General features: G+C 49.8%; 4 protein-coding genes and 2 pseudogenes across 7 annotated transcripts; 3 read left to right on the forward strand and 3 right to left on the reverse strand.

The window, feature by feature from the left end:
• The first annotated feature begins 9,396 nt into the window (after positions 1–9,396).
• Positions 9,397–32,160, forward strand: CBX7 (chromobox 7). Of its 3 annotated transcripts, none has more exons than XM_030855923.3 (6): positions 9,397–9,702; positions 11,940–11,983; positions 19,451–19,516; positions 23,558–23,624; positions 26,002–26,353; positions 26,750–32,160. In XM_030855923.3, exons 1-6 carry the CDS (start codon positions 9,634–9,636, stop codon positions 26,902–26,904), a joined length of 753 nt encoding a protein of 250 aa, XP_030711783.1. In that variant the 5' UTR covers positions 9,397–9,633; the 3' UTR covers positions 26,905–32,160. The 3 variants fall into 3 exon arrangements, with proteins under 3 accessions (XP_030711783.1, XP_030711784.1, XP_030711782.1); XM_030855924.3 differs by having other exon boundaries at positions 9,403–9,702; positions 26,281–26,353; positions 26,747–32,159; XM_030855922.3 differs by having other exon boundaries at positions 9,406–9,702; positions 26,747–32,159.
• An 11,090-nt stretch (positions 32,161–43,250) lies between these two features.
• Positions 43,251–55,474, reverse strand: LOC115852786 (DNA dC->dU-editing enzyme APOBEC-3B-like). Of its 2 annotated transcripts, XM_030855926.3 has the most exons (9): positions 55,288–55,474; positions 53,812–53,968; positions 51,635–51,905; positions 51,295–51,409; positions 50,823–50,918; positions 45,748–45,904; positions 44,772–45,039; positions 44,373–44,488; positions 43,251–43,673 (listed from the first exon to the last, which is right to left on the reverse strand). In XM_030855926.3, the coding sequence occupies exons 1-9, from the start codon at positions 55,365–55,367 to the stop codon at positions 43,584–43,586; spliced, it is 1,350 nt and encodes a 449-aa protein (XP_030711786.1). In that variant the 5' UTR covers positions 55,368–55,474; the 3' UTR covers positions 43,251–43,583. The 2 variants fall into 2 exon arrangements, with proteins under 2 accessions (XP_030711786.1, XP_030711788.1); XM_030855928.3 differs by lacking the exon at positions 50,823–50,918 and having other exon boundaries at positions 55,288–55,472.
• A 5,875-nt stretch (positions 55,475–61,349) lies between these two features.
• On the forward strand, positions 61,350–63,335 carry LOC115852574 (activating signal cointegrator 1 complex subunit 2 pseudogene; annotated as a pseudogene).
• A 10,523-nt stretch (positions 63,336–73,858) lies between these two features.
• APOBEC3A (apolipoprotein B mRNA editing enzyme catalytic subunit 3A) lies at positions 73,859–87,313 on the reverse strand. Its single transcript, XM_060306189.1, has 5 exons — positions 87,198–87,313; positions 86,434–86,578; positions 85,063–85,342; positions 84,513–84,628; positions 73,859–74,062 (listed from the first exon to the last, which is right to left on the reverse strand). Exons 1-5 carry the CDS (start codon positions 87,311–87,313, stop codon positions 73,859–73,861), a joined length of 861 nt encoding a protein of 286 aa, XP_060162172.1.
• On the reverse strand, positions 74,201–74,325 carry LOC115853108 (small nucleolar RNA SNORA70; annotated as a pseudogene).
• A 39,456-nt stretch (positions 87,314–126,769) lies between the features above and the next one.
• On the forward strand, positions 126,770–137,888 carry CBX6 (chromobox 6). Its single transcript, XM_030855932.2, has 5 exons — positions 126,770–126,956; positions 127,137–127,180; positions 127,336–127,401; positions 127,544–127,610; positions 132,103–137,888. Exons 1-5 carry the CDS (start codon positions 126,888–126,890, stop codon positions 133,102–133,104), a joined length of 1,248 nt encoding a protein of 415 aa, XP_030711792.1. The 5' UTR covers positions 126,770–126,887; the 3' UTR covers positions 133,105–137,888.
• The last annotated feature ends 2,649 nt before the right edge of the window (positions 137,889–140,537 follow it).

The raw sequence follows: 140,537 nt of genomic DNA on the forward strand, positions 1-140,537 counted from the left end.
CTTATAACTTGAAAATAAGAAGACAAACACCCTGGTTTTTAAAATGGGCAAAATATTTGAAAACACATTTTACCGAAGAGGATATATGAATGGCAAATAAGCATATGAGGGGACCTCCCTTGTGGTCCAGTGGTTAAGAATCTCCCTTCCAATGTAGGGGACGTGGGTTTGATCCCTGGTCGGAGAACTAAGATCCCACATGCCACAGGGCAACTAAGCCCGCACGCCACAACTACTGAGCCCACGCGCCACAACTAGAGAGGAGCCTGTGTGCTGCAACTAAGACCTGACAGCCAAAAATAAATAAATAAAAAAATTTTAAAAGCACATGAAAAGATGCTCAATATCAATAGTCATTAGAGAAACGCAAATTCTCTACATTCTATCAGTATACATGCAATAAATAGCTAAAATGGAAAAGACTGATGATATCAAGTGTTGGCAAGGATGTGGAGCAATGGAACTCTCGGTGTTAATGGGAAGGTAAAATAGTCCAGCCATTGTAGAAAACAGTTTGACAGGTTCTTAAAAAGTTGCCATTTACAACCCAGTGATTCCACTCCTAGATTTCTACCCACGAGACAGGAAAACTGCTTTCTAGGCTTGCTGCAACCGGTACGTTCCCGAGATTTCTTTCCACTGGACTTCTGGATAAATCCCTTTGTTTCATTTCCTACATCTTCCTCTTAGTTTCACCTTGTAAGAGACTGCAGTTACTCAGCAAAGTCCACAAGCTCCTCTGCTTCCTTGGCGCCTGGGTGGGTGACCCAATTCTTTGCACCTGTGCTGGGTCACATACGTAGTTAGTTCTGGCCAATGGAAGGTGCTTGGAAGGTTTGTTACTTCCGTGAAGATGATGTGCCTTCTTTACTCTCTTCCCTTGTCCTCTGGCTGAATGTCCGTGTGGAGAACTCAGATGAAAGGAGTCCGGGTCCTCAATGAATGTGTACAGCAACCTCCCCTATCCCTTCCCTGACCTCAATAACCCTCACTGAACTCCAAGGTGGTCAAAAAATGAACCCTTAGTGTACTTAACTACTGAGACTGTGTGTGGGGGGGTGTCTCTGTGTGTGTGTGTGTGTGTATTGATCTAATAGCTAGCGTTACTTACCCTGAGTAATACCTTGCCATTCTTGCTGAAGTAGATGCTCAAATAATTTCCTAACAAAGAATGTTGAGGAATTAAATTTTCAGAGCTCTTGCATGTCTGACAATTGTCTTTATTTCGGCCTCACATTTGAGTTTGGCTTGTGAGGCTAACCTGCTAGTTGCCTGCCTGATATCCATTCTCCCACTTATTTCTTGCCCCTTTTCTGTGTATAGGGCAGCAATGTAATTTGGCTGAATACTTGTTTTCTCAGGCTCTTTGGCAACAAGGAGGAGCTATGTGACACATTTCTGGCAACTGAACCATAAGCAGTTTCCCTGGGTAAGCTTTGTTTTCCTGACAAAATCAGGATAAAGGGGAACATAGGCAAGTGGCACCACCCTTCCTCCTCCTTCTCAAAAGGAACATGGGTGTGATGTCTGGAGCTGTAGCAGTCATCTTGTGACCAGGTGGCAACAAATATAAGGTAAAGGCCTGTGGAATCACAAAGATGCTGGCCCTGATGTCTCTGATCTACCTAAAAAGCAAGCAATGCTTCCTCATCTGGTTAGGTGAGAAAAGTAGCCTCCTATTTGGTTACAGCACTGTAAGTCATAATTTCTGTTGCACAGAACATTTTAAACTGGCCCAGAAGGCATATAATTTTAGGTTCAAAGCAATTTTCCCTTAGAATTTGAAGACCTTTCTCTGCTGTCTTCTGACCTCTGTTATTGGTAATCCCAGACTGATTCATGTTCTTTTCTTTGAAATTATTTTTTTAAACAGAAAGCGTTTAAATTAATGTTCTTTTTATCCTGACGTTCAGACATTCGTTAGTGTGTTTAGGTGTTAGTCTTTAAAAATCCACTTTGTGGGCTTCCCTGGTGGTGCAGTGTTGGGAGTCCGCCTGCCGATGCAGGGGACACGGGTTCGTGCCCCGGTCCGGGAAGATCCCACATGCCGCGGAGCGGCTGGGCCCGTGAGCCATGGCCGCTGAGCCTGCGCGTCCGGAGCCTGTGCTCCGCAATGGGAGAGGCCACAACAGTGAGAGGCGTACCACAAAATAAATAAATAAATAAATAAAAATCCACTTCGCTCATCACTTGACAAGTCCTTTCAATTTGATGGCTGTATCTCTGCTGACATCTGGGAAATTCTTTCCTATTTGGTCATTTCCTCCCCTTCGCCTTCCCTGCCTTCTCTTTCTGGAACTCCTGATACAGATGTTGGACCCTGTAGATCCTTTATATCTCTTGTCTTTTCTTTCATATTCTCCATCTTTTTGTTCTGTCTTCTAGAATCCACTAAATCTTTGGTTAATTTTTAAAATTTCAGCAATATTTTTAATGTTCAAGAATTCTTATTTTCTGGTTGCTCCCTTCTCAAAGCATCTTCTTCCTGTTTTTCATATGCGGTATCTCCTAAAATATCTCTGAGGAGGTTTCATCCCAACAGATCACTGAGGGAAAATTACAGCTGAATTTAATTCCTCAACATTCTTTCTTAGGAAATTATTTGAGCATCTACTTCAGCAAAGTTATCTTATATCCTGAATTATTTTATTTTATTTTGAGTCCGTTTTTTCTATTGTTCTTAGTATTTCTCTTTCAGCTGTAATTTTCCCTCAATGATCTGGTACTTTTTAGGACAAAGACAAAAATCCTCAACACACCCTAAAATGCCCTGTGGAGTCCCTAACTACTGTTTCAGAAAGATTTCTTTTACATTTAATTTAACTTTTGGATTGTGACACAATGCATACATGAATGTATAAAAGATACGAACATTCAAAGACTAATGATAAAGCTGACATCCACATAAACAACTCTCAAGTTAGGAAAGGGGACATCACCAGGAACTGTGTGTCCCCCTGCATCCACACTCACCTCTCTCCCCAAAAGGAAGTCACTATTCCAGTCTCTGCAATAATCATTTCCTTGTTTCCTCATGAGTTTTTACCATCTACACCTGCATCCCTGTACATGCCTGGTTTTGAGCTCTATGTAAGTGGCATGATATGGTTTATATTCTTATTTCCATTGCTAAACCTTATTTTGAAAGACTCATTCACGCTGATGTGCATCATCATAGTTCGCTCAGTTTCAATGCTGCATAATTATCCAGTGTGTGAATATCCCGGACTTTACTTGCCCAGGCTACTGGAAGTGGGGGCTGTTTCCAGGTTCAAGTTTTTGCAAATGTTGTTCCCGCGAGCACTTTAAAACAGGTTTGCTGGTGCGCATGTGCAAGAAGTGTCCTAACACGTGTGCCTAGGAGACAAATTGCTGGCTTCCAGGTGATGTGCAGGTTTCCATTTACTCAGTAGTGCCAAACTGATTTCCAAAGTGGTTGAATCCACTTTTATTCTCACCAGAAACATCTGAGAGTTCCTGCTCTTCCACCTTCTTGTCGGGACTTGCCATTATCAGACTTTACAATTTTTGCTTATCAGGTGGGAGTGAAGCTGTATCTCATTGGGGGTTTGTATTTGCATCACTTGTGAGGTTGAGCGGCTTTTCATTTTATTGGTCTCTTGTGATTCCTCCTTACGAGTGCCCGTTCCAGTCTTTGGCCCACCTTCTCTGCTCCTGGATTTTTGTTCTATCCTCCAACTGATTCACAGGAATTCCTGACAAATTCTCCCTTGTCAATTTATGGTGTTTTAAATATTTTCTTTATCTTTTCACTCTCTGCATAGTCTTTGGATAAAGAACATTCATAATTTGAATGTAGCTGAAGTTATTGATTGTTTCCTATGTGACCTACGTTCTGTGTTTCTTGTGTAAGAAATTATTCTCTACCTCATGTTAATAAAGATATTTTAAAATACCATCTTCTAAAAGTCTCAGAGTTTTGCCTTTCACATTGAAGCTTGGAGTCAATTTGGGGGATGTAGGAGGGCTAGTTTCATTTTTTTCCACATATGGAGAACTAATAATCCAGCACCATTTATTGAAAAGTTCATACCCACTGACCAGCGTCTCAGTCTCTCTCTCCCTCTCTCTAGACAGACCGATCTATTTGCCTGTATCTGTATTCCTCCGAGCTTTCATTTTGCTTTCATTGTCCTATTTGTCTGTTCTCATGTCCATAGTTCACTATCTTATTTGCTTCCGCTTTATATTGTCTTGGTATCTGCTAGGGACAGTTCCATCACCTCCATTTCCTCTCCCTTCTCCTCCTTCAGGTGTGCCTTGGCTTGTCCTAGCCCTTTGCACTTCCAAATAAATTTAACATTCAGCTTATCCAGTTCCAGAAAAATACCTGTGGTGATTTTGATTAGGTTTGCCTTGACTTTATAGACCAGTTTGGGGAGAATCGCATGGTTCCAGGACTGGGTCTTTCAACCCATGAACATGGCTTAACTCTCCATTTTTAGATAGTCTTTAATGTCTCACAATAAAATCTTATGATTTTATTCCACAAGGACCTAGATGTATAAATCAGTAGATTTACTCTTAGGTACTTTACATATTTTTATTATACTTAAGGGGTATCTTATATTACTTCATTTTCTAATTATTTACTGCTGGCATAGAGGAACACAAAAGATTTTTGCATATTGACTTTTTTAATCCAACAATTTTGCTAACTTCTCTTATTAATTCTAATAAATATTTTGAAGAATTTTTGGATTTTTCTACACAAAATTGGAAAATGACAGTTTTATTTATTTCTAATCCTTTGCCCTTTGTTTCATTTTGTTACTGTCTAGGTCAGCATTGTTCAGTAAAATCGAATGTAAGTCTTAAATGCAGACCACAGGTATATTTTAAAATTAATAGCCACATTAAAAATTAAAAGAAGCAGATGAAATGAACTTTTCTAATACAGTTCATATAACCCGATGTATCAGAATACTATTCCTTCAGTCTGTAATAAATATACAATTATTAACGAGATATTTTATGGTGTGGGGTTTTTTTTGTACTAAGTATTTAAAATCCAACATGTATGTAATTTGACTCTTACATCTAGATTCAGACTAGTCATATTTCAAAATCTCAGTAGTCACAGGTGGCTAGTGGCTACCATATTGGATAACACAGGTCTAGAATATTCTGTGCACCGTTTAATGAAAATGGGGGTTGCAACCATCCTTGCCTTGTTACTGATCTCAAGGGGAATGCTTTCAACATTTCACCATTAATTAGGATATTTGCTGTAGGATTTTTGTAGATACTTTTACCAGGATAAAGACATTCCCTTGTATTCCTAATTTGCTACAAGTTTTAAAACATAAACAGATATTGACTTTCCTGGTATCTTTTGTGATAACAATATGTCTCTCTCTTTTAATTGTTTTTTTTTTTTGCGGTACGCGGGCCTCTCACCGCTGTGGCCTCTCCCGTTGCGGAGCACGGGCTCCGGACGCGCAGGCTCAGCGGCCATGGCTCACGGGCCCAGCCGCTCCGCGGCATGTGGGATCTTCCCGGACCGGGACACGAACCCGTGTCCCCTGCATCGGCAGGCGGACTCTCCACCACTGCACCAGCAGGGAAGCCCCTCTCCTTTAACTTTTAATGTGGTGAATTACGTTTTTTTTTTTTTCTTTTGCTTTGCAGTGTTTATTGCTAATGAGTGGTAGCATTTTCCCCAAGATTTTTAAATTGAGATGTAACTGACATATAATATTATATTATTTTCAGGGGAACAACATAATGATTTGATATTTGTATACACTGCAAGATGATCCCCACAGTAAATCTAATTACCATCTGCATATCGACCGACTTTCAAATGTTAAGCCAATCTTGCGTTGCTGGATGAGATCTGAGTTTGTCATAATGCATTATCATTTTTATATACTGCCTGATTTGGTTTGCTAATGTTTTGTTTAGGATTTATGTATTTGTACTCATGAGTGACATTGGTCTATGATTTTCCTTTTTTGTAATATCCTTGTCATAAAAAGAATTCCCTCTTTTTCTATAATGTGGAAAAGTTGGGGCAGGACTGAAATTTTTTCTTCTTTAAATAATTCATAGATGAAGACCCATTTTCAGTGAAGCCGGAATTTTCTTTGTGGGAACATTACTGATGATTGGTTCAACTCCTTTAATGGTCGTGCAGAGGTCTGATGTTCACTGGTGCCACAGAACGTCAGACTGCTCAAGTGCTGAAATAGTTTCATACCAGTTGGTACGTACCACCACTCCCAACCCCCTAAGTGCAACAACCCCTCCAAGGCTGCCCCAGATTCCCCAGACCTTCTAACGAATAGATCTGCTGACAGATAGATCAGAGAGTGAATCGCTGCATAGCCAGGGGGCTCTTGGGCTCTGTTCAGTGTTAGGGTTGGCACCTGTTATGAATGCCCAGTGCCTGGTTGTTACATCCTGTGGTACTATGACCAGGGATGGTGATCATTCAGGTTTCCTCTTGAATTAATGCTGGTAAATTATATTTTTCTAGGAATTAAAATTTGAAAGCTATTGTAATCAAGTTATGCAAAATTATCTTTATCTTTTCTTTTCTTCGGTGTCCGCATACCCTTTAGCTTTTCATTCTGGTTATTGATGAATTGTGCCTTCTCTCTTGATCAATTTCACCAGCAGGTTGTCAATACAACTAGTGTTTTCAGAGAAATAATGTCTCTTTTGCTGATCCTTTTCATTATTTTCTGCTCTTAACTTTACTCTGTCCTTCCTTTTGTTTTCTTTGGTGTACTGTTCTTTTTCTAGCTTCTTGAGATGGGAGCTTACTTATTACTTTCAGCCTTTGCCCGTTTCTAATACAAGCATTAAAGGCCATAAACCCCTGTAAGTCGTGCTTTAGCTGTATCCTATAATTTTTAATATGTAATATTTCCATTCTCATTCAGTTAAAATATTTTCTTATTTCCATCATGAGTTCTTTTTTGATCCATCTCTTATTTAGAAACACACTTCTTAACTTCCAAACATATGGGGCTTTTGAAGTTATCTTTTTGTTATTAATCTCTGGCTTATTTGTGCTATGGTCAGAGAATGTACCCTATATGATTTCAGACTTTAGAAATTTCTTGAGTTTCACTGTTTTTGTAAATATTTCATATGTCTTGAAAAGGAGAGTATTCTGCAGATGTAGCCATGGTGTTCTGTAAAAGTCCACTAGTCAAGTTTCTTATTATTATCCTTATTGAATATATTTCTGCTTATTCTGCCAATTACAGAGGGATGTGTTTTTAAATCTCCCCTTATAATTGTGGATTTGTCTATTTCTCTGTGTAGTTCTCTTCTTCATGTTTCTTATATTTTAAGACTATGGTATTCACATACAAATTTGAAATTGTTCTATCTTTCTGGTCAGTTGGACCATTTTCATTTTGAAGTAACCTTCTTTATCTCTAGTGATGTTTTTTTCTGATACTAAAATACCTGCACCAGCCTTCTTTTTGTTAGCCTTTGAATGATACATATATTTTTTTTTTACCGTACATTTACTTTCACCCTTTCAGTATCCTCATGTTTTGGAAGTGTCTCTTGTGGATGTCTCTTGTAAATTGCATATAGTTGGATTTTTATCCGGTCTGATAATCTTCTTATTTTAACTACAACATTTAGTCCACTTGCGTTTATTGAATTATAGTACATTTGAATTTATAACTGTCATTTATTTGTCCCACCTGTCTTGTATTTCTTTTTCTCTCCATTCTTGCTTGCTTTAGGATTGATTGGATTGATGTTCTCATTCTATTTCCCCCCTCTAATAATTTGGCTAAATATTATACGCTGCATTTTCATTCTTTTTGTTTACCCTGGTAATGACAACATGCAGTCTTAACTCATCAAAGTCTAAGTATATTTGATATCTGTTTTCGTTTTCCTCCTGAGGAATAGAAGGATCTTGGAACACTTTAATCCACTCACCCAAGTTCTGTGCCATTGTTGTTGTGTATTTTAATTCTATTTTTATCCAGAAGACATTGTTATTGTTTTATATTATCAATGTTCTTCATTGTTCTTTATTCCCTATTGCATCAGACCTCTGTCTGTGATCATCTTCCTCCTGCCTTTAGTCCCTCCGTTGGAATTTCCTTTAGGGAGGGTCTGCTAGCGTCAAAGTCTTAGTTTTTGTATTTGTAAATGTTATTTCCCTTCGTTCTGGAAAGACATTTTCACTGGGTACATAAATCTCGAAATAAAATTTCACTAAATTTCTCTCAGGGCTTTGGATATATCATTCTACTGCCTTCGGGCTGGCTTCCGTTGCTCCTGATGAAAAGTCAGTGTAAATCTATCTATCCTTTTTCTTTTTTCTCACCTGTACGCCCGACAGAGGCGTACAGGGGAACAGGAAGCTGTGGAAGGTTTTTAAGCACTAGGGTGACCCAGTTAGATGTGCATTTTAGAAAGCGGGCTCTGGCACTGTGGACACAGTCTCAGAGGGGATGGCAGTGAGAAGGTTGTTGCTGCGATCAAGAGAAAGGACAAGGGGTGTAGAGGGGAGGAAGTCAGAGAGGCAGGACTTGGGGTCCACGCAGGCAGGCGGTGGGAGCCGGCGGGGCACGGATGACTCGGGTTCCTCCTAGTGAGGATGAATGGTGGCGCGTCAGAGAAGACAGAACGAGGTTGGAGTGAACGGGGAAAATGAGATGGTCCCGGATCTCAAGATCCATTCATCCCACAAACAGTCGAACACCTACTACATGCAGAGCGCCTAGCGCGTGTGACTGGGGACTTGGGGCTGCGTGGCAGCGAAATCTGTCCCGCTGTGCACCTTAGACCCGCCGCGGCCACACCTGCCGCCAAGTACTGCCTAGCCAGGGCCCTCGAGGCAGCGGCCGCGCGATCCGGACGTCTCAGCACGACCGCCTACAGACGGACGGACGGACGGACGGAAGGATATACGTGGAGGCGCCTGCTCAGGGCTGGCAAACCACGTCGCTCAGGAGCCCGGATCTAGAGAGACCACTGTGCTGAGACGCCCGGACAGCTTGGGAAACCTTGGCCGTCCCCGCCCTCCTGCCGCCCAAGGGTCCGCGCCGCGACCCCGTCTATCCTTTGTGGGAGGTGAGGCAAATGGCCTCCCCGCTCTGCCCATGTTCTCATCTGCCCAACCGGGGCCATGCCGTTTCCGGCCCCTCAGAGTCACCGGGAGGACTTTAGGAAACACGTCTGTGTATTAAGATCTCGTCCCACCCCCGCGCCGACCGGCGCCGGCGCCAAATAAGTCCCGCGTGCTAGCGGATCCCGAGAGCCGCGCGCTACTGACGGCCCAGGCGGGGCGGAGCTCCAGAGGGGGCGGGACCAAGAGGGGGCGGAGCCGATGAAGGAGGGGCGTGACCTGCCCGGCAAGAGCCGAGCCCCCGCTCCGCCCCCGCCCCGCGCGCTCGCTCGCCGGCTCGCGCGCGCCGAGGAAAACGTTGCGCAGGTTCAAAAATGGAACGTCGGCGGCGTGAGGGAGCGCAAGGGGGTGTGCGCGCGTGCGCGTGCGCGTGCGCGCCCGGGCGAGGGTGACTGGGACCCCGCCGGCCCGAGCATCGCGCGCCGCAGCCGCGGCCCCGCAGCTCCGCCCCCGGCCCGGCCCGGCCCGGCCCCGGGCCCGCTTGCCCGCCGCCCCGCATGGAGCTGTCAGCCATCGGCGAGCAGGTGTTCGCCGTAGAGAGCATCCGGAAGAAGCGCGTGCGGAAGGTGAGGCTGCCCGGGGGCGGCTCCCAGGACCCCTGTGGAGTCCCCTCCTGTCCCCAGCACTGTCCCCTCCGCGCTGGAGGCGAGGGAGAAAGTGGAGCGGGGGTGGGGTGGGTGGGCAGGCAGCCCCGCGCTGCCGGACTCGTATCCCCAGCCCGTGCCTCAGTTTCCCCCACCACCTTGTAGAAAGAGTAGAATAAAAGTTGTCGCCCCAGGATGCTGGGGGCAGCTAAGTCCGCCAGAGCTAGAGGTTAGGATCGGACTGTATGGATCCTGAACGGCATCCTTTCTCATCCTCCCCTCATTCTAAATATGGGGAGACTGAGGCCCGAGTTGAAGAAACGGCTTGCCTAGTGTGTTCGCGTCGGAGCTGGGTCTCGAACTCAGGACTCTGGACTCTCGGTGCCAAATCCTTTGAAGTTGGAGGCGGAGCTTTGGAAAAGCGTCCTCCCGCCTCTTAAGTCTAACTGCTGGACTTCGATCCCCTCCACACCCCCACCTCCACGTCTCTCCCCCACTTCCAGTGCACACCCCTCTGTCTTCCCCTCCCCACCTCCCAGCCCCGCCCGGCCGGCTCAGTGGAGCCGCCTACGGCGCTGGGGCATCCTCAAAGCTCCTCCCCCTTTGCCTTCGCCTCCAAAACATACACCCTGCAATTTAAGGAGGCGTCTGTTCTGCTAGGTTCGGTCCCCGCGCCTCGGGCCTGGACTTTGGCCGTGCACATTTCCTGTGCACACGTCTGCAAAGTGGTCTGGCCCCAGACTGGAGGGTGGAGATGGAAGGCTTTGGGGAAAGTTCCTGTCCCGGCACTCACCACTATCCTTTTCCCTTATCTCCTCCCTGCAGCCCCATGGGAGGCTCTAGCGGCAGGGCTGGGAGGGGTCTTAGAGTTCACCTCCTCCCATTTGACGAAGGCACAAACTGAGGCCCTGGCTGGGGAAGTGACCTGGTCAAGGTCACACAGCAAATTAGAGATGGGTGTAGAGCAGGAGCTCCAGTTGGCTGTTTGCCAGCTCATCTTTCAAGAGAGAAAACTCAGTCCCGGCATCTTGGGTGACATCTAAGGGTGACAGTCAAGGTGGGCCATGACCTTTTCTTCCCCAACTCCAATGGGGTTGAGCTCTGTCTTCAAGTTGGGGCTGCCCCTCCTCCTCCCTTCCCTCAGGGTTTCCTCGATTTGAATTTGTTCCTCAAAGCTCAATGTTTTCCATGCAGTGTAGCCTCAGCAGGTACAGTAATTACTCCCTTCTACATGGGGCCTGAGGGGTAGTGCCAGAGAGTGAGAAGCATCATTCCTTTCGCCATTCATTCAAAATGTATTTATTGAGTATCTCTGTGCACCAGGCACCATTCTAAGCCCCGGGGAGGGAGCTCCTTCCCTCGTGGAGCTGCCATTTTGGCAGCAGAGACACACAGTGAAAGAGGAAATAAATATAGATGCTTTCCAAGGGGGCCGTGTGCCACACAGAAAGAGAACTACTGGAAGGCGGGAGGGAGGGTGTTGGGAAGGGTGGCCAGGGCAGGCCTCATTGAGGAGGTGACATATCTTGGTCTTCAAGTTCCAGTGTGGAAGGGTATCACCCATCAGATGGGGTTGGACTGGGAACTTTTAAAGGCCCCTGTCACCTTTGAGGAAGGGAGGAACCTGCCTCTGTTTTCTAACTACTGGAGGGGCGATCACCCTTTCTCAAGGTGGAGACTTTGTCAGCCTTCTCCGGGGTCCTGCCAGGTTCTTTTGACTTGAGAGTGAGTTGAGTCTTGGAGTCACTAGCCTGTCACCTCTGGCCCAGAGGCAGCCTCTCACAGGGAGGGGGCTGATGGGGCTAGAGCCACGTGGGACATGCCAGGGAGGAGTATTCTAGGACTTGGAGAGTCTTCTAGTCGAAAAGGGAAGGAGAATTACGGTGTTAGCACCGGGACACTGGACGCTGGATCTTTGGCCACGCACATCCCCACACGGTCTGTTTCCCCACACGTGACATGGGCTCCAAGCTTCTGCCACAGGAGCCCCAGAGGTGTCTGGGGCCCAGTGCACTCCTGTGTTCTAGTAGGGAGGACCGTCTGGGGGGGTCAGTTTGAGGATCTCTGGTTGATGGGGATCTTGTGGGGGGCGTCCCTGACAGTGTGTATGTGTTGGGGGACTTCTGTCTGCAGAGGGGATTGGGCCTTACTGTCGTGCAAGTGGTCGTAGGGGCATCTGTGTATCTCACCGTGTCTACTTCTTCTCTCTTTCTTCCCAGGGTAAAGTCGAATATCTGGTGAAGTGGAAAGGATGGCCCCCAAAGTAAGGCTTCTTTGTGTGTTTCTGTCTGCCTACCTGTACGTCCTTCCATCCACCTTTTACCCTTTCTCCTGCCTCACTTTTCACTCCAGCTGCTCTAGTAATTGGCCAGCAGACCTTGATTAATCATCCTCTTCTCTGGGCCTCAGTTTCCCCTCCGCCAGCTGAGGGGCTTGGAGCACATGAGGGTGAAGGTGGGCCCCAGCTTCTCATGGGCCCCATTCAGTGTTGCACTCCACCTTCTGGTGGGACCCTCTGCTCCCCTGCTTCTGGCCTTTCCCGGCACCTAGGAGGTGAAGGCCCATCATCTTGGCTTCGGAGGTGGCCGCCTGCAAGGTGGGGGGGCACTCAAGCTGCAGCAAGCACAGTGCCGGCTGGGGGTTTGTGTGGTTGGGCGAGACAAGCCTAGCCAGCGGGGCACGAGTCCTCAGTGCCATATAGCTAGGGACAGAGCCCGCCTTTGGCCAGCACTCTCCAGTCTACAGAGCAGGCTCCTGTACAGCCTTGTGAGGCAGCTGTGGTCCTGATCTCTAAAGATGAGGAGACAGGCTCAGAGAAGGTAAGCAGCTTGGCTTAGGTCACACAGCAAGTGGAGGCAGAGTTGAGAGTTGAACTGGGCCTCTCCATCTTCAGGTATCTCTTCTGTGCCTCCTCCATCTCCCAGTTGCGGGGCCAGGGAGCTGGGTCTAGGACCTCTCCCAGTTGCCCCACCTCTCCGCTGAGGCCCAATCAGGAACCTTCTCACCAACCAATCACCTCCCAGCAGGGAGTTGTTGGGGGAGGGGAGGGAAGGAGCAGGTCGTGGGGCCTCCCCATTGGTCTGTGGGTGCCCCACCTCCCAGCCCTGCCTCCTAGAGACTGACTCCTGGAATCCCCCTCTGTCCAGAGCCCCTGCTGTCTGTGCCAGGGGCTTTCTGCTGTGCTGGCGTTGGGGGCTGACCTGGTATTTGGGTCCTGGGAGTGTCTTGGACACGCGGTGGTGAGAAACAGCAGAGAGGAAGACAGGCCATGCTGCCTCAGCTTCTCTCTCTGCAAAATGGGTTCAGTAGCCCAGGCCCTGCTCTCTTCTCACAGGCTCCTTCACTTTGTGGGGTGAAAGGCCTGGGGGTGTGTTCAGGATGGCTGCAGGCATCGTGATGATTAGGGTTGGTGGCTGGTTAACCAGATAATGCATTCATCCATTCCTGCTGCCCCTTCCCAAACCCCTGGGACTGGAGGATAATCCCCTCCTCCACTGGGCAGATGAAGGTGGGCTTCTGGTCTGGGTGAAGGGGCTGGTAAGAGGAGGTGGAAAGCTAGAAAAGGAACATGTTCAAGGTGGGCATACTCCCTGGGTACTCGCTCCCCTCTTAGCTTCCGCGCCAGAAGGCATTGCGTCCCAGCGGGACACCAGCCTGTTGGCCTTCAAGGCACCGTTGGCTAGTTTTCCTGCTCTGTAGACTCCCTTCTCTAAACAGAGGTTTTTATCTATTTAAACTTCCTTCCCCCACTTTTATTAATCCTGAATGAATACGTCTGCCCATCAGAGCTTCAGTCAGGGGAAGGACCTGGCATTCCAAGAGCAGTCCCTCCATGGTTCTCCTGGCCTGTGCCCCCGAACCTGGGGCCCACTTGTTTCCTAACATGCTGAGACCACCAGATGGGCCCTCATGACTACTTTTTGTGACACTCCCCGCTCCAAGGGAGTTCTGGAAGCCCTGTTTGGCCAGATGACCTGGGGCATTTCTGGCTCCCCTATACTTTGATCCTGGGTTCTTGGCCTGGCTCACAGCCAGACAGCTGGGAGCCCTTTAGCAAGTCCCCAACATGGCAGGACCTCTGCTTCCATCTCCAAATTGGAATAAATCCTCCAGCACAACAGTGTTGTGAGGATTAGATGATGGATATAGGGTACCTGATGCATGCTTAGCCCAGACCAAGCACTTAGTGAACGTTTGCTATTAATAGTAAGTTACACAGCTCAGGCTTCTAGGTCTCCACTCAGCCGGGAGAGGGGTCTGGGGACGTCTGCTCCTCACAGGAGCCCAAAGTAGCCTTAGCAATCATTGAGATCAGTCCTCTCATTTTTCAAATGGGGAAACTGAGGCCCAGAGAGGGGAGTTATATACAGTAATATAACTGCCAACCCGGTGCAGCATGGTGCCCACTTTATGTCATCCACTGTGCCACCCCGCTTCACTTGGGGGAAAACAGGTTCAGTCGCAGGGAGAATCAGGAGAACCAGGGCTCCTTTGTAACCCACTTGGTCTTCAGTCTCTCCTCCTCAGGGGGCTTTGCTTGAGGAAGAGGCTGAGAAAGTGGATGGGGAGTAGGTAGCTGGGCAGGCTGCCCGCTGCAGGCCTGGGAGCCTTGGCTAGGGCAGGGCAGTGATAGCCTGGGTGGGAGGGGAGTCAGATTCTCCTGCTCCCCAGCACCCTCCGCCCCCTGGGCAGGGAGGCTCATGTTAATAACAGAAGCCATGATTTAAACGGACACTCACTCTGTGCCAGGCCCCTGTTAAACCTTTGGGTTCTTTGCCTCTTTTCTCTCCCCAACAGCAGACAAATGACTGCCCTTCCTCCCCAGCAGATGGGGTAGAGGAGCTATCTTGCTTGTTCTGGAAGGAACAGCAAATGGCACAGGGAGGGGCTGGGGGCACAGGGCAGAGGATGTTAAATAATCAGCTACATGCTGTCAGCACCACAGAGATGCTCACATACCCCACTCTCATCTCAGCCTGCCCAGGACCCTGCCGCTCCTCTTTGGAAACGCTTTCCTTCCCTCCGTTCTTACCCACTTGTGAATGCTACGCCATTTGTGGGGAGGACCGCCTCCATAGAGCTTCAGTAGTGATATTGTCAGTGTATCAGGGTACCGCAATAACCAAGCTGCCTATCAGTAAGCCCCTATTAAGATCAGGCATTGGCCCCTGTAATTGCCTAACGGCAACCCATTGTACAGATGGGGAGACAGAAACCCTCAGCAGAGGCGTCCTTGCCCCAGGTCATAAAGGTGGGACGATTTGAATTATGGGCACCTCCATTTCCCCACCTGTAAAATGGGGCCCTAGCCTCATGGAGCCCTGTGGAAGGCTGCCTGAGACAAGAAAGGGTTCGTAACAGTGCCAGACGCGGAGGAGGCTCTTCTTTCTCCTCCAAGGCCAGGTTGAGTAGTGGCAGCACAGAGTCCTCGGTTTGGCCCTGGCAGGTGTGTGTTTGCGCTCTCCAGGCTTTTGATATTGATTTAATAAATGCTTGTTTGCTTTTATTATGTACCACACTGCTCTAAGTGCTTTATGTGGCTTAACACATCTAATCGTCACATCACCCCTAAAAGACAGGGACTATTGGTAGGTCCGCTTCACGGATGAGAAAACGGAGGCCCGAGCAGCGGAGTCACTTGCTCACCGCCGCCTTCGGGAGTCCGCTGCGCTGCTTCTCATTTGGGCGAATCTAAATCGGAGTCGGGGGCTGGGGCGGGCCTGGCTCTGCAGGGCGCCCCGCCCCCGGCACGGCGGGAGCCTACGCGGCGGGGCCCAGGAGGGGCGGCCGAGAGCCTGTTTACCCCGGCTCCGGTGGCGGGGGGGGGGGGGGGGCGGGGGCGGCGGGGCGGCGGTCACGTGGTCGTGTTTACCTCGGAGCCGGTGCGCGCCGTCCCCGCCCCCGCCCCGCCCCCCATCAGTAGGCCGGGTAATCTGGCGCGCACGCTCCCGCGCTGCGTGCGTGCGTGTGCACGCGCGGCTGCCCGACTCCGGGGGGCGGGGCGCACGGCGCTGCGATGTGGATGGAGCCTCTGTCCGCCACGCTTGGTTCCCGCCCAGCCGGCGGCCCGGAGACCTAGACCCCGAAGCCTCAGGCCGCGGGCCTCGCCGGCTGCGCCCTCCTGTCTTGCCTGTGCCCGGCTGTTCGCAAAGAGTGTTTGCCCTCGCTGTGGTCTCTGGCTTCCCACACTGCGGAGGGCCGCTGATGGCCCCGTTTAGGAGGGCCGGGGTGTCCGAGAGGGTGAGGCGCCTGTGCAACGCCCCGCCCGCCTTTCCGCAGCACCGAACGGGGCCAGGCCTCCAGCTGCCAAGTCTCTCCCTTTCTGTGCACCCGCTGTGTGCCAAGCCCCGGGTCAGACACTGAAGACGTGGCCAATCAGACTGTGCCCCTCTCCTATGGACGTTACAGCCCGGTGAGGGGCCATTTACCTCGACATGTGAGAGATCCAAAGGGAGAGGGTGGCCAAGATTCAACTGAGTTCTGACCACAGATTGGCCACTTCCTGGCTCGGTGATCTTGGCAAGATGCTTAACCTCTCTGCCCCAGTTTCTTCATTTGTAACATCTGTGACCTACCTCATAAGGGTGTTACAAGGAATGGATGCGTCCTTGCAGTAGTCTGCTCTGGCACCTTGCTGTTATGGTGGTGGTGGTGGTGATTCTTAAGATGAGGAAACTGAACTACAGAGAAGGTTAGGGACTTGCCAGGAACTACAGAGCAGTTTCATCAACAAAAAGTGGGCAGGGCAGTGGGGAAGTGGGCAGGGCAGAGAGGACTAGAGCACTGAAGAGAAACATCCACAGCTAGAGAAAAAGGGAGGGCCAGGCAGAGGACACTGGAGGAACACAAAATTCCCCCTCTCTTCTTACTAGTTACAGTCAAGGAAATTCAACCTTTGTCTGGGGGAGGGGAGGAAGGTTTGAAGTCTCTGCCAGCTTCTGGTTGCTTTCAGTTTGGGCTTTACCCAAACTATAAAAAAAAATCTCAGTTTCACTTTCAGCATTTTTCCAGGGTGAGCAAAACTCTTCAGTGCCTTCTGCAGCCATTCCCAGAACACCTGGGGGCTGGGGGCTGGGCTGGGCACTCTGGCGAGGCGTTACAGCCTGCCAGCCAGGACACCAGCTTGATTCGCCAATAAGGATGATTCACCAATAAGGATGGCAGGTGCCCAGTGCGATAATAGGGCCCTGGAGAGCAGCTGAGGGAGGGTTCATTCTGCTGGGAGTAGGACAGCTAGGAGAGGATGTCAGGAAAAGCTACAAGGACCTGATTCTTAAAGGATGAGGAGTTCACTGGAGGAAGGGGGCCCTCCAGGAGGAGAGCACAGCACGTGCAAAGGAAAGGAGCTGTGATGGTGCCTGCTCAGGCTGGGCGTGTGGCACTCTGGGCATGGACCTTCACTGCTGAGTCCACGGGGCCCAACACGAAGTAAGTGTGCAGAAGTGTCAGTGAAAGAAAGGAAAGAAGGGTTCTGTCCTTGGGCAGCTTGCTGTTTAAATATTGATTGGACTACTTTTAGGTTTCACAGTAACCAGGATGGTTGAAGATGAAGGTTTAAACTTGGCTGGTAGAAGGCAGCAGGGGCAGGGACTCTGCCTGGCCTCTCTCTGCCTCGCAATACCTCCCTAATACCTACTCACCTCCCTCTTTTATTTATTTATTTTTTGGCTGTGCCACGTGGCTTGTGGGATCTTAGTTCCCCAGCCAGGACTTGAACCCAGGCCCTTGGCAGTGAAAACTTGGCGTCCTAACCACTGGACCACCAGGAAATTCCCTCACCTCCCTCCTTATCCCGCAGTCCTGGGTGCAGTCTTGGCCAGAATCACAGTCCATTGCTTTGGTTTTGTTTATACACACCCAGGTACATACATCTACATATATGTGTGTTTTTATGATTATATGTGTATTTGTATGCATGCATATATATACACCCATACACATATATATATATATATTTTTAAACAGTTATCAGGACTTGGATTGTTTTTTAATGATTTTCTTTTTTTTTATAAATTTATTTATTTTTGGCTGCGTTGGGTTTTTGTTGCTGGGTGCGGACTTTCTCTAGTTGCAGCAAGCGGGGGCTACTCTTCGTTGCGGTGCATGGGCTTCTCATTGCCGTGGCTTCTCTTGTTGCAGAGCGCAGGCTCTAGGCACGCAGGCTTCAGTAGTTGTGGCACGTGGGCTCAGTAGTTGCGACTAAAGAGCTCAGGCTCAGTAGTTGTGGTGCATGGGCTTAGTTGCTCTGCAGCATGCGGGATCTTCCCAGACCAGGGCTCGAACCCGTGTCCCCTGCATTGGCAGACGGATTCTTAACCACTGCGCCACCAGGGAATCCCCATATATATGTTTTTATATTAAAAGTTTTTAATGTATTAGCATCTGTTTATGATGAGTCATCCTGGTTTTTCCACTTATGGAAGTCATAAAGAGTTTGCTTTTAAAATAAAATGTTTTAAAAAAGCAAGCTAATTTTTTTATACATAAATTTATTTATTTATTTATTTTTGGCTGCGTTGGGTCTTCGTTGCTGCACGCGGGCTTTCTCTAGTTGTGGCGAGCAGGGGCTGCTCTTCGTTGCGGTGCGCAGGCTTCTCATTGCGGTGGCTTCTCTTGTTGCGGAGCATGGGCTCTAGGCACGCGGGCTTCAGTAGTTGTGGCACTCGGGCTCAGTAGTTGTGCCTTGCGGGCTCTAGAGCGCAGGCCCAATAGTTGTGGCGCACGGGCTTAGTTGCTCAGCAGCACGTGGGATCTTCCCGGACCAGGGCTCGAACCCGTGTTCCCTGCATTAGCAGGCAGATTCTTAACCACTGCACCACCAGGGAATTCCCAAGTGAGCTAATTTAAAGGCAGATACTAAGTAAATAATCATGCGGGTGGAAGGAGGATGGCTGAACTCTGGAAATGCCCAGTTCTGTCCCAGCAGGGAATGCTGTCTGGCCTGGGAGTGGTGGAAGGTCCCTCGTGGAAAGACCTAGGGGCCTGCTGTAGGACACTGTACCATTCAGTCACTGAACATTTACCAAGTTCCTGCCGTGTGCCAGGCCCCACCTGAGAAGGGAACTTCAGACCTGGCCTTGATGGTGCAGATGTGTTCCAAGGAGGGGGAGGGAGCAGCTCAGCCTGGGCAGAGGGCCCACTGGGGCTGGGGCATCAGGGGGGCCAGGGATGGTGACAGTAATAAGCACAGAGCACTTCCTGTGCACCAGGCGCTGCTCTAAACACTTAGATACGTGAACATGTTTAATCAGCACAAGAGACCTTTACAGATGGGGAAATCAGCATAGAGACACTGAATAAATTGTTTAAAATTGTACAGCTAGCCAGGGCAGAGCTGGGGTTTGAACCCAGGCAGTCTGGCTCCAGAGCCGCAGCTCTTCACCACATGCTCTTGACTCTCATAGGAAGGGAATCCGGGGACATATGGGGCCTGCCCTCTTCACCTGAAGTGAACATGGGGATCTAGTCCGGAGTTGGACGCGATCACTTACAGGGTGGTGTGATCAGCGCTCAGAATGAGGGGAGTTCCGGTGTCATGCAAGCCCCCAGGAGGCCTCCGACCTACCCTGGTAGCCAGGGACAGTTCATGGGATTAGGTGACAGTTAACACTGGATCAGGAAGGGGCAAAGTGCTGCAGGCAAGTGGGCCTGGTGGAGCGGCTGCGGCCTCTGAATGGGGGGTGGTGGGGTAGGGGGCAGGTCAGCTCTGACCCCTTGTCTCTCTCCCCAGGTACAGCACGTGGGAACCGGAGGAGCACATCCTGGACCCCCGCCTGGTCATGGCCTATGAGGAGAAGTAAGGGGCTCAGCCTGCCAGGGGGCTGGGTGGAAGGCAGGCGCTGAGGTTTCACGGGCAGCTGCTGCTGGCTTGGCTCCGAACAGTGGTCACTGGGGGCAGGGTTCTGGCAGGGACTGCCGGGTCTCGTCCGCAGCTGGGGGAAGGTGCTGGGCACCAGGTCCCAGGGCAGCTGAGGGCCCTGTCCCTTTCCGGCTGCTGGGTGATGTCAGCCACTCCGCTAACAACCCCAGGCCTCTGTCTCTCTGCTGTTGTAGGCCACCCCCAACAGCACCTGCCCCGATTTCCCCAGAAGGCAGGGCTTTCAATTGCCGTGAAGAAGGTGAAAATGGGCGTAGAGATGCCATGCGTGCGAGGGGCAGCAGTATTAATCATGCCCAGTGATGGGCCAGAGGGAGGTTCCCCCCTACAGATCCTCTACCATGTTTGATGAAGCTCTCAAGAAAGGCCAGGGGAGGAAGTGTGGCTTTGGAGCCAGGACAGCTGGGTTCCGGTCCCTCCTGCTTGGCTACCTCCTAGCTGGGAGGCCGTGGGCAAAGCTGCCCCCAGGTCTCAGACTGCCGCGTCTGCCAGTGCTCTGCTGCAAGTGCTCTTCCAAGGGTTGCTTAGTGATTGGCAGCTCGTCCCATGGGCCATGACGGCACACCTTAGCGGGGAGCTTCTGCCAAAAATGTTGTTTCTCCTGGTGGGAGGGCCTTTTGAGCATAACCTAGCCATTCCCTTCTGCTGCATGAGCCCCAGCGTTATTGGCCTCCCTGCCGGCAGGCTGCCCACGCTTTCTGCCTCTCCCCAACCCATCGACCCTGTACAGTGAGGGACCGTTTTATAAAATCATTTTTATTTGGTTCCTTTTAGCAACTGCCTGAGACAGGGATGAGGGTCTCATCTGACAGATGAGGAGACCGAGGCTCTGAAGAGCTAAGGGGCTTGTCCAGGGTCCTCGCAGCTGGGAGGCAGCCCAAGTAGGACTTAACCTGGGTGGGGCTCCTGAGTCCCAGTGATGCCGTTCCTCTGCCCCTCCTCGCCCCCTGCTGACCGCTTTTCCCACAGGAGGTCTCCCGCTGCTGATTCAAAGGAAACGTTCCCACTGCTCTTTCCTTTAAAAATCACAGTGTTCCTGTCCCACAGCTTCTTTCTGGTTCCCGAGTGCTGGTGGGGCCTTGATGCAAAAGGGTTGTGACACTGAGAGAGCCCTGTGGAATGTCCTGGATTGTGGTAAGGAGAGCATTGGGCAGGTGTCAGAGGCCTGGATCAAATCCTGGCTCTTCCACTCACCAGCTGTGAGGTGCTGCACAGGACCTTTTTCCTCTCTCAGCTTCTCTGTCTGTGAAATGGGGAGAACAGTGCTGACCTCAAGGGCTCTCATGGGGAGGAAAGGCTTGTGAAAGCGCTCTGCAAACCATTAGGTGTGGGCACACACGGGCAGATGTCTTCCTGATGGTAATTAGGGGTCAGCTAGTTCATTCTTTCATTTGTTCAACAAATCTTTATTGAGGTCCTACTGTGTGCCAGGCACTGTTCCAGGGACTGGGGCACAGCAAGGAACAAAACCAACAAACATCCCTGCCCTCGTGGGGCTTACATTCCCGTGTGGAGACCTGCAGTGAAAAGTACACCAGTAAACGTGTAGATGCCGACGTGCTGCCTGCCGCACAGACAGGGTCAGGCCGGGGCCGCTGCTTGCAGTGGGATGGTTAGGTGGTGGCATTTGACCAGAGACCTGAGCTAAGTGAGGGAAGCACCCCAGTAGGTATTTTAGAGAAGGCCATCCAGGTGAAGAGCACCCCAGAAAGTGATGCAGAGATGGGCTGAGGAACTGCATGGAGGCAAGCGCGGCTTCGAGAGCGGCCAGCTGGAGTGGTGTGAGCTGGGCAGGGGTGGGGCGTCTGGGGGAGGGGCAGGGGCAGGGGCAGCTGAAGGGGTGGGCGTGCAGCTCAGGGAGGGCCCCGTGAGTCCTGGTAGAGGATTCGGATGTTGCTTTCAATGAGTCAGAAAAGTCCGTAGTTAAGGAACAAATGAGGAGCTTGGGGATTTCTACAGACCCACCGTGTGATTTGACTTCCTCTTTCTCTCTGGGTCTTGGTGAGAAGGAGATGGAAGCGGGGTGACGACCATTTTAACACCTGCTTTGCAGGGTTTTTAAGAGACTCAGAAAGAGTCGGGCCAGGGGGCTCTAATGGGGAGTCCCTGCATCCCAGGAGGGGCCAGTGGGGCACTGAGGGCTTGTGGGACCACGATCCCCACAGCCCTGGACACTGATGTGCCCTGGGTAGGTAAGGACTGGACAGAATGGAAGCTCCCTGCACACCCCCGCCCCCCCACTCCCACGGTTGCAGGGCAGGAGCGGGGGTGCTACAGATGGGAAGCCAGGTCATGTGGCCTGGGCTGCAGGCCTGCCCCCCTGGCCCTGACTGGGTCCCCAGGCCTGATCCCGCCAGGCCTGGAGCCCAGAGCTCAGCATCTTCACTAGTGGCAGAAGTTGTCAGAATTGTGGCATCGGGCAAATGGCTTAACCTCTCTGTGCTTTAGCTATAAAATGAGGATAGAAAATGTGCCTCCGTCACAGGGTGGCTGTGAGGGTTAAAGCATTGAGAGCAGTGCCTTGTACAAAGTGTGCAGGACATAATAAAAAATAATAATAAATAACACTTATACAAATATAATAAAGACATATTATTCTTATTCTTCTCCCTCAAGGCCCTTTCCTTTTTCCTCTCTCTACTTCCTCCTTCTCTTCCTCTTTCTTGTTTTTCTTCCCTCTCTCTTCCTCTTTATTATTTTAGTCTTTCTACCCCCCATTTTGAGAAACGCCGGGCACCTCTCTCGCTCCCCCCAGGGGCCCCGGGGACCAGCTGAGAAGGGAAGCTCTTTCTCCAGACTAGAAAACTGAGGGCCAGAGAGGGAGAGTGACCAGCCAAGGTCTCCTGTGGGTCAGGTAGAGCTGAGCCTGGAACAGGGTGTCCTGGCGCCCAGCACCGGGCTCTGAGTTAAGGTTCGCACCCTCCAGGGCTTGGGAGGCCTGGCTTGGTGTGGGTATCCCACGCCCTGGGTGCTTCTCTCGAATGCTGGTTCTAGGGCCCCACGGCAGACCTGCCGAAGCTGACTCCGTGGGGAGGGAGGGAGAGCCCTCCCCCCAGCGTCCCTGGAGTCTGATGTCTGGAAGGGGGTGGCAGCCACTGCCTCGAGGAGGGACCAACAGTGGAAACAGGCTCCACGGATGCACTGGCTTAGCTTGGCTCAGACTGAGAGACTGGACCAAGGCCACAGACGGCATGTGTGGAATGAAGTGAAACAGAATGAAACTACTTTGAATTGTCCCATCACTTCCAGCACATTGTTGGCGTCTCTGGGGTGTTGTCTGGTGTGTTGTGTGTGGCTCTGTCTGCGTCCTCAGGTTGTGCCTTGTGTGTTTGTGATGGGAGGAAGGCATCCGGCAGAGAGTCTGGCATCTACTGGGGACTGAATGCAGGCTAGTTTTTCTCCCCTTCCCCAACCAGATGATACAGACGAATGGGGGCCTGTCCTCCCCACCAGGTTCGTGGAGATGCCAGACTGGGGGGCAGTTCTGGGCAGAACTTCGCTTGCGAAAGGACTCGTGGCCATTCTCATCAGTCCCCCTGGGGCATTCAAGGCAAATTTAATTAACAGGTTTCTGTAGACGTCTCCTAAGCGTGGAAACTGGAACTACATTGTTTTGGGGGCTGTTCCCAGTGCATATAGAGAAGAGGTCTGGCATGACCCTGGGGCCGTGAAGACCCACATATTTTTGGAGATGTCCCCCGAGTCCCACCTCTAGCAATTGGGACCAGTCGCTGTGCCCTCACCTTTAGTCAGGTGGGAAGATGCAGCCCTGGGAGTTGAACACACGACCCCGTTGTTATGGTCTAAAGTGAGGAGCCCTACCCCAGGATTGGGGGGTGGCCTGTGGAGGGTGTCCCCCTCCCCCATAGACAGCAGAGAGCTGGGTGGAGCGGATGCCTTACTTTCCCTTAAAATGTCAACAGTGTTTCCTTTTGTTCTGCCATCTGCTTTGCACCCCAGGGAGGAGAGAGACCGAGCATCGGGGTATAGGAAGAGAGGTCCGAAACCCAAGCGGCTTCTGCTGCAGGTAACCCCACCAGCTCTGGTGCCCGCCCACAGGGCCCCCTTGCTCCTCCCACCAGCCCCTGCCCATCCGTGCATTTGCACTGGGTAGTTCTGCGGAACCACTAACCCTCCTCGGCTCCACCCAGGACACTGTGGGGTGGGGCGGGGCACTTAGTGGGTAAGTTTCAATGGGAGGAGTTGGGAAAAGTCAGAATGTGGGGCTGGTACCCCTGGAAGACACCGTGGGTGGAAGGTACTGTGGAGGGAGGGAGGGTGGGTGTATGGCTTACGGGATCCTAGAATTCTGAAAGCTTAGAATCTTGATGCTCCAAGTCCCCAAAATACAAAATTGTAGTATTTGAGAATCTTAGAAGCATAAACTTTAGAAGAGGGAACAGGGGCGTCTGGAATTTTAGAATCCAAGCAAAGGAGATTCATAGAATTCTGGAACCACAGCCTTGGAATGGTCTAGAAATGTATCATTTTTTAAATTATTTTTAAAAATTTTTTTAAATTTATTTTTTATTATTATTATTTTTTTAGCTGCGTTGGGTGTTGGTTGCTGCACGCAGGCTTTCTCTAGTTGCGGCGAGTGGGGGCTACTCTTCGTTGCGTTGTGCGGACTTCTCATCGCGGTGGCTTCTCTTGTTGCGGAGCACGGGCTCTAGGCGCACGGGCTTCAGTAGTTGCAGCGCACGGGCTCAGTAGCTGTGGCTTGGGGGCTCTAGAGCACAGGATCAGTAGTTGTGGTGCACAGGCTTAGTTGCTCCGCGGCATGTGGGATCTTCCCAGACCAGGGCTCAAACCCACGTCTCCTGCATTGGCAGGCGGATTCTTAACCACTGTGCCACCAGAGAATTCCCTAGAAATGTGTCATTTTGAGTGAGAAGAAGCCCTCTGCCACAAGACTGGCAGCCCGTGTTACCCAGGTCTTGGGGACACTTTGCTACTTTCACTGGTTCGCACTGAAAAGAGGATGGAGTCTGAAGTGATGTAGTTATGTGATTTGAGGCAAATCTCTGAGCTTGAGTTTTCTCATCTGTAAAATCGGGATGATAAGAATACCTGCTGTCCTTAATTTAATAAGGCCCACCCGGGAATTTGAAGCCAAAAAATAAGGCTTCTTGGTCCACGTGCAGTGTGAGCCATGTCCAACCTCCTGTCCATTCCATCGAGAGTCACACAGCTGGATTAAAACCCAGATCTGAGTCCTGGTGCTCCTGGACCCGTTAGTTAGTAGCTGTAATTCTCTCATGGTGAGGTAGAGAAGGACAGAACTGTATGAGAGTTACGAGGCCTGTGATGGTGTATGAGCCAGGCTGAAGGGGTGGGTTTTGATAAAGCTGCATATGGGATAAGCCCTCTTAGCACTGCAGTATCTTCACAGTCTCCTCCCAGTTCAGCTCTCCTCCCATCACCATGACAACCTGAACCCCATGCTGAGTGATGGGGATTAGCTGGTGGGACTGAGGAATGGAACTTGCACATGTGATCTCTGCCCCCAGCTGGAGATGTTTGACCTACAGTTCCTATCTGCTGGCCTCACTCTCTTCCTGGGAACTCTTGGCCTCTGGTGACAGGTAGCAGGAGAAGCTACTGTCCCAGAGTGATCCAGGCCCCCCCAACATCTTAGCACCAAGGATCTTTCTTGGGTTTGTATAAATTTCCCCCAAAAGTCAGTAAGACAAATGCACAAATTATAAAACTTCAGTCTTTGAATGGCAGAAGAATGTGCCCTCCAGCCCATTTAAGCAAGAAGGAGGCGGGGCAACAGACGTCTGGACCCAGCCAGGGCCCCCCTGCGGCTCAGAGCCCAGGAGAGTCCAGGGGGAATGGAGGGGTGTCTGCAGGCTGCTGGCAGACCTTCCTGTGGCTGGGTGACGTGGTGCACCCCGGTGCCATGTGTACCCCTGGTTAACTTTTCCCAGGAAGCTTCAGAGCCCCGTGCCTCACACCATTTCCCTAGCGAGCTGGCCGTTTCAGCTTTTGGGGGTCCTTTAGAAGCAAAGAGTCCTTCCCTGTAATGAAGAATAACTCCTTAATTTATCTGCCTCATAAATGCAGGTGTGTTTTTTGTTGGTCAGTTTTCACCTTGTACCGCTTGTGTGCCTCCGCCATGGACCAAAGGAACGTGCCCTGAGGCTCCGTCCCTGAGCCACTTACAGGGCCCTGGGAGGCGAGGCCGCACTGTGAGGCCTCTTGGCTAGCTGGGCCAGGTCCCGGGGCTGGGGCTGGTCAGGGGGAGCGCTCTGGGCTGGGGTGAGGGGCGGGATGCCGGCTGGCTCTGAGCCCTGAAACACGGGGAAGAGGACCCCGGGCGGGAGGGCCAGCACGAGCAAAGGCGCGGCAGTGGGTGGGAGGGCAGGGCTGATCCGCCGTGCCCTGGCTTGCCCCCGCAGCGGCTGTACAGCATGGACCTGCGGAGCTCCCACAAGGCCAAGGGCAAGGAGAAGCTCTGCTTCTCCCTGACGCGCCCACTCGGCAGCGGGAGCCCCGAGGGGGTGGTCAAGGCGGGGGCACCCGAGCTGGTGGACAAGGGCCCCTTGGTGCCCACCCTGCCCTTCCCGCTCCGCAAGCCCCGCAAGGCCCACAAGTACCTGCGGCTCTCACGCAAGAAGTTCCCGCCCCGCGGGCCCAACCTGGAGAGTCACAGCCATCGACGGGAGCTCTTCCTGCAGGAGTCAGCGGCCCCGGACGTCCTGCAGGCGGCCAGCGAGTGGGAGCCTGCTGAGCAGCCCCCTGAAGAGGAGGGTAAGGCGGCCCAGCCCCGAGGCTCAGACCCAGGGACCCTCAGAGCTGGAAGGGTCCCTCGAGTCCTCAGGTCCAGCTGGTCCAGTGCCCAGAGAGGGCCTGGGCGCTCCTGAGGCCACATAGCCTGCAGGGACCCTGGCACCAAGCCCAGAGCTCTTTCCGTGGTCCCACTTGGGCTGAGTTCGTGTCCAGCCAGGGAAGGTACATGTAGTGACGTCTTCCTGTGTGTCCAGCCTTGAACTAGGCCCTGACCTGGCTGGAGACTCAGAAGAAGATCAGGTGTTGGGGGTGGGGTGGGAGGTGGTCGACAAGCTGCCACCCACGCCCACCTTCCCCACCTTGTTGCCAACGCTGTCCCCCATCTGTCTGTGTGTCTTTGTCCCGTGGCTGCAGCAGACGCAGATCTGGCCGAGGGGCCCCCCTCCTGGACACCCACGCTCCCCTCAAGTGAAGTGACAGTGACCGATATCACCGCCAACTCCATCACCGTCACCTTCCGCGAGGCCCAGGCAGCTGAGGGCTTCTTCCGAGACCGCAGCGGGAAGTTCTGAATCACCATTTTTACTCTTCTTCAACTGTTTTCTTTTGGGCTTGGGGTGGGGACTTCCAGAAATGGGGAGGGGTTGGGGTGGGTAATTATTTTATTTAAAGAAACATTGACGAGGAGAAGGGGGGAAGATCCCAGCACTTTCCCACGGCCCCGCCCCTTTCTCTGTGCGGACGTTTACAGGGCGGCCTTGGGTCTGTGTCAGGGCTGGGCCTGGGGAGGCCTGGCACTGCTCTGTCACTTGGGGTACCATCTCCAGGGTAGGATGGGGACAGGACCAGCCTCCCCCGGACACCTCCATCACCATTCTTCTCTAGAGAGACAGCAGCTGGTCCCCAGGACTAAAGGAGGATGGGAAGGCCTGAACCCTCCCCTTAAGCAGCCCACCCCAGCCTTTCTGGTTGGTTTCCCCTTTGCCTTTTTGTGTGTGTGTGTTTGGGGAGGGGTCTTTATTTTTAACTTTCCACTCCAGCTTTGCGGGGGGATATGGAGGCTGGCTTTGACCAGAAGTGATTGGGTCACAGAGCTAAGGGGCTGGGAAGGGTTTGAGATTGCTGGGCACGTCCCACCCCTTCAGAAAGGTCTCTCCTTTCCCCTGGGGGCAGCTGCCAGCTAAGCCCCTTCCGCTGAGAGCTACCCGCCCCAGCTCCATCGCCTGGCCCGTGCAAACTGCTCACTTGCACACCCAGCCCTGCAGGTGTGTGCACACGGCCCCTCGCGCCCTCATGACTGCATACGCCGGTCCGCAGACGTGTGCAGCGGGTCTTGCAAGCCTCCTGACTGGGTGGACGGGGCGGGGTGGGGGGGGAGTGATTCACAGCACAGAAGAGCTTGCTGTAGGCAGCCCCGCTCATCCCACCTTGCACAGCACTTCGCCTGACAGGACCTATCCGAGTCAGCGTGGATAGCTGTCAGTGGAGGGCAAGGCTCCGGCCAGGGGGCAGCTGGATGGCCTCCGACGCTCCAGGCGTGCGGATGAAGTCTTGTGGTGTCACCTGGGTAGCCACGGGCGTGCAAGCGTGTGCATGTGTGCTGTGCAACGGCACGAGCTCTGAGGCACTTGTGCCCTGTCCCCCCCACCCCCGGGGCTCCTGTTCTCTCTGACTCAGGTGACTTTCCAGCCCTTCTGTCTCCCCTCTTTTTCTGCCCTCCCCTTCAACTCAGCCAACCAGACATGGGCGTGGGTGGTCAGGGAGGGAGGAAGCGTCCCACCACCTTCTCAGGGCAGCCCTCGACTCCTGACACCCTTCCTCCTTCCATTCTGGGTCTCCCCCGCATCCACCCTCAGTGCTGCAGCTGGGACTAACCTTGTTTCTCTGCGGCGGGACCTCTGCCATGTCTTCCTGTGGTCGGGCTGTAGTGGGTGATGGGTCAGGCTGTGCACGAGCCCCCCACCCTGGCAGGGGCCTGTGTCTGCCAGAAGAGGGGCGCTCCGTTTCTGGTTTGCACAGACGTGCCCTGTGGACTAGTGGCTCCCCTGGCAGTAAGGAGTGACTTCTCCCCTATCCTGGTCCTGCAGGGGAGAAAAAGCCAGATTGGGGGTGGGCCCCAGGGGAGCAAGTGAAAGGCTGGCCCCCTCGCCTCTCCCCATTGTCAGACCAGGCACTCAGGTCCCTCCCCCGGGGCTGTCTCCATGCTCTGCTGTGTCCTGAGGAAGTGGGCAGAATCCTGCTGAGGCTCGACTAGGGCAGTTCTTCCCCCAGACTCTTCTTCCCAAGTTCCCAAACCAAAGACAGCCTGCACCCCCTTTTTGTTTGGGGTGCCTTGCTGGCAAGATCCCAGATCCCTGAGTGTCTGTCTCCCCTTCCTCCTTAATCCTTCGTTGTCCAGGGTCAATTCAGTGCTTCCATTGGGGGATGGCTTCCTCCCCCCCACCCCATGACTTGATTCACCCCCAGGCTAGGGGGTTGTGTCTAGGGGAGTCTGGGGGTGGACCAGGGAACGAAGGAGCAGTGGGGAACCTCCCCAGCTGCGGGACCCTGGGAAGGGGAAGGGCAGCCTGAGTGGGAAGCTGTCCCAGATCAGGGGCTCCCGGCAGAGGAGAAGGTGGTGGGCAGGGGTGTCGCGCTGACGGAAAGCTGTGGGCCCTGGCTTGGGACTCGGCTGGCTTCAGCTTCCAAGAGAAGTCACACTCCGCAGCCCCAGGGGACACGTGGCCTCTCCTGCCTCACTTTGAAGAGCTGTTTGTGTAGTTTGCGGGTCTGGGGCCTCTCTTGTGGGGTGAGGCAGCTGCCACAGAGGAGCACTTCTAGCCTCTCTCTCAGCCCTTCACAGCCCGCAGGGCGCCCTGCTCTCTGGAGGGCCGGACCTGGGAGCGGAGCCTCCCTGGGGGAAGGGCTGCAGGCTGTTAGGACCTTCCTGCCCAGGACCCAGGACGGTGACCTCTGTGAGGGGCTGGAAGTGGCCTTGCAGGACTCCTCCAGCCCTGAGCGTCCCAGAGGGCCTTTGGGTGAGAGGGGGCAAGGTGGGCACGACCTCCCACCCCACTGCCACCCGAGAAGGCCAGTACTCACTTGGGGGTGGGCGTTGAAAAGGTTGGACCACCTGCCTTTCCTTCCCCCAGCCCCACCTGTTTTGAATGTAGAGAGACCGGTTGGTACTTTTCTTTTGCTGTGGGGTGGGGCGAGGGGCATATTCTCCGCCCGTGGCGCGGCCACTCGGGAATCACCGCCGCTCTTAGGATGGTGGTCCCTCCACCAGCTTCCCCCTGGCTCCTGCCCTGGGGGAGGGCGCTTGGCTTGTCAAGTGGTGTCGCTTTTGCTTTATAACTGGCCAGCCTGACCTCCGGGTCTCAGCACAAGAACGCTTCCTTTGCACAGAATGAGCGTCGAGCTTTGTTCAGACTAAATGAATGTATTTGGGAGGGGTTGGGGGCGCGAGTCAATTCCAAGCACACGCCGTTTCAGAGTGAGTGTGTGCGGGGAGAGCTAGAGCAGATGCAGAGCGTGGTTTTATTTTTGTACTGATATTGGTAAGAGACTGTATAGCATCTATTTATTTAGATGATTTATCTGGTAAATGAGGCAAAAAAATATTAAAACTACATTAAAGATGATTTTAAAAAAAAGCTCTTGGGCATCTGATCATTGCTTGTGATGGTGTCACAGCTGTGCCGAGAAAAGAGCTGCAGCCCTGGGGGTGAGCCCTCCAGACCTCCCAGGCCCCCCAGAGCCATCTTGGCAGTACATGGGGCTGGCGCCAGGTGTCCTTGTCCGCTTGCAAATCCTGAGACATGGCGATGCTCTCATGTCCATACAGTCTCCCTGTCTGGTTAGTTTTCCCCTCAAAGTTGCAAACCCTCAGATCCAGCCCCACACGTGTTCTTGACACTCCTGTTCCTGTGTGTCTGTGGGTCTCGCACGTCTTCCGGTGGGTAAGTTATTTCCTCCTGGGTAAGGAGTGTGCTCCCTGCCTGGTCAATGCTGGGAAAAGGAGGGGGAGGCGAAGGTGGATTGAGAAGGAAACGTGCGATCTTGAGGAGTATCTGCCTCAGGTGAAGCCCTTACTTGGTCACCAGGTAGTCAGCCGTCTTCTAGTGCCAGCCAGAGAGGTCAGGGGATTGTGGTGGGCAAGTTTCTTGGGCCCGTTATCCCTAATGTTTTCATCCCAGGGCTTCGAGCTCTGCCTCTTCCCTGTTGGCCCTCAACTTAGCATAAGAGGCCCATGAGGCAGTGTGTTCAGTCTCCTTTGCAGCTCTTTCTCTCTTACAACTAACTGTCAGGCCCCATGGCCAGCAGGATAGGCCCCGTGGGTGCAGGAGGTCAGGGGCTCTTTAAACACTCTCATAAATAAAATACAAAAAAAATATGATTGATATACATACATGGAAAGTAACTCTACTTTCCAAAACAAAAAGAAACCTAGAAGAGGGCTTCCCCGGTGGTGCAGTGGTTGAGAGTCCACCTGCCAATGCAGGGGACGTGGGTTCGTGCCCCGGTCCGGGAAGATCCCACATGCCGCAGAGCGGCTGGGCCTGTGAGCCGTGGCCGCTGAGCCTGCGCGTCCAGAGCCTGTGCTCCGCAACGGGAGAGGCCACAACAGTGAGAGGCCCGCGTACCGCAAAAACAAAACAAAACAAAACGTAGAAGAGGCCTTCTGGCTTTCACAGCATGGCCTGAGCGGATAGTGGGCTGACCTGGGGCTGCCATTCCCTTTATTCAGGCTTTTACACTGAGCCGACTCTATATTCAGGGCTAGAGCTGTTGTGCCAGTGCTTCGTCTGCAGCCCGTCCCAGTGCACAGTTGTGGTGAGGCCGCAGCACGTCAGGGATTATCCCAGGGTCCCTGTTGCTGTCTGGTGGGGGATTGGGGTGCACATCCCACCCTGAAGATCCGTCTCTGAGACCCACGTGCAGGACCTCTGTCTTAGCTTCGGTTTCTCTCATGGGTTGAATTGTGTCTCCAGAGCCAGCCCCACCCCCTCACCTCCCAGAATTCATATGGGAAAGTCCTAACCTCCAGTGCTTCAGAATACGACTTCATTTGGAGATTGAGTCTTGACAGCGGTAATCAAGTGAAAATGATGCCATTAGGATGAGCCCTAATCCAGTGCAACTGGTGGCAAATTTAGGCCCAGAGACAGACATAGAAGGAAGGTGATAAGAAGAGACATGGGAGGAAGATGGCCATCTACCAGCCAAGGAGAGAGGCCTGCAACAGATCCTTCCCTCACAGCCCTCAGAAGGAACCAGCCCTGCCAACACCTCGATCTTGGACTTCCAGCCTCCAGAACTGCGAGAACATAAATTCCTGTTGCTCAGGCCGCCCAGTCTTAACTTTGTTACAGCAGTCCCCGCAAACTGCTACCGCATCCATGAGCGCAAGAGTCTGGGACTAGGCTTGGGGGCAGGTCTTTTGGAGGTGGAGTAAGGACTAGGGGCATTACAAGGACTCCGACATTATTTTTCAAATGGAAGCCTGATTGCAACACGGCACAGCTTGTGTGAGTGTTCTGTTTACCCCTCCCATCTGCACTGTATCCCCTTGAATGGTTCCTTAAGCTTAGACCAAGGTGAATGGTGGACACGTGAACTCTAAGAAATAAAAATCAAAACATGTCGTTAGTACTATATTTTCCTTTGCTTAGAACTTCAGTATATTAGATGTAGGGAGAGCCTTAGTGATGATACGATAAAGAAATTGAGTTCTGAGTGAATGTAGTCAGCTGGTTCAGTACTCTTGTTTTACAGATGAGAAAATCGACAGTGCTAGTTGAACTCTTTTTATAAGAGGAAAATGTGGCCTCATTTTAAATAAAAGTAAAGTTGAAAAAAAAAAAAAAGTCCTTCCTTCTAGGGGGCCGGAGTAAGCACTGGGGAGAGAGGGACAGGGAAGGAGGAAAAGCCAGGATAAGGTGTGCCACTGAGGTTGATGCCGTGGGCAGCAGGTGCTTGATTCCACTCAGACTTTGTGAGAAGCATTCCAGTGCCCCCCCGCCCCCTGCAGATTGTCACCCCGGAGGACCGGAGACGGGAGTGTTTATCTGCAGGCTCCTGTCCCTCATTGGCAAGGGTCCCAGGGTCACTGACTCCCTTGTACCTAGGAGCTGTGTTCCTACAGAGGTCAAGGGCATCAGAGGAGTCTGCGGGGCGGGAAGTGAAGATGGACCATCTACCCTCCACGGCTAAAATCAGAGAGGAGGGCGAGAGGACGGGAGCTGAGCAACCAGAAGGAAGAAAGCCGATCCAGTCAGTTTTTCGTTCTGAGTTTAAAGTGTTGGTGGGCACATAAGTGGTAGATAAAGCCACAGGGTGATGGCAGGGGTCCAAGGTCAGGGTTGGTTGGGAAGAGGCGAGAAGGCAGTGGGTGGGCGAGCTCCTGCTGCCTCTTAGTTCTTGCCCTGGGGAGAGTCTGGCCTCTTCCCTGGCAGCTCCTTGATAACTCCAGTTAGAGACTGGAGGACTTAGCAGGCCTTGCCCTCAGCTCTGAGCCGTCACCCTGATTCTGGGTCCCCAAGAAAGGTCGCGTGGGACCCTGGTACAGATGCGCAGCCTGACTCTCAGATGTGTTACCTGAGCACAAGCTTCTGTGGTGGCACCATTACTGCGCCCACTTTTATGCGTGGGACAAACAGAGAGGGTGTGGTTAGCTATTCAAGTCCGCACAGCCACGTCGCAGGGAGTCAGGAATTTGAGCCTGTGTCTCAGTATTAATCTCTCCACAAGCAGTTCTCAAACTCTTTGGTGTCAGGACCAGTTTAGACTCTTAAAAATTATTGAGAAGCCCACAGAGCTTTTGTGTACGTGGGTTATATCTTTCAATATTTACTGTATTAGACATTAACATGGAGAAATTTTTAAAATATATATTCATTAAAAAATAATATTGACCTATTACATATTGATATAAATAATATTTCATGAAAAATAATTACATTTTCCAAAACAAAAAAAATTAGAAGAATTGCCATTGTTTTTTTTTTTTCAAATCTCTTTCATGTCTGGCTTAACAGAAGATAGCTGGGTTCTCGTGTCTGCTTCTGCATTGTCTGTTGCAATAGCCCATGGTATGTAGCCTCTAGAAAATTCCACCATACACTTGTGAGAGCATACAGTGGGAAAGACAAACAGTATCTTAAACATTATCATGAAAAGCTTTTGACCTTGAAGACCCCTGAAAGGGCCCTGGGGACACCCAGGGCTCCTTGGTCCATGCCTGAGAGCCACTGCTCTTCTTGTGAGCTCTGTGGTGGACGTCTGGGCCGAGGTCTGGTTCTGACTCTTCCGTGGAGTCATGGGGGCAGCCTCGAGGTTTCTCCTGGTTGGGGCCTTCAGAGAGCTCACTGTGAGTGACTTTTCCAGAGATCAGCTGTCAACATCCCACCTTCGTTCCTCGCTGCCTTCTAAAAGGAAAAGCCAAAGAACAAGAAAGAAGGCCAGCCGAGGAAGAGAAAAGATGGACGAGAGAGGAAGGATTTAAGGCAAGTGGGAGGAACGGCAGGGGTGACGGGTGCGGATGGAGCCTGGGAACAGAAGGGGTGGCAGCCAGGGGAGAGAGCGGCTGGGAGGAAAGGAGGCCACCGACCTTGAGAAGCCATGTAGAGAACCACAGGGCCAGCAACTGTGAAAAGGAAGAGAAAAGAAGACCCCCCCCAGAAGGTGGGGGAAGTGAGAGGGCCCTTGGAGGGGCAGAGGGAGACCGCCCTGGCCTGGGACCGGGCAGCCAGCAGCCTTCCCGGCTTTCTGAAGTTTCCCAGCTGTCCTTGAAAATGTGACGGGAAAGGGGAAGAGACACTGGCTCCCAGCGTTGGGGGCTGCAGCCCCACATGCCCCCGGGTCAGGCCTTCCCCATCCAACCCCAGCACCGCAACCCAGGGCCTTCAGTCTTTTCCTGGACCCCACCCTTTAGTGGAATCAGGCGCGTCTGAGCCGGGCGTGATCCTAACACCCATACACCCCTAGTGATCTTCCCTGGAAGTTTGATCTCTCTTCAGTCTCTCTCCCCGCTGGGCGCATTTCGACTTTGGGAGGCTGGGAGTGGGATGGGAGTCCCTGCCTACCACAGGGAGAAAGGAGTCTTGCCAAGGAAGCTGTGTGGCGGGGTGTCGGGGGAGCCTCAGGGCAGCCAAGGACGGGGCGAGGTCTGGTTGAAGCACAGCAGTCCAGCTGCCCCCAGGAGCTGTCCGCCCGCCAGCCCTCAGTCACTGCCGTGAACATTTTTCCTCTGCTCAACCATTCGTTCACTTTCCTCTTGATTCTTTCATCTGTCCAATCATTCAGCCAGCACAACCCACACCTCCGGTTCAAGATGGCAAACTGACCCCAGGCATTTATTTTTTCTCTCTCCTAAAATCCCAGGAAAATGACCGTCAAGCTGAAACTAGAGGAGGATGGAGAGCAGGACTGCAAAACAGGAAAGGAGGCATCCAACAAAGGAGAGATGGTGAGGAACTTCCAGAAGGTATCAAAGTGACCGAGGTCAGAGTAGCACGGGGGCCAATCAGAGCTGACAGGGCAGCAGCTAGAGGGCGCACTCAGGAGGACAGGTAAGGGGTGGGGACAGGTCTCCCAAGCAACAAAGAGTCTAGTTTTTCAAACAGACCTCGAGAACACTCCCACTCTGGACATTGTGACGTATGAACAGTGGTCAGCTTTCTAGAAATGACCAGCCAGGTTGGCTCCTATGGGGGTTGGGGACGGCTTTCCCGATAGGCTTCTGACCTGGATGTCAGGGTCAGAGCACGCAACAGGGAAGAGGGAATAAAGTGTTCCCAACAGCCATAAAGCACCCTCCCAGCCCCTGCTTCCGGAGCTTTGTACCCACTTCTTGCTGAAGAAGGGCCTGGGGGGGCTGACTGTCTCCTGAGTCCTGCCCTCCCCAACCCTGCTCCACACCAAGGTTGACACTCTCATTGCTGCATTAGTGTCCTAGGGCCTCCAGAACAGAGGACCACAAATGGAGGGTGGGGCTTGAACAGCAAACGTTTATGTCCTCACACTTTTGGAGGCTAGAAGTTTGAAATCAAGGTGTCAGCAGAGTTGTTTCTCCTGAGGCCTCTCTCTTTGGCTTGTAGGTGGCTGTCCTCTCCGCATGTCTTCACGTGGTCTTCCTTCTATGTGTGTCAGTTTCCTAATCCCCTCTTATAAGGACAACACTCATATTGGCTTAGGGTTCACCCCATGACCTCATTTAATTTATCACCTCTTTAAAGGCTCTATCTCCGAATGCAGTCACCTTCTGAGGTCCCGGGATTAGGTCTCCAACGTGAACTTCAAGGGGGGGCACAAATCAGCTCATAACAGTTGCCTCCCGACACCCAATTCGTCTTCCTGCTAGTAGAACCTTCATCATTCAGGAGGAGAGGAAGTGGCAATTATCCAACAAAACACTCAATTTCCTCGTTCCCCTCCCCAGCTCCCTTCAGCTAGGAGTGCTATATGACCAATGACAGGTAACTGAGCCATCTGAAGTGTGCCCCTGAATTTGGGCTCACCTGATGTTTCCTCATGTCGATGAAAATTCAATTAACTGGCAAGTTAAGAGGAAAAAGGGGAATTTTATTTGAGCCAAACTGAGGATTATAACCTGGGAAGCAGATTCTCAGAAAGCTCTGAGAACTCTTCCGCCTGTTAATTAGAAGTCAAAGGCGCAGTCATATACATTTTCGAGACGAAGGGTCATACATTGAAAGGACATACTGGTATTTTACTTAAAGTTCACCAAAGATACGTAGTCCAGGTAAGCCTCGACAAAGCGAGCAGCAAGTCATCACGACGCCCTACAGCGCTGGGAGAGAAAGCCATTCTTTAGAAAGTTACATTGCTATCCTCAGAAGAAAGGGAAAACATTGATCTTCATGGTCAAGTAGGCACTCCCGTCTTTGAGGAGCTCTGGTTAATATGTAATGCAGATGCATACCGCACATGAAGGAGGGAGGGAGGGAGGAGGCCCAAATGAACACGCAGAGAGAGAATTTTATGTTTAATTTTTCTTGTCCTGCCTTAAAATATAAATTTTATTTCATCACTTGTGATTAGATTCAGGTCATGCATCTTCAGCAGGAATATCACAAAAGAGATGCTGTGTTGCCATGGTACCCCATCCGGATACGACTACTCATGCTATCCAGTTTGATTATTTGATTAAGATGGCGTCTGCCAGCCTTCTCCACTGTGAAGTTACTCTTTGTTTTGAAGTTAATAAATATTTTCTGGAGGAGGTATAGGCGTACCTTGGAGATATTGCAGGTTTGGTTTCAGACTACCACAATAAAGGAAATACCGAAATAAAGCAAGTCACACAAAAGTTTTGGTTTCCCAGTGCATATAAAAGTTTTGTTTACACTATACTGTAGTCTACTAAGTGTGCGATAGCATTATGTCTTTAAAAATGTACGTAACTTAATTTAAAAATACAAATTGGGCTTCCCTGGTGGTGCAGTGGTTGAGAATCCGCCTGCCAATGCAGGGGACACAGGTTCGATCCCTAGTCCAGGAAGATTTCCACATGCAGCGCAGCAACTAAGCCCGTGCGCCACAACTACTGAGCCTGCGTGCCACAGCTACTGAAGCCTGTGCGCCTAGAGCCCATGCTTCTCAACAAGAGGAGCCACCACGTGTAGCCCCTGCTCACTGCAACTAGAGAAAGCCCGTGCTCAGCAATGAAGACCCAAGGTAGCCAAAAACAAATAAGTAAATTTCTTTATAACATAAAATAAAGATACAAAATGAAAAAACCCAATTAGAACAGTAACATCAAAGATCACTGATCACAGATCACCATAACAAATATAATAATAATGAAAAAGCTTGAAATGTTGAGAGAATTTCCAAGTGACACAAAGACACAAAGTGAGCAAATGTTGTAGGAAAAATGGTGCTAATAGACTTGCTGAATGCAGGGTTGCCACAAACCTTCAGTTTGTAAAAAACGCAGTGTTGGGGACTTCCCTGGTGGCGCAGCGGCTAAGACTCCGTGCTCTCAATGCACGGGCCCGGGTTCAATCCCTGGTCAGGGAACTAGATCCCACATGCATGCCACAACTAAGAGTTCGCATACTGCAACTGAGGAGCCCACGTGCTGCAACTAAGACCTGGCGCAACCAAATAAATAACTAAATATTTTTAAAAGACAAACAAACGGGACCGCCCTGGTGACGCAGTGGTTAAGAATCCGCCTGCCAATACAGGCGACACAGGTTCAAGCCCTGGTCCGGGAAGATTCCACATGCCACGGAGCAACTAAGCTCGTGCGCCACAGCTACTGAGCCCACGTGCCACAACTACTGAAGCCCGCGTGCCTAGAGCCCGTGCTCTGCAACAAGAGAAGCCACCGCAGTGAGAAGCCCATGCACCGCGATGGAGAGTAGACCCTGCTTGCTGCAACTAGAGAAAGCCCACACGCAGCAATGAAGGCCCAACGCAGCCAAAAATAAATAAATAAAATAAAATAAAATAATTAAAAAACCCAGTATCTGTGAAGCACAATAAAGTGAAACGCAATTAAACAAGGTCTGCCTATAATTTGAAACTATGTAAAATCCCTTCCTCATCACACTTTCCGTGTAGTTATTTATATTAGTATGGATTCCTGGTTTGGTTTTTTTTTTTGCGGTACGCGGGCCTCTCACTGTTGTGGCCTCTCCCGTTGCGGAGCACAGGCTCCGGACGCGCAGGCTCAGCGGCCATGGCTCACGGGCCCAGCCGCTCCGCGGCATGTGGAATCTTCCCGGACCGGGGCACGAACCCGCGTCCCGTGCATCGGCAGGCAGACTCTCAACCACTGTGCCACCAGGGAAGCCCCATGGTTTCCTATTTTATTCAATGGCTATCATTCATTATCATCACTATTTACTTGAATGCCCAAAATTGCTCAGATTTGGCCAGTTTTAACCTATTTTGGCTACTATAGCTTCATGGTGTGCTTAACATTTAATGTTTTTAAAGTTTTTAAATACTTGGCAGGGCAATTCTCCTCCCTGCCCCCCAGCAACATTGTTGTTCTTTTTCAGAATTGTCTTGGCTATTCTTGCAGATTTTCCCTTTCCATATTGAGTTTAGAATTGGATTTCTCAAATTATATAAAATTTTCAAATGAAATTTTGGTTAATATTATTTTGAATTTATAGAAGAAAGGAGAAAGAAAAATAAAATATTTTCTCTAGGAACATTCAATGCTTCTTCACTTTATGTAGCTTCTATTTTATGTCCTTTATTATGGTTTAACAATTCCATTCATACAGTGTACTTAGTTCTTCTTAGGACTCTTCCTAGGCATTTCATGATTTTTGTTACAGTTGTGAATAGTATTCCCCCACACCAAACACACACAAACATTTTTAAATTAGTTATCACTGATTTATTGGACCACTATTTATATATATGTACATCGTAATGGTTTCCTAGGCTGCCATAACAAAGTGTCACCAAATGGGTGGCTTTAAGTGACAGAAATGTATCCTCTCACAGTTCTAGAGGACAGAAGTCTGGAATCAAGGTGTGGGCAGGCTGTACTTTCTCTGAAGGCGCTAGGGAAGAACCTTTCCTGTGTCTTCTCCAGTTGGGGCCTTTCTCTCCTGGTGTTGCTGGCACTCCTTGGTGTTCCTTCGTTTGTAGATCATTACTGCAGCCTCTATCTCTCACCCCACATGAACTTCGCCATGCGAGTCTGTGTCTCTCCTCTTCTTGAAGGACACCAGTGCTGTTAGATGAAGGGTCTACCATACTTCAGTGTGACCTCATCATAAATAATTACCTCTGCAACGATTCTATTTCCAAATAAGGGCAATATTCTGAGGTCCTGGGAAGGGGGGGATACTCCCCAACTCAGTACATACATACTTCACATTTATTATTAAAAGCTTTCTCACAAATGGGATAGAAACTACTAATTATCCCACTCTTTTTTTCAGAGTCTATAACCCATGATTTTTAGCAAGTTACATGGCCATCCAAAATAAAGGCCACATTTACCATACGCCTTTGCTGCTAGTTGTGGCTGAATGACTAAGTCCTGCTCAGTGGGATGTGAAAATACATGCCATATAGCAGCTTCTGGGACCCCTCCTAAGAGACAGCTGGTTTGGTCCTTTGACCTTTCTTCCCCTCTCCCCCCATCCAGCTACAGAACACAGATGTTATGATGGGGCTATGTTCTGGGCCACAAGGACCAAGGTCCAGCACATCCTGAGGATGACAGCAGAAAGCTGGAATCAGCCCAGGTCCTGAACGGCTGTGGGCCCATTTTCTGAGCTCTGCAGCTTCTATCTGGACTTCTCTGTTTGCGATAAGCTTCCATCCAGGGCTGCCATATTGCACAAGCCCAGGGAGTGCTGTTCACAGGGCACAGGACATGAACGGAAGACTCTGGAGTGGTGAGATGAACAAACTGCACGGCCATCCTCAGAGGCCCTGCTTCTGTCTGGTTTAAGCCCCTGGTTGGATTTCAGTTACTTCCAGGCAATCTTAATTTTAATAAATTTTTGATAGTTTCTTTAATATCCAGGAGTGTTTTGTGCTTGCAGGGGAATACTCATTAGTATTGGTACTCTGTTTATTACACAACTTGTAAAAATAATACAGCTCTGAAAATCAGTTTTCCTCAAGCATTTAAACATAATTATAAATGTGACTAGCTACAGTCCCTTAAAACTTAAATGGCAATTACAGATCTAGTATGATTGATTTTTTGAACCCTTCAGATGTCTTAAATAACTGGCCAAACATTCACAGATAAAATATTTCAGAACAATCAAGGTTGTAGGATCTGAATAATGTAATGATTGATTCTTTATTGAGATGCACAAACTAAGGAGATTTAAACTGAAATCTTTGAGTGTTAGGCCAAGTCTTTTTTAACAATAATAAATATTTATTTATGGCATCAGAAACTGTTAAGTTTCTCTTTGTCATAGAGATTTTTTTTTTAACTTTTTATCCATTTAATTAATTAATTAATTTATGCCACGGCACACAGCTTGCGAGATCTTAGTTCCCCTGACAGTGACGGGGCTGAATCCTAACCACTGGACTGCCAGGGAATTCCTTTTTTTTTTTTTTTTTTTAATATTTATTTACCTATTTATTTGGTTGCATCAGGTCTTGGTTGCAGCAGGCGGGGTCCTTTGTTGTGGCATTCGAACTCTTAGTTGTGGCTTGCACATGGGATCTAGTTCCCTGACCAGGGAGCGAACCCAGGACCCTGCGTTGGGAGCGCGGAATCTTAACCACTGCGCCACCAGGGAAGTCCCTGTCATACAGATTTTAACTTCTGACACTTTGTATCTTTTCCAGAATTTATGCATGTTCTGAGTTTGCATGGCAATTTGGGATCCCTTGTAATTCCATATGAACTTTTAGGATGTTTTTTCCTATTTCTGCAAAAAATGACTTTGAGATTTTGAACTGATCACATTGAACCTGTAGATCATTTTGGGTAGTATGGACGTTTTAACAATATTAACTTTTCGAATCCATGAACATGAGATGTCTTTCCACTTGTCCGTGTCTTCTTTAATTTTTTTCAGCAGTGTTTTGTAGTTGTCCATGGAGCGGTCTTTGGCTTTCTTGGTTAACTCCTAAGTATTTTATCCTTTCTGATTCTGTTGTGAATGGGATTGCTTTCTTAATTTCCTTCTCGGATTGTTCATTATTGGTGTAAAGAAATGCAACTGATTTTTATATGTTGATTGGATTTAATACTTCTTATTGCTTTTTTAAGTGTAATATTTCCCCCTTTTCCATTTTTAGGTAATTGTTGTTAATATAGAGAAAAAGCTTTTATACATTAATTCTGACTTCAGCCCTCTTGTTTACCCTGCGTCTTTTCTCTTTTTTCTTTCCCTTTCAAATTCAAGTCTCGGGTTTGGAAGGTATAAAATCATCAACAATAACAGGAGAAAGTTTGTATCTTCTTTTCCAATGTTTACACAATTTCTGGAATTTCCTTGTCTTATTCCATTCCTTAGAACTCCAAGACAATGAGGAGTAAATGGTGACATGGTCCCAATTTAACTGAAATGATTTTAATATTTTGCCATTATAATAATATTTATTGCTTTTCTATAAAAATCATTTCGTACACTTCAGCATTTTTAATTTCTATTTTACTTAGCATTTTAATGACGGCTGAATTCTATGAAGTTCTGTTCAGCATCTATTGATATGAACACATGGGTTTTTTAAAAAATTTATTTTTAATACAGTTTTTAAAGGTTACTTCCCAGGGCTTCCCTGGTGGCGCAGTGGTTGAAAGTCCGCCTGCCGATGCAGGGGACATGGGTTCGTGCCCCGGTCCGGGAAGATCCCACATGCCGCGGAGCGGCTGGGCCCGTGAGCCATGGCCGCTGAGCCTGCGCGTCCGGAGCCTGTGCTCCGCAACGGGAGAGGCCACAACAGTGAGAGGCCCGCGTACCGCAAAAAAAAAAAAAAAAAAAAAAAAAGTTACTTTCCATTTACAGTTATTACAAAATATTGGCTCTATTCCCCGTGTTGACAATACATCCTGGAGCCTATCTTACACCTCCCACTCCCCCACCCCTATATTGCCCCTCCCCCCTTCCCTCTCCCCACTGGTAACCACTAGTTTGTTTCTATAACTGTGAGTCTGCTTCTTTTTTTTTGTTTGTTTGCGGTATGCGGGCCTCTCACTGTTGTGGCCTCTCCCGTTGCGGAGCACAGGCTCCGGATGCGCAGGCTCAGCGGCCATGGCTCACGGGCCCAGCCGCTCTGCCGCATGTAGGATCTTCCCAGACCGGGGCACAAACCCATGTCCCCTGCATCGGCAGGCGGACTTTCAACCACTGCGCCACCAGGGAAGCCCTCTTTTTTGTTTTATTCACTAGTTTGTTGTATTTTTTACATTCCACATATAAGTGATATCATACAGTATTTGTTTTGTCTCACTTATTTCACTTAGCATAATGTCCTCTAAGTCCATCCATGTTGCTGCAAAAGACAAAATTTTGTTCCTTTTTAGGGCTGAGTAATATTCCTTTGTATATATATACCACATCTTCTTTATCCATTCATCTGTTGATGGACACTTAGGTCGCTTCCATATCTTGGCAATTGTAAATAACACTACTATGAACATTGGAATGCATGTATCTTTTCAAATTAGTGTTCTTGTTTTTTTCCAGATATACACCCAGGAGTGGTATTGTTGGGTCATATGATAGTTCTATTTTTAGTTTCTTGGGAAACTTCCGTGCTCTTTTCCACAGTGGCTGCACCAATTTACATTCCCACCAACAGGGTAGAAGGGTTCCCTTTTCTCCACACCATCGCTAACGTTTGTTATTTGTGTTTTTTGATACTAGCCATTCTGATAGGTGTGAGGTGATATCTCATTGTGGTTTTGATTTTCATTTCCCTGATGATTAGCGATGTTGAGCATCTTTTCATGTGCCTGTTGGCCATCTGTATTTCCTCTTCGGAAAAATGTCTATTCAGTTTTTTTGCCCATTTTTATTTTATTTTATTTTTTTATAAAATTTTTTAATGTATTTCTGGTTGTGTTGGGTCTTCGTTGTGCGCAGGCTTTCTCTAGTTGCCGCCAGCAGGGGATACTGTTTGTTGCAGCGCGCGTGCTTCTCATTTTGGTGGCTTCTCTTGCTGCAGAGCACGGGCTCTAGGCACGTGGGCTTTAGTAGTCGCTGCATGCGGGCTTTCTCTGGTTGTGGCGAGTGGGGGCTACTCTTCGTTGTGGTGTGCGGGCTTCTCATTGCAGTGGCTTCTCACTGAAGTGGCTTCTCTTATTGCAGGGCACAGACTCAAGGTGTGCGGGCTTCATTAGTTATGGCACGCAGGCTCAGTAGTTGTGGCTCACGGGCTCTAGAGCACAGGCTCAGTAGTGTGGCGCACGGGCTTAGTTGCTCCGCGGCATGTGGGACCTTCCCGGACCAGGGCTTGAACCACTGCGCCACCAGGGATGTCCCTATACTAGGAATTCTTAAGTAAATTTTTCCTTAGTGCTGTAGTATGAAAGTTCTTTATACTCATCTTTTTATGAAGGAAAAACCTGATTCTCCTTCCAGAAAGTAACCCAAGTTTTACAGACTTTCAAATTATCTTTATTTTTTCAATTATAAAAATATTTACCCACTTAGAAAAGAAAGGAAAAAAGAAGAATGAAAGAGGAAAGAAAGGTCTCTGGACTTGGGCGAGGGTCAGGGGTGACCGTGGGGCTTGCTCCTTGCTCCTAAGAGCCAGCAGTTTATGAAGCAGTGAGATGCCCCAGGACCTGTCATCTTGAGTCACTTCTTAACGACGAAGGGGATGGGGATCCAAGTCTCAAGTCTCTGAAGGAATCCTCTAAATTATTCCAATTCGAGGGCTATTGAGAGAGAAATGAGAAAGCTTCGGTTGGCAGGAAACTGAGGGAGGAAGGGGAACAGAGGCGAGGCTGAAAATGCCGGGACAAGAAAAGAACTGGATCAAGGCAGGCCAGGGATGCCTTAAGAGAAACAGAAAGCTAACAAGAGTCTATGAAGAGGGGCTTCCCTGATGGTGCAGAGGTTGAGAATCCTCCTGCCAATGCAGGGGACACGGGTGTGAGCCCTGGTCCGGGACGATCCCACATGCCATGGAGCAACTAAGCCCGTGCGCCACAACTACTGAGCCTGCGCTCTAGAGCCTGTGAGCCACAACTACTGAGCCCGCGCGCCGAGAGCCCGTGCTCCGCAACAAGAGAAGCCACCGCAATGAGAAGCCCGCGCACCGCAACAAAGAGTAGCCCCTGCTCGCCACAACTAGAGAAAGCCCGCGCGCAGCAACAAAGACCCAACGCAGCCAAAAATAAATAAGTAAAATAAAATGTATTTTAAAAAAAGTCTATGAAGAGAGAGAGAAGGAAGGAACTGGGAGCCCCTGGAAGAGGGGACCTAAAGGGGGTGTCATGAGAAAAGAGAAAGCAGTGGGGGGCAGTGGGGAGAGAGCAAGGAGAGGATTGACAGACAGAAGTGGGGCTGAAGCTGGGAAGGGGGTCGGCGGGGTGTGGAGAGGCCAGGGGCCTGCAGCGGGGAGAGCTTCTCACCGACAGGATCCTCTGGAGCCGACGGCTTATGCTCTCACTGTATTGCTCCAGCTTATCCCAGGACTCGAAGGGCATCCCCTGGTTATCCACAAATTCTTCCCAGCAGTCTTCAAACTCTGAGATGAGAGAGGGAAACTGAGTCAGGCCCCAAGGGCAGGGGAGCAGCAAGCTTGCACCAGCAGGGCCACCGTCCCTCCTTCCTTTCCCCTTCCTTCTCTTCCTCTCCCTGGAATTAGTCTGTCCCTGGAATTTCCCCTTCAGGTGGTATCACACCTTGGGTCTCAGCTGGGCCGCCATCCTTCCTGTCCAGCCTCCCCTCTCCCCCACTCCCACTCAGTGGCTTTCGCTCTTGGAACTGCAGATCCTCCCGTCCACCGACAGCTCTGTCTCTCTTCCTACCTGAGCGGGTCATGACAGCCACTGAGACCTGGGCTGCCTGTAGCTGCTGCAGCCCCCTCTGAAACACCTTGACCCAGTGGAAGTACAGGCGGGAGGCAAAGATCTGCAGGCTCAGGTTGTCCTGACCGTTGATGAAATCAACCAGTTCCCCGGCACAGGCAGCGCAGGGGCTCCACGTGACATAGCAGATGATTTTGTAGCGCTGGTTTGGGTCGAGATTCAGTGAGGTGATCTTGTCAATAAAGCGAATTTCTGCATGTCGCTGTTTCTGGAGAGGTTCTCAGAGAGACGGAAGGGTTGGTTAGAAGGCAGAGGCCAGAGGTCGCACACCGAGGGTGAAGCTCGGGACGAGGGCCTCTGTCCTGTGAACTTTCCAGTATGTGAACTGCCTATAGCACAAGGAAAGAACCTCCTTCTTTCCTTCAATTATTCATTCCTTCACTCACTCACTCATCCATTAATTCCACACTCCCCAAGCACCTGTAACTTCATTGGAATCAGATCAGGGTCCCAGTGCCCAGAAGAGACGGGTTGTAGAACAGACACCCCCAGGGCACAGTCCTGAATACTCTGTGACCTGGCTTTTGGACATGTCCAGGAGGTTGTCTGGAGACGTTTGAACCTGAGGGTACCAGGGAGGTCAGGGAGGGAGGGAGAGGGGACGGGACAGATAGGAAGATGGCAGAAAGGCAGAAGTGTGATGGAGATCTTGTAGGTGAGGTTAGGTGCTCAGTCCTTGGAAGAGCGCTCGGCTTCCCCGGAGTGGTGACTGAGCTGAGCTCTGGAGGGTGAGGAAACATCAACTTCTCAAAGAGGGGTTAGGAGGTACATTCTGCTGGCGGGAAGGGCTTGTGTGGTGGCCCGCGGATGGGAAAGAATGTGGAGAGCTGCAGGGAAGCGGGGTCACTCAGATTCTGCTTCCCTGCCTGGTGCGGTTGCCCCTGCTTGCCCTGTGCCCGGGGAACCCACGTGGCACCTTGTTTTGGAAGCAGCCTTTGTCAAGCGTGAAGCCATCGAGCTGCTTCAGCTGGTAGCACAGATAGGTCTTCCTCCGGCGGCAGGGCTGTGGGACCCGGGGCTGGTTGCCAAACTGTCGTCTGAATATATTTGGTTTTAGCAGATTCATTGTGTTTCTGTGCAACAGGAAGGAGAAAACCAAAGATGCAGAGGGTGTTTTCTGGTGTCACCCAAGGCTCTGTCACATTCTGAACCCAGTTCCTTGGGCTCACCTAGGCCCCTAAGGGGAGGTAAGGGAGGGTCTCTTCCCTCTCTGTTGGCCAGGAGTACTGGGAGGGAGAGGGAAGAGGGCGAGCTCTCCCCTCACACATCACCACCCCTCCAGCCCATGCTAGAGGCCACTGCAGGCAGGACTCCTGGGCTGAGTGGGGGTGCCCCCACCCCGAGAATTGGACACGGCATGTCCTTCCTCGTCTCTCACATCTCTGTCTTGAGCCCCAGACCCCTCTGTTAAGGTCCCACAAGCACCTCAACCCCGTACCTAACGTCAGGACCCTTCTCTTTGGGGAGTGGGGAGGGGGATGGAAGTTAAAGATCTTCCTTTAACACTGTGCTCTTGGCCGAGGTGTGTGTATCATGATTTTGACTGTACAAAGAGCACAGAGGCCTGTGAACAGGAAAAACTGTTGTCACCAAGGTAGTGTTGTGACAGAGCCTTTTGGCCGAAGGGCTCACCTAGCTTTTTCTCCCCCTAATTATGACTGTACTCCATAGAGTATTCCATTTTGTATCTTGCTTTCTTTTTCATTTAATGTTATACTGCAAAGTGGCCCAGCCCATGTGGGGATGCAGAACCACCAGGTTCTTTTCAATAAGTGCTGTTGGCTCTGCACGGACAGCAGTAGGTGGATGTAACCAGGGGCCTTCCTGCCGGGCCCCAGAGAGGCGCATGAAGGCTCCCCCTGGCCGGCGCCGCACTGCACGCGGACACCCATGCCCAAGCAGATGCCAGTCTGAACGAGCTTGGGAGCTTCACGGCCCCAGCCCATTGCCCTCCTGGACACTCCACCCAAGGTGATGTCACTTGGTTGACCACCGAGTCAGACTCAGATGACCTCAGAGCCTCAGAATTGGCATCTGGACACAGGAACCAAGCCAAGAGTGCCCTCACGGCCCAGACCACGGGACACAATACTTTGTTCCTGCAAGGCCAGAGGAGTCTCGCCATATTTCCAGCCAACTCACTGAAACACCACCAGTTCCACCAACGAAAAACCATTTCCGATATGTTATGCTAATTAACAAAGCCACAAACTTCATCAGTGGAAACCTATCTCTGACGTCCCTTGTGTTAATTAGTAAAACTTTAGATGGATTTGGGTAACGATTGCTGAAGAGACCATCTCTGGACTGTGGCCTTCGATTACTGGCCAATGACCTCGCCTGAAGTTCATACTCCCCATGAGGGCAACTGGCCGCCCTCAGGGTAAGGATTAGAAGGGAAACCCCATTCATAGCACACCTGAGACAACCACTGCCCCGTCTGCCCGGAGTCTTCCTGATTTTAGCCCTGAAGTTCCCATGTTCTGAGAAACTCCCCAGTCCTGGGGAAAGCCAGACACTCAAGGCTGAGACATTTCACATCTGAGACAAGAGGACTTATCTTCATAGCACAAATGTTGCACCTTGCCCTTGAATAGCTAAAACTGTAGGTACGATAGAAACAACTTGTAAGAAGTACTTAAAGACCAATTGAATTTTTTATACTTGGTAGTGTCTTCACGGGAAACGAGTTATCTTCTTGTCTTGGAGAGTTTTCCCTCCACAGAGGAGAAATGAGAATATTCTCTGCAAAATTGTACCTTTAACATAAAATTTACAAAAACGCTTTTATAGCTGACTCCAAACGTTGTTTCGCTCATCCTTGAACCTAAAGTCTAGGACTGAGGGTGCACGGAGAGCTTTAGGAAGACCCAGTGGCCATGCCTCTGGGATATGGCCAGGGACACAGAGAGACAGGCTGTGGCAGAGGTAGGGCTGGGAGGCCTGAGGCAAGAGAAGGAGCCAGAGAGGGAGAGAACCCAGGGCTGGGCGCGGAGCCCGAGGCAGCGAGGAGGACCAGCAGCCCCACCTGGCCCCTGCAGCCGGGCTCCAGCCTCCTCGGCAGACATGTCCCAGCTTGCCCTGGGCACTGGGATCTCTGGTCCCACCTGCCTGTCACAAGGCTGCGCTTGGCCTTGGGAAAGTCCCTTATCTGAGAGCGTTCCCCTACAGCTCTCGGAGCGGCAGGTGCCCTTCCTGTCTGGGTAAGCCGAGGTGGGAGGCCCAGGGTGGTTTTTGTCTCTCAGACCCATCCTCTTTCCTCCTCCTGGGCTCTGGACTTACCTGATCCCAGGAGTCCAGATGCAGTCTCCTGGCCTAGGAAGGCTTGTCCAAGCCCAGCCCTTTGTCATAGGCACTCTGCCTCGATTTCCTCTCCCAGGACCCTTTTTTTAGGACAGCCCCCTATGTGAGAGAGACCTCCCGGGCCGTCTCAGCCGAGGCTCCACCTCCTTCCTGCTTTGGCACCAGGGGTGGGAGGGCCCTGGGGTGGTTTGCTTCCTTAGGCTCCGACCCACCTTCTCCTGGGCCCTCTCTCTTGGCAGAGGTCGGTCTCTGATGCAGCCGGACCCCTCTGTGCAGCAGGACCCGAGGTTATTGCAAAGGGAAAGAGAAAGTAAAGATGCCAGAGAGAGGGGGATGGGACAGACCCTGGCGGAAGAGAGCAGGACAAAGGCCTGCCCCCACTGGGGGAGGGGTAGGCGGGAGCCCTCTCCATCCTACTCCTACTTGGCACTTAGCTTTTATTCAGTACCCTGACAAGACTCTGGGTAGGATGGAAAATGAGGGCTGGGGGTCAGTACTACAGATCTTCATCTCCAGCCCTGTGCTGAGCAGATCCTGTGCACCGTCTGCTACCCCCAGCTCCCCAGTAGCATCAAGTGGGGAGGAGCATTATCCTGACGTTTTAGATGTGGTCCCAGCACAGAGAGGTTAAGACACTCTCTTGAGGTCACACAGCAAATAAATGGCAGAACTGGAAAGCTGTCCAGGAAGCCTAGCCTGGTTCCCTCCCCTTGCTTCCCCATTGTTCCATGAAAAGGAGTGGGGGAGGGAGCACAAGAGAAGGGGTAAGCTATCTGCTTACTTTGTCACGTGGCCACCAAGACCTCCAGATGAGAAAACAGCTCTGGGGAAAGTTGAAACCTAGTGAGGAGGTCTTAGAGCAGTCATGGCCACCTCCAGTCCAAACTGCACACAAATGTGATTCCCAAATTAACTTTTCCCAGCTTGTCATCCCACTGCTCCCCGCTGCCCGCCCTGCACACACCACCTTCTGCCCCACAGGCCCTGGTACGGCCTCGGGGGTAACAAGAGCTTGGGCAGGAGGTTAGAGGATCCACAGGAATGGTGTCCCCTTCACCCCCATCTGTCCTAATGTCCAGGGCCACAGCCAACAAAAGATTCTAGAATGAGCTGGATCCTTCTGGGAAGAGTGACCAGATTTTTTTTTTTTTTTTTTTTGCCACAGCACGTGGCACGCAGAGCTTGCCCAACCGGGGATTGAACCTGTGCCCCCTGTACTGGAAGCATGGAGTCTTAACCACTGGACCACCAGGGAGATCCAAAGAGTGATCAGATTTGTACACTGAAGTGTTGGTCAGACTCAGAGAGCTAAGTCACCCCTGGCCTGAGAGGCAGGAAAGATGGACAAGAAGGTTGAAACCCTTTGCTGGCCTTTCCCTAATGACAGCAATCCTACAGCCCCAGCTTGGAGATTCCTGTGAGCTACCTGAGATGGACCAAAATGCAGGTGTGCCAGGAGAGGGACATTTTAAGCTGGCCACTGGGGCCCGTTTTAATGCCCGAGACAAGCAGGAGGTACGCCATCCCCAACCATGTCCCTCTGTGCCTCCCTCCTTGAAGGAAACACCGACAGGGAGAGCATCAAGGCAGAAGAGCCGAAGCAACCAGAGACACCCTGGATTCTGCCCAAGACCTCCAGGCAGCAGTGCAAACAGGAAGGGAGAATAAAGGGACAGGTGTCTGCTGCCACTGACAATTCCCACCCAGACGGCCAAGATCAGTGGGACCCCAGACCTTCTCCACGAGGACTTTAAGGACAGATTCCAAACCAACAGCTTCCCCCTTGCTGTTCCTTCCTCTGCATCTGCCTGCCCAGAATCCCACCTCACCAGGCTCTTACTCCCTTTTGGCCCTGCCACAATCCCGGCCACCCTTTCTGGAACCTCCACTGAGTTCCTCCCCGGTGCGTTCACGTGGCAGCTGGCTCTGTGGACAAAGGGCCAGACGCTCGCTTCCTGATCTACCTCGAGCAACTGAGCTGTGGCCTCTGACCTGACTCTTGGCAGTCCTTCCACTTTCTATTCCGCTTTTTGAAAAAGCTCCAATAATCTCAATCCTCACATCCCCAATGCTACTTTTTTTTTTCTAAAAACGTATTTAAATGTAAACATAACCATTCTTTTTTCTTCCTTTTGCTCATTCTCCGTCACCACCCCCAGAGCTTCGTCTCTGGCAGCAATCTGGGAATGGGATGAGGGATGAGCAGAGTGAGGACAGGGTGTGATGATGACAAAGTGAAGGTGGGGTGGCGGTGGGGTTCTAGGGACACCGAGGTCTGGAATGGAAGCAGAGGAGTCAGGGTCAAGGGGGCATAACCCAGAGAGAGACACACAGGACAAGGATCCTGCTCTCACTGCACCTGCTCAGCTCAAAAAAGCCTTTGGCCATCGTATGGGCTGAACCGTGTCCCTGAAAATCCATATGCTGAAATCCCAACCTCCAGTTTCTCAGAACGTGACTCTACTTGAGATAGGGCCTTTAAAGAGGTGATTGTGTTAAGAGGAAGCTCTTAGGGTGACCCTTAGTCCAATCTGACTGATGTCCTTATGAGAAGAGGAAATTGGGACACACAGAGGGACACCAGGGGCTCCCCAGGGGTCATGCACAGAAGAAAGACCATCTGAGGATAGAGCGAGAAGGCAGCTGTCTGCAGCCCAGGAGGAAGGGTGCAGGAGAAGCCCAGCCTACCGACTCCTTGATCTTGGACTTCTAGCCTCCATATCCGTGAGAAAGTAAACACCTGTTGTTAAGTCACCCAGTCTGTGGCGTTTCGTTGCGGATATCCTAGCAAATGAATGCCATCATTCCCATCAAGGAGCCTCGTCCTCTGATAAGTCAAGTCTGTCTTCAAGGATGTTTCTCAAATCTCATTTTCACACTTATACATATTCATGCCCGTTTATGTTCAGTTTAATAACAAGGTTTGGTCAATGTGTGAGATGGGAGGAGGTGGGGCTCCCTCGCTGGGGGAGAGGGAGATCTCACGGGGGCGTAGGGGGAGACGCTGGGGGAAGAAAGGAGAGAGGAGCTGCGGGAGGGCAGGGGCAGCCCAAGGGCAGTGGCCCTCTGGGGCCAGGGAGGAGAGGAGGCTGAGAAGGGAGGTGGAAGGTACTCGGAGATAAGGAGGAGGTGGGGGGAGGAAGGCTAAGGAAGCCCTCACCCGAGAATTTCATGAAGCTTTGCCACCAGGAACTGATAATTTTTACGCAGTTTCTTCCAAGGCTTGAAGGGCATTCCCTGATTGTACACAAAGTTTTTCCAACAGTATTTAAAGTCTGAGATAAAGAGGAGAGAAAGCCATCAGGTCCGGGCCCTGGGAGGCCTTTCTCGGCTGACCATCCTGTGCCCTGCCCCCTCCTGCCCCCGCCCTGCCGTGTGCCCTCAGTCCTGCCTCGTTTCCCAGGTTCTCCGCCCGCTCACCCTCCCGGGCGGGTCTTCTAGGTCCGCCCCCATCCCTCCCACCGCCCCGCCCTCCAGCCCCCAGCCCCCTCTGCTCTCACCTCGGAAAGACATGATGCGCACCCAGGCCCTCTGGTCGTGCAGTATGCGCAGCCCGTGCTGGTAATCTGGATCCCAGAAGTAGTAGAGGCGGGCGGCGAAGATGCTCAGCCTCACGTTCCTGTTCTCCTTCAGGAACGCAACCACCTGCTCTGCACATGACAAGCAGGGGCTCCAGGATAAGAACCAGGTGATGTGGTACTGCTCGTGAGAGGACAGCTTCTTAGCGCGAAACCAAGAGAGGAAGCAGAGTTCCACATGGCAGGCATAGACCTGGGAGAGATGGAGGCGGAAAGGGGGCGTTTTTGGCCGCCAGAGCAGGCAGTGAGGCTGGGCTAGGGAGCTGGGGAGGAGGGGTAAGGGGGGTGGGCATCCCAGGGGCAGGTTGTTCATGAGTTATCCCTTCTTTCCATCTCTCCCCTCCCTTCTTTTCTTCTTTAGTCATCGACTTCCCTCATTCATCGACTCACCCATTCATTCTAACATCCATCTTCCCATTCATTCATTCTACAAGTAACCTGAGTGCCTGCTTTGGTCCAGGCCCTGTGGGGTCCAGGCTTGGTCCCTAGGTGCTGTCTGCTGGGAGGCCCACAGAGCTGCCCTGTCCGTCGGCAGAAACACCAGCCACACATGTCTACAGAGCACTTGAGGTGCGGCTCGTCTGAAGGGAGGTGTGTGGCAAGTGTAAAAATACACAGTTCATTTCAGTGACTTCGTATGAAGAGAAAAGAATGTAAACTGTCTCATGAAGAAGTTTTATATTAGTTATATATTAGAAAATACATCTAATTGAAATAATAGATTAGGTATACAGTCAGTCCTCTGTATACGAGAGTTGCTCATCTGCAGATTCAACCTATTGAAATTATTCAGGAAAAAAAAAAATTCCAGAAAGTTCCAAAACGCAAAACTTGAATTTGCCAGGCTGGCAACTACTTACATAACATCCACATTGTATTTACAACTATTTCCATAGCATTTACATTGTATCAGGTATTATAAGTAAACTAGAGATGATCTAAAGTCTATGGGAGGATGTGGGTAGGTTCTATACAAATGCTATGCCATCTTGCATGAGGGATTTAGCATCTTCAGATTTTGGTGTTCGTGGGGGTCCTGGAACCAACCTCCCCATCCCCATATCTAGGGATGACTGTGCTGTCTAACACAGTGTCAATATTAATTTCATCAGTTTCTCTTAACTTTTTGAACACTGGGTAGTAGAAAGAGTGAGATGACACCTGTGACTCAGATTAGGTTTTGATGGGATAATACCGCTACAGTGCACACCCCCTCCCCGCCCCTTCCGCACACAGGTTCTGAAAAGGCTGCCCTCTGGGTGGAGGAGGGCAGGCGGGTGGGGGGACATTTCGCCAAGCCCGATGACAAACTCAGAGACCCACCACCAGCAGACTCGCTAAACAAGGCTTTGTGGGATTAAGTCAACCGCCATCGCGTCTCCGGTTCCAGGACTTAAGAAAATGTGTGGGAAGATGCATCCGCCACTGAGAACCCCCAAAAGGCGTTGGACTTATTACCATTTTTTCCACATCCTCTACTGGCGTATGTGAGCCTGTGTAACACCTCTGACGTGAGGGACACCATTTGGGGGCTAAAATTTCATCCCATTTTTGAAACAGGCACCAGATTTGAACTATTACACTGGGCAAGGGCATAGGACAGAGCCTGTCACTGCTATATCCGCATTCTTTTTTATTGGGTGGGTGGGGGCTGGGTGCGGGCGAAATGCGGGATCTTAGTTCCCAGCGCCCCCTGCATTGGGAGCACCCAGTCTTAACCACTGGACCGCCAGGGAAGTCCCCATATCCGCATTCTTGATTAAAAACTGGACACACGCAAAAGGGATTTTCCTAGTATCTGACATAATATACTCTGAAAACCAATGAATTGCAATTGTAATTATATCTCCCAATCATAATATTGGGAAAACAACTTGTGCAAGCATCCTAAACCTTCCGCAATTTGCCAATGCCCGCCCCCGCCTCCGTCCCGGCTTTTTTCCCTGTGGCGGGACACAGCGCAGGCTGCACCTGAATCTGTGCTCCCCGCATTGCAATTCTAAGGCACCAGGTAAATGCTTTTGTGTCTCTCGGCTGCGCCTCTTTTCTGGGTCAACACTTAGCTCCCGCCTGCGATGAGAGTGTCCTGGGGCTCATACCCAGTTTTGAAAGACCCCCCAGTCGGAGAAGTCAGGTGAGCAGTGCTTCAGTCTTTCCACCTGGTAGCAGAGGTAGGTGCAGTTCCGCTCACTGGCAAATCTCAGGTTGCGAAAGTGGAAGGAGAAGGTTTGGCGATCTAACCGCTCCACTGGGTGTCTGGGGCAAAAGAGAGAAAAGGGAAAATGCAGAGAGCGGCCCCTGGAGTTACTCCTGGTTGGTCTCTCCAGAGCGTAGCCCCCTGGACGCCCCAGGCGCTGGGCCTCCCAGCAACCCGCCTGGGCCTTGAGAATTTCCTGCGCCTTTCCAGGCAGGAAGGCTGGGGGAGAGGGAGAGGAGAGGGTGCTGGGACAGCAGGGATGGGTGATGTTCTCCCACAGGGGCCCTGGCTCTGCTACTTCCAATAGCACATCCCGCCACCTCCACTCCGGTTTTCCTGCCCACCCATCCCCCAAATCATTAGAAAAATAAAAAAGAGTAACGAAAACCTCTCCACTCCAAAATCAGAGGCTTTAACATTTCAGTTCAATTCCTTCCTGACTTTTCACTTGCGTATGTTTGTTTTGTGTTTTAATGTCGGATTAACACCTAAAGTCACAGGCTTGGGCTATGGTTACAAGTGCTTTCTGTATCTGAACTCAAATGCTGCGGCAGCCATGCCCATTTTACAGAGGAGGAAGCGGGGATGCAGAGGGGGACGAGTAGCCTGCCTAAGTCACAGAGCTGTAAGTGATAGAGCTGGGTCCCCTGACCAGGCCAGGCCATTTCCAGCTCTTCCATTATGTGACCTTGCGGCTGTGTGAAGTCTTGGATGTGGCTTTCTTTCCTACTTAATTTTAAAATAGGAGCGTTTCTCCTGATCTTTCCTCCAGTTCCATTAGAGCTGTTAGCGGTACAGTTATAAACGTGAAGCGTGGTCACCTAGGGCGTGGACAGGTTTGTGAACAGTGTGCATTTATTTTCCTGCTCAGAGTTGAGATATCCTTGGAAGAGATGATTTATCTTCTTGCCTCAGAGAACTCTTCTCACACTGTGTTTACGATGGTGTAAATACTATAGAAAACTGATCAGAGTGCTTTAAAAAAAGTCACCAGCTGCGTCAATCATCCTTTCGCCAAATTCTAAGCGTTAACAGAGCACAGATACTTCCGACCAATAGAGGGTGCAGCCCCGCACAGGCAGGGAGGGGATGGCCTAGCCCGACAGACTTTCAGACTGAGAGCTGGGCCACGAGGACCCTCAGAGCTGGGTGGAGGTTTGGGAGGGGCCAGCTCAGAAACAATAGTGGGGGCACCCCCAGAACAGGGCAAAGACCCCAGATGGGAGTGGGCCCTGCAGAGAAGGAGCCCAGAGAGGGAAAGGAACAAGGCCGGGACTGCAGGGACTGCGGGGGGGGAAAAGCAGGCCAAGGACAGAGGCGCAGCCCTAGCGAGGGCTGGAGATGGGGTCCAGCGGGACAGAGCAGGCAGCAGCGGTACCTGATCCGGGGCCTCTGGCTGCAGCCTCCTTTGCTGGCTAGTCCCATCCCTGCCCTTTGTCTCGGGTGCTGGGGCTCCATTTCCTCTCCCGGGGCTCTTGTGTAGAAAACCCCCTTATCTGTGAGCGACCTCCCAGGCCGTCTCAGCCGAGGCTCCACCTCCTTCCTGCTTTGGCACCAGGGGTGGGAGGGCCCTGGGGTGGTTTGCTTCCTTAGGCTCCGACCCACCTTCTCCTGGGCCCTCCCTCTTGGCAGAGGTCGGTCTCTGATGCAGCCGGACCCCTCTGTGCAGCAGGACCCGAGGTTATTGCAAAGGGAAAGAGAAAGTAAAGATGCCAGAGAGAGGGGGATGGGACAGACCCTGGCAGAAGACAGCAGGACAAAGGCTTGCTCCCATTGGGGGAGGGGCGGGCTGGAGCCCTCTCCACCCCACCCCTGCACCCAGCCCAAATCTGCACCTGGCTCTACACTCGCCTGTTGAATGAATGGAGACAATGAGGAAGTATGGACCTTGGATCAGGACTCCTTATTTTCTCCTGGCACAGCCAGAAGTGAGGGGACAGATGTGCTTTGAATTCCTACTTCTGTGCTCGGTCCTCGGCAAGAGTCCCTTCAGCCTTCGCGTGGCAGAGAGAGGGCATGCTTGCACGAAGGCTCTCTTTATAAGGACACTAATCCCCTCATGGGGGTCCCATCCTCATGACCTCATCTAAACCCCATCACCCAAAGGCGCCACCTCCAAATTCCATCACACTGGGGGTTAGGGCTGCAACAGAGTAGAACAAACCTGACTTCGTATTGAATCTATTCCTTTACCTCTAACCCTTGTGCTCTGTTGCCTGTGCTTAGTCATGCTGGCTCTGCACCTTTATACAAGAATGTTGCCTAGAATCTCCCATGGATTCAGGCTCTGGGTCCCACTCTTTAGAGCAGGAGTGGCAAATTATGGCCCCAGGCTAACCACCTGATTTTTTGTAAATAAAATTTTATTGGGACTCAAGAAAGAAAGGGGAAGTCAGGGAGTTCCCTGATGATCTAATGATTAGGGTTCGGCACTTCCATTGCTGTGGCCCGGGTTCAATACCTGGTCAGGGAACTGAGATTCCCACAAGCCTTGTGGTATGGCCAAAAAAAAAGGGGAAGCAGAATCAATCAATAAATGTTACTTCAAACACACACACACACACACACACGCACACACACACCACACACACACACAAGAATGTTGCCTAGAGCCTGGAATATAGCTGATAGCCCATTCTCTAGCCTCTGACCTTTAAAGACACACTTTTCCATTCATATAGAGATAAAAAGTTGCAGAACAGGGGCTTCCCTGGTGGTGCAATGGTTGAGAGTCCACCTGCCGATGTAGGGGACACGAGTTCGTGCCCCGGTCCGGGAGGATCCCACATGCCACGGAGCGGCTGGGCCCGTGAGCCATGGCTGCTGAGCCTGCACGTCCGCAACGGGAGAGGCCACAACAGTGAGAGGGAAAAAAAAAAAAAAGTTGCAGGACAGAAAATAACAATTATCTTGTTGGAGGTTTATGGGAACATTGTGACCAGACCTACCTGGACAGCTGCAAGAACAAAAGATTCCTGCAACGACCAGCCACACCCCCTCCCCTTTTATTTATTTATTTAACTTATGCTCAGTATTTAATGGTAATTTAAATGTAAGTGCAATAAAAAGTGAAAGCCTGAAAAAAAAAGAATTCCATTGTGTATATTTACATAATAATGTATGTTATCAATCACTTCAGGAGCAGATTTAAGTTGTAATCACTCACATCCTTGAGCTAGATCCTAATCCTATATCTTTACATCCTAAGTCTTTGAGCACCTACTTCATTGTTTCTCTTTTGTTCTCAATGTCCTGTCTAGGGAATACTTTTTTTTTTTTTTTTTTTTTTTGCAGTACGCGGGCCTCTCACTGTTGTGGCCTCTTCCGTTGCGGAGCACAGGCTCCAGATGCTCAGGCTCAGCGGCCATGGCTCACGGGCCCAGCCGCGCCGTGGCATGTGGGATCCTCCCAGACCGGGGCTCAAACCCGTGTCCCCTGCATCGGCAGGCAAACTCTCAACCACTGCACCACCAGGGAAGCCCTAGGGAATCCTTTGAAACCCATACCCTTAACCACAGTATTAAGATCCTCCAATAAGCAGGGATTAGATGTGTAAGAGAATTTGGAGGGAAACACCTCTAAGGGAACAATGGGGAGGGAGCCAGAGCAAAGGGGAGAGCTGGTGATGGTAAAGGAGCGGGGAAGCAAGGAAGTTTCAATAGAAAGCATGTTGGAGTGCAATGCAGTTAAGAGCATTTTCTCTAGGTCAGTGGGGAAACCTCAAGCCAAAGTTACCTGTCAGAGGAGTTTCGTGTCTCACAGCAACAGGCCTGCCATACCCCCCATCTCCTCAGTCAGTGGCCGGGAGCAGCCTGGAGGAAATGTGGTGGATTCATAACGCAGCAGTCCGAGCTGTCAGGATTATGCTTGGAGATCTGAGATGCACGTTCTCATGGCTGCCACAAACACCATCTGTGCTGTACAAAAACTTGGTACTATTCATTCATTGGTTCATGACACATCGAGGGCACAAATAGAGTACCATGTGGTGCTTACATCCTAGTAATTGGCCTCAGTTTGAGTGGATCATCACAAATAATTTTTTAGAAATTAGAAACAGAAATAGATTTCCAGACTCTTGAGGAAGATCTTCAAGGTATGGCTTCATTATCTTGTTTGAAATTATTTTTCAGGTTCTAAGGTAAATTCAAAGCTAAATACTAAATGGGGTTTGAGTTCTTCCTCACTGCGTAGACCCAGTCCTGTATTCATATCACTTGATGCAGATAATCTGGGGGAGTTTTACATAATAAATGAAAGTCTAGAACCTGAAACAGTAACTGTCATTTCTAAAAAATGTTTGAGAGCGAGAACACCCCCTCCCCTTTTAGTATTAAAGAAGCCTGAATTCTAACTTGGGTAAGATGGTTCTTCGGGACACTAGTCTACCATCTTCTCGGTCTGCTGGCTTTCCAAATAAAGTCACTATTCTTTGCCCCAACACCTCATCTCTCAATTTATTGGCATGTCCTGTGGCGAGCAGTACAAGTTTGGACTCGGTAACAGGGCTTCAACATACAAATTTGCACACAAATGTTCATTGTGCACAGGTGGCACAGACCTTTAGCCCATAGCAGGCCGTGCCCAACAGGATTCCTTTGGTTGCCTCCTGGACAATGATGATTTATCACTGCTCTCAGTAGCGCAGGTGCTGCCTCACACCCAGAGCTGACACTCTGGTGCATATGCCTTTCCAGAAGTCGTGTTCACTGCTACCTCACGGGAGGCCCGGAATGTGGGTAATTTTAGCTGGGCTGTTGCTGCCCTTAGCAGGATCTAGATCTCCTAGTGGAAATAAAATGACATACTTGGCACTCACTGCCAAGTGGCTTTCTAAAGCTCTTGTGCGAACAGACACCTCCAGGAGAAATAAAAAGTGTTACCATTTCCCATATCTTCACCAATACTGGTATTATGAGACCTCTCAGTTCCCAACCTTCTGGCATGTGAAAAGCTATCTCATTGAGGTTTTATTTTATACTTTCCTGATTTCTAGTGAGGCCAAGTGTCTTTTCTTTCTTTTTTTAAAAATATATTTATTTACTTATTTGGCTGCACTGGGTCTTAGTTGCGGCACATGGGATCTTCGCTGCCGCGTGCAGGATCTTTGCTGTGGCATGCGGGATCTTTTAGTTGCAGCAGGCGGGCTCTTAGTTGTGGCATGCACGTGGGATCTAGTTCCCTGACCAGGGATCAAACCTGGGCCCCCTGCATGGGGAGCTCGGAGTCTTAACCACTGGACCACCAGGGAAGTCCCCCAAGCGTCTTTTCATATTTTTCTGTCCCTTCCATTTTCTTCTTTTATAGAATTGTTGGCTCCATCCTTTGTATATTTTTCTAGTAGGAAGTTTTCTTTCCTTATTGCTTTATAAGAATTTTTTGATATTCTGCGTAGTAATCCTTTGTCAGTTATATACATCTCAAATACTCTCTTCCAATCTGTGATAAGGCTCTTAGTTTAGGAAGTCTTTCCATGTGTAGCTCTTTTAATTTTTAATGTTTTCAAATGTAAACATTTTTCCATGTACATTTTTGATATAACATACACAATTAATTTTTAATTTTGTATATGGAAAGTCAATATAAGAACAACTTAATGAATATCTATCCATGTCCTCCTGTCCTATGTGTAATGATGCAAACTTATTTAATGTGTGTGTGTGTGTTTAGGCTGTCTCTGAATTCTCTCATCTGCTCCATTGTCTAAGCCTGTGCGACTACCATATTGTTCTCCTTATGTCTTTCTAGTACTCTTAATATCTGCTATGGAGATCCATCTTGCCTTCTTACTCTTTGAAATTGTATTGACCCCTTATAGATCCATATGAATTTATGGACAAAACTTTTCATGTTCCATGAAAAATCCCAGTATCAATGGGGAAGGATAGACATATTTGTGGCATTGAATCTTTCCATCCATTAACACGGTATGTACCTCAATTTATACAGGTCTTCTTTGATGTTTTCCATAAGTCTTATACTTTTTCATAAAGATCTTACACATTTTGTCAGGTTTATTTCTAGTAAACTTTTTTGGCGATATTGTAGACTTCATCTACCTTTATACTTTTGTTTGTTGCCAGTATCTGGGAACACGATTAATTTTTCTAAATTGAACTTGGATCTAACCCAACCTTGCTAAGAACTTGCTTACTATTTCTAGTAGTTTCTGTTCTTTTCCAATCCCTGAAGCTCTTATTTCTAATTGTGGTCCTGGGACACTGGCTTGGACCACTGTACGGCACTGAGCAGCCGCAGTCATAAGGGGCATGCTGTGTCCTTCCAGTTTAAAGAAAATTCTTTTTTTTTTTTGGCTGCTGCCATGCGGCATGTGGGCTCCTTATTTCTCTGACCAGGGATCAAACCCACGCGCCCTGCAGTGGAAGCGCGGAGTCTTAATCACTGGACCACCAGGGAAGTCCCAAGAAAATTCTTCTAAGACAGGGAAATAAAAATTACAAGTCCTGGGCTTCCCTGGTGGCGCAGTGGTTGAGAATCCGCCTGCCGACGCAGGGGACACGGGTTCGTGCCCCGGTCCGGGAGGGTCCCGCATGCCGCGGAGCGGCTGGGCCCGTGAGCCATGGCCACTGAGCCTGCGCGTCCGGAGCCTGTGCTCCGCAATGGGAGAGGCCACAGCAGTGAGAGGCCCGCGTACCGCAAAAAAAATAAATAAATAAATAGAAAATTACAAGTCCTGTATTCTTTAAGGCTTCCTTGGCTTGAATATTTGTTTGCTAACTGTTTAATTATGATTTTTTGCATCTATGTTTATAAATAAATATGGCTATAATTTTTCTTTCTCATGTTCTTTGTATTCAGTTTTAAAATCAAGATTATTGTGGACCCCGGAAGTACCGGCGCTGTGGGAGCTGTCACCGTGGACCATGGCGGCGTCGGCGGCAGTACAGCACCGGCAGTGGAGCCGCCGGGGAGGGTCAATGCAGCACAGTGCCAGCCCTGCCCCTGGATCAACTCCAGATCACCCACAAGGACCTGAAGACAGGCAAGCTGAGGACTTCACCAGCGCTGACCTGGAAGTGGGTGGACTGTGGTTGACAACAGCTGAGACGCAGCCCGGCCGTCTTCCTGTTATCACAACCACCACCACCACCACCACCACCACCCCGCGGAGAAAGCAGCCCTTATGTAGTCAGAGGAGAAAACTGAGCTCATCTTCTCTTCTTGGTGAACAAACACCCTGAGCAGAAGGCAGACCGGTATCTTGCGTTATACAAACCGCCCCCTAAAGACAACATTCCCACCCTAGTGGAGGAGTACTTGGAACGCACCACCTTCGTAGCCAATGACCTCGACTGGCTCCTGGCCCTGCCTCACAATAAATTCTGGTGCCAGGTTGTCTTCGACGAGACCCTGCAGAAGTGCCTGGACTCCTACCTGCACTGTGTCCCCCGAAAGTTCGACCAGCGGGTGGCCTCAGCCCCTGAGGTCGTTGACATGGAGAAGCACCTCCGCCGAAGTGTTTTTCTCGCCTTCCTTCGCGTGTCCACTCGCAAGGAATCCAAAGATCACTTCATTTCCCCCTCTGCTTTTGGATAAATCCTCTACAACAACTTCCAGTTTGACATCCCAAAGATCCTGGACCTCTGCGTGCTCTTTGGAAAAGGCAACTCCCCGCTGCTGCAGAAGATGATAGGAAACATCTTTATCCAACAGCCAAGTTACTATAATGACCTGGATGAAAGCATGCCCACCATCCTTCAGGTCTCCAGCAATATCCTCCAGCACTGTGGTTTGCAAGGGGACGGGGCCTGCACCACACCCCAGAAGCTTGAGGAGAGGGGCTGGCTGACCCCCAGCGACGTGCCTCTCCTGGAATTAAAGGACATCGTTCTCTACCTTTGTGATACCTGCACCACACTCTGGGCCTTTCCGGATATCTTCCCTTTGGCTTGCCCAACCTTCCAGAAACACGACTTCTGTTACAGGCTAGCTTCCTTTTATGAAATAGCAATTCCTGAACTGGAGTCTGCAATCAAGAAGAGGAGGCTTGACGATAGCGAGCTGCTAGGTGACCTGTGGCAGAGGCTCTCTCATTCCAGGAAGAAGCTACTGGAGATTTTTCACATCCTCCTGAAGCAGATCTGCCTTCTCCCAGTCCTAGAAAGCAGCTGTGACAACGTTCAGGGCTTCACTGAAGAGTTCCTTCAGATCTTCAGCTCCTTGCTGCAGGAGAAGAGGTTTCTCTGAGACTCTGATGCACTCTTCCCTGTGGCCGATGACGTCAGCCTGTTGCAGCAGTCCTCAGCCTTGGATGAGTCTCGGACCGCCTACAACCTCCAGGCAGTCGAGAGTGCATGGGAAGGGGTGGACCGAAGGAAAGCCACCGATGCCAAAGACCCACCGGTGGCTGAGAATCCTAACGGGGTCGTGGAGGCGGCAGAGGCGGTCAGCAGACCGTCATCGCTTCCCCACGACTCGGAGGAAGAGGAGTGCCTGGGGGCAGCGGCTGCTCCAGGCCCCGCCGCGTGCGGCGTGGAGCTGGACTCACTCATCTCCCAGGTGAAGGACCTGCTGCCAGACCTCGGCGAGGGCTTCATCGTGGCCTGCCTGGAGCACTACAGCTATGACGCGGCGCAGGTGATCAACAACATCCTGGAGGGGCGGCTGGCCCCTGCCCTCGGCCAGCTGGACCACGGCCTAGACAGACAGGTGAAGCCAGACCCGGCGCCCCTGCTGACGTCTCGTCACAACATCTCCCAGAATGTTGAGTTGGACGTGTTCAGCAGGGACTAAGTGGACCTGAGCCGGGTACACAAGGGCAGGAGGAAGGCAGCGACAGGCCCTTCACCATCCCTCAGGTGCGGAGAACCAAAGTGCACCATCCCTCAGGTGCTGAGAACCAAAGAGGAGGACGAGGACCCCAAGCCCGACCATCTTGTGCAGGACCCTGCAGTGCTGCGGGAAAAAGCAGAAGCCAGGTGCATGGCCTTCCTGTTCAGGAAGGGGTACCGGCATGATAGCTCAGCGGCAGTGGCTGGCAGCCCCCGGGGCCACGGGCAGAGCTGGGAGATAACACAGGAGCGCAGGAGGAAAGAAGCCAGCAAGCCACACGAGCCAACCACAACCGGAGAGCCATGGCTGACCGCAAAAGCTAAGGCAGGATTCCAACCTGAGGCCGCTGCGCCAGGGCCAGCCGGACCTGCCAGGCTGAGGTACCATAGCCTGGGGCTTCCTTGCCAGTTGGCCCCCTGCCAGGCCACAAGTTCAAGTCCACCCCTCGACAGCCTCAACTTCGCAGCCCCTGAGAAGGCCGCCTCATCATCTGCCAGCCGGCCGTGAGCGCCTTCCTGCAGAACACACAGTGCCTTTATCCACAGCGGAGGAACCGTGCGGCCAGCGCGCAGGTGCAAGGGACGGGGTTGGAGCCCCAAGGCCAGTCCCCAAACCTCGTGCAGCCGGACAGCACATCCCTTTCTCCCTGGACGGCAGGAAACCTGTGTATTCAAAAACAAAAACAAAAAACACACAAAAGCCCTGCAAATAAAGTTTTTGACCCTTTCAAAAAAAAAAATCAAGATTATTGTAAATGCCCAAAATCAATTGGAGGAGGTTTACGTTTTTCCTATTTCTTGAGAAACTTTAGTTCTGATCCTTATAGGGTTGATTGAACTCAGCATAAAACCTCCTGGGCTGGTAACATGATATGGTTGTTTATGTGGACATTTTAACTAATAATTGCATTTCTTTAATGGTTTAGGGTTAACGCATATGTTCTATTTCTTTTTTTTTTTAATAAATCTATCCATCTATCTATCTATCTATTTATTTATTTATTTTGGCTGCGTTGGGTCTTTGTTGCTGCGTGCAGACTTTCCCTAGTTGTGGTGAGCGGCCGCTACTCTTCGTTGTGGTGCGCGGGCTTCTCACTGCCGTGGCTTCTCTTGTTGGGGAGCACGGGCTCTAGGTGCGCGGGCTTCAGTAGCTGTGGTGCACAGACTTAGTTGCTCTGCGGCATGTGGGATCTTCCCGGACCAGGGCTCGAACCCATGTCCCCTGCATTGGCAGACTGGGATTCTTAACCACTGAGCCACCAGGGAAGTCCCTGTTCTATTTCTTTTGGTATCATTGCTATTTTTTTTCTAGAAAGTTGTTCTTTCTGCCTAATTTTTCAGATTTATTGGCATAAGTGTGTTCACAGTATTCTCTTCTGACTTTTTACACCTCTATAAAGGTATGGAGACTTTTTACAGTGTCTATAGTTATGATCCCATTTTATTCATAATGTATTTTTGCTTTCTCTTTTTTTGCAGAGCTCTTTCAGCTTCATCTGCTTCAAAGTACTAGGTTTCGACGTTAATCCTTTTGCTATTCCCTTTTCTTGACCTGACCACTTAAGCTTCAAATATCCATTTTTTTCTTTTCTAATACATGCATACGACACAAATTTTCTCTTAAGTACTGTTTTAGCTATATTCCACAAATTTGCTTTCTATTGTTTTAAATAATCAATAAGTTCTAAATACGCCCAGTTTCCACTACAATTTTGTCTTTAGCACATGAATTATCTATCGATGTGGTGGTCTAGGTGAAAGCAGGGATCGGACTCAAATCCTGATGACTTAGCTTGAACCCACTGGAAATCAATATCCAACTGTCCGTGGATACGAGGATCAATCAGGGCTCAGCCTTCATCATATCCCCAAGAAACAGATACATCTCACACAAAGCAGAAAGAACATTAAAATTTTACTAATATTCTTGGAAAGATGAAGGAGGAGAGTAACACTTCAGGGATGCATTAGTCAGGGTTCAACCACGAGTCGAGCATCTACGATATATACATTTCATATAAGGACTTCTCTTTTTCCAGCTTTATTGCGGTATAATTCACAAATACAATTGTATTTATTTATAATATACAACATGATGACTTGATATACATTGTAAAATGATGACTACAATCAAGTTAACACATCTGTCCCCTCACAGAGTCAACTTTTGAATGGTAAGAACTCTTAAGATCTACTCTTAGCAAATTTCAAGTCTCCAATACAGTATTTTTTTTTTTTTTTTTTTTTTTTTTTTGTGGTACGCGGGCCTCTCACTGCTGTGGCCTCTCCCGTTGCGGAGCACAGGCTCCGGACGCGCAGGCTCAGCGGCCATGGCTCACGGGCCCAGCCACTCCGCGGCATGTGGGATCTTCCCGGACCCGGGCACGAACCCGTGTCCCCTGCATCGGCAGGCGGACTCTCAACCACTGCGCCACCAGGGAAGCCCCCTTTTTAAAAAAATTTTATTTAATTAATCAATTTATTTATTTTTGGCTGTGTTGGGTCTTCATTGCTGAGCGTGGGCTTTCTCTAGTTGTGGCGAGCAGGGGCTACTCTTTGTTGTGGTGCATGGGCTTCTCACTGCGGTGGCTTCTCTTGTTGCGGAGCACGGGCTTTAGGTACATGGGCTTCAGTAGTTGTGGCACGTGGGCTCATTAGTTGTGGCTCACGGGCTCTAGAGCACAGGCTCAGTGGTTGTGGCACACGGGCTTAGTTGCTCCGCGGCATGTGGGATCTTCCTGGACCAGGGCTTGAACCCATGTCCCCTGCATTGGCAGGTGGATTCTTAACCACTGTGCCACCAGGGAAGTCCTGTTGATGAACACTTCGGTTGTTTCCATATCTTGGCCATTGTGAATAACGGTGCACTGAACATGGGACGTATCACAAAGCGATCTCTTTCTCTGACATACTGATTTCATTTCCTTCTGATATATACCCAGAGGTAGGATTACTGGATCACACGGTGCATATAAGGGTTTCTTACAGGACTCTGACTTTCTGCAGTTGTGGGGGCTAGTTAAGCAGTCTCCGTCAAGTGTTGTCTTATGTCTGATGCTGATGTCTGCAAGAAAGTATTTGGGAAGGAAGATGGATGTAAAGTGTGGGAGAGTAAGAATAAGCTGGAACCCTCAGGACAAGCTGTGGAGCACACGAGGGTAGACAGAAACCCATACAATCATTCTTGCCTCTGACTTTAGTGGTCTGGGTGTCCTGCTGAGGCCCTTCCTCTGGGAGCTAAAGATGCAGTATGCTGCTGGAGGGGGATGTGGGGAAACTCCTGGAAGCTGCAGGCCCAGCTGCTGCTTCACACCAGGGTAGTGAGTTGGGACAGCACACCAACAACACTTGAGCACCTAGAAAAGGTGCCGGTGGCCTGGTCCAAAACTACTGGGAAGGGAACTCTGGAAAACGTCGTTCGGCCTGGCCAAGCTCACACATTACAAAGCTACCACAAGGGGGCGGGATCCTGAGAATGTGGTTGGGATGGCATGGAATCTATAGGATTGACATTTTAACGTTAGTGAGCCCTCAGATCCACGAACATGGTACATCTCTCTATGTATTTAGGTCTTCTTTACCTTCTCTTAGTGGTGTTTTCTGTGTATGGGTCTTACACACCTTTTCCGAGATGATGTTTAATGCTCTGTTTTCAGAGACAGATTTCTAGTAATAGATCAGCAAACACTTCTATACTGCTTATTATGGGTCAGGCACTCTTCATAATACACGTAGATATAAATATAAACAAGCTCACCTGAGCCTCACAACCACCTATGAGGAAGTTCTACTACTGTCTCCATCTTACACTATAGGACTGAAGCACAGAGGGGCTAAGTAACTTGCCAGGTGTCATAATCCAGCAGGTGGTGGCGAGAGGATTGGAACCCAGGCAGCTGGCTCCAGAGCCCCTACTCCCACCATTACGCTATGCTACTTGGCAGTAGCTGGCAAGGTTCACACAAGAGTCCAACAGCACAGAAAACAAGACTGATGCTCTGAATGGAAGATTCGATCTTATGTTCAGACTTGTGGAACTAGTTCTTTGAACCAGTTCTATGACACAGCAAGGTCTCTCTCTCACAACTGCTGTGGGGGGGAGGGGTGTTTTCACCTCTGTCTTATATTATTCTGTATCAAGATGAGCAATTTTTTTAGAACAAGTCCATGGAACTTCATCTGTAGTGGAAAAGCCAGTAGCAGGTTGGTCGAGTCAACTTTTACAGGAAGAAAGGGAGTGAGAGGTGATAGGATTTCACTTAAAAAAGAGTTTAAAGCAAACATACTGTTTTCATCCTGTCCCTAGCGTACTGAGCAGGACCACCCCCCTACACACACAACAGCCATGTCCTCCACCTGCCCCTTTCTCGTCTGTAGAAAAACCTCAGCCTTCTCGGCCTGTCCTGAGTTCCAAAGAATACAATTAATCAGAGAAGTGAGAAAACGCAGAAACAAAGGAAAACAGTCAAGCAAGAACAAGTAATATAATAGTTTAGCCATTAAACAAAGTCAAGGACCTTTAGTTCTTCCTCAAGGGCTCTAGATAATATTCTGAACCATATCCTTTGAGCTGTTTTTGCACATACTGAAACCCCCACCCGTGAAAGACGTTAATTTCATGCTGACCACAAGCACGTAGACCCCAGACCATTTGGAACCAGAAGGTTGAGGGTGTTGCGTCCCAATTACCTCACCACCCACCAATCAGAAGAATATCCACGAGCTGATCACATGCTGCACCACTCCCCTCCCTCACCTGGTCTTGAAAAAAATTTCCCCTGAAAGTCATTGGGGAGTTGGGGGGGTGTTTTTAGCACTAGCTTCCTGGACTCCCTGCTTGCCGCCTGCAATAAACGCTGCACTTTCCTTCACCACAACCTGGTGTCAGTAGACTGGCCTTCCTGCGCGTGGGCCAGTGAACCCAAGTTTGGTTTGGTAACACTAGTAATCAGGGAAATACAAATTAGGACCAATACGAGAGCTCCTTCCCACGTCGGCTTGGGAAACATTGATGAGATTCTTTGAATGGACTCATGGGCAATGTTCTGGGGGAAAGAACACAGTTCTGATGAAGCAGGGCTCAGGCGGTCTCCATTCCCCTCATACCCCTCATGGCCTCCTGAGCTCAGCCATGGTCACTGTGCCCCTGGCCAATGCCCATCAACAACACAGCTGATGAAGAACGCAGTGGGATTCTATACAGCAATGAGAACTGATGATAAGAGGCAGAATGGGTGAACCGCAAACATAATTGAGTGACAGAAGGCAGACTCCAAAGTTCTGGGGCGTGTGAGTGCGTTTATACAAAGCACAGAAAAAAGACGAACCAACCTATTGTGTTAGAAATCAGGAGAGTGTTTTCCTGGGGGAGACAGGGAGAGGGAGTGAGATGGGGCAGAAGGTGGATCCCCAGGGGCTGGACTTTTCTGGTTTATAATCTACCTGGGACATTCATTTTTGGAAATTGTGAATTTAGCTGTCTGGGCTTCACACCTTAATTAGAAACTTCCTTATAATCCCACTGCAGATGTGTTTGCATGCACATTTGTCCTTAGTTCATGGAGAAAGGTCTGGACAGGTACACTGGACAACCGTACCAGACAACGTGTCTGGAGAGGGCTGGGGAGGATGAACACAGGGAATGGAAGAAGAGGAGATTTTCTTTCTAATTCTCTTGATTATAAGTTGCTTGAGTGTTTTACTAGAAGCCTATAATTTGGTTCATCTGTATAAAATATTTTTTAATACACAAGAATGGAGTCCCAGTAATTTTTATTTTTGTGGTAACTAATATACCCCACCATTATTTTAAGGACCGCCCCCCCCCCCACCAAACCCCGAGCTGAAGTGCAAGGACACAGCCTGTGACCAGAGGAGCTGAACTAAGGGCCAGATGGGCTCAGAGATGGAGTGAGCAGCCGTGTTGAGAGCAGGGTCTCAGGCCACTCTCTCAACAGATGTGCTGTCTTTCCCGAGACGGGCGGGGCTGGTTATCAGAGTGCCAAAGGACTGGGGCAGCTCCTCCAGTAGCAGCTGAACATGGGCTTTCTGCTCTAAAAGAGCAAAGATGAACAACAGACTTCAAACTCTGTGGAGGCAGGGGGAAGGACAGCAAGACACAGGGGGACATTTGCTCATCTGCGTTGACCCAGGGACTTGACTCAGGGTCCAGGGTGGCATTTCCAAGAAAGGCTTTTTCAGGCTATGGTCATGTGAGATGACTCATGCCGGGTCATCTTGGAGATGAAAGTCCCAGAGGGTGGAAGACGCTAAAGGCCTTGATTCATGCTGGGTCTGAGACAGACAAAGAGAAATGAAGCCTAATAATTAGGGAGGAACCTGGAAGGGAAGAGGCAGCCATGAGGGAGAAGAGGAGGAAAGTGAGGGGGAGAGGAGGAAGATAAAACACGCTGGGCAGATGAAGAGAAGCAAAAGGGGCCCAAGAGATGAGAGAATGGAGGCAGGGAGGCTGAGGGAGGGAGGGAGGGACAGGGAAGAGGGGACAAAGCAGGGAATGAAGCTGAAGTGAGCACACGGAGGACAGAATTGCCCCAGCTAAAAACTAGTTAAAAACAGTTTCCATCCTGTGGTGTTCCGTTTTAACTCACTCCCTCACTCCATATTGATTTTCACAAATGATTCCTTTCTTGTTAGATTCGTATCGTGCACCTGCTATTTTTCTCTTTTGAAACACTCCCTAACACTCCCTTCCTTTGCGAGCATTCTTCATTCCAGAGAGAAGGTCACAGTATGATAACCTCGGAGACCACCAGAGCCCGTCACGGGACCACCAGATGCCAACCTTGATGGTTTTGATATGTTCCGTGGATGAAGAAGGCGGGCCCTGCACCTACCCTGTTCCTTATCGACAACCCTGTTCCTTGAGGCTGATACTGTAAGACTCCTCACTTCCCCCTCCAAAAGGAGGACACAGACTTGAAGGCATTACCCTGGCAAAGCAATAAAGCTATTCTTTTCTACTTCACCTAAAACTCTGTCTCTGAGATTCAATTTGGCGCCGGTGTACAGAGGCCGGGTTTTGGCTACAGCAGAGAGGCTGCAGGAGCTTCGCAGAGAAAGGAAAAGCTACAGAAAGGAAGGTCTCCCCAGAAAGGGCGGATGGTCCAGTGATGGGTAAACTGGTAAGGAGGGAGGGGCCAACGGGGAGGAGGGCGGCTCACCTTGGGCGTCCTCAAGCATCTGTGTGCAGACTGGGCCAGGCTGGGGTTCCTGCCTGAAGTGTGCCTAAATCCGCTTACCAATGCAGGGGACACGGGTTCGAGCCCTGATCCGGGAAGATCCCAGGCAGGATCTTCAGGCAGGAACCCCACAGTCCTGCCCTCAAGGCAATCCCAGTCTGGATCCATAGTGACCCCCACCCTCTCCATCCCACAGACCCCCTCCTATATCTGCCTGTAGACACAGCAACCTGGACTTTTGCCCCAGCAGCTACGTACAGGTGTCGCCCTGACACCTGCAGTCAAGTTGGGGTGGAACCGGGGTAGTCATCAGTTAGCCATTAATAAATAAGGAACTGTAAACTGTCTTCACTGATCGAGCTTGCTTTAATTGTTTTTACAAAAACTTGCATGTATTCTAAGCTTAACATAGTCTAAACAGTAAGGTGTTTGCCCAAGTTGTTTTTTTAGGAATTTGGAGTCAGCTGTGTCCAGTTTGAGCTCAAGCCAGTTAAGATTGGTTAAGACCACTGACCCTCCAATTGGGCATGTGTGAGTGTCTGCTGGGAGACCTTTCGACATCAGAGGTGATGCCGAAAGCTCAGACTCCGTACACTGGTGCTGAATCAAATCTCGGAGACAGAATTTTGGGTGAAGTAGAAAAAAATAGCTTTATTGCTTTGCCAGGCTCCTGCCCTCGAAAATGTGTCCCAACCCGGGAGGAATTGGTGAGGAGTGTTTTTGTTTGTTTGTTTGTTTGCATTGGGTCTTCGTTGCTGTGCACGGGCTTTCTCTAGTTGCATCGAGCAGGGGCTGCTCTTGAGCAGGGTCTACTCTTCGTTGCCGTGCGTGGGCTTCTCACTGCAGTGGCTTTTCTTGTTGCAGAGCACGGGCTCTAGGCGTGTGGGCTTTAGTAGCTGTGGTACGCCAGGGAAGCCCCTGGTGAGGAGTTTTATACCAATAGTTCAAGGGTGGGATTGCTGACAAGATTAGGGTGTGTGCAGGACCGGCTCCTGCAATTTGGCCTCAGGTAATCTCGAACAAGGACCCTGCCCCAAGGCTGCACTATTGCTTCTTGACGGCTCCTCCCTTGTCTCTGTATCCCCTCCCTCCTCTGATTAGCAACTGTTTGAACCTGCCCTTTGGAATTCAGTGAAGGTCATGGAGGCTGGACAGAAAGGCTCCCGTGCCCAGGGGCCCCACAGGGTTCTGCTTGGTTTCAGAGGGTCAAAAACTCCACCCTCAGTGGGAGCTGGTGCTGCCATCTTTGGACACTCTCCCCATGAAGACCCTGTAGCTTAGCTGCATCTGCGCAGAACGACAATTACCTCGCCTTCTTCTTATCTCCAGTCACCTTTCGCCATGCTCCCCACGCCTCAGCTTTATCTCGTAAATATCCCAAGCCCTCATCATTTCTCCCATGTTCTCTCTTGGATGCCTCCTGAGTAAACCTCTTCTCTGCTGCAAACCTTGGCATCTCAGCCTTTGGCTCACTGTGCGTGGGGCAAGCAAGCCTTGTTGGGAGGCAACCACGCCCAGGGACAAGGCAGGACAGAAAGGGGAGGATGTACTGCAGGTAGCCATGATGGCAGCTCTGCTCCAGGGGCCGGTGGGAACCGCTCTGGCTAACTCGTGGGCTGGTCTTGGTCACACTAAGCATTGTGGAGTGTTCTGAGAGGCACCCCAGGACCCAGGTTTTCATCGTTGTTGTCTCCACCCAGCTCCACACTGCCAGCATCTTTGGTAAACTTAGTGGGAGGAAAGGTGTACAATCAAGAAAATCCCACCCAGAGCTTCACCTTTGAAACCAGGTAGGACCCTGTGGGTCTCCTGGGCATGAGCCTTTCCGTTTAGCCTCCATGACCTTCCCTGCGTTCCAAAGGGCAGGTTCAAATAGTCACTAATCAGGGAAGAGAAGAGATGCAGAGACAAGGGAGGAACAGTCAAGAACAATAGTGTAGCCTTGGGGAAGTGTCCTGGTTCCACATCAAGGGATACACATAACAATATCTTTGAGCTCTTTACAGAACTAAGACCTCCAACAAATGGAAGATGTAGCGTTCTTCATTCCAGGGATGACAACCTGAGGCCAGATTAAAGGAACCAGAGAAATTCATCAAAAGATTACCTGAAACCAGATTAAAAGGGTACAGGCCCTGCACACACCCTAATCCTTATCAGCAACCCCACCCTGAACCATTGCTATAAAAATCCTCACCAAATCCTCCTGGGTTGGGATGCACAGTTTTGAGGGCACTAGCCCACTGTGGCCCCCTTTGCCTGGCAAAGCAATAAAGCTATTCTTTTCTATTTCACCCAAAACTCTGTCTCCAAGAATTAATTTGGTGTCAGGGTACAGAGGCCGGAGTCAGCTTCAAATCTGGTGCCCAGTGTGGGGCCGACTTGGGAACAGCCCCAGGAGGGTCCCCTGGCTTGATCGGATGCTCTGAGGTTTTCTCCATGCCATCCCCTTTTAAGAGAGCAGAGGGCTGCAGAATTCTTTTAGTGGCCAGATCGCCTGGGACCCTTGCCTGGAAAGACCCAGCCCCGGTCATACCCCTTCCACCATCCCAGCAGTCAGCACTCCTCCAAGTCAGGAGTGGGCAGCAAAAGAGGGACCATCTTAGCAGCTACCAAGGTCGCTTTTGCTTTGAGGACACTCCCTTCTTCCTCCTGCCTGCACAAGCTCGGATTTCCTACCCCAAGGAGTTATTGGGGGGAAGGAGAAAAATAGTGTCTGACATCGAGACACCTCGGCCAGAATCTGGGTAAGTCCCCTGGATGTGCGCTCTGGGGCTCCTTCAACTTTGTCCCTCTGGGGAACTTTTGCCTACATCTGGGGAACATTTCGTTTCCATCTGGGGACTTTCCGTTTTGGAAATCCCACGTAAGGCACTGCTTGGACTAAGGTCACTGGCTTAGTGGGACTCTGAGCTCTGAGCTGTCTGATGTTTTCAAATGTTGTTTTTTGTATCTGTTTTCGTTTTGTTTCTGGCGTGAGTCTTCCGTCTGCTGGTGAAGGTTCTGGTTTGTTTCCAGTCCCTGATTCCATCTGATAATTTTCCCTGGGGAAAACTGTGGCAGCTTGGTTGACCTATAGTGATAAACCTAGGACTAAGACAAGAACGCGATTCTATTGTCATTCTGTTTGGCCAATGTACATTCTTGAAAGTGAGGAAAGGTGGCCAGTGAATGGTAGCCTAAATTATTATACTCTTCGTCCGCTAGAACTGTTTGGTCACAGGAATGGGAAGGCTGGGACTTCTCTCCACTCCATGTGGATTAGCCACCCTGAGTTCAGTCCCTTGTGGGAACTGAGCCACTTTGGGCTCCCTGAGAGCCAATTCTGGGTTTGTTCTCTTTTAAAAACTGAGCCAGTCTGTTTGGAAGCCTATGTCTGTGAATGGAAGTGGAATTTTTAAACTATACCCGCTCTGATTTTCTGTCTGTGCAGCTGTAGCTTATCTGTCGTTTGTGTTTTTTTCGTGTATTATTTTGGGGTGAGCCACTCTGGGAAAATTCTAACTGCTCGTTGCGAGCCACTTTGAGACCTCTGTCTGGGAGTAGAAATGGAATCTTTGGGCTATCTATCGACTGCATTGTAATCAGATGTGTAACCATGCCCTTTTCAAGTCTTTCTGTCATTTACAGATAGTTTTTATTGTACTCTGATGCCTTTGCAAAAGTGCTTCATCTTTAAGAAGATTTACGTGAAGGACCATTTTGACAGGTACAGGTCTCATAAACTTCGTATCCTACTGCTGAACTGGGTAAGAAATTAAAAATCTTAACGGAGAATCTGATGGCTTCATAAAAAGTTGAAAAAGGATTGGTCACTGAGTGAACTGGTGAATACAGTTAGAATGTTTATGGGGTTTTTATTACTTTTTTTTTTTTTTTTTGGATGGGAAAGTAGGATTCATTGGTGGGCATGAGTAAGGAAGAGACAGTGCCAAGACTCTCATGAGTGCAGGGCCCATCATTTATCCAGGGAGCCACGATTAGGGATATATTTGACTCCACAGCCATCCGGGATGAGCTGCTTTTCTGCCACCATGTTTTCAAATTCATCTGCATTAAACTTAGTAAATCCCCACTCCTTGGAGATGCGGATCTTCTGGCGGCCAGGGAACTTGAACTTGGCCCTGCCTAGGGCCTCAGTCACACGATCCGTGTTCTGCAGCTTGGGGAAGATGGATATTATGACTTGGCCAATGGGGGCCCTGGCCACTGCGCCCTTGGGCTTTCCAAAGACTGTGCATATCCCTGTCTGGAGCCTAGATTGGGCACAGCATGCCAGTCGTGAATGTCCACTGGAAAGGACTGTCTCCAAGGTCCCTTAGGGGAACCCATACAGGCAACAGGCTGCATACACTACCGAGGAGTCTACTGTTTGCAGCCATGGTACACTGGGGAAAAGAGCATGGCTGGCTTAATTGACTGCAGATTATTACTGGTTTTGATCTGTGTTTTCCAGACATAGAGAAGTCCTTCCCCTCAAGCTACTTATGACTTAGAGCAATTGGATAAATTACACCTCTGTCAGAAAAATGGAAATATATATTTTTTCTCTCTGCCTGGTCCCTCCAGAAACTGGAGATTCTTGTGTTCTGAGCAGCCTTACCAGGTGAATGGGAAAGACTGTCTCCTGGCATGTGTAGGAATCTTGATATTTCGGCGACTTCTAGAAAGGAGAAATCCACGAAGGCAGAATCTGGTGGCAGGCTTCTGTTTCAATAGATATGACATTCTAGTTCTGTTCATTGAAGTCTGTATTTATGAAAGTTATTGTGTTAATCACACTTTTGCCCTGATGTTTAGGAGGAAAGGAAAATTACCTAGTGAAGTTATCAGAGTGTAATTACTCATGACTTATCACCGTTTGCTTTAGGTCTACTGCTAAAAGCGTATATACAATGCTTGTGTGACAACTGGGTATAAATGATCAAATGTACGGCCTATAAAGCATTTCTTCATTAACATACCTCTGAGCTTGTTCACAATATACCTGATCAATTTTTCCCCAACATGGATTAGCTAGGCAAATACAAAGGAGGCCTAGCACCAAGGGACACGATCTGCACCAGGGGCAAACAGCTGAATTACCCCAGCATTGAGGGACAGATGTTTTGATCATCAGTGTCTTCTACTGAAAGACTTTCAATCAAGAGAGGATATGATGAAAGAAAAACATCTGCACATATTAATGTATGAGGAAGTCACTGGCTTATACATGGTTTAACTTAAATTTTGCTCATCAAAGCAGCCTGTTTTGTGGCCTTTCAGACATGCATTGTACATTTACTTTAGCCATCAAGGAGGAGAATGCATTTGAAAGTCAAAATGGAGGAACTGTTGTTCAGACATCCAAGGTAAAACGACGTGACTGTTGCAGAAGTTCCAGTTGTCACTTCCTTCTACCTCTAACTGCGTCTGTTGCACCAAAATGGCAGACAAAGGGATTGAGATCTCAGTCATATAAGACTCAGACCCAGGACTTGGAACTCAAATATATTTCTAATTCGGTATCTATCCATTCCCCCAAATTTAGACAGGATTATGCTCCATTTCAGCAGGAAGTAGCCAGAGTGGTTGTCATCCCATCCCCTGAAGGATTTGGGGAAAGATAAAAGCGAAGTGGGGATTAAAATTGAGTCCCCCTAGAATCGAGTTCTTCTGCCGAGTTTATGATTAACATCTCTATCCAAAACAATTTTTCCTTTTCTTGTCCAACATCTGTTCTCCTCAAGATTGAGGAGTATCAAAGAAAAGGGGGGGAGTGAAACTGAGCAGGGCCCTGTGGGTCTCCTGGACATGGGAGTCTTTCTGTTCAGCCTCCCTGACCTTTCCTGAGTTCCAAACGGCAGGTTCAACACTGGAGCCTACCTGGGTTCCTTGGTGGGGCTAATGGTGGACTCTGGGAGGGCTTATGCCAAGGAGTACTACCCAGAACTTCCGCTGCCAGTGTCCTTGTCCCCAAGGTGAGCCACAGCCACCCCTGCCTCTGCAGGAGACCCTGCAACACTAGGAGGTAGGTCTGGTTCAGTCTCCCCTGGGGTCACTGCTCCTTCCCCTGAGTCCCGATGCACACACTACTTTGTGTGTGCCCTCCAAGAGTGGAGTCTCTGTTTCCCCCAGTCCTAATGAAGTCCTGCATTCAAATCCCAGTAACCTTCAAAGTCTGATTCTCTAGGAATTCCTCCTCCCGTTGCCAGACCCCCAGGTTGGGAAGCCTGACGTGGGGCTCAGAACCTTCACTCCAGCGGGTGGACTTCTGTGGTATAAGTGTTCTCCAGTCTGTGAGTCACCCACGCAGCAGTTATGGGATTTGATTTTACTATGATTGCGCCCCTCCTACCATCTCATTGTGGCTTCTCCTTTGTCTTTGGATGTGGGGTATGTTTTTGATGAGTTCCAGTGTCTTCCTGTCGATGATTGTCCAGCAGCTAGTTGTGATTCTGGTGTTCTCACAAGAGGGAGTGAGAGCATGTCCTTCTACTCTGCCATCTTGGTTCCTCTCAGCCCTTTTTGTAGTTTTGATGTGCATTTCTCTGATAGTTAGTGAAGTTGAGTATCTTTTCATGTGCCTCTTGGCCATCTGTATGTCTTCTTTGGAGAAATGTCTATTTAGGTCTTCTGCCCATTTTTTGATTGGGTTTTTTTTTTAATTGAGTTGTATGAGCTGTTTGTATATTTTGGAAATTAAACCCTTGTTGGTCACATCATTTGCAAATATTTTCTTGCAGTCAGTAGGTTGTCTTTTTGTTTTGTTTTGTTTATGGCCTCCTTTGCTGTACAAAAGCTTATAAATTTGATTAGATCCCATTTGTTTATTTTTGCAAAAGCAAAAATTTCAATTGTCTTGGGAGACTAACCTAAGAAAACATTGGTATGAATTTCACCAGAGAATGTTTTGCCTATGTTCTCGTCTAGATTTCTATGATGTCATGTCTTCTATTTAAGTCTTTAAGTCATTTTGAGTTTATTTTTGTGTATGGTGTGAAGGAGTGTTCTAACTTCACTGACTTACATGTGCTGTCCAGCTTTCCCAACACCACTTGCTGAAGAGACTCTTTTTCTCCATTGTATATTCTTGCCTCCTTTGTTGAAGATTAATTGACCATAGGTGTGTGGGTTTATTTCTGGGCTTTTTATTCTGTTCCATTGATCCATATGCCTGTTTTTGTGTCAATACCATTGCTGTTTTGATTACTGTAGGTTTGTAGTATTGTCTGAAGTCTGGGAGGGTTATGCCTCCAGCTTTGCTCTTTTTCCTCAGGATTGCTTTGGCAATTCTGGGTCTTTTGGGATTCCATATAAAATTTAGGATTATTTATTCTAGTTCTGTGAAAAATGTCATGGGTAATTTGAAAGGGATTGCAAATGACATTCAGCCTGCCTAGTGCCAGTCAAACAGCTGCCTGTCCAGACAGCGTAAAGAGAGCATGCTGGACTGGACATCTAATAATACAGAAAAAAACATTTCTGCTACAAATGAATGAGAGCTAAATACTCTCCAAGAACAGTCAGCTCCTGATTGGCCATTGGGTTCAGTACACATTTCCCATCAGTATCCAAGCAAATGTTTGGCGTTAATGAGGTTGATGTGAAATTCACGTCCAGTTTGTACTTCACTTCACCTTCCTTTGCACCTACAACACAAGAAGAGATCTATAGAGACACTAGTTCTTAACCTGAGCTTCTTGCAGTCCAGAAAAAAGCCAGGTGCTAGACTATTTCAACCACAGTTCCTTGGGGCTTTCTGAGTCCCTGTTTCACCCAGAGTGTGGGGAGGGACATCTCCCTGTCTTGGGCGATGTCCAAGCTCAAGCCCCCCTCCCAGTTGGGCCCCTGCTGTGCTTTCGGGCCCACGAGGCCCATGAGATATTTGGCTGCATCACCATCCATCACATGTTACCTAACTTCTTCTTTTACTATTTGAACCTAAGTAGTAGTTCTTCAAGTTCAAAAAACAAACAAAAAAGGCAAAAGCAATCATGTTTTTCTATGGATTTCTATTAAATTTATATATTACTTTAGTTTTATTCATTCCTTATTAAATTTATTACAAAGCATTTTCTATGGGTTTTGTCCCTACTGTGAACGGAATTAGAAGATATTCATGAAAAGACACACACCATTACAAAATCAAAATGACAAAGAAACCCAATACTAAAAGCAAAGTTGTGCCATCGTTCTTGCCAACTCCAGCCCTGTCGAACACCACGGCTTCTAACTACCTCTCTAACTTCCACAGTCCTTTCCTTACAGTTACATGATGTGCTTATACTTCTGGGTCTTGATCCATCATCTTTTGACGTCATTTCTGATCGGGGAGAATGTACACCACAGCATCTTCCTTTCACTCGTCTCTGCCTGTGAAGTGATATCACTGTTCTCGGACCCTCAACTCTTCCCCACCCCCCCAACCCTTCAGCTTAAATTCTATTTTTCATCATGCCAACCATGAACGTCTCCCGTGGCTCCCATATTTGTAACAGGAGGGCTCAGCCTCCCCTGTGTTTCTCCCTGCCAGTCCACCTCCCCTGAAACTTCAGCTTTTCATTTTACATTTCAGAGAAAATATTCTGCTGTGTTAAACACCCACCACTTTCTGCAGTTTAAATCTAAAGGTATGCAGATATTTGTCTCTCCACGAGCAGGAAGAGTTATCCTTCCCTTCGTAGTGTTGCAATGTCGCTTGTGCAATGACACTTGTGCACCTCAAAGTCTCTTAGTGTCACGTTCAGAGGTATTTCCCCTTTTGATATTTCATAACCAGACAGGGAGCATGCCCTTGTTAACCCGAATTCTGTTTGGAGCACACCAGAAACCATCCTGGGGACATGGCGGGGTGCCCCAGGGGAACTCATCAGAGGGGAGATTGGGGCCAAAGGATCCCCAGGGAGGATGCAGGACCACTGCTCAGCCCGAGCAGGGCTGGGACAAGAATGAGGGTTCCTGTAAATGTCTCCTGTACAGAAAGAGCAGTCAGCTCGATCAAACGAAAATATAGGACCCCAGTTAAATGTGAATATATTTTTGGTTAAGTTCCAAAAATATATATTTGTTGTTTATCTGAAATTCAAAGTTAACCGGGTATGCAGTCTCTGTCACTAGCAGTCCTCTGATACAGTGCTTGTGTCTGTACCCTCTGACACCTTGACACAGAGCATGGCACCTTCACAGGGTTCCAGGATGATGAAGATACCTCCCCTCCAGCTCCCTAGGTGACAAATGCTCCTGTCCCCTCACTCGGGCCCCTCCGACCCTCAGCCCTGACCCTCCTTTGCCCTCTCCAGACATCTCCCCAGGATCCTGGTCCTGTCTCAGTCCCTCCCCTCTTCCCTGAAGTCTCTCACATGTGCTCTCTGGTCTGACTGGGCCAACTCCAGACTCCTGGGCTGGAAACCCCGGCTTTGCTTGTGACCTTCTCCTGCCCCTCTGTGTGCATCCTAGTATAACTCACAGTCTTTAAGAAAGTGTCTCAGTGTTGGCTAGGGACTGGCACGGACCCAGGTGTGAATCTGGCCCCTACCACGTACTACCTGTGAGACCTTGGGAAGAGGGGAAAAAGGATTTTGCCTCATAGCAAACTAGTGCTAAGTAGTAATTCCTTGTTCTGAGATTTTGTAAAGTTGGGATAAGCTTATGTATGAAAAGGGCTTGGTCAACGCGAGGAGACATGGTGAGTTTGCAACCAAAAGGTAGCTGTTAATTTAAAGCCAAGTGAGGGACTTCCCTGGTGGTCCAGTGACTAAGACTCCACGCTCCCATTGCTGGGGGCCCAGGTTCAATCCCTGGTCAGGGAACTAGATCCAGCATGCTGCAACTAAGAGCCTGTATGCCGCAACTAAAAGATCCCGAGTGCCGCAACTAAGACCCAATGTAGCCTAATTAATAAATTAATTAATTACTATTAAAAATAAAATAAAGATAAGTGAAAGGGGTCCCCTCTCAGTCCATCCTCCCTCCCATGGGCGTGACTCCTTCGTCTCTGGGAACTTGCAGACTCCCTGGCACACCTGCAGCAGGAGGGGGCAGGAGACACAGAAATGAGGGCATCAGCTGAGAACACAGCCGGGACCCATCAAAAGAGGCCAGGCCCAGACATCGAGTCAGGAGTGCAGGAGGAGAACCCCTAGGGGTCAGAGGAGGAGACCCCGGGAGGAGGAGGTGAGGCCCCATCAGCGACACTGAGGGGCTCGGGAGCAGGAACCAGCCTGGCCTGGGTCTCGGCCAGAACCGCTCTGCTACTGAGGCCCCCAGTGCTGCCTGTCCACCACATCTCTCTGGGCACCTGGCTGCACGCGGTGTGAGCCAGAATGTGCCGGAAGACTGCATTATCTGTGGATTGAGTGATTTATTAAATGAGTGATTTCTCCTCTTTTTTATAGTAGCATCATCATCTGTTGAAGACTAACTATGTCAAATCGTCCTAAGTACTTGACGTTTAACTGCACAACAGCCCTCAGTCAGTCAGTATTATTCTCCATATGTTCCAGGTGAGGAGCTCAAGAACCGATCTTTTTCCCTCTGCAGCCCACACTGGCTCAAGTGAAACACCAACAGAAAGTGTGATCTGTGAGTTTTCCCATCAGCCCCTTCTCACGGTAGGACACTGCTAGTATCCATTAAAAAGATGTACAGGCTCTGAAGTTCTGGGGTTTGTCCCATCCTCTTTCTTCCCCTCTGGAATGAGATGTGACGTCTGGAGGTGGGCAGCCATCTGAGGCCCTGAGGAGACAAGTGCCGAGAGCTGAGATTGGGGAGCAGGAACAGCAGGCTGCTCCTTGACAGCATCGCTGAGCAGCTGAGCCAGGCCTGGACCATCCTACCCTCCCCACATGGCTTCTTCTGTGAAACAAGCCTGACTTATAGCCCCTCCAGGTAACTCTGTCCCTGCCCACCCTCCTCCATCCCAGCATCCTGTCCTTAGGTCCCTTGTCCTTCCACCCTTGGCCCTTGGCCCTGCTTTGCTCCTCTCCTCTCCTTTCCTATCCCCTCCTCTCCCGTCCCCTCCCCCTTCCGGGTCACACTGTTCTATCAGTCCTTCCCTCCGGGGTGCCAGCCCTCCCTGACTTCGTCCCTTCCTCCCTCCTTGGCCATCATCATCGTCTCTCCCTTATTTTCTATCCCTTCAAGTCTCAAACCAAATGATTCCACTCCCAGCCCCTCACGGTCATTGTGTGAGGTTGTGACACAGTTTGGGCCCCTGACATGTGAGCAGAAGTCTGTGAGGGGAGACCTGGGGAGACTTCGCTGTCTGGACACCTGTGCAGGACAACCAGCTGTCAGGGGCTGACTCAGCTCAATTCAGGCCCGACAGAATCAGTGGCAGGAGAGAAATCTATTGCCTGAGATGGGTCCTGCTTGGGTCCATGTACTGTGCAGGGGCCAGTTCATCATCTGTGCAGGAAAGCACCTCCCTCTGGCTTCCCCTACAGGGTGGTAGAATTAGGAGTGGTGTGGGGTTGAAGTAATTCCTGGTGTTCACCCGACTGCTGATTTGAAATTTCCCTTCCAGTATTTAGACTCATTCTTTCTCTTCTCCTGTCGCATGGTCTGTCATTTCAAAACAGTATTGTTGGCAGGGTGATAGGTTGTCAATGCCTGTAGATTTTTTTTTTTAACATTTTTATTGGAGTATAATTGCTTTACAGTGGTGTGTTAGTTTCTGCTTTATAACAAAATGAAACAGTTATACATATACATATATCCTCATATCTCTTCCCTCTTGCATCTTCCTCCCTCCCACCCTCCCTATCCCACCCTTCTAGGTGGTCACAAAGCACCGAGCTGATCTCCCTGTGCTATGCGGCTGCTTCCCACTAGCTATCTATTTTACATTTGGTAGTGTATATATGTCCATGCCACTCTCTCACTTCGTCCCAGCTTACCCTTCCGCCCTCCCCATATCCTCAAGTCCATTCTCTAGTAGGTCTGCGTCTTTATTCCCGTCTTGTGTATAGGTTCTTCATGACCATTTTTTTTTCTTAGACTCCATATATATGTGTTAGCATATGGTATTTGTTTTTCTCTTTCTGACTTACTTCACTCTGTATGACAGACTCTAGGTCCATCCACCTCACTACAAATAACTCAATTTCATTTCTTTTTATGGCTGAGTAATATTCCATTGTATATATGTGCCACATCTTCTTTATCCATTCATCTGCCGATGGACACTTAGGTTGCTTCCATGTCCTGGCTATTGTAAATAGAGTTGCAATGAACATTGTGGTACATGACTCTTTTTGAATTATGGTTTTCTCAGGGTATATGCCCAGTAGTGGGATTGCTGGGTCGTATGGTAATTCTATTTTTAGTTCTTTAAGGAACCTCCATACTGTTCTCCATAGTGGCTGTATCAATTTACATTCCCACCAACAGTGCGAGAGGGTTCCCTTTTCTCCACACCCTCTCCAGCATTTATTGTTTGTAGATTTTTTGACGATGGCCATTCTGACGGTGTGAGATGATATCTCATTGTAATTTTGATTTGCATTTCTCTAATGATTAATGATGTTGAACATTCTTTCCTGTATTTGTTGGCAATCTGTATATCTTCTTTGGAGAAATGTCTATTTAGGTCTTCTGCCCATTTTTGGATTGGGTTGTTTGTTTTTTTGACATTGAGTTGCATGTAAATTTTGGAGATTAATCCTTTGTCAGTTGCTTCGTTTGCAAATATTTTCTCCCACTCTGAGGGTTGTCTTTTCGTCTTGTTTATGGTTTCCTTTGCTGTGCAAAAGGTTTTAAGTTTCATTAGGTCCCATTTGTTTATTTTTGGTTTTATTTCCCTTTCTCTAGGAGGTGGGTCAAAAAGGATCTTGCTGTGATTTATGCCATGGCTTGTTCTGCCTATGTTTTCCTCTAAGAGTTTAATAGTGTCTGGCCTTACATTTAGGTCTCTAATCCATTTTTAGTTTATTTTTGTGTATGGTGTTAGGGAGTGTTCTAAATTCATGCTTTTACATGTAGCTGTCCAGTTTTCCCAGCACCACTTATTGAAGAGGCTGTCTTTTCTCCACTGTATATTCTTGTCTCCTTTATCAAAGATAAGGTGACCATATGTGTGTGGGTTTATCTCTGGGCTTTCTATCCTGTTCCTTTGATCTATATGTCTGTTTTTGTGCCAGTACCATACTGTCTTGGTTACTGTAGCTTTGCAGTATAGTCTGAAGTTAGGGAGCCTGATTCCTCCAGCTCTGTTTTTCTTTCTCATAATTGCTTTGGCTATTCAGGGTCTTTTGTGTTTCCCTACACATTAAGAGATTTTTTTTGTTCTAGTTCTGTGAAAAATGCCAGTGATAGTTTGATAAGGATGGCATTGAATCTGTAGATTGCTTTGGGTAGTACAGTCATTTTCACAATGTTGATTCTTCCAATCCAAGAACATGGTATACCTCTCCATCTATTTGTATCATCTTTATTTCATCAGTGTCTTATAATTTTCTGCACACAGGTCTTTTGTCTACTTAGGTAGGTTTATTCCTAGATATTTTATTCTTTTTGTTGCAATGGTAAATGGGAGTGTTTTCTTAATTTCACTTTCAGATTTTTCATTATTAGGGTATACTGTAGATTTTTGAATCCTAGATTCCCCTCCTACAAGATTTAGTTGACTTTTACTCACTCTAGCAGGAATTAGTGTGACCACTATACCTCCACTCCACCATGAATCAGATCCACTACAAAAGAGAAAGGCATCTGCATGTCTGCAACTTTTAATAAACTACTTGTAGTTCATGATACATTTACTGAGGAAAAATATTTGGTGGAAGATTCTTAATATTTCATTTTATTGCTTTGGATTTAAAATCAATTAAAATATCCATTTCTCTAAAAATCGAAAACTATTCTGATAATATTGAATAGAATCTTACTGATGTAGATTGGGACGTAATATAGGTTTGAATGAAAAGTAAATCTACCCAGATTGTTTTTGTTTTTTGTTTTATTTTGTTTTGTTTTGTTTTGTTTTGCGGTACGTGGGCCTCTCACTGTTGTGGCCTCTCCCGTTGCGGAGCACAGGCTCCGGACGCGCAGGCTCAGTGGCCATGGCTCACGGGCCCAGCTGCTCCGCGGCACGTGGGATCTTCCCAGACCGGGGCACAAACCCGTGTGCCCTGCATCGGCAGGCGGACTCTCAACCACTGCGCCACCACGGAAGCCCCCAGATTTTTTTTTTTTTTTAACTCTTTATTATGAGCCATTTGCCTTTCACTGGTTTCTTTGGATCAATCTGGAGAGGGTAGCAAATGGCATGTTTATATTTCTCAAAAAAAGCTGTTTTTTTCTCCTGTTCAACAGAGGTCTCCTGACTTCTTTAGAGAGGTTGACGTCCATCCTTCAGTTTTCCTGCGTCTAGGACGGGAGTAGGGAGTGAGACAGTTGGAAGATGAAACAAAAACCGAGAGGAGGTCTGGGGAGTGTTACAAAGATGGGGAAGGAAGGAGGGACACAGCAAGTGAGAAAGTAGAGGGACCACATGAGAAGGGAAGGAAAGGATGGAGCTGGCACCCCAGGAGGGAGCAGGTCACCCAAAGGAGGCTCTGAGAGGAGGAAAAAGCCACAGGGAGAGGAGAGGACGGAGGAGGTCCAGGGAAGCAGCAGGAAGGAGCGCTCACCTGGAGAATCGCCTGCAGGTTGTTACATAGACGTTGACTCACTACATTCAGCCCATCCCAGGGCTGAAAGGGTTTTCCCTGGTGGTCCACAAAGTTTTCCCAGCAGTGCTCAAACTCTGAGATGGAACAGGGGAGAGAAAGGTGAACTCCAGTCTGGGGAAGGGTTGGGGCCACAGGGCTGAAATGACTCTTCGGGACAGACTTTCCCCGTCATAATTTCACTTCCTCCTCTCTCCTTCCTCCTGGGGACTCAATAGCTTACCCCTCCAGCTCTTTCTTGCACCTGGAATTTGAGCCAGCCCAATTCTCCTTTCTGGAAGTCCCCTAGTCTTTCTTGCATATCCACCCACTCCCCTTCTTCCCCTCCCCGAAGCAGCTCTGCTCCCCTGAACTCTCTCTTCCCATAGACTCCTTCCAGAGTCTAGCATCACCTCTCAGGCAGCACACAAAGACCTCTCTACCAGGGATTCCCACCCTACCCGCCCCTTTCTAGCAACTTCCCACAGGCCTCTCCCTGCCACCGCCCCACCCCCAGGAGACCCGTGCTGACCGTTAGAGGTCATGATGGCGATTTGGGCCCCAGCCGCCTGCAGTGTACGCAGCCCAGCCACATAACCGAGGCGGCTATAGATGCGGGAGGCGAAGATGTGCAGGCTCACGTGGCTGTTCTTCCCCAGGAAATCAGCCAGTTTCTGTGCACAGGTATCACAAGGGGTCCAGGAGATGAAACAGGTGAGCCTGTAGTGCAGCTCCCGGTCCAAATTCCAAGAACAGATCCGGTCCAGGAAGTAGTGCTCTGCATGGCAGGGCTCCCCTGGTTCGTTAGCACCCTACATAGAAGAGGAAGAAAAGTGGACGGGGTTGGGGCAGGACGAGGCCAGAGTAGGCAGGTGGGTGAGGCGCTGGGCAAGCCTCAGCACCAAGTGAGTGGCGTTTCAACGCAGCATTTACATGATTCAAAGTAACGCAAAGCTCCACGAGAGACTCAGTATCAGTGTTTTACAAAAAGCTCGGCAAGCAGTGATGACCTGTTATCGGCCCTCGGCTCCCTGTGGCTCTGCATAGCACTGAAACCCATCAGTCTTCATGCAAATGTTGATGTTTTGCTCATCATAGAATTGCGTTAATTTTGATTTTTAAACGATTGCCTTAAAATGTGACTCATCTTGATTTCTGAGTTTTCTGGAGCGCCTCTTATTTTGTACCCGAGGTAGGGCGTTCAGGAGCCTCACCTAGTCCAGCCCTGCAGAGAGGAGGCCAGGGGAGCTCCCACGCTGGTCTCCTGCCATGGAAGTGGGTGTTTCCTCCCTGGAGTGACTCACCCTGCTCTCCAGCTCCCCCTCTACCCCACCCCACATGTGCACCAAAACTTCTACAATCTTCTACTCTGGGCCTCACCCTGTGCTGAGCCCGAGGCTGAGGGGCGTCCTTGGGCTAAAGACAGCTGGCAGTGGGGTTGCAGGGATCAGCACCCTTGGCAAGATCTCTCAAGCAGTGGGCAGGGGTCCTGCTGGGCCCGTCTAAGTCCACAGTGACTGAGGAAGAAATAGGGCTCTCTAGCCAGAGCCATCCCCCGGGCGGAATCCGGGGAAGAACCCGGCCCCTTGTCCAGATGCCTTTCCCTCTGTCCCAACCCCTCCCCAGAGGCACAGCAGGAGAGGAGTAGCCTAGTCCTAGAGCCTGGGGTGACATTGGAGGTACCAGGCCCTGGATTGCTGTGATTGGCATATGACATGTGGCTCAGAGCTGCCAGCCACACAGCAAGGGTCCTCACCTGATTCCAAGCAGAGCAGCGGTAGCAACGGCAGGGACCAGGGGTGAGAGAGCTTGTGGGACATCCTGTGTGCAACTGACAACCTTCTACCCTGAATGTCCCACAATAGGGAGGCCCTGCCTGCTGCGGGCGGGCTGGGTCAGTCACCTTGTTGCGCACGAAGCCCTTTTTCTCGTCCAGAGGGATCCTAGCGTCACCATCCAGGATCTCCACCTTGTAGCACAGGTAGGTCTTACGAGGGTTCATCTGATTCATGAAGTTCTCAGTGAAGGTGTTTTCATCCAACAGGCAACTACGGTCAAAGGCGGGAGAAGCCCGAAGACACGGGGCTCCTTCTGGGACTGCCCAGCGCTCCTCTCCTCCTCGCACACTCTTTCCCTCTGCACCCCACATCTCTGCTGGAGCCACGAGTCCTCCCCCTCTGACCCCCGCTGGGGGCTCCCAGGGAATTCAGGATCTCCCCCCAGGAGCGATGCAAGATGCCCAGAGCCTCAATGAAGACCTGACCCTCTGCCCAAAGTCGGACTGGGTCACGGCCTCTCCCCACCGTCCCGCCCCTGTTCTAGCTCACACTGCCCCGCTCCCCTGTAGCGTGGTACCTGGTCCCGGCTGATGGGTTGGCCTCCATGAGTCAGTTTCTTCACCGTCCCTGGCTCTGAGTCTTCTGTTTCTATGCTCTGTCACAACCTGTGGCCTCCTACCTGAAGCTCTTCAAGCACCAGGAGCCTTATATACGATCAGAGCTCCTGGAAACCGCTGTGTCAGCAGAGTTGGGCCTCACCCCTTCCCGAACTCTGGCCACTCGTGACACAATGAACTTCTCCGCCCAAACCTCAGACCTTCACGGAGAGGTTTAAGTTTCTTTTTCCCTGTTCTGACAAAGGCCCGACTTGGATGCCACCAAGACTGACCATGGGCCAGTGAGGTCTGCGAGAGTGCGGTCATCTGGGCAGCAGGGACCGGCAAGGCAGGTGGTGAGGGGACAGACGAAAGGACAGGTGTCCATACCCTGGAGGACAAGCTCCATGGCGGCCCATCGCTGAGTCTCCTGCACGGGCCGTGGCCTGGCGCAGGCTCCCTGGGGCCGCTGGGCTGAGGGACCCGTGGGGCCCTCAGTGGGGAGGGGAGAAGCTGCTCGGACAGGCAGGCAGCCGCCTTCATCCTTGGGGAAGGGAAGGGAAGGGGAGAAACCTGGGCCGAGCTCTCCTTAGGAGCCCCCCGTGCAGGGCCAGCCGACTGGCCGTGGAGCATTTTCACCCCATTACACAGAGGAGAAGAGAAAGGCTCCCGGAGGGACCAGGCTGGACCAGGACCACGCAGGGACACGTGGCTGTGGGACGTACTTTGGCCTCAGAAAGCGTGGCCGCCCATGCTCTTGCTGTCCCCCTCCAGGCCCGAGGAATGTGGGGACTGTGTCTTCCAGCCCCAAGTGGGACCCTGGCTTGCAGCCCTGGGGCAGGAGGCTTGGGGAGCAGACACGGACCACAGTGCTGGGACCACAGAGGAGTCAGGCCTGGCTCAGCTGTGTCTGTCCCAGGGCCTTCTGCATTGCTTCCTGCCTGGGACTTATGGCTTATTTGCTTGGTTACAGCTGGCGGTCCCACCTCAGGATGTCCTGTGGGACCTCAGGTACCACATATATGACAAAGATCAGGCTTGGCACACAACTGTGCCTGAGCACACAGAACTAACCATGGTCCTGACCCACAAGGAACACACACACACACACACACACACACACAGAGTGACTTAACAAAAAGGAAACACATTCGGGTTCCCCAGACACACCCAAAAATCTCAGCTCTGACGAAGATCAGAGGATGTTGACACTTCCCAAGGGTGGTTTCCGGGAAGAAACTCATCATCAAATCTCCTCCTTTGGTTTTGGTTTCTGGGCTCCAACAGCAGCCCCTCCTCCCCGTCTCCCCACTCCATTCCTTGAAGTGACCCAAAAATCCACAAAGTATACGCCCTGTGGACAAAGGGTGCAACCCCAGTGGACAGGTGGGCTTACACTGGGAGAAGCCCCCCCCCCGTGCTGTCAGAGGGCAGGCTCCTGGCAGACGCGTCTCCATCACCCCAGGGCCCCCATTCCCAAGGGCCCATCTCCCCAGGCCCTTGTCTCAGAGTTTCGCCTATGACACAGGGACCCTGAGGTGCTTGGGAGATGACACAGCCTGGGGACTTCCGAGAGCCGGGCTGGGCACAGGCAGCCTCTCCTCCATCCTTCTCTAGGGAGCAAAGGGCACCCTCAGGAGGGCAGAGCTGGGACCTTGCACAGAGCAGCCTGGCCAGGACTCCAGAAACTTCAGAATCATTCACCCCAGTCCCTGAGGCACTCAGGCTGAGTCGGGCCTTTGTCAGAACAGGGAAATCAAAACCTATTCGTATTAGAATCGGCCAAACTGAAGGGCAGGGGGGAGGCGTGGCTGACCGTGGGGGAGTGGCGGTGTGGGGCTAGTGACAATTGTCCTCGTGGGTAGACGGCTGCCTGAGGATGGACCGGTGGTAGGAGGCAGTTTCCTCACTTCGCACAAGCATTAGGCTTCAGTGAGCATCGGATGAGCTCCGCAAATGTAATATGGAATGAAAGATGTCACATATGAAGGAGTGCATTCTGATTCCATCTATAAGAAGTTCAAACGCAGACAAAGTCAATCTATGATCATAGAAGCCCTAACATGTGTTCCCTCTGGATGGGGGACGGCAGGGAGGGGACACGAGGGAGTCCCCACCTCAGTCTGGGTGGTGGTTACACTGCCTAGAAACCTAAGATTCTGCACTTAACTGTAAGTTATACCCCAATTTTTAAAAAGTTACGAAGCCTGTATTTTTAATAAGGAAAAAGTTTTCCTAAAAGACATAAATATAATGTCCCAAATAAATTGATAGAAATGCAAAACAAACAGAATCACCATGATTGTTCTCAGGGTTTTTCGTTTTCTTTTTAATGAGGAAGAAAAGGGCTGTTTATGTCCAAATGACAGACTAAGTGTGGTTGAAAGTGAAGAAGTGAGAGAGAAATGAGGAAGGGAGGCGGTCCTTGCAATATACTAAAAACTAGAAAAGGGATAAAGCCACTGTCATCAAAAGAGTGTGGTGTCAGCCAGGACCCGAAATAGACGTGAGGAAAACACTGCAAAGAAACACATACAAGTATATCTGGGAACCTAAATGATGACAAAGGTGGAGTGGCAATGCTGTGGGGGCAAGGTGGGCATCATTCATTTCATGTTGTCAGCTGAACGAGAAATAAATCCTCATGGCGCCTCTACCATGAAGCGAGATTCTCCTACACCGCCGCTCCTGTTCAACTCTCTCAGCCCCCCGCCATCCCCACCCCAGCCTTCCCCGAACCAACAGAAGAAGAAAGGCCCCCGCCCCTCACCTCCCCATCTAGAAACCTGTCTGCCTCAGTACTCACATTCATTCACCCAACGCAGATTCTATTGAGCACCTACTAGGTGCCACCTGCTACCCTAGGGGCTGGATGAACTTTAGCAAAAGAGACAAGATTGACTCCATGGTCCACCCGTTCAAAGTCCAACCTTCCATCTGCGCTCTGGGGCTCACGCCCTCTCTCTTCCAGTGGGTTTCTCTTCTGTGGTTTTCCACATCATGCCCAGCACTACTGGATCGCTCCCATTAGCAAACCACAGGCTCAGGTACCTCCCACCTTTAAAAACAAACACTCTCCTTTGAGTCACATCTCCCTCCATTCTCTTCACTCCTTCATGGAGAAAAATAGACGTAAATAAATAAACTTCTATCAGAAAGTTTTATGCATGTTTTATTCTGCATGTTTTGCTTCCTGCCCACCTGTCTGCTTTCCTCCCATGACATTCCCTCTCCCCACCACTCCAGAGAACCTGCTCTCGACAAGGTCACCGATGATCCCCGTGTTGCCAGAAGAAAGGGATAGTTCGGGACTCCCCTGGCGGTCCAGTGGTTAAGACTCTGCGCTTCCACTGCAAGGGGCGCAGTTTCGATCCTTGGTCAGGGAACTAAGAGACCACACGCCGCACAGCACAGGTCCCAAAAGAAAAAGAAAGGGATATCTTTCAGTGATCCTCTTGCCCCTCCAGCCAGCAGCAAGGGACACAGCTGAGCATAACCTCCTTCCTGAGACACGCTGCTCCCCCACTGCGGTGACCACCCTGCCCCATGGTTTTCCCCCTCTTTCTGCTCACCTCCCAGCTTCTCTCCTCTCCTGGGTGATCCGGCCCCTCCCCCTGTGCATCCCACCACCTCCCTAGGAGACTCAGCCTGCTCCCCGGGCACGCGGCCCACGTCTCCCGTCCTGCTGCAGCCCCGAGCTCCACACTCAGGTACCAGCTTCCTACCAGACATCTGCCCGGCACTGCACACTTAACCTTCCCCACAGACTTTTTTGTGGGATATTTTCCCCCAAAGCTCATTTTCCTCAGATTCCCCCAGCGCTATAAAGGATATCGCTACCGACCCAGCGAGTGGTGAGCTTGAGCCCAGACCCAGCGGAAGATCTTGACTCCTCTTCTCCGTAACATCGAATCCATAACCAAGTCCTCGTGATCGGTGTTGCCGTCAAACTCACTGTTAATCTCCATCCCCACGGCCTCCGCTGTCACCTGTCACTGGGCTGATGGATGAAACTTCCTGTTTCCTTACCCCCTCAAAACACACACACACACACACACATACACACACACACACGCACAGAGTCTTTTTTTTGGCCGCACAGCGTGCGGGATCTTAGTTCATCAACCAGGGATCGAACCCATGCTCCCTGCAGTGGAAGCATGGATTCTTAACCACTGGACAACCGGGGAAGTCCCACAGACTCTTGTACTCAGCATATGATCTAAACTCCTGCCTATGACCAGCTGCCACCACCTCCCTGCCCCCAAACTTTGCTCCCCAGACACACCGCTCTTTTCTGTTTCCTTCCTGCCTCAGGGCCTTTGCACTTGAGTTATCTCTGCCTGGAAAGCTCTTCCCCCAAGGTCCTCCCAGGGCTAACTTTTTCTCATCCTTTCTGTCCCGGTGCAGAAGGTACCAGCTCTGACCACCCCATTTAAACAGCTCCCCACCTTCTGTTCGTCTCTATTACAGCATCCTGTTTATCCCTTCCGCAATTGCCTTGATCTGGAATTATCTTATCCGTTCCCATATTTTCTTATTTCCTTTGTGTCTCCCGCCGTCATGACATCATCCCCTTGTGGTCTGGAGCCCCCTGCACCTTATTCAGGTTTGTACCCAGCACCTTGGACCAAGCCTACCTCCCTAGTAGGTACTCAATTAATATTAGTCAAAAGAATGAACACACATAAAAACTGAATAAATAAAGTGATGGGGAAATGAAATACACATTTTTTCTTCCTCCACAGAAGAGGGAGATTAGAGAGGAGGAGGGTTGGTGATGAGAGAGAGGCTCTAAGCTTTCCCGTGAGATGTCTCTGTACTACGTGACTTGTTGCATTAAGCAAGCACTTTGTAAATCATTAGATGCTAATAAAGTCGCTGCGGAAGAAGAGGTTTCCAGGCTGACAAAGGTAGGGAGAGCCAGGTTCAGGCTGCCAGGGCCAAAGTCCACCTGGGCATCAAATACCGCCTATAAATACATGGCTGGGAGAAGGAATTCTGGTCCAGAGACAACTGTCAGCGCCCCACATAGGAAACAGGACAGTAAAGCATTGCTTCACCCGGTATGATAGAATAAACCTCTCTCCTGTCCCCAGGTTATGAAAAGAAAAACAAAACCACACAACACAATGAAAGGAGACAGGTAGTGGGAGATGAGCCCCTGAAAACTGGACCCCAAATGATGACAAGTCAGGATTTGTTAGTTGTCCCAGCAAAGGGTTTTCAGTAAAACCCAGATTAAATTCTGAGCTCTGGAGAGCATTTCCATGTTAGCATGTCCAAACTCCCTACTCTCCGCCCCTCCCTGTGGCTGGTCTTCTGTGCAAGAAGAGGTTGCAGAGAAGGGGAAGTAGGGGTTATGTATTGGATGTGTTGTAGATCGGATGTTATGTAGAAGGATGTGGTCGAGGATGAGGAATCCACGGTGAGGCCCAGGTCCCGCTCCCCATCCTCCCGGGCAATGTCATCTTTTCTCTGCTTCCCGGGTTTCCCAGGTGGTGAAGTTGGCTCCTTCCCCAGAGAGCTCCTCCTCTCCTCCTGGGCTCTCCCTGGATCTTCTCCAGAGCAGCCCTGGCCGCCTGCCCTCTCTCTGGGCTCCTTCCCCCCAGGAATGGGCCCTGTCCCTGGGGCCGGCTGTGACCGCTCTGTTGAGGCCCCCAAATCAGCTTCTCCAGCCCAACCCCCTCCAGGCTCCTGGCCTGGGCTTTGTGTCACCCTGGATTCTTTTCTGCCTGTAGTGCCAAACCCTGTCATTCCCGCCTTTGTAAGGGCTCTGGGGCATCCAGTATCTCTGTGGCTACTGGACAGACATGTCCTTACCTTCTAACTTCGTAGGCAGATTTCAGGGCTTTCGGAAACCTTGGACCTGTTAACCTTTCAGAACATCGACTGAGGTGGAACTGAAACTACGTCGAAATGGATTTAAAAGTTAACATGTTCAGAGAGAATGTCCTTATTTCAGATCTTATGACCAAAAAGCCAGGTAGCCAGGCAAGGTTACACTGACTATGACGACGCTGTCAACTGTAAGAGCATCTCATTCACTCTTAAGTCCTGCTTACTGATTATTTCTATTATAACTACAGCCTATGTGAGCAATGTTTAAAATATAACTCTGTCATTAAAACGACTCATTTGGGCTTCCCTGGTGGCGCAGTGGTTGAGAGTCCACCTGCCGATGCAGGGGACACAGGTTCGTGCCCTGGTCCGGGAAGATCCCACATGCCGCAGAGCAGCTGGGCCCGTGAGCCATGGCCGCTGAGCCTGCACGTCCGGAGCCTGTGCTCCGCAACGGGAGAGGCCCGCGTACCACAAAAAAAAAAAAAAAAAAAAAACTTGGATGATCTGTCCATTGGTGAAATCGGGCTTTTAAAATCCCCTACTGCGATTGTGTTACTGTCTATTTCCCCTTTTATGGCTGTTAGCATTTGCCTTATGTATTGAGGTGCTCCTATGTTGGGTGCATAAATATTTACAATTGTTACATCTTCTTCTTGGATTGATCCCTTGATCATTATGTAGTGTCCTTCTTTGTCTTTTGTAATAGTCTTTATTTTAAAGTCTATTTTGTCTGATATGAGAATTGCTACTCCAGCTTTCTTTTGATTTCCATTTGCATGGAATATCTTTTTCCATCCCCTCACTTTCAGTCTGTATGTGTGGGTCTGAAGTGGGTCTCTTGTAGACAGTATATATATGGGTCCTGTTTTTGTACCCATTCAGCCAGTCTATGTCTTTTGATTGGAGCATTTAATCCATTTACATTTAAGTAATTATTGATATGTATGTTCCTATTACCAGTTTCTTAATTGTTTTGGGTTTGTTATTGTAGGTCTTTTCCTTCTCTTGTGTCTCCTGCCTAGAGAAGTTCCTTTAGCATTTGTTGTAAAGCTGGTTTGATGGTGCTGAATTCTCTTAACTTTTGCTTTTCTGTAAAGGTTTTAATTTCTCTGTAGAATCTGAATGAGATCCTTGCTGGGTAGAGTAATCTTGGTTGTAGGTCTTTCCCTTTCATCACTTTAAATATGTCCTGCCACTCCCTTCCGGCTTGCAAAGTTTCTGCTGAAAGATCAGCTGTTAACCTTACGGGGATTCCCTTGTATGTTATCTGTTGCTTTTCCCTTGTTGCTTTCAATATTTTTCTTTGTATTTAATTTTTTTTTTAAATCATAATGCTCCAAAGGTTTTTTCCTTTTTGTCCTATTTATTTATTGTTGTTGCTGTTATCGGGGGTAGGAGTTTTATTAATTAATTAATCTATTTTTGCTGTGTTGGGTCTTCATTTCTGTGCGAGGGCTTTCTCTAGTTGTGGCAAGCGGGGGCCACTTTTCATCGCGGTGCGCGGGCCTCTCACGATCGCAGCCTTTCTTGCTGTGGAGCACAGGCTCCAGACGCGCAGGCTCAGTAGTTGTGGCTCACGGGCCTAGTTGCTCCATGGCATGTGGGATCCTCCCAGACCAGGGCTCGAACCCGTGTCCCCTGCATTAGCAGGCAGATTCTCAACCACTGTACCACCAGGGAAGCCCTGTATTTAATTTTTGATAGTTTGATTAATATGTGTCTTGGCGTGTTTCTCTTTGGGTTTACCCTGTATGGTACTCTCTGTGCTTCCTGGACTTGATTGACTATTTCCTTTCCCATGTTAGGGAAGTTTTTGACTATAATCTCTTCAAATACTTTCTCAGACCCTTTATTTTTCTCTTCTTCTTCTGGGACCCCTATAATTCGAATGTTGGTGCATGTAATATTGTCCCAGAGAGTCTGAGACTCTCCTCAATTCTTTTCCTTCTTTTTTCTTTAATCTGCTCCCTGGCAGTTATTTCCACCATTTTGTCTTCCAGCTCACTTATCCGTTCTTCTGCCTCAGTTATTGTGCTATTGATTCCTTCTAGAGTATTTTTAATTGCACTAATTGTGTTGTTCATCACTGTTTGTTTGCTCTTTAGTTCTTCTTGATCCTTGTTAAATGTTTCTTATATTTTCTCCGTTCTGTTTCTGAGATTTTGGATCATCTTTACTATCAATACTCTGAATTCTTATTCAGGTAGGTTGCCTATTTCATCTTCATTTGTTTGGTCTTGTAGGTTTTTACCTTACTCCTACTCCTGTAACAGATTTTTTTGTCATTTCTTTTTTTTTTTTTTTTTTTTTGATGGGTGGTGCTGTATTCCTGTCTTACTGGTTGTTTGGCCTGAGAGGTCCAGCACTGGAGTTTGCAGGCAGTTGGATGAGCTGGGTCTTGGTGCTGAGGTGAGGACCTCTGGGAGGCCTCACTCTGATTGATATTCCCTGGAGTCTGAGGTTCTCTGTTAATCTAGCAGTTTGGACTCGGAGCTCCCACCACAGGAGCTCGGACCTGACCTCCGGCCTGGGAACCGAGATCCCACAAGCTTTGTGGTGTGGTAAAAAAAAAAAAAAAGGAAGAAAGAAAGAAAAAAAAGAGTAGTACAATATCAAAGAATAAAAAACAAAATAATATTAGAAAGATAAAAAATATATTAGGAAAAATAAAACTATAATTGAAGTAACTGCAACAAGGTACAATAAAACCACAACAGAAAAAAGGAAAAAAAAAGGGGGGGGGGGGACAAGCCAAAAGGAGAGATCACTAACAAAGCTTAAAGAATAAAATAAAATTAGAAAAATAAAAGAGTTATTAGGAAAACTAAAAATATAAAAGAATCAACAACAATGAATCAACAAGGTAAAACAGAACCCCAATCTAAAAGAGGAAAAAAGAAAAGAAAAGAAAAGAAAAAAGTCTTGGATATGGGGGTGGAGTTTAGGTGGGGGTGGAACTTAGGCAGGGGTGGGGTTTAGGGTGGGGCGGGACCTAGGCGGGTGAGGGGGTGACGTTTGAGCGTGGGGTGGGGCCTTTGCTTAGGACCTGTGCAGAAGGGGAGCAGCAGCACTGGGAAAGAAGGGCCTCTGGGGTGTGCGGTTCTGGAGTTTGGCCCTGAGTGAGGGTGTGTGGGTGGGGTTTAGGCCCAGCTCCTTGGACGGGGTCTCCGAGTGCAGAGGTAGGGCCCTGGGTGGAGGTGTAGGGGCGGGGCTTGGGCTCTGCACGGCAGGAGGGAGGCTCCGAGGGCAGAGGTTAGGCCCGGGAGCCCAACCGGCTTCCCGGTGCCTAAGTGGACAGGGAAAGCACTGGCCCCATTCCCTTCTGTTCCTTCGTGCCCCTCCCCTGCCGTCTCCCCCAGGGTCTCCCCCCTCGCCACTGGACCCCTAACCATGGGTGGATCCCTCTGGGTGTAGGAACTCCTCCCCTCCCCCCAGCCACCCCTCAGGGGTGCTGGTCCCAGAGGTCCGGCCTTTACTTTTGCTCCCCCTTCCCTCCCTCCCACTCCCTCAGGACCGACGCGGCTGGAGGGGGCCTCGGTGGGCAGAGGATCAAGCCCGGGATCTCAACAAGCTCCTGGGGGCCCAAGTGGGCAGGGGGAAACCTGGCCACGCTCCCCTTTGATCCTCTGCCCGCCCAGTGGTCCCCCAATTTACCCCTTCGGGTGTGGGATCCCTTCCCCTCCCCCAGCCGCCCCTCAGGGGAGCCAGTCCCATCCCGCCTCCACTTCTCCTCCTCCTTCACTCCCCCCAGGCCCCACGTCCTACCCGGTCGCTGGGGGTCCTCCCGTCCCCTTCGGCGTGCGTGGTCCCCCACCGGTGCCTGGTAGGTGCCCTAGTTGTGAGGAGACTCGAATTCTGCGTCCTCCTAGTCCGCTATCGTGACTCCACCCCCCGGATGCTCTTTATATGCAACTTTCTGTAAGTTTGAACTAAAATAAGAAGTTTAAACAATAAAAAGTAAAATTAAAATGCTCACTATCTCTAGGTGGTAATAGGAGTCGTTTTGTGTCGCAAATTATCTCTGCTTTTCAAATTGCCTACAATGAGTGACTGTTGTTTATATAGTCACAGAAGTTATTAAGAAAGAAAAGTCTCGAAGCCATCATTTCTCCACAGGCCCTCTCAAGGGTGGGCCTTGCCCCAGGCACAGTCTAATAAGGCTCCACCAGGGGAACCACCGCTTCCATCTACAAAGAGCCCATCAGGGAGGGTAGGGGCCAACCCTCTGCAAAGTGCTGCCCCGGGACCAGGTGGCGCCTCCCACGGGCTAAGAAGAGACAGAACACAGCTCCTCCAGGTAAGCAGCCCACACATGGGCTGCAGGAGCCATAAGTTGAAGAACTGAAGTCACGTTCACCTAGACAGAGCGCTCTCCTTTTTTCTCCCTCCTCGGATCTTTTCAGTCAAGACGAGTTTTGCTTCTGCTTTTAATACCTCAAAGCCTAAGGACTGAGTGTTACCAACCTGTGCTTCTGGCCGCAGTGACTGATGGGTGATGACGGCCCAGTCTTGCTGGACGCTGGTCCCTTCAAAACCGGGGATCAACAGTGTCTAATTTTGCCAGACGCTAGGAGAAGAGATGGGCCTGGCTTAGCGCCAAATTTCACGCTTCATGACTCGACATTCTTTAAACTCCGTATCCCAAGATGGCATGGTTTTCCGTTGTTTTAATCTGTTTGGGCTGCTATAACAAAGTACCAGAGACTGGATAGCTTATAAATAATATAGATTTATTTCTTACCATGCTGGGGGCTGGGAGTCTGAGATCAGGTGCCAGCATGGCTGGGTTCTGGTGAGACCCTCTTCTGGGTGGCAGACGGCTGACTTCTCGTAGCCTCACATGCCTGAGGGCAGAGAGGAATCAAGCTCTGCGGGGACTCTTATAAGGGCACTAGCCCTCGTGACCTCAGCTAATCTTAATTACCTTCCAAAGGCTCCACCTCCTAATACCAGCACATGGCTGGTGGGGTAGGGGGGTAGGGGCCGGTGTTCAACACGAGAATTTTAGGAAAACCCGAACATTCAGTTCATAACATCCTTCAGGACTTCCCAGGACCCTGACGCCTGGACAGACCGGAGCCTCGCCCCCTCTGCGCTGGAAGTGCGTGAGGCTTTGGAACCAGGGGGAAGTTTGCATCAGAACTGCTAGGGCCACACAGGTCCAAGGTGAATGCCAAGAATTCCAGGGGTCCCAGAACCTGCCCAGGCACATTCTGACTTACTGAATACTTAACTGCAGATAAAAAGGGCGGGGCGGGGCTTCCCTGGTGGCGCAGTGGTTGAGAGTCCGCCTGCCGATGCGGGGGACACGGTTCGTGCCCCGGTCCGGGAGGGTCCCGCGTGCCGCGGAGCGGCTGGGCCCGTGAGCCACGGCCGCTGAGCCTGCGCGTCCCGAGCCTGTGCTCCGCAACGGGAGAGGCCACAGCAGTGAGAGGCCCGCGTACCGCAAAAAAAAAAAAAAAAAAAAGGGCGGGGCGGGGCGGGGCGGGGGCGGAACCTAGATCACGAATGGATTCCCAAAGCCGATTTTCATGAGGCTGTGATTCCCGACTGTCCTCTTCCTAATTCAGAAAGATGGGGCAGGGCGGGGAGGGCCGGGGTTGGACCAGGTGAAGAAGAGGAAGGCACTGCAGACAAGGAGCCGAGCGCAGCGACGCAGAAGCAGGTAGAGGCAGGGGTAGGAGGGGTGTGGTCAGAAGTACAGCTCCCTGATGCCGCTGGGAGGTGACCTGAGGGCTAAGGGGCTGAGCTGGCAGTGAAGCCAGGACACAGAAGGCCTTTTTTGAAATTGTGGTGAAATATACACAACATAAAATTTATCTTTTTTTTTTTTTTTAATCTTGTAGGGATCTCAGTTCCCCGACCAGGGATTGAACCCAGGCCACAGCGGTGAAAGCACCAAGTCCTAACCACTAGACCACCAGGGAACTCCCATAAAATTTACCATTTTTAAGTGGACAATTCAGTGGCATTAAATACATTCACATTGCTGTGAGACCATCGCCACCGACCATGTCTAGAATGTTTTCATCTTCCCAAACTGAAACTGTGTACTCATTAAAAACTAACTCTCCCTTCCCCCTTCCCCTCCAGTGGCAAAAATGTCACCTGTTTACAAAACATGTAGGACAGTTTCTACTTCATGTCTGCAGGTCTTAATTTACAATAAAAAATTATTTTCTGTTTTTTTATTTGGGAGGCACTTAGGACTGCAAAATTCGCTGCCCAATTTCACACAGCCACCACACAAAAAACACAAATGACAGTCCCAACACTGCAAATTTTGAAGGATTGAGATAGTTTGTCTATAGTAGTTTTGACTTTTCTGGCTTGAAATTGTTGGCTGATTCTCTTAGGAAAAACAAATCTGTTTGGGGTCTAACTTTGCTAAATGGGGCTCCAGAAGCATAGTGAACAAGAACCACAAATTCAAAGTGTGACAACTTGAAAGTCTTCTGTTGCTTATATGAACAGAAGACTTCAGAATTTTGCAAGTAGCATAAAGACAATTTTTTTTTGATTTACAATGTTGTGTTGGTTTCTGGTGTACAGCAAAGTGATTCAATTATATATATGTTATATATTCTCTTTCATATTCTTTTCCATATGGTTTATTATAGGATATTGAATATAGTTCCCTGTGCTATACAGTAGGACCTTGCTGTTTATCCATTCTATATATAACAGGTTGCGTCTATGAGTCCCAAACTCCCAATCCTTCCCTCCCCCCACCCCCCTCCCCCCTTGACAACCACAAGTCTGTTCTCTATGTCTGGGAGTCTGTTTCTGTTTCATAGATAAGTTCATTTGTGTCATATTTTAGATTCCACATATAAGTGATATCATATAGTATTTGTCTTTCTCTTTCCAACTTCACTTAGCATGGTAATCTCTAGGTCCATCCATGTTGCTGCAAATGGCATTATTTTATTCTTTTTCATGGCTGAATAGTATTCCATTGTATATATGTACCACATCTTATTTATTCATTCATCTCTTGATGGACATTTAGGTTGTTTCCATGTCTTTGGTATTGTAAATAGTGCTGCTATGAACATAGGGGTGCATGTATGTTTTTGAATTATAGTTTTGTCTGGATAATATGCCCAGGAATGGGATTACTGGGCCATATGGTAACTCTATTTTTAGTTTTTTGAGGAAGCTCCATACCGTTCTCCATGGTGGCTGCACCAACTTACATTCCCACCAATTGTGTAGGAGGGTTCCCACCAATTGTGTAGGAGGGCTCCCTTTTCTCCACACTCTCTCCACCATTTATTTGTAGACTTGTTAATGATGGTCATTTTGGCTGATGTGAGGTGGTACCTCATTGTAGTTTTGATTTTCATTTCTCTAATAATTAGCGATGTTGAGCATCTTTTCACATGCCTATTGGCCATCTGTATGTCTTCTTTGGAGAAATGTCTATTTAGGTTAAACACAGTTGTTTGTTCAATGTAATTGAAAAAATCCTGACCCAAATGACACTACTTAGCCCAAATGACCAAAGACTATTTTATAACAAATTGTAATTTTTGAGAGATGGTTAACATCAATACTATGCATATTTTATGTGTCAAATTAAGAGTTCAAGAGTATATAAAATAGGGCCATGCATTACTACCTCTAAGAATATCACGTACAAGGTAAACCCCAAGTGCTTATGACAGCATTTCAGGTGGAAGCCGTCTTATACAAAAACAATCTAGTGTCTCTGCTGTGTGGGTATATATCTTAAAGAAATTTGAGGGATTACTGACAGAAAAAGATCTTGGTCCATTAAAGACTGATAGAAAATGTCAGTCTGTGGGATTTTCAATGTTTGCTTTTTTTAAAAAAAAAAAATCCAGAATAAATCACTTTCTGTACAAAGAAAAATTGCAGACTTCTGGATGTGACCATATCTGATCGCACACACTAGATGATTTAGAATGAAACTATGTCTAAAAGCTATTTTCTACTTGACTTCTTTTTTTTTTTTTTCAAAGATTTCTTTCTTTCTATCTATCTTTCTTTTTTTGGGTGTGCCGGGTCTTAGTTGCTGCAGGTGGACTCCTTAGTTGCGGCATGCACGTGGGATCTAGTTCCCCAACCAGGGATCGAACCTGGGTCCCCTGCGTTGGGAGTGTGGAGTCTTACCCACTTACCCACCAGGGAAGTCCCCTGACTCCTTCCTTTAACACCATTAATTTGTGAACTAAAGTTCATCTTTAGTTCAGCTACATTTATGGCTTAAGACCTCGTTTCCAAACCAGTGGTACCAATTTTCCTTAAGTGTAACAATGCTCAATTTTTAGTAGCAACTATATTTTTAGAAGGTTAACAACTTGGACAAAAATATTTTAACCATATTAATTTTTGCCTTTTTATAAACTATCAGTTGCAATATTTGCAGAAAGTTTAATCTACCTACAGGATGACCTTTCTCACTCTCCCATCCCACACCTTATTCAAAGGATTTTCCTCCTACCTCATTTCCAGCCTGGTTGCGGGAAGTGCAGGAATTTCAGAACAGGTACCTGTGTATTTTGGATAGGATTCTAGCTTTCAAGTAAGTATAAAGGTAGAAAGAAGACAAAAAATCCTTAATTCAGAGCACATCACAGTGCCCCCAAAATTAGCTTGTGAGAATAGTATCTATCAAGAACTTTGAGGGCTTCCCTGGGGGCGCAGTGGTTGAGAATCTGCCTGCTAATGCAGGGGACACGGTTCGAGCCCCGGTCTGGGAGGATCCCACATGCCGCGGAGCAACTAGGCCCGTGAGCCACAACTACTGAGCCTGCGCATCTGGAGCCTGTGCTCCACAACAAGAGAGGCCGGGATAGTGAGAGGCCCGCACACCGCGATGAAGAGTGGCCCCCGCTTGCCACAACTAGAGAAAGCCCTCGCTTTCTGGGTCAGAAACGAAGACCCAACACAGCAAAAATAAATTAATTAATTAATAAAACTCCTACCCCCAACATCTTCTTTAAAAAAAAAAAAAGCTTTGAGAAGAGGGAGCAATCTAAGGTCCCTCTCTGTGCAATCTGATAGGTCTGCAACAGTGGACCAGCAAGAAACTAACCTTGCAAAAGTCACTTAGTCAACTAGTCATGGAGACAACACTGACAGCAAGTAGTAAATACAACTTCTGATGAAAACTGCCTTTTGTTAACAACACCCCCCAAAAGTCCCCAGCTCTGTAGAGTTGCACTTTGTGTTAAATTGCCCTTGAGTTATTAAAGGAAATAGTCATAGGAGGTAGCTAGCGACAAAATACGAGTGAAAACAGAGGCAAATGAGTTGACAAATTCTTGAAAAGAGCAAGAGAAATCATTTGCCAAAATAAATACTGCACAATACAACACCAGTCCAAATCTGAAATCTATGAATTAAGATGGTGACCCTACGAAACAAGTTTTGGAATTGATGGAAATTTCTTGAGGCCCAAGAATGAGCATTTTCACCAGTTCCCCCCATAGAAGGAGTGGTGAATATGCAAGTGCTATGAAAGAGAAAACAGGGGGAAATGTATCCACAAGGAAGTGGATCTGACTTGGAGAAGCCACCATTAGAAAACAAACCACAGGCTGATGTCAAATGGACCCCCCAAAATTGAATGCTGTGAAGAAAATGACACTCAAGGAACACAAGGTGGTGGTGAGGCACAGTTAAGACACATAAACATTTTTTTAATCCACATGGCTTTGGCCTATTAAAATATTTTACACTTTGTTGTTGTTTTTTTTAAAGAGGATTTCAAAGCATCTGGGAAACGTGCAAATTGTTTGAAATCCCGTCACGGCAAATTCGTTTGCAAGTGTCATTCAGATGTTTGCCAAGGATAATAAAGCCGCTTCTCTCGGCTGACACTGTGCACGGTGTCGGAGGCTTACTCTCCTCTTACACTCGGTGTAACCCTGAGGTCTGTGCAGAGTCGCAAACAAACGGTCTGCAGAAAGGGGGCGTGGCGTTTGCAGAGCTCGAAAACAACTCAGCTCTCGCTCTCCAGGTTTACGGGAACTGTGATTGCATCTACCACGTGGAATCATTCTACCCTTTGCCATATTCACAGAATCTCTCCCAATCTTCTCATATTTCAGTGACGGTAAGAACATAAACATATGTGCTGCGCTGCGTTTATGGCATAAGATTTCGTTTTCTAAACCGTGGCCCCGATTTGCCGGCAGTATAACAGCACTCAATTTTTAGCGGCAATCCTATTCTTAAAAGGTTAACAAGTTGGGGTCTTGGTGCCACTCAAATCTGCCCAGGCGTCTCCCTAATCTTCCTCTGACGCCAGCCTCTTCGTAAACCTGCATTCCGACAGTCCAGCCAGCCTCTCGCTGCAGCTCCATCCTCCCTCCAGCCGCGCGGTCTCGGGCCTGGAAGCGGTGCCAGGTCCCCCGCTCGCTGCTGCTCCGGCCGCCGCTCGAGGGGGGGCGATGGCGAGTCGGGGGCGCGGACAGCGCGCGGAGTCCGGCCAGGCGGGTCCCTGGGGTGCGCGGGGGCCGGGGTGGGCGTCCGCCTTTCTCCAACGAGCCCGAGCCTCAGCCGGCCCCCCGCCCCGCCTCCCTCCCCGCGCCCCGCGACATCCCCACCGCTATCAGGGCTGAGCGAGGCTCGCGCTGGGCGCGGCGATGCCAGGGACTCGGCCGACTGCGCAGCAGCGCCGCGCACCGGAAATCTCTGAACATTGCACAGATCCTTGTATTTTAATTACCACGGGAGACTTCAGGCCCAATATTAGTTTCAGTTTTTGTAAAAAAAAAAAAAAAATGCTGTTGAGATTATTTTTGCTTGATGAAAATCCATACCAATAAAGTGATCTACTGAGAATATTCCTGATTTGGGGTGTATGATTGGCAAACAGAAAATGAAAGAATGGCGACTAGAATAATGAAAGCTTGAAAATATAGGAGTGTGCGTCTCTGTAAAAAAGAAGGCCTTGGGGAGTTGGAGGTGGGGGGTGAGGGTAGACCCGCCCATGGGATTCTGCGGGGCACCAATCAGGGGAAGCTCTCAGCGAACCTGGCAACGGGATCCATGTTCTTTATTTACATGCGCACCCACCTGTTTGGGTCAGAAGAGGCTAGTTATGCTGCAGGAACAATCAATCCTTGAAATCTCAGTGGCTTAAATCAGTGAAGTCTTATGCAGATGGCCAAGAGGCACACGAAAAGCTGCTCAACATCACTAATCATTAGAGAAATGCAAGTCAAAACTACAGTAAGGTATCACCTCACACCAGGCAGAATGGCCAACATCAAGAAATCTAGAAACAATAAATGCTGGAGAGGGTGTGAAGAAAAGGGAACCCTTTTGCTCTGTTGGTGGGAATGTAAATTGATACAGCCACTGTGGAGAACAGTATGGAGGTTCCTTAAAAAACTAAAAATAGAAATACCATATGACCCAGCAATCCCACTACTGGGCATATACCCTGAGAAAACCATAATTCAAAAGGATACATGTACCCCAATGTTCATTGCAGCACTGTTTACAATAGCCAGGACATGGAAACAACTTAAATGTCCAATGATAGATGAATGGGTAAAGAAGATGTGGCACATATATACAATGGAATATTACTCAGCCACGAAAAGGAACGAAATTGGGTCATTTGTAGAGATGTGGGTGGACCTAGAGTCAGTCATACAGAGTGAAGTAAGTCAGAAATAGAAAAACAAATATCATATATTAACGCATACATGTGGAATCTAGAAAAAGGGTACAGATGAACCTATTTGTAGAGCAGGAATAGAGACGTAGACGTAGAGAATGGACATGTGGACATGGGGGGAAGGGGAGGGTGGGACGAACTGGGAGATTAGGTTTGACATAAATACTCTACCATGTGTAAAACAGATAGCTAGTGGGAACCTGCTGTATAGCATAGGGAGATCAGCTCGGTGCTCTGTGGTGATCTAGATGCGGGGGAGGGAGGTCCAAGAGGGAGGGGATATAGGCATACATACAGCTGATTCACTTCATTGAACAGCAGAAACTAACACAACATTGTAAAGCCATTTTACTCCAATAAAAAAAAAAAAGATTAAAAAAAAATCAGAGAAGGCTTTTTCTTGCTTATGTTCAACGTGCATGGCAGGGGGTAGGGAACACTCTATGCCACCATCCTTGCCAGCCTCCTGGATGCAGGCAGATGCCACCATGCCTCTACCTGATCACTTAGGAACCTGGCAGGGACACTGCACATTACTCTCCCGATCTTAAAGCTTCTGCCAGGAAATGATGTGTCACTTTTGCTAACATCTCATTGGCCAAAGCAAATTACATGCTCACACCTAATCTCAAAGGTGTCAGAAAGTGAAACTTCACCGAGGGCTGGAAGAAGGATAATGGAATGTTCTGAAGTAGCCCTGATGGCCATTACATTATCGTATCACTGTGCTTAGCCAACTTTTTAAAAAATTTTATTTTATTGAAGTATAGTTGATTTACAATGTTGCGTTAATTTCTGCTGTACAGCAAAGTGATTCAGTTATACATTCTTTTTCATATTCTTTTCTGTTATGGTTTACCACAGGATATTGAATATAGTTCCCTGTGCTATAGAGTAGGACCTTGTGTTTTATCCATTCTATATATAATAGTTTGCGTCTGCTAATCCCAAACTCCCAGTCCATCCCTCCCCCAGCCCCCTTCCCCCTTGGCAACCACAAGTCTGTTCCCTATGTCTATGAGTCTGTTTCTGTTTTGTAGATAAGTTCATTTGTGCCATATTTTAGATTGCACATATAAGTGACATCATATGGTATTTGTCTTTCTCTTTCTGACTTACTTCACTTAGTATGATAATCTCTAGATCCATCCACATAGCTGCAAATGGCATTATTTCATTCTTTTTTATGGTTGAGTAGTATTCCATTGTATATATGTACCACATCTTTATCCATTCATCTGTCGATGGACATTTAGGTTGTTTCCATGTCTTGGCTATTGTGAACAGTGCTGCTATGAACATAGGGGTGCACATATCTTTTTGACTTATAGTTGTGTCTGGATATACGCCCTGGAGTGGGATTGCTGGATCATATGGCAACTCTATTTTTAGTTTTTGAGGACTCTTCATACTGTTTTCAGAGTGGCTGCACCAATTTACCTTCTCACCAACACTGCAAGAGGGCTCCCTTTTCTCCACACACCCTCCAGCATTTGTTATTTGTAGACTTTTCAATGATGGCCATTCTGACTAGTGTGAGGTGGTACCTCTTTGTACTTTTGATTTGCATTTCTCTAATAGTTTAGCTAACTTCTTTGTGAAAGTCTGAGCCAATAAATAAGCCCAGGAAAGGGAAAGAGGTATGATAATTCGAAAGAGGCTACGTTTGTCAACACTATTTCTAGATTATTTTTCTATCGTAGCTCCCCTTAAAAGGACAGAGGCCACAGCCTGGAAGAAGTTGGCATCAGTGTCCCAGCTCAACACAGCATAGGCACAGAGCATGCAACTGCCTGGCGTGCTCCTTACACACCTTACCTACCAGCCACCTCCTGGCCAATGAAAAAGCAAAATATTTCTAGAGAAAGGTGAGAACTGAGGGAAAGAGACTTCAGACAGAGTATTAATGGTCTCTCGATCCTGATATATTTGTTCAAAGGCTTGCCTGCTCTCACCCATCTGCTTCCACCTCCGCCCATCTCTCTCTCTCACACACACCAAAAAAATGCCATTGTGAAACTTCAGAACATCAGGAACAAAAATAAAATCCTAAAAGCTACCAGTTAGAAGAGAGATATTGCCTAGAAAGGAAAGAGAATCAGACTGGCAGAGGGCTTCTCACTTGCAAGTTGTTTATATTTGCTATTTTTGAATTTCTATGGTTACTGTTATGTTGCATTTTATCTCCATTTCCCAAAAATGGATCAATGCCTTGAAGGAGGTTCTTCAAAGTGTAAAGTAATGATGAAATGACAGCATAAATCATCAGAAGAACACAGTAAGCATAATGAATAAATAGTTCTCCAGTGTATCCATGAAATATTAAACTGTGTATTCTAAGACAAATTCTGGGGCAATGATTTTTACACATGTAGCCATAAATGAAAATTGTGAGTATAAGTTCAAGGAAAAAAATATATATATATTTATTATGCGGTACATGGGTCTCTCACTGTTGTGGCCTCTCCCGTTGCGGAGCACAGGCTCGGGACGCTCAGGCTCAGCAGCTATGGGGGCCCAGCCACTCCGCGGCATGTGGGATCTTCCCGGATCGGGGCACGAACCCGTGACCCCTGCATCGGCAGGCGGATTCTCAACCACTGTGCCACCGGGGAAGCCCCAATGAAAACTATTTGAAAATTTCATTTATTGGACCAGCAGTCCATTGTTCCTAGTCCTCAACGTTACCATTAAAATTAAAACTTTGGTAAATGGTAGTCTGAAGCCATAAAAAGGGCTCCATTATCTTCCCCCAAAGCAACCAATCCAGTTTTTCCAGAACAAACACAAAATAATGCTTTCTAACATAAGATTAATTATCCTTGTTACTAAACGTGCAGAGGAGACCAAAGCTACCGAGGGATCGCCGTAAGCTGCTGCCCTCCTTTAAAAATGCACATAAAATGCTCATAAAAGTCAGTCACGAAATTACCAAGAAGACTATAAACCAGCTGCAAAAACAATGATAAAGACTATTCTTGGAGAGAGAGCCAAAGGGACTATTGACAAAATTCCTTTATCAGATTACATTGTTAGACATTGCGCAACATTAAGAATACACAAAGTAGAAGAGCAATTAGTGCGTACACATGCCAGGGGATACTTTGCTTTTCAGCAAGCCAAAACTGCTCACGTGTGGGGTATGAAGCAAGCCCTTGGCATATATGGGGTTCAAACATGAAGGAAAAAATGCTGCCTGGCTTGTCATTTTGTTTGTCGTGCCAAAGTATGATAAGAGGCTTCTCAGTTATAGATTATTTACTTTGTGAGTCATGTGCTAGCAATGGCACATTGGGATCGGTGCCAGAGTTGAAGCAGCCATGGCTGCCATGAGCAAGGACTCTTCTCTGTGAATAAAAGAGGTCGCTCTCTTACACGCTGCTTTATTCACAGAAAAGCAATTATGGTCAACAAAATGCAGCTGGACCTTGATTCAGGGTTAAAGGAAGTAAAAAACAAAACAAAACAAAAACAGATATCATCTAATCCCAGTGAAGTTAAATGCACATCTATTCTGCATACTCTGAGAGAAAAAAACAGTATACAGGTCAGTATGCTTTTAGTCAGGGCCGACAGAAACCCAATTCCAAGTGCATTAAACAATAAGTGGAACTAATTAGATCGTTTGTGATGTCAGGGCTCTGGCTCCATTTCACTGCAGGTGCCTTGGCTCTGTCCTCCTCCTTGTATTGGCTTCTTTTCAGGCTAGCTTCCCTTGTGGTAGAAAATGGTTACAACAGAACCAGCCCCCTACACGTTCAACCCACACAGTCCAGACGAACAGAGTAGCTGTGGCCCCGAATTCCCAGAAAAAGTTCTGAGATTCACAGTGATTGGACAGGCTCAGGTCACATGTCCACTTCTAAACCAATCACAGTGTGGCTGGGGGGTGGAACCCACTGATTGCTCCACCCCTGGCCTAAAGACAAAAAGCCCGCAAAGCACAGCGGGAAGGGCAGGAAGGCGATCTTACCGATACGAGATTATTCTTAACGTTTAAAATACTGTTTTATCTTGTAATTTAAAATCATTGATGAAACTATGCTTTTTTTGTTTTAATACTACAAATTGGTGATGTGTGGTGTGAAACCTTTGAGGAACTGTGCTTTAAAAGGATGCTTCAACGATCTAATACCTAACGAATATCCCTTGCAAATCCGTGTTCTCCTAAGTAGCAAATGCTTAAACAACTACTACAAATTCATACCCCCTAATAAAACTCTCCTTCATCTGTTCCCCTCATTGGGAATGGAGTCAGCAAGTGGCAGGGAGAGAGCTGGACGCGGCAGGCCTGACTTTCCACTATCCTGTTATTGCGAACTCTGTGCTGACCTGGCACCAGCCCCACAATGTCAGTGTTCCCTGCAGGCTGTCCTGCCCAAGGCAGCGCCTCTGTCCGCCTCGTCCTTTTCTGTTTCTGCTTCTCCTTGTGCAGTTCCTTCATTCCATCCCTCATCAGTCTGATGTCTCTCTCTGCACAAGGACTGTCATGCCTGTCCCAAAATGGCCCACACAGCCCCAGGGCTCTCTGACCTTCCAGGTCCAGCAGCCAAAGCTCACCTAGGAGAACCACTGCCTCTTAAGTCTAAGTCTCCAGAAGGGAGAATCTGATTGGTTCTGCTTGCATCAGGTGTCCACACCTGGTCCTATTGGCCATGGAAGCCTGCAGTTCCCACCAATGTGGGGGAGGAAGGAAGATCACAGCAAAGGGGACACTGGCTCCATAAGTACTTCAAAGCTTCTCTATAGATCCTTCGGAAGACAACCTCCCATCCTCCTCTAAGGGTACTTTTCGGAGACAGTTCATAGGGCAGCATAGCCCATGCTTAGTGGATTACCAGCACTGGTGGAGAGCAGCACTCAAGTGGACCAAGTGTTATCAAGATAAGCTCCCTGTAGGCTAGAAAAAAACCTCCATTCTCTGGTGACATGAGGACAGAGCTGGCCTGACACGGATCCAGAGTTGGCTGCACCTTTGGATCTGATTGAAGCCTGGGTGACTGCCAAGGTGATTCATCCAGGAGCTGGAGAAAACCACCTGGCTGCAGCTTAGACCGAGCCTCATATCACATCACCTGAGCCATATCTTGTTCCCCTGCCAGATCTGTTGTGTCTTTATTGGCTCTCCTAATGACTTCTTCCGTCATTGGAAGTTACTCATTACTTTTGCTGTCCAAAGCTGGAACATGCATGAGGCATTGAGACAGGGGAAAACCCTGGGCCCTGCTGAGGGTTGAGCCCATACTCTCCCTCCACCCCCAACACTAGACCTAAGCTCCTGACCCCAAACCTTGATCGGCAATAGTCGCCACCACAAAACCAGCTCTCTAACCTTTTAACGTGATGTCCAGACATCAGACAAGATGCTTGTGCCGACTGCAAGCCCATTTTTCCCTTGTGGAATTTATGTCTCTCTCCTTGCAAAAGAAGAAAGTAGCCAGTGATGATGGGAAACACATGGCCTTTGGAGTCAGCAAGACCTGGGTTTGAGCCCTAGACTCACCCACGTAGGAGCAATGGGATCTCATTCAGGAGGCTTGCCTCTATGAGTCTGATTCTTGACTGGGAAATTCGTGATAAATCTCTCATGAGGATTAAGCTAAAGAACCTAATATCAAATGGCTGAAACAGCTGAATCTCAAATGTTAGCCCCTTTGCCCTCCTTCAGGGCAGGGATGAAAGCAAAACTTATTCTAAGTATCTAGTTCACACTCTTTCTCTTACACCCATCTTATCAATTCCACCAACACCTACTGAACACCTGCCATATACACTGGCAAGGCAATAAGGGAATCCAGCATGAAACCTGAACTCCAGGAATTCACAGTCCCATGTCTCTATCCTCATCTACAAATTTACCATCAGTGGGAAATGGTGGGGTCATGTGCTTCCCAACCTCCCAGATGTCTTGGTAACTGTAAAACTTTGTGAATGACGGTCACAATCGTCCCAGTCTCTTCTCTCTGGAAATGTCTCAGCAGCAGGATTCTCCAAAGGGCTCAGTCTGTTTTCTTCCCTTCTCTCTATCTCTTACATCCTTGCTCACTTGATTCCCAGTCCCCGGGAGGGGTTGAACAGGAGTCACCACTGCCCCAGTGGAAGTGGAATAACAGCGCAATAGAGACCAGCAGCTGTGGTTCAGGACCACGAACAGCGCCAGATGGGCGCCTCCTGGTCCAGACAGGTGAGTCCTGTGAGCCCAGGGCCTCACTGTATACAGCAGCCATTCTGACGGCAGAGCCTCCCTGCCTCTCACAGGTGTGGCTCCAGCTGCTGGAGTAACTGGATGGACACCAGCACTCGTGCTGTGACTTATGACAACCCTCCTGTCAGGGCTGAAAGACGGCTCTGAAAACCAAAACTACCCAGGAACGCTTTCCATTTGGACCCATGTATGAGAAAGGGGAGCTCCAATTGTCAGCTTCTGGGGTAAGCAGATATAAAAGGATGGGACATCTGTGGATTTCCCTGAGAGCAATTCCTAAGCAAAGTCACATTGCTATTCTGCTTTAAGCCTCCTATTCAAGTTAGTCGATGACTTTCAGGTACAGGAGTTCATGGAGCAGTGCCCCAGCAAGGGGCACCCAGGGCCAAACACAAAGGAGGGCTGAGCCTTTTCTGCTGGCCTGTCTGTTGCACCTGCAAGGTGAGATTTCCCTCCCCGAGAGTCCGCTCTTAGAGCAATACCCCTCATAGCAAAACTTGACTGACATTCCTTCCTCCTCCTACCCCCTCAGTGAAGGCCTTGACAAACACGAAGTCTGGGCCACTCTGTTAACTCTCTCCCTGTCCTCCTTTCCTTCTGTCTCCAGCCTCAGGTCTCACCTCCCTGTCTTTGCCTCCAAAATCTGCTTCACCGTCCTGGTTTCTTAAACTCTGGTCCCTGAGGCTATAGCCATATGAAATCACCTTTGCATCTTCCTCTCCTCTGTTATATATGCTAGTGACGACATTTATCCTTTCTTCAGAAAAGTCTCTAAATCAACCATTCATCCAAAATCTGTGTAGACTGAAGAACAGGGGTTTTAATTATTTTACAGACTGCTAGCTGAAGTCGATGAGGTGATCACACACATTCAGCCCATTCCCCCCAGGACACCCCTCCAAGATGACAGTAAAGAATAAAAAGGGAATAAACCCATAATTAAGAAGAGAATGAAAGAGAGGTCCTAGAGAAGAAAATAATCAGAAAGACTGAAAACAGATGGAAAAGAAAAAACTGATGATGCTTGGAGTATATGCACAGAGGGAAATGCAACCAAGAAATGAGCTGGCGTGCCCCCAAGGACTGCTCACGAAACGGAGGGGAGGGTCCAGCCTCCCTGCTTGACATTTGGATCTTGGGTGGATTGTCCCCTGCTTGTGAAAAGAAGGTCTGGAAGCTGGTGGGGGTTACAGGTAGGGAGATAGAAACCTTGTGACCAGGGGCTGTGCTAACTTCCCACTGCTCTGTCATTGGATCAGTCATTGCCCAAAGTAATACCAGAACACTAACCACCTGAGCTACTGATGTGAAATGGGATCGAGGTTGGAGCCTCAAAGACCCAGCAATTGAAAGATGCTCACAGGGAGGACTATCTAGAGGGAGAGAGGGGAAAAAAGTGAAACAGAGGGCTTCCCTGGTGGCGCAGTGGTTGGGAGTCCGCCTGCCGATGCAGGGGACACGGGTTCGTGCCCCGGTCCGGGAAGATCCCACATGCCGCGGAGCGGCTGGGCCCGTGAGCCATGGCCGCTGAGCCTGCGCGTCCGGAGCCTGTGCTCCACAACGGGAGAGGCCACAATAGTGAAAGGTCCGCATACCGCAAAAAAAAAAAAAAAAAAGAGAAACAGAAACAAAAGTTTCCTCTCAAAATACGTCTGCAAACCAAAATTCCCAAAACGTATAAAGAAATCTAATGCTAAGAAAGGAAGCCAACAAAATCAACACATGAAGTCACTACAGATTAAGTAATCACAGAACAATATGACAATGGCTTTAAAGAAGTAAATATATGAAGAGTCAAACACCTGGATGCCTGCACGGACTCAAGACTGGGAGACACTGCAGAGAAGTTTCCTCTGGGATTTCCGGGAGGTGAGATTACTGACAGACGCTACCCTTGAACTGGCACTCATGGTGTACAACTTCTCTGCCTACCAGCACTTGCCAAACACCTAGCTTCAAGAATATTCCAACAGGCTTCCCAAGGAAGGTGACTGAGGCACCCCTGCCACCAGAGGAAGGAAGATCAAATTGGACAATTAGAACACAGGCCTAGTGTGGTAGGCTGAATAATGCATCCCCAAAAGATGTCCACGTCCTAATCTCAGAACCTATGAACATGTGACCTTATATAGCAAAAGGGACTTTGCAGATGTTATTAAGCTAAGGATTTTAAGATAGGAGAGTAGCCTGGATTATCCAGGTGGGCCCAATAAAATCACAAGAGTCCTTATAAGAGGGAGGCAAGAGGTCAGAGTCAGAAAAAGGAGATGTGGCAACAGCACCAGAGGTTAGAATGATGTGCTTTGAAGATGGAGGAAGTGGCTGTGAGCCAAGGTATGCAGGTGGCCTTGGGAAGCTGGAAAAAGCAAAGAAGCAGATTCTCCCCTCAGAGCCTCCAGAAGGAACCAACCTTACTCACATCTTGATTTTGGCCCAGTGAAACTGACTTTGGACTTCTGACCTCCAGAACTGGTAAGATAACAAATTGATGGGGTTTTTTTTTTGTTTTTTTTTTGTTTTTTTTTTGTTTGTTTGTTTGTTTCTTTCTGTGGTACGCGGGCCTCTCACTGTTGTGGCCTCTCCCGTTGCAGAGCACAGGCTCCGGACGCACAGGCTCAGCGGCCATGGCTCACGGGCCCAGCTGCTCCGCGGCATGTGGGATCTTCCCGGACCGGGGCATGAACCCATGTCCCCTGCATCGGCAGGCGGACTCTCAACCACTGAGCCACCAGGAAAGCCCTCATGTTGTTTTAATACACTGAATTTTTGGTAATTAGTTACCGTAACAATAGAGAACTAATATACCTAATGAAATAGAATCCAAGTGGATCTCAGTTTTTAAATTACACACACACATGCGATTTCTTGGAGCATAAAACATGGTTTTCAACTAAAAAAAGTTCAACAGGTAAATTGAAGATTACTGATACCCAGTTAGCAACCCTGAAGGTGACATACAGGAAATATCTCAAAAACACAGAGATCATCCCCACCCCACCCCCAAATGTAATTTATGAGGGAAAGCAGAACAAAACCAGTAGATCTGATGGACAAATAATAGCTGTTCCAGATGGAGACGAATGCAAGCAGATGGCGAAGAAGTCATAATTAAATACTAGAAGAAATTTTTCCTGAGCTGGGAAAATACGCCTACCAACTGATTTAAAGACTTGCTGAATTCTAGCTGGATTGATGAGACAGTCACTCATGAGGGCACATCCTGGTAAAATGCCCGCTCTTAGAAGATAAAGAGAAAATCTTCCAGGCTACCAAGCAGAAAGAACAACTGGAAAGGATGGAGTTCTAACTTACAGGATGCAGTTTATTCTTTGGGTTAGAAACCGATATATGGTGCTTTCTCTCTCATCGCCAGAATATATGAGTCCAAGAATTAAGGGATAGAAATAGGAGTGGGTCGTCTCACTATTACACCTAATAATCTGCTTGCAGAACTTTTGCTTCCCTACCCCACAACTCTGAGCTCTGTGGGTTTGGAGGTTGCGGTTCCCAAGAGTTGCAGCTGCTACCAGCCATTTTGGGTCTCCCTGCCACTAAACCGAGATAGGGATTACTGCTTGGGGTGACTGATCTTGTCTACGAGGGGAAACTGGTTTGCTACTACACTGTGGAGGCAGGGAGAGCGATATCTGAAACCTAGAGGATGTTCTGGGATGCCCCTTAGTACTTCATGTCCAATCATAAAAATTGATGGAAGGGCTTCCCTGGTGGCGCAGTGGTTGAGAGTCCGCCTGCCGATGCAGGGAACGTGGGTCCGTGCCCCGGTCCGGGAAGATCCCACATGCCGCCGAGTGGCTAGGCCCGTGAGCCATGGCCGCTGAGCCTGCGCGTCCGGAGCCTGTGCTCCGCAACGGGAGAGGCCACAACAGTGAGAGGCCCGCGTACCGCAAAAAAAAAAAAAAAGAAAAGAAAGGTCAGAGGACGTGAATAGACACTTTTCCAAGATAACTTTTTACTCATACAGTGCTGTACTGTCAATTATATCTCAATAAAACGGGAAGAAAAAAATAATGCAAGTGAAAAAAAATAAATAAATGGTGACCTTTATGTTATGTGAATTTTATAGCAATTTATAAAAGGCAAGGACTTGGCAGATTTGATATGAAAACAAAATCCAAGTTGCAAAATAAACAGATAAAAAATATATACTGGGAAAATACCCAAAGAAAGCAGGTGTACATATTTTAATATTCAGAGGGGAAAAAAAGGGATTTCAGGGCAAAAATAAATAAAATAACTAATGACACAGTGAGTCACTTTATCTTTGATGCAAGTGATACAAGTTTCATCAGGAAGATAGAAAAATTCTAACCTTCATTGCCAACGAAGCTTCAAACTATATAAAGAAAAAATTAACAAACCTACAAACAGAAATTGACAAATCACTGTCAGAGTGAATCATTTTTACATACTTTTCTCCATCCAATCATGCATTCATTCATTCAACCAATATTTTTTGAGTGCCTACCATGTGCCAGGCACAATTCTCAGCAACTCCTATATAGAGAGAGTGATCAGATCATCTGTAAGTAATGGCAGCTTTGTTTCTCCTGTTCCAATTTTATGTTCTTTATTCATTTTTCCTGGCTCTACCGTACTTTAATGTTGAATAAAAATGGCAAAAGTAGGCATCTCTGCCTTGTTCCTGATCTTAACATTTTATCACTTACTAACATGTTCAATTAATTTTTTTTTAAAAAAATATCTTTTATTAAGTTAAGAGAATTTCTATTCCTAGTTTGCTTGGAATTTTTTAAGATCATAAATGGAGGTTGAATTTTATCAAACGTGTTTTCTGCATTTATTGAGACGATCATATGGTTTTTCTCCTGTTATCTGTTAATTGATGAATCACATAGCTTGATTTTCTAATGCATTGCTGGGACACATCCAACTTGGTCATGAGGCATTATCTTTCATATGTATTGCTGGATTCGATTTGCTGACATTTTGTTTCTGAAAAAGATTGGCCTATCTATCCTTTCTCCAACAGCCTTTGGTTTGGATACCAAGATTAAGCCAACTTCATAAAAAATGAGTTAGGGAGTATTGATATTTTTTCTGTTCTCTGGAAGAGTTTGTATTAGATTGAAATGACTAAATCTTTAAATGTTTGGTGAAACTCCTGATTTCTTTAAAAAGTTCAGTTCTGATATTCTTTGATATAAAGATTTTTGGTAATGAATTCAATTTTCTATTTTTTTTTTAAAGCTTTTTCTGATGTGGACCCTTTTTTTTAAGTCTTTATTGAATTTCTTACAGTATCGCTTCTATTTTATGTTTTGGCTTTTTGGCCACGAGGCCTGTGGGATCTTAGCTCCCCAACCAGCAACTGAACCCGCACCCCCTGCATTGGAAGGTGAAGTCTTAATCACTGGACCACCAGGGAAGTCCCTCAATTTTTTTAATGGCTACAACATTGTTCACATTTAAATTCCTTCTGGAGCCAAATTTTATTACTTGTAAGTATAGAAAATTGTGCACACTCGATTTAAATTTTCAAAATTTGATTTGATTTAAATTTTGAAGATTACTGGCCAAAAAGTGCTCCTAATGTTCTCTTAACATATTTAAAATTTATTCTTTGTCTGAAGTCATGTTTCCTTTCAATTCCTCTCAATAGTTTATGGGTGCCACCTCTGTTTCCTGTTTAGACTGGCCAGAGGTTTGCCCGTTTTCTTAGTCTGTTCAAAGAACCAGAATTTGGCGTCATTAGTCACATCTACCTTATGGTTGTTCTTTGTTTTGTTCATTTCTATTCTTATCTTTTACATTTCCTTCTTCCTACTTTCTTTGAGTTTATTCAGCTGTTCTCTTGCTAACTTCTTGTGTTGAATGTTTGGCTTGTTGATTTTCAGCCTTTTTATCTCATAGAAGCCTCCCATACGTTCTGATGCGTGGAATTTTCATTATCATTCATTTCTAAGCATACTCAAAAATTTATTATGCTTCCTTTTCAGTCATGAATTATTTAAAGAGGGTTTTTTTATTGCTATATTTTTTTGTTACTAACTACTTCTTGAATTACATGGTGGTCAGAAAATGTTATTTGTTCAAGCCAACTTTTTGACATTAACCAAACATTGCTTTCTGATGAGCTAAATGGTCAATTTCCATAAATATTCCAGGTGTGCTTGTAAAGAAGGTCACGTCTCCAGTTACTTGGTGAAATGTTCTAGAAATTCCCATGAAGTGACCCTTGTAATTCCATAGTTCTCATCTTCTTATCCTCATAGATTTTGGGGGGTGGAGGACTGCTTGCTCCATCTGAGTTACTGAGTGAGGTAGATTAGACACAGGGGAAAAAGAGGACAAAAGGACCAGCTGAACTCACGTCATGACAAGGAACCAAACAGACAAATCCAGAAAGTAGAACATCCTACAGGACAATAGCTTAGTTCCTTCAATTCACATTAGAAAAATAGGAACTGTTCTAAATTTTAAGAGATTTACAATGTAAACAGGTTGGGCCCTGGATCCTAATTTAGAAAAACAGCTATAAAGGATAATTGCTTTGGGGCTCTCTGAAGCCTGGGCCCTTGCCCAGGTCCAAGGGCATCCAAGTGTCCTGCCTTTCCAGATGGCTGGTGCTTTGGTTGTGCCAGAGGAAGGCCGACATTATCATCAACCTATTCCAACGATGATAAAAGGTGGTCCAGTTCCTATGATAACAAAATATGGTCCCTAGCACCCGGAAGAGTACCTGGAAAATGATAAGAACTTGAAAATACTGTCTTGAGTGATTTACCAGTGGATTTAGAAACCGACTGTGGGGCTGGTCTTGCTGGGAAGGCTCCTCGAAAGTCTCCTGACTGTGGTGATGGTTCCACAGGTTTATGCATATGTCAAAAGTCACTGATTGTACACTTTAAATATATATGTTTATTGTAGGTAAATTATATCTCAATATAGTTTTTTTTTTTTTTTTTTGGCTGTATGCGGGCCTCTCACCGCCGCGGCCTCTCCCGCTGCGGAGCACAGGCTCCGGATGCACAGGCCCAGCGGCCACAGCCCACGGGCCCAGCCTGATCTCCCGGACCAGGGCACGAACCCACGTCCCCCCCATCGGCAGGCGGACTCTCAACCACTGCGTCACCAGGGAAGCCCAATATAGCTGTTTTTAAAAAAGAATAAAATTTATAAAAGAATAAATGAGTATTGATTTAAACCACTGAGTTTTGGGGTGTTTTTGTTCGACTGCAAAAGCTTACTGATACATCCCCATTGTTTATGTTTTGCTAAAACGTTTCCGCACTATCTCTTCAGACTGAGAAGCAAGGGCCATTTCCCAACATGTAAAGATCAGTTTCTCAGGGCTAACTCAGAATGGATACGTCTGAATAGCAGACATCAGACCCATGTGACGTGCGTGTCTAAGTGTGGAGTCCTGACTCAGTAGTCAAAGTCCTGAGAGAGAGCAGAAGTCTTTTAATTGTTATGAGAGTTAAGTGGTCCTGCCAGGATTTTTTTAAAACAGCAAGGTCCCAGGTAAGCATGGGCTCTGAATCCTGAATCATCTTTTAACTGCCCATGTGACCCTGGACAAATGACCTAATCTCTCTGTGCTTCAGTTTCTTTATCTGTAAAATGGGAAAATGAATAGCACCTACCTCAAGAGTTGATAGAATTGAATGAATTAATACGTGAAAAGCACATAGAACTATTCCTGGCACAGAGTAAGCCTCCAGTAAACGTCAGCTACTAATATCATCAAATGCAGAGGACTTTACGTATTTTTATATATTTTAAGAAGCAAAATGATACAAAATCCAATCAATGATGTAGAAACAAAGGTCAGAGTTACAGATTTCCGTGAACAGAGGGAAGAATTAGGTAGTGATATGATTCAAACCCAAGGGCTCTGAGATGACCCCACATGGGAGATCTTGAGATAAGCATCTATATATAGATCTCTGAATGGCCCATGAGGGTCACAGGCAAGAATCCTGGCCTATAGGTCTTGGGTCATTATGTGACTTCAAACGGCTGCGTAGGTATCCTCAAAAATTGCTTCAAATGACTAAATGGTTTCCCTAGTGAGTAAGTACTTTTTACCCCCAGGAAGATTTAAATTAGGTACAGAAATGTGAAAAGAACAAAAACTGAAGTGTTCATATTTTTATGTGAAGGCGGTTTTGCTATTTTATATCCTTACAATGTTAAAGAGAACTTGGCTTATTAGACTGCCTTGTGATTCCAATTTAAAATATGTAATCGAGTAATTGATCAGCACTTAAGATGTTACTCTTTCATACACAGAACTGGGACAGCTCATCAAACTTCAAAGTCACCATAGTTTTAAGCTAAATGTGTTAGGCTTATAAGAATGTGTTAGGCTTAATTACTTGAGAAGGTTTGTCAGTCTATTATACTTAGGAAGTTAAGCAAATATATGTGCCGGATAATGCAGTATGAAATGTTTAAAGGAGCTGAAGTTTGGAAATGAGACCAAAATTAATCAAAGCCTTCTTAAAAGTGATTGCTAAACTTTGCTAGACCTATAATTAAAATAATAAGTAATGTAAGCTGAAATTAAGAGCCTAAGGATGAACTAGGGTTTTTCTTTTTATGCATAACTTTAATAAATTGAATATTAATTTTTAAAAACCGAAACAACCCCCTGAATAATCTTTTCTGCACACAAAAACCGCTTTTAAGGATAGCCAAAGAATTCACAGTCATGTGTGAGTTACCTGAGACAGTCTCATCACCTCTTATTTCTGTTCGTGCAGGATCTAGAATAGGACAAATCCCAGCAGGCCCCTGAGCTGGTCACCGGGCCCTCTTAAATCCACTCAGGAACTGGGCATGGGTCACGACTCTGCCTGCTATAAACAGCCATCGCCAGTTACGGGTCCCACAGGACTCGGAGGACAGAAGCGTCCCCAGCCCTCCTGCAACTAAGGTTGTGGCCCACGGTGTCCCCCAGAGAGATGTCCCATTTCTCTTTGAGAGACGGTGGCCTGAAGACCTAACCCAGAGTCTGAGGCCGAGGTGCCCCAGGCCTCCTGTTCCCTCCAGGGCTCAGAACAGGAAGATGAGGATGCAGATTCTCTTTGGCAAAGTCCTCATGGGCACCCCGTCCAGGTGAAGGCCTGTGCCCGACAGCAGGACTGCCCAGGCGGAAGAGTCCACCTTACAAATCGGGGTCATACACACAATACTGGAATACTCTCTGACAGCCTTGGAGGAACGGTGATGAAGTCGGCTGGTGACAAAGGTCGGGGGCAGCCTCCCCCTGCCGGGGGCCTCTACCAGAGTGACTGCTTCTCAACTTCATAATCAGGGCGACACATTCTTTTGTCCTCTGGCTGCGGCCTACCCGCTCACCTGAGAACTCACACCCCTGGGAAATCCCTCCCAGTAATGGCTGAGAGGCCCAGGTGTGTCCCCAAGCTCTGGAGACCCACTCCTCTCCCACTGTATCTGGGCTGCGTAACTGGACACAGCAGCTTTCTCTGTGGGGCGTGCATTTCACAGGCAGAACTCAATAAATCCATCAGAGGGATTCTTTCTAATTGAACCCCTAGAAGTTTATCATTTAAACAGGCCCAGAACTGCTGTGTCACAGTAAGATTTTGGTCTTTACTATCACTTACCCTCGAGATCCCAGGGAAGGAGACAGAGGAAAAGGCAAAGGTGATGGGACACAGTGAGAGGTTCTCCTTCTCCAGCCAGGTCTGCCAGCTCTGGGGTGACACTGGTCCCCTCTGTGAGCAGGAGAGGGGATGAAGCCAGGATGGTGAGGCCGAGGGCAGCAGCCAGGCTTCTCTGGCCCTCACGCTGGCCCACTGCCCTGGGGCGGGGGCCACGCGGCTTGGCAGAACTGGCTGGATGAAACCAAAAGGAACACCGGCCTGTCGCTTCTCTTTCTCCCAGATGCAGCTTCCCAGCACCACCTGTCAGGTTGCACTAACCTTTCCTCCCAGTGAAAAAGGACCTGGAGAAATTAACATCCCCTCCCAAACAACCACAAAGTATTCGAGGCGGGGGGAGTTTCTCAGCAAAACAGGAAGAGCGGGAAAAGGGCAAGTTTGCACAGAGCTGGCTTCACTCTGCTGGGAGAGGAAAGAGAACAGCCGTGAACGTTGTATTTCTTCTCATCTGTTTTGCATTCACTAGGAGAGGGAGGGTTCGCCAGGGCCAGGGGGCCCCCAGGAGATGGAGTCGGCCCTGGATTCTATCTGTAATTGTCAGGAGTCAGCTTCTCCCAATCATGGCCTTGACCACCTCCCCCCAATTCAGTCCTGCTGACCTCACTGGGGGCCGCCAGCCTCAACAGCCAGACGGTTGTTGAAGAGAGAAACAAATCGTTCTACTTTCGGGTGTCTTTGTAGAGAAGCTTAACGAAGCAGCAGACCAGGGGAACGGCTTCCTCCCCCTTGCTCACCTCTGTTAGAGGGTGCCTAAGCTTGGAGATTCCTGACGCAGCTCTTTCCCTTTTTATCTACAGCCCTCTGCCTCTGCCCTGGACTTACATCCCGGAGGCTGGGCTGCGGCTGATTTGAGCTTGGCTCTCAGGACCACTCCAACCACCCAAGGCTTTGCCTCTGTGTTAACCTCGCTGTGTCAGGACCCTTCTCTTGCCGCGAGTTCTCTCCTGGAGCTTCCTTACTGCACTCAGAACAACGCCCAAGCTCTCCTTCGTGGCCTCTGCACGTGGGTGCCCTGCCTTCCTGGAAGGCCTCAGTCTCCACGTCAGCCACCCAGGCTTCCTTCTGTCCCTCAGATATGCCGAGCATGTCCTTGCCTCAGGGCCTGTGCACCTGCTGCTCCTTCTGCTTGGAAAACTCCCAGGTCTATGTAGCTGCCTCTTTTTCCTCATGCAGGGCTCATCTCGGATATAGCCCCGCAAAAGACCTGCTCTGACCACCCTAGCTGAGCACCCCATCCACCTACCCTGTTCCTCCCTACCACGCGATATTAGTGTTTTTTTCGGGATGGGGGCGTATGCGGGCCTCTCACTGTTGTGGCCTCTCCCGTTGCGGAACACAGGCTCCGGATGCACAGGCTCAGCGGCCATGGCTCACGGGCCCAGCCGCTCTGCGGCATGTGGGATCTTCCCGGACCAGGGCACGAACCCGTGTCCCCTGCATCGGCAGGCGGACTCTCAACCACTGCGCCACCAGGGAAGTCCGAACTTAGTCTTTTTATAATACATGTCTGGCCTGAAAATCACCTCCTTGTCTTGTGTGTTCGATGTCTGTCTGCTGCCCTCATAAGAATGTAAGCTTCTTGAGGGCAGGGGTCTGTCTTTTCTCTGCCAGATCTCCGCACCTAGAATAGTGCTGGGTACATGGGTGGCACTCGGTTGGCTACCCATTGTCAGGGAAGTGAGGGGTATAGGGGACCCTGCCCTCAGGGAGATCATGGTTTGTAGGAGGAGATGACAAGTGACCCAACAGAACTCTTCAGTGCTCCTGGAACTCTGCAAATACTCAAATGGGGCCAAGGAAGCCTGGCCAGTTCTATCTGGGGGACCAGATATGGCTTCATACAGAAGGACACCCCAGGACTGTGTTTTGAAAGATATGTGATGCTTCCCAGATGAACCAAAGATGCAAAAGTGTGAAAAAACAGAGACCATTCAGGAAACAGCAGGTGGTCTGATGAGACCAAAGGAAGGGGTTGTCTGGGATGGGGGGCATGGAGTGGAAACCATCATGAAGGGCCCCTTCGCCATGAGAAAGAGCTCAGGTTGCTTTCTAGAGACAGTGATGAGCCACTGAGAGGGTTTCCCCAACCCTGTTGACATTTTAGCTCCTTTCAGTGTTGAAAACTCTTACATGGAGGAATGACTTGGTCAGAACTGCCTTTCCAAAAGATCCCTCTGCCAAAATTGGCATTCCCTGTATCCCTTGCCCAATTATGACCGTATTCAGGCATATTTCCAAAAGTCTCTACTGCTCTCTTTCTAAAAATAGTCAGCCTTTCTTTGGGGGCACATAATTTCACAGCACAATACTTCAGAAGGAACTATACACGGTTCCACACTCTGGGACTCGTGTTGTCACCTGACTGCACATCTTCAGCTTTTTGTGTCCATAGTTTTGTAAGTCAAATTACATCACAGGGCAGATCTCATCTGGTACCAGGAGGAGATGAAGGGCATCTAATGGATGTAGAACTTGAGTTTTGTTAATCTCAGCATCTTCCATGTTTGGGTAGAAACCCGATATCCTCAACAGTGAAGTGGCACAATAATAGTATCTACCTCATACGATTATTCTGAGAATTCAATTAGTTAATATCATATGTAAAGCTCTTGGAGGAGGCCTTGAAACACGATGGATGCCACGTAAAGTGTCTGGTGTTAGTTTTGACCGATGCAGTTTCCATTTCTAGAACTGATCCAATACACTGAGTTTCAGTGGAAGAAAAACTTGTATATACATTGTGTGTGTGTGTATGTGTATGTGTATTTCTCTAGCTATGAGCTGCTCTAGGGCATATACATACACTCCCACTATCACACACCTACTATGTGCCGGACAGAGCTCCAGGTGCCATACTTATGTTATCTCATTATCCTCACAATAAACTTACAAGATAGGCATGATTACCCCCATTTTACAGATGAAGAAAACTGAGGCTCAGAGAGGCTGACAACTAAAAGTTGCACAGCTCACATCACATCTGTTTGCACCTTCATCCCTCTGTGCACCTCAGTTCCTAGAGCCCAACACAGGGATGGAAGGGGACACTCAGTGGTGTTTTCTGGGTCTGAATCCACACATATGTTATAGGGTCAAACTTACTCTTAAATAATCCCTTCAAGGTGGGGAGGGATAAATGGGAGGTGGAGATCAACATATCCACACTATTATATATGAAATAGATAACTAATAAGGAACTACTGTATAGCACAGGGAACTCTACTCAGTACTCTGTAATGACCTATATGGGAAAAGGATCTAAAAAAGAGTGGGTATATGTATATGTGTAACTGATTCACTTTGCTGTACAGCAGAAAGTAACACAACATTGTAAATCAACTGTACTCCAATAAAAACTAAAAAAGAAAGAAAAAGAAAAATTCCTTCAATGGCCCATTCACGTATCCAACAAATATTTATGGAACACCTTGTGGTGTTGGACAAAATCTCAGACTGTGGAAGAGGTGGAAGGGACTTTCTCTCATGGAAGCTCTTGCTCTACTCACCCCTCTACCTGGGATGTCTTTCTCATTCTTCACTAGCAGGCAAACTCCTCTTCATCTTTCAAGTTCCAAATTAAATGTCCCCACCTCTGAGAAGCCTTCCCAGCCTCCCTTCCTCCAGGCAGTGGGCTGTTCCCTTAACTAGTACAATGGTTCATTTTATGTCAGCTTGCCTGGGCTGCGGGATGCCCAGATAGCTAGTAAACATTATTGCTCACAGGTCTGCATTAGATGCAGTACACCAAATAAAGAGGTCCACTCTCACCAACGCGGACAGGCACCATGGTATCCACTGAGGGTCTGAATAGAACCAAAAGGCAGAGGAATGGCAAATTCCCTCTCTTTTTGAGCCCAGACATTCATCTTCTCCTGCCCTCACACACTGGAGTTCCTCACACCCTTAGACTTGGGGACTTATACCAGCAGCCCCTAGTTCTCAGGCCTTCTGCTACCAGCTTCCCTGGTTCTTCAATTTGCAGACAGTGGACTTCCTAGGCCTCTATAACTACGTGAGCCAATTCCTATAATAAATCTTCTCTTACATATCTCTACGTATATCCTATTGGTTCTGTTTCTGGAGAACTTTGACTAATACATCTAGACTCCCAGGGCATCCTATACCTGCTGTTTGTGGCAGGTTGAATAATGCTCCATCCACCCAAAGACGTCCACGTTCTAATTCCCAGAACCTATGAACATGATACCTTATATACCCTATGTAATATGTTACCCTATGGTGAAAAGGACTTTGCAGATAAGGTAAGGGTGTCGAGATGGGGAGATTATCCTCAATTATCTGGATGAGCCCAATGTAATCACAAAGATCCTTGTGAGAAAGAGGCAGTTGGTCAGTCAAGGGAAGGCAAAAGTAAATAATAGAGTGACGCAGCCATGAGCCAAGGAATGCCAGCAGCTGCTAGAAGCTGGAAGAGGCAAGGAATGGATTCTCTCCCTAGAGCCCAATGACACCAACTTGGGACTTCTGACCTCCAGAACCGTAAGATAATACATTTGTGTTGTTTCAAGCCACTGAGTTTGTGGTACCATTACAGCAGCCATAAGAAATGAATACATTTTTTATTCCAGCACTAATCACACTGCATAGCAGTTACCTTTCTCACCTGAGAGCTCCTCAAGCCTGGGGCACCTTTGTTTCTGACAGTTTAACACAAAGCCTCAAAAAGGGCTCACGAAAGCTGCCGAATGAACTAACAAATGGATTGATGCTTACCTGCTTTCATCCGGCTGCCTGTGTCCCTCAGCCTAAGAACACACACACACACACACACACACACACTCATATCCACATAGCTTACCTGTCCATCCGCCCACACCACCCCCAGGAGGGCAGTTCTATCCTTACACAGGAGCCCACTTTGGGCTGGCCAGCAAATAGCTCTCTCTCAAGAGCATGTCGATTTTCAGGGGGGAGGGGGATTTCTCCCAAGGTAATAACTGGATAAATCAGCAGACATGCAGGAGTGAGAAGCAGAAATTTTGACGCGGTTGACTTGAAATTGGTGTTGCACCACAGACGTGTAAAAATCTTCCTTTCCAATAAATAAATAAATAATGAGCGCAAGAGACACCTCTGAGCCTTACCACATTCCCGTTTCTCTCCACCTCTGTCGCAACCCCACCACAGCCACTAAAATGATGGGGAAATCTGTACTTAGTGACACCAAAAGCGGTCCACTTTATCTCATTAAGAGAGACAAATGGATTCCAGCTAGTGTGATATGATCCCATTTTGCTAAAAAGAAAGAATTTAAATCTATCTATATCATCTATATACAGTGTATATATGTGCATATATATGTGTTTATATAGGTATAGGACAGAGGCTGGAAGAAAATCCGTGAAGAGGTTAACGGTTTGATGGAGATTATAGACGGTTGCTTTTTTTCTTACTTTTAAAAAAATTTACAAAGTACAGGACTGTTGGTGTGATTTAAAAAACAATAAAAGTTTAAATAATACAAAATAAAAGAAATGGAGCGTTTTGTGTGGCAGGGCTACTTTGCGTCCCTTCCAAGACAGCCTAGGTCTCCCAGCCCCTCCCCAAATAGGAAGCTGGGCTCTGGTCTCCCCGTGAGCAATGGCGGAACCATTAGAGGAACTGTAGGGCGCAGGAGGGTGACGCGGCACGGGGCCTGGGAATTAGAAAACATACAGACGTGACCGCGAGGGCGGCTTCTGCCGAATGACCCAAGGATGACCCGCTTCGGGCCCAATCTGGTATGTGGGGAGTTCGTTGTCACCCCGCGGCCTCTCTCTTCCGAACCTCCCCACGGCCGCATCTTCCTCGCCGCGTCTTCACCCGACCTCCCGGGCGAGGGCAGGTGCCGCCCAAGACCCCGGCAGAAAAACAGATGCAAAGGATCACCCCGGCCTTCCTCGGCCCCATTCACTGCCTCCCCCACCCTTTCCTGCGGTGGCGTTTTTGTTTTAATTTATCTGAACTGGTTACAAAACCACACTCCCACGAATACATAAATAATGGATAAGGGGTGGGGTGGGGGGCAATGTTTTAAAGAAATTCCCGCAGGGCCTGGCCAGGCAACAGCAAATGCATTTCTGCTGTATCATATTTAACTGTTTGCAAACTTCTGCTGGAAGGATGAGCAGCGGCTGCAGAGACTCCACTGCCCTTCCCCGCCCGGGGCCGGGAGAGACTTGCAAGGGAGGATTCAGAGGGAGAAGTTGTCAGCTCGCGGGGGCCGAGAAGATGCAGAGGGGAATGAGAAAGTGTTTGTAAGATTGCACCGCCCCCAGCCCGGCTTCGCGCAGGCCAAGCATCTCCCTCCCGGCCTCCGGCCCCGGTTCCCCCAACCAGGCTAGGCCCCTTTAAGAACCAGCGCGCGCCTCCGCCCCGCGTGCGCTCACTTTCCCTAGCAACCGCCCCGGGGGAGGAGAAGGTCCTGGCAACGGCGCGCCAGCCCAGAGGGTCACGTGATGGCCCGCAGCTGGAACGCGAGCGCGCGCCCCGCCGCGCGCCCGCCCGCCGAGCCTGGGCGCTGTGGCGCGTGCGCGAGCGGTGCAGCACCGGCCGCGGGAGCAGGGAGTATTATGGGCTGTGGGTGCCGCTGAGCAAGATGGAGCTGTCTGCAGTGGGCGAGCGGGTCTTCGCGGCCGAATCCATCATCAAACGGCGGATCCGAAAGGTTAGCCGCCTCCCAGGGCGGGACGCCTAGCCCCGCAGCCGGTCCCCGGATCCGCGGGCCATCGGGGCGAAGCGGTCCTGCTAACCCGGGCTTTCTCGCCCACCCCCGCGCAGCCGCCTCCTCGCGTCCCCGCATCTTCCCCACCCCCACTCCCCCCTTTTTTCCTTCTCTGTTTTTCAGGGACGCATCGAGTACCTGGTGAAATGGAAGGGGTGGGCCATCAAGTGAGTGTCACGGGATCCAGGGGTGAGGGGGGAAGGGAGGCAGCGCACACCGGGGCCTTTTTTTTTTCCCTTGGAGGGTGCGCACGTTTGCTCCCTCGTATGTGTCTCTGGCTCCCTGGTTTTCTTTTTTATTTTGTGCATGCGTAACTCGGCAGGTACAGCACTTGGGAGCCGGAGGAGAACATCCTGGACTCGCGGCTCATTGCAGCCTTCGAGCAGAAGTGAGTTTGGGAAGCTGGCAGGGGCGGCGGGGCTGAGGCTCGGCTGGGGCGCCGCGCGGGGAAGCGGGAGAGCCGGGGAGGGCAGCGCGGAGTGGGGCCCAGGAAGGGGCTCTTTTTAACCTCTGGCGTTTCTCGGCCGCAGGGAGAGGGAGCGTGAGCTGTATGGGCCCAAGAAGAGGGGACCCAAACCCAAAACTTTCCTCCTGAAGGTAACCTGGCCCAGCCCCAGCAGGCCCCTCTTGGGCCCCAGCCCGGGCGCAACACGGGGCCTGCAGGGGAGGGACAGATCCGCGGCCGCCCAGGCGGGCGGGTCTTTCCAGAGGGGCCCCAGCTGGGCAAGGGGTGGTTGTGAGCCCCCGAAGAGCCCCTGGCAGCAGGCCCTGGCCAGCTCCAGCTTCAGCAAGAGGGGCCTGGGAATGGGGACAAGGGGGAAGGATAATCCTCGCTGACAAAACCAGGGTCTGGGGAGGCCAACAGGAAGGGGGTGGGTGAGGCAGGTGGGGTGCCCACCTGAGGGGGTGGCAGGGAGGGGTGGCTTCTGCACGTGAGAGCCCTCATCTCCCCCAGCCTTGAGCTGGTAGGGCTCTGCCTGGAATTAGAACCCAGGGGGAGAGTGAATTTGGTCTCCCTCATCGTGGGGAACAGGGAGAGGCTTTGTGGGGTGGGGGGGGCACCTGCCTCCCTGCCCGCAGCTTCCCTCTCTCAGGATTTGTTCTGTATGCCTCCCCTCCTGACAGAGGGATCTAACTTGAATTTGACCTTAAATCACTTCACTTTGAGTTTTATCACCCAGGCTGGGCCACTGGTTCTCAGTTTTGCCCACTTCTGGCTGTCTCTGGAGGCTCTAATGAGGATGGAGAGTGGGAGAGTAAAAGCAGGGCACGTTAGCCTCGGCAAGGGAGGGCGACCTAGCTCCAGAGGAAGCCATCTTAGAGGTTTTTTGGTGTTTATTTTATTTTTTTTAGTGAGAAAGAACAGAGTCTGGGAAGGGAAGGTGAGATGACCCAAGGTGGCAGGCAAGGCTGCAGGCGGGCCTCCGTGGGCAACCACAGTCTCCCCCACCACCACTAGTGCTAAGGTTGTCTCAGGGCCCCTTCCCACCCCGACAGCCTGTGACTTTGTGGCAGTTGGCACGGGAAGGGCAGGCAGGACTCTGCAGAAACGAGGCTGTGCACAATGCAGAACTCAGAATCTCCAATTTGTCCTAAAGGCTCAAAGCCCAATTTGGGGGGGCTCTGCAGCCCCCCACCTCCCCAAAAGAACTGTGCAGAAGTGAAAGAAATAATGGTTTCCAGAATCACATATTTCTGTGACCCTTGTCGCCAAATTACACACATCTTAGGGGATCTGTGGAGTAACCTTAACTCCTGATGCTTCTTCAGAGGGATGGGGCAGAGCAGCTGGAGGGCCAGTGGGCTGTGTGACAGCCTCTCAGTGCAGCTGGAGTGCCCTCTAGCGGGGAAGTGAGTAATGACCATGAGCATTGATTCACAAAATGCTTTTCTTTTTTAATAGCTGTATCTCCTGAGCTGGCTATGGGCCTAACACAGTGCTGACCCCCACATGGATTATCTCCTTTAAATCTCTCAACAATCCTATGAAGTAGGGAATATTATCCCTATTTTGCAGATGAGAAGATCAAGGCCCAGGGAGGGGAGGTGATTTACCTGAGCTCCCACCACCCAGCTTCCTGGCTTCATCATGTCTCCTTTTCTTAACCCTGTCCCTCAGAGAGTACACGTCAGGTTAAGGGAGATGAACACACACACATACACACACAAAAAGGAAACTATGAAGGCTGTAGAGTTGGTGGGGCAGGGGATGCAGAGGCAGATGAGAGAACCTTGATCTGGACCTTAAAAACAGGTAGCATGACAGAGAGAGATATTTGCAAGGGGTGATGGAGATCAGCTTGGTCTGAACCCATTGCTCTGTGGGTCACCAAGAGGCCAAGTGTGTATAGTAAACAGATTACACTCAGATAGCACTCACTTTCTGCAGGGAACTATTCTGAAGAGAACAGGAGCCCCTGAGGTAGGTTGCATTATCCCCATTTTGTAGATAGAAGAACTGAGGCCAGAGAGGTTAAATAACATGCCCGTGGTCACAGAGAGTGAGTGGTAGAGTCCAGGTCTTTAACCTTCCACGTTATCTATGTATAGTACATGCCAGCCCCTCAGAGCCATGCCTGTCACACAGTCAGAGTGCAGTAAATGCCTTGGGCTGTGGTTCCCAGTTTTAATCCACAGGCAGACCCAGGTCCCGCCTTCAAAGAATTCTCAACCTGGGGAGAAGAGAGGAGGAGGAAGGGTGAACCAGCCCGTTTTTAAAAATAATAATAATGTTTAGACATTATAAAGTAAGAAATAGTTTTGTAGAAAGGTTGGAAACCATACATTAGAAAAGGATTACTGCTCGTAAGCACCTGCCCCGCCCCTTGGATAGTCTAGTATTCTTCGAGTGCTTGCTGTGTGCCAGGCACTGTGCTAACCAGGTAACATACACTGTGGTCAGAGGAGGCCCACTAAGCCGGGGTTTCATCCTGGATCTGGCGTTTGCCTTGCCTGCGCTCTTTGCCAGTCCCCAGGGACCATGCATCACTGCTGGACTCCAGCAGAACCATACTTACAGAGGTCCCGCTCAGACAGCATGCAGAGAGGATAACCACCAACCCCTGGGGATCAGAGTGGGGAATCCCCTAAACTCCGTGGGGGATGAACCTGCAAAAAAGCCCTTGTTGCCATGCCAAGGGAAGGCTGGCTTTCCCCTGCCTTTGTCTGGGAAGGGGTGTGAGGGAACCAGTCCCTGGCTCCACTGGCTCGGGGCAGGAGGAGCTGGCAGCCCTGGCACAGGGTAGATCGGGCCCACGTGTGCTGCCACCTAGTGGCTGGAGGGATGGTTAACTAAGCCACCCCAGGAAACCCCCAGCAGGGCTGGGAGGACCATGTGGCAGTAAAGTGTGCCTCTCCTACATTCTAAATGACATCCTCGCTGATTCAGCATGTAAGTCCACAAACACCTCTTCTGGGGGTTGTGGTCAAATACTGTCTAGTGTTGTCTGAGAGGTGTACAGGCTACCTCCCAGGTACTGGTCAAGCATCCAGCACTGTGGGGATGGGAGGTGGAGAGACCCTAAACCACAGATCCCACTCTTGGGGAGCTCACAGACTGACCATGGGAATGTGTTCTTCCTCTCAGCCACCCCTAGCTCACCTGGCTGGAGGCAGTCACCACGTAATGGTCCCTCTTCCCACCAGGAACCAGGGTATCTATATAGAACACAGACTGGTCCTCCATCTCTACACTCTGTCCAGCCATTGCTTTCAGTCCCTTGGCCACTCCATCCTCTCATCGCTGGGCTCTCTCTGCCTCCACCATTTGTCTCAGCAGGGCCCCTTCAGTAGGCCACCTGGGGCACAGTCAGCTCAGGAAGGACCAGGGTTTTACTACTTAGGCTTCATTCTCCACAACTGGGACCTAATCTGTGCTCCTCTGGACCCTGTACTTCCTCTGTTGTATTGAATCACCCTGCCCCCTAATTGCCTGTCACTTGTCTTCTGCGTGGAGCACAGCCCCCTAGGGGTTGAAGCCGTGTGTGGTCATAGTCGTAGCCCTAAGCAGCTGGCACGTGACTTATCGGTACTTTCTTAGTGAAGGAAGGACTGGTCGTGGAGGATGGCTTACGTAACCTTGTGAGTCTCTTGCCCTAGACCTGGAGTCTCTGAGGGCCCTGCCACACACACACACACACCCCCCACACACACACCCTTGCATCTTCCATGAGACTGAAGGTGAGCTGCTGCAGGGCCCTGGCGGGGCTTTATAGATTTCACCCCTGGGAGTGTGTACAGCTGGGCCCAGGAGCCTGGGACAGTATCCCTTGCTCCCCACAGACTTCTGCTCAGCCATCCTGTCCCCAGGCCATCTTGGCACAGAGACTATGAAGTGGTTGATCCCACCTCTTAGTCCATGCCCACCAAACCCATGTCTCCCTGGGGTGGATGCCAGCCAGGCTTTAGGTGCTGGCTTCGGAGTCTGTTGGCACCAGTTTGCTCAGACCCAGACCCTGGGCAGTCAGAGGAATCAGACCCAGGAGGGGAAGTGGCCAGGGGTGGTGGGGAGTGGGGTGCTGGGAGTGAGGAGGAGGGGCCAAGGTCTGCCCCAGAGCTGATGGTGAGCTGGAGGTGCCTCCTGTTCACGGGCAGAAAAGGAGCTCAGGGCATCTGCTGATAGGTCCGGAGGGCTGGGGTATGGGGTGAAGGTGGGAGGGGTCGCCCTCGCCTTTCTGCCACCAAAAATTAGTCCATGGAGGAGCACTGGGCTGGGATCCTCCCGGGGGGGGGGGGGTTGATCAGGGGCTTCTTTCCGTGCAGTGTCCTGGCTATTGACACTCCTCTGTGTCAGCAAGGGCAGCCACCAACCCGTCTGTCTGTCCCTCAGACCCACGGCCAAACTTGGAAAGTTAATCTTGGAGTTGGGCCTGGATGGGGGTCTGACTTGCCCTCCAACCTTCCACACTTTGTATCACCGTCTGAACCTGTTTTCCTTTTATCGCTAAGGCAAGGTCACGAGCATCACTGATTTCTTAAGTGCTCTCAGGATGGTTTCTTGAGACCATACTTGTGGGTGGCTGGTGCAGGGGTGTCCAGAGGAGGTCAGCGGGCGGCGAGCCCTCAGCCACTGCCTCCCTCTGTCCCACAGGCGCGGGCCCAGGCGGAGGCCCTCCGCATCAGTGATGTGCATTTCTCGGTCAAGCCGACCGCCAGCGCCTCCTCGCCCAAGCTGCATTCCAGCGCTGCTGTGCACCGGCTCAAGAAGGACATCCGCCGCTGCCACCGCATGTCCCGCCGCCCCCTGCCCCGCCCAGACCCCCAGGGGGGCAGCCCCGGCCTGCGCCCGCCCATCTCACCCTTCTCTGAGACCGTGCGCATCATCAACCGCAAGGTCAAGCCGCGGGAGCCCAAGCGGAACCGCATCATCCTGAACCTGAAGGTGATCGACAAGGGCACGGGCGGAGGCGGCGCCGGGCAGGGGGCCGGGGCCCTTGCCCGCCCCAAAGTCCCCTCACGGAACCGCGTCATCGGCAAGAGCAAGAAGTTCAGCGAGAGCATCCTGCGCACGCAGATCCGCCACATGAAGTTCGGCGCTTTCGCGATGTACAACAAGCCCCCGCCCGGCCCTCTGCCGCCCCCGCCAGCCACCAAGGCCGACATCGCCGCCTCCCCTGGCCAGGGGCTGCTCCTGGCAGCTCCCAGTGCCCCGTACGACGCCCGCAGCTCCAGCTCCTCCGGCTGCCCTTCGCCGACCCCGCAGTCCTCTTCCGACCCGGATGACGCGCCCCCCAAGCTGCTCCCCGAGACCACGAGTCCATCTGCCCCCGACTGGCGGGAGCCCGAGGTGCTTGACCTGTCCATCCCTCCCGAGGCGGCGGCCACCAGCAAGCGGGCGCCTCCCGACGTCACTGCGGCTTCCAGCCAGGCCCTTCCCGCGGCCCCTCAGCCTGCCGGCGCCGCCTCAGAGCCCGAGGCTGGAGACTGGCGCCCTGAGATGTCACCCTGCTCCAACGTGGTCGTCACCGATGTCACCAGCAATCTCCTGACGGTCACTATCAAGGAATTCTGCAACCCTGAGGATTTCGAGAAGGTGGCTGCTGGGGTAGCAGGCGCCGCAGTGGGGGGTGGCAGCAGTGGGCAGAGCAAGTGAGGGGCTCCACCAAGGAGGGGGGTTTGGGGGGCCCTCCTGCCCAAAGTCTTACTCTTGCTCCCGCCCCCGCCCCCGCCCTCAGACAACCCTGCCTGTGCTTTGCTTGTTTCAAATGGCTCGGTGTTGACCCCGGGATGGGGCTGGGCAGTTGGAGCCCCCTGAAGCCCAGTGGGAGGGGCGGTCCTGGAACGGGGTGGGGCTAGGGTGGGGCCAGGACACTGGGAAGTCCTCCCTCTTGTCTCTTGGCCCCCTCCCTGCCCAAGCACGGTGGGGCCTGCTGGGTGGCTCCTGGGGAGCCCCGGAACTCGGGGTTCAGCTGCCCCCGCCACATCCCATCTCTCCCCAGCTTGCTTCCAGCTCTCGCGCACAGCATCTGATTTCTCGGTGCTAACCCGGCAGCTGCTGGGGCCCCATAGGGGACCCCTTCCCAGCATGGGCACCGTCCCTTTCCTTCCTCCAGATGCCTGGGAAGGAGGGGCAGGGATGGGAAAGCCCGGACAGAGGTTGAGGTGAAGGCGGCCTTGGCCCCTCCCCCCCCACACCCCTGAGGGCGGCAGGAGCAGGGCCCACTTTCGGACGAGACCCAAGCAGGCCCCCGTGGGCCTCACCCACCCATCTCTTTCCTCATCCCGCGCTCAGAGGCGGGAGCGACTGGCACGGACCTCACCTGCCACGGCCTCCCAGCATCTAAAGGCCCCTCAGTTCTCGACCAAAGGTGCTACAAGAGCCTGCTGCGCGGACTTCCGTTTGCGCATGCGCCTGCCGTCCTGGGCGGGTCCGCGTGGATCCGTGTGTGTGTTGGCCCCTGGGCCCGGCTCTCGAGGCTGCGCCCTTTAGGGTTCCTCACAGTAAGGTCGTCAGATCAAAGGCCTGGAACCCTCCCTTGCCATCAGCCGGACCTGGGACCTGGCCGAGGTCTGAGGAGTTTGCTGTGGAGGCCGATCCTCCCAGCCCGCGTGTGCGGGGGACACGCATCCCACGCCCTTCTCCTTTGGGGCGGTCAGACGTGGCATGGTGGGGACCGAGGCAGAGGGGAGACCCCCGTCCCAAGCTTCCTCTTCCTCCTGTGTGTTCGGGGGGAGTAGGAAGCCTGGACACCGTTCCGAGGGTCTCCGGCCCCCTCTCTCTTGCTTCTGACCGCCCAGGCTTTCTCACAGCCCAGCCGGCCTGAAGCAGCTCGAGACCTCTGGTGCCCTGGGCAGCTTCTCTTTCCTCTGCTGCCAGGGAGCTGAGGTGTCCATGCCAGTGGCAGAGACCAAAACCCCAGTTTTAGGCTGGGCACTGGGAGGGCAGGGTGGCCGAAGCGGGGGGGGGGACGGAAGAGGGGGCCTGTGTCCTTCAGGAGAGCAGGCACGTGCGGGACCAGGGGTCTGGTGGGCAGGGGAGACAGCCCTGCTGGCCAGCCCTGAGGCGCTGCCCGGACTCAGTTTGCCATGAGTGGCGGGTCCTTGCACGTGGCTCAAGGTGGCTTCCTGGTGTGTGGGCTGAGAGCCATGATGGCAGAAAGGGAATTCCAGTTCGGAAACGAACGCCTTGGTCCTAAGCACGGGAGGACTGTTTCTTCCGAATCTCCCCGCCAGGGATTGTGGCAGGGCCCCTAACCCTCCCCGTCCCAGGATGTAGAACGGGGGCCGTCACAGGGTTTGGGGGACTGGTGCTCCTGGACCCCTCCCCCCCCGCCCTTTGTGTTGGCTCTGTGGCCGTCCAAGTGCCAATTGGCTTCCCCCCAAATAAGGGCTGGTATTTCTCCTCTGTCCTTAGAGGGGATTTCCCCCCCGACCCCCACCCCAGGTGAGTGTCCACCTGGGTGCCAGTTACAGGTGTTTCCAGAGACCATAGAAATGTGTTTTCCTGAGAGTCCGTGTCATTCGTGACTTTTTTTGTAAAGAAGTTGTGTTTTCAGAGGTGATTTTATGACAGGAAAGTGAAAGAATTAGTTTTGCAAAAAACAGAAAAAAAAACACAAAAAAAGAGGGGAAAAAAAGAAATAGAAAAAAATATTGTGGGATTCCTATGGGGTTTGGGGGGGTGGGGAGAAAGAGATATTTAAAGAAAAACTAGTAACGCAGTGATTGCACAGGTGAGGCGGCAATGTTAGGAACGTGGATAGAGGCCCAGGCCCAGCTGGGAGGCTCCCAGGCACAGCAACTGCCCTCCTTCCTTGGCCCGAGGCAAGGTAAGCCCTCCCTCCTGCGCTGAGCCCAGACTCCACACCTGTCCCCGCTTGAGGGGAAGGATGACCCCTGATCCCAAGGGAACTTGCCAGAAGCTGCAGGGGCCAGGCAGATAGAGCTGAGATTAGGGGACGTAAGAGTCAACAGGGGTCCCACCATCACCGGGACCCATCGTTGGTGACTTTCTCCAGGAAGGCTGGTGAGTAGGTACAGTTGGGTTCCTTGCTTTCCTCCATTTCTTTGCCAGCCTGTTGGGTGGGCCATATGGTCCCTCCACCGCCACCCCGTGGAGGAATCTCCCTCCCCATCGCCCCAATGACCAAGACACCCCCGAGCTTCCCTGGCCAGGTAGGGGATGCAAGCTTCAGGAAGACAGGAGCTATGGACTGGGAGAGTATTAGGTGGTGATCAGAGGGGGTTGGGGGTAGCTGTAGGGAGAGGGAGTGCCTGCCCCTTCTCTTTTCACAGGGAGGGTGCTGCCCTCGACCCCCAGCTGTGCAGCCCTGCCCCAGCCCACGCAGAGGCACGCATGCACACTGCTCCCAGGTGGGCAGCTCCCCTGAGGGCCTGAGTGGGCACCTGGTCAAGCGCAAGCGGAGCCCTCCTTACCTCTCTCCCAGGGTGGCTCTGAGCGGGGTCCCACAGCCCCCCAGCACACGCTTGCACAGATCAGCCTCCCATGGGCCCTTCCTCCCCCATTGCTGCTTTTCCGTTTGCCTATTACCAAGCAGAAGTTGCAGTCTGGTTTGCTTTATTTTTATATGTGAAATACCCCTCAAAGCCGGATCTTCTCCCATGTTCAGTAGTGGCTGGGGTCATCTCCCCCTGATGCCACCCTCTCCCCACCCCCATGTCATAGGAAACAGATGAGGTCTGGTGTCTCTGGTTTGAGGTGGGAAGTTGGGACCCATTCCTGTCTCATTCCCCTCCCAGATCCTCAGTTTGCCCTTCTGTGAAATGGGTGTATTGGGCGACACAGCTTTTTCATAAAGCACTGCTGGTGTCCAGGCAGCTGCTGAAGATTAGGTGGTGGTCGAGGTTGCTGGCACTGGGGCCTCCAGCCTCCCACAGTCCCGTTTCATTCTCACCCTGCAAAGCGGTCAGGGTCAAAATGGGCTTCAGCCTTCGTCTGCTCTGGAAAGAGGTGATGATCAAGTCCCCAACCTCAGTGTGAGGCAGGCAGAGTGGGAGGGGTCACCCCACTTACAAGACCAGGAAACTGGGGCTCTGAGAGGCAAAGCTGCTTCACTGGAGCGAAGAGCCCAGCTGCTCTGGCCTTTTGGGGGAAGCCTCTTTAAAAGGTGGGGACCTGGGCCTTGGAGCCACTGCAAAGCCAGGGGGTACCCCTGAGCCAGGCGGTCCCGGGTGAGGAGTCAGCCCAGAGGAGGAAACCGTTAGCTCGGGGAGCTGGGCTGCCACCAGCCTTTCTAGCCTCTGGGTGGACCCAAGTGGACGCACCGCCTTTTCTACCTTTGGGGGTTTTGTTGGTTGTTTTTGGTTTGGTTTTGTTTTTGGTTTTTTTTGCACTTGGCCCACGCTGGACAGTGGAACCCGCCTGGTCAGTTCCACTTCCAGGCTCCCATGCACTAGCCCAAGGCAGCCTCTTGAGGGCTTGTATGGTTTAAGGAATCACTTTTGAAAAAAGAAAGAAAGAAAAGTGTTTAAAGGTTTTCGTTTTGTCTCTGTCTGCATCTCCTCTCAGATTCAGAAAGCCCAGAATTAGGGGCTAAAACTCTAGGAGAGGGGGTGTCCCCAGCCTGACCCTGTCTTGCTGATAGTCACCAAGACTCCAAAATAGGGGGGACAGGCTGGGTGGAGACTGAGGCACCCACTTCCCAGGCCTGTGGGGTCCCCCATCCCGCCTTGAAGGAGTCAGCACCCCACTCCAACAGTGACTGAGCGCCTACTGTATGCAGAGCTCTGGCTAGGCAGAGGGGGGCTGGTGGTCTAACGAGGGACCCCCTTGCAAGAGGCCACAGTAGAAGGAACCAAGGGTTCTGGGTCTTCCCCCTGCTGTAGGGCGGAGTAGAGATGGAGACTTCTTGTTGTTGGTTTTAATTTAAAAACACAAAGGCCTAAAGAAATGTATCTTATAATTTTTTTTAATTTTTGAAAAGCTCATTTAATGAATTGTGCACGAATGAATTCTATATATATAAAATATACATATATAGCTCTATATTTGGGGAGGGGCACTGTCTCTTTTTTCTCTCTCTCATTTTAAAAATGAAGTGTCGTTGCCTTCGTCTGTGGTTCAACCATCCAGCTCCCAGCTGGCTAAACTTTGCCTCCAGTGGTTCAAGACAGGAAACTAGTAGGGTGAGCAGGAGACCGGAGATGGGGACGCCGCCTCAGCGTGGGGCTGGGTCCCCAGGCCACAGGCCCCTCTCCCAAAGGTTGCAGGTGGAGAAGACGCCTTGTGTTGGGTGTGGCTTTTGGTTCTGTCGTGCCGGGTTCGGTTGTTTCTGGGCCGGGGGAGGGGCGTCTGTGCTGATTACTCTGTCTTGTATGTTTCGTTCTGCTGCTCTTCAATATCGTATCAATGCCAGGAAGGGGGCACGAAAAGCCTCTTTTGCCCCCCCCAAATAAATTGTCACATTCCGAAGCTAAGGTCTAGCCCCGGGTCTGTCTCATTTCTTCCGGCTGGGACTGTGGTCTTCAGAAAGCTCAGGCCATGCCTCTCCTGGTGCGGGTGCAGCGAGGAGAGGGGGCCCCTGGCCCTCAGCGGTGGCAGGCCAGCGCTCCGGCCAGATTCTAAGCTCCCCGCCTCCCACCCCACGTCCACCTCGTGGGGAGATGGGCTTGAGGGGAACCCCCTACACAGGTAAGCTGCGGCACGCGCTGCTTCTTGGAACCCGGAGACTACCTGGTCAGCGGGCACGTGGGAGGGGTGGGGCTCCCGCCACTGTCCGCCCCCCAGTTGGAGTCACAGCACCCGCAGAGAGGGGGCCCCGGGAACTGGATCCCTAGCCAGCCAGTCATCACAGGGCCTGGGAAGGAGCAGGCCAGGGTTGGGGGCACGGGCTACCCTTGTCGGTAGTAGCCCTTGCTAACAAGCTGCTGCAGCTCAGAGAAACATCTGTTTTCTGGGCGCTCGTGTGCCTCCTCTGATGAGACGAGCAGCCTTGCGGAGCCCGTTGGACGCCCACAGGGATCCAAAAGCAGCAGACCCCGCAGATTCCCATGCCTTCCTCAAGGGTTTGCCACTCCGCCCATGTCCGTGAGCGGCACCTCCGTCCCTCCACAGCCACCCGTTTGCCAGGCCTGGAACAGGTGTCACCAGGTGTCGCCTTCCAGCCCTCCCCTTCCCCACCACCCTCACCCCCTTGTTGTGAAACCCCCAAGGCTCGCCTCTCAGAGGTCTCCCCACCCTGCACCCCCATCTCACCTGTCCTGACCCCGACTCCTTTGGCAAAACCTCCCTGATCTGCGGCACTTGCCCTGCACCTCCCCCCGCTCTTCCACATGATGCAGATGCCGCAGGGGCCTGGCAGCCCTGCCAGAGCCTTCAGGAAGCCCACTGCCCTGAGGAGCGAGTCTAAAGTCCTCCCCACCACTCTATCCGGGGAGAGCTCCCCGCCTGAGCCCCCGCTCCGTGCCCCGTCTCGCTACGCAAGAGCCGCAGCTCAGTGCCTGGCACGTGGACCCTTGATTCGTCTTTTTCCGTCACCAAGCTCGGGTCTTCCTTACTAATGCGGTCAGTGAGGCTTGGGAGCGGCTGAGCGGTAGACGTGGGGCACCAGTGTGACTCATCCAGCTGGCCCTGGTCAAAGAAGAGCATGTCTCTGTCCGAGACTGGTCTCTGTGCAGAAGCCGGGCAGGGAGATGGGAAGGTGGGTGAGGGGGGTGGGACCCAGTGTGGAGTCAGGGCTGACCTCCGTGGCACCTACTCCACGTGCACCCCTACCTTGCTTCCACCTTGTCGTCTTGCCTGGCTCAGTGCTCTGTTCTCCAGACATCCTCATTCGGTAGGTACTTAGTTAAGCAACAGCAACACTGGTGAGCACTCTCCCATCCCCCCCCCCACCCCTCCCACCCTCCCCGGTGACCAGTGCGGCCTCCAGTGATGAGCCAGTGTCACGGAGGGGGGCCGGAGGGTTGAAGAAATTCCTTTGCCCCAAGTGGCACAGTGGAGGGGGACTTCCCTCCAGCACATGACTTTGCCCCCCGCCCCTGCCCAGCTCTCTGGGATTGAGAACACGGGGGCTGCCCTGGGGAGGCAGGTGCGTTCAGGGATTAGTGTCACGACTGTCCCTTATCATGAGTCCTGCTGCCATCTCTTAGCAGCTATGTCTGCCTATTAGTTGCAGATGAATGAGTGTGACCAGGGCAGCTCCTTAAGGTGGATGGGAGAGTTCGTGACGAGGACGGGGCAAGACCACGCAGCTCGGCTCAGGGAGCCCGACGTGCCCGTCTGAGGTCAGTGAGGGTGCCGTACATGCGGTGCGGGCGTCGTGGGGCTTGTCTGCCAGGCAGTGCCTGACCCGTCCCCCCACCCTCGTCCCTCGCCCCATTCCTGGGCGTCACCAGGAGTGCGGGTCAGCCATGGGGTGAAGCTCAGGATTTGGGGCAAGGTGTAGAGAGTAGAGATTGAGATGGGATGAGAATGACAATTGTGCAAAATTATTCAGTCATTTCATAGAAGCTGAAAGTGTAATGGTTTTTCTGTCCTTGTTAAGCTGTACCTGAGGTGAAGGGGGTGGGTCAGAGTGGCAGCATCTAAATGCCGAGCCCCCCTCAACCAGATCCCAAGCCTGTGTGCCCATCTGCACCCGCCTTGTTCAGGCTGCTGGCTTCTGAGGGTTCACACTTCACAAAGGCCTCTGGCTGGGAGAGGCCCCACAAGGATAGCCCCACCACAGGGTGGGGACTGGAAGGGAGCAGCGGGTGAGCGGGCGTCCTGGCCTCCAGACATCTGAGCCTCTGAGAGTCAGAGGAGGGACAAGGGCCGGGACTTGAAATCACCTCGTGAGCTATGATGAGACCTGGACGTGGCCGAGGAAGTGGGGTTGACAGGAAGTGGCCAGAGAGATTTAGAATATTGCGGATTTGGTGATTGGCTTTGAGTGCTGTGAGAGGGGCCCTCTGAAAACCTCCTGGGTATCTGGTGTAGGCATATGAGTGGGTGTTGGCATCACAGGCTGGGGGACCGGCAGAGGAGTCAGCCTGGGTGAAGCTGAGTGCAGTTTGGGACACCTTGGGTGCGAATCCGACAGAGGGGCCAGGAGGAATTTTCATCCAGAGATTTGAGACTCCTGC

This window comes from Globicephala melas, chromosome 10 (assembly GCF_963455315.2).
Source record: "Globicephala melas chromosome 10, mGloMel1.2, whole genome shotgun sequence".
NCBI lineage: Eukaryota > Metazoa > Chordata > Mammalia > Artiodactyla > Delphinidae > Globicephala > Globicephala melas.

What these genes read in the sequence shown, in the direction of transcription:
- CBX6 (XM_030855932.2), top strand. Translation starts at nt 126,888, where the DNA reads ATGGAGCTGTCTGCAGTGGGCGAGCGGGTCTTCGCGGCCGAATCCATC. An exon ending in TCAAACGGCGGATCCGAAAG is followed by an intron (nt 126,957 to 127,136) that starts GTTAGCCGCCTC and finishes TCTGTTTTTCAG; the next exon opens with GGACGCATCGAGTACCTGGT. An exon ending in TGGAAGGGGTGGGCCATCAA is followed by an intron (nt 127,181 to 127,335) that starts GTGAGTGTCACG and finishes GTAACTCGGCAG; the next exon opens with GTACAGCACTTGGGAGCCGG.
- APOBEC3A (XM_060306189.1), bottom strand. Translation starts at nt 87,313, where the DNA reads ATGGAGCTTGTCCTCCAGGGTATGGACACCTGTCCTTTCGTCTGTCCC. An exon ending in GCAGACCTCACTGGCCCATG is followed by an intron (nt 86,579 to 87,197) that starts GTCAGTCTTGGT and finishes CTTTGACCGTAG; the next exon opens with TTGCCTGTTGGATGAAAACA. An exon ending in ACCTGCAGGCGATTCTCCAG is followed by an intron (nt 74,063 to 84,512) that starts GTGAGCGCTCCT and finishes ATCTTCCCCAAG; the next exon opens with CTGCAGAACACGGATCGTGT.
- CBX7 (XM_030855922.3), top strand. Translation starts at nt 9,634, where the DNA reads ATGGAGCTGTCAGCCATCGGCGAGCAGGTGTTCGCCGTAGAGAGCATC. An exon ending in GGAAGAAGCGCGTGCGGAAG is followed by an intron (nt 9,703 to 11,939) that starts GTGAGGCTGCCC and finishes CTTTCTTCCCAG; the next exon opens with GGTAAAGTCGAATATCTGGT. An exon ending in TGGAAAGGATGGCCCCCAAA is followed by an intron (nt 11,984 to 19,450) that starts GTAAGGCTTCTT and finishes CTCTCTCCCCAG; the next exon opens with GTACAGCACGTGGGAACCGG.
- LOC115852786 (XM_030855926.3), bottom strand. Translation starts at nt 55,367, where the DNA reads ATGGAGCCCCAGCACCCGAGACAAAGGGCAGGGATGGGACTAGCCAGC. An exon ending in AGCCAGAGGCCCCGGATCAG is followed by an intron (nt 53,969 to 55,287) that starts GTACCGCTGCTG and finishes CTTTTGCCCCAG; the next exon opens with ACACCCAGTGGAGCGGTTAG. An exon ending in GCGCATCATGTCTTTCCGAG is followed by an intron (nt 51,410 to 51,634) that starts GTGAGAGCAGAG and finishes TCTTTATCTCAG; the next exon opens with ACTTTAAATACTGTTGGAAA.